General features: G+C 42.7%; 1 protein-coding gene and 1 long non-coding RNA gene across 7 annotated transcripts; one reads left to right on the top strand and one right to left on the bottom strand.

Moving 5' to 3' along the window:
- Positions 1-44,317: 44,317 nt before the first annotated feature.
- LOC139570903 (transcription factor COE3-like) lies at positions 44,318-119,134 on the bottom strand. Of its 6 annotated transcripts, none has more exons than XM_071393214.1 (16): positions 118,469-119,134; positions 118,048-118,204; positions 117,690-117,753; positions 117,260-117,315; positions 115,411-115,484; positions 113,584-113,652; positions 78,133-78,214; positions 73,964-74,105; positions 69,307-69,440; positions 68,952-69,078; positions 53,002-53,090; positions 48,289-48,354; positions 47,989-48,160; positions 47,693-47,878; positions 47,289-47,456; positions 44,318-46,050 (listed from the first exon to the last, which is right to left on the bottom strand). In XM_071393214.1, the coding sequence occupies exons 1-16, from the start codon at positions 118,597-118,599 to the stop codon at positions 46,019-46,021; spliced, it is 1,749 nt and encodes a 582-aa protein (XP_071249315.1). In that variant the 5' UTR covers positions 118,600-119,134; the 3' UTR covers positions 44,318-46,018. The 6 variants fall into 6 exon arrangements, with proteins under 6 accessions (XP_071249315.1, XP_071249317.1, XP_071249318.1 ...); XM_071393216.1 differs by having other exon boundaries at positions 69,307-69,437; positions 73,988-74,105; positions 118,469-119,133; XM_071393217.1 differs by having other exon boundaries at positions 47,367-47,456; positions 118,469-119,132.
- An 89-nt stretch (positions 119,135-119,223) lies between these two features.
- LOC139570904 (uncharacterized) lies at positions 119,224-125,932 on the top strand. The gene is made up of 2 exons (XR_011674189.1): positions 119,224-119,351; positions 124,454-125,932. It is a non-coding gene; the product is annotated as an uncharacterized lncRNA (long non-coding RNA).
- The last annotated feature ends 18,247 nt before the right edge of the window (positions 125,933-144,179 follow it).

The following is a 144,179-nucleotide window of genomic DNA, read 5'->3' as shown; positions in this document are numbered from 1 at the left end:
TGGAAATGCAGTATAGCTCCCTAATTATTTTTTTAATGTTCATACTAGTGTAAATTAAAAGGTAATCCTAATAGCTATGGCCATCCTAATAACTATAGTGAACAAAATATAAACGCAACATGCAAAAATGTCAACAATTTTACTGTGTTACAGTTCATATAAGGAAATCAGTCAATTGAAATAAATTTTTTAGTACCTAATCTATGGATTTCGCATGACTGAGCAGGGGCGCAGCCATGGGTGAGCCAGGCCCAGCCAATCAGAATAAGATTTTCCCCACAAAAGGTCTTTATTACAGACAGAAATACTCATCCGTTTCATCAGCTGTCCAGATGTGGAGATGCTGGGCTGGCATGGTCACACATGGCATGCAGTTGTGAGGCCGGTTGGACGTTATGCCAAATTCTCCAAAACAACATTGGAGCGGGATTATGGTAGAGAAATTAACATTCAATTCTTTGGCAACAGCTCTGGAGAACATTCCTGCAGTCAGCATGCCAATTGCACGCTCCCTCAAAACGACACATCTGTGGCATTGTGTGGTGTGACAAAACTGCACATTTTAGAGTGGCCTTTAATTGTCCCCAGCACAAGGTGCACCTGTGTAATGATCATGCTGTTTAATCAGCTTCTTGACATGCCACACCTGTCAGGTGGATGGATTATCTTGGAAAAGAAGAAATGCTCACTAACAGGGATGTAAACAAATTTGTGCACAAAATTTGAGAGACATTCGCTTTTTGTGCATATGGAAAATGTCTGGGATCTTTTATGTCAGCTCATGAAACATGGGACCAACACTTTAAATGTTGCGTTTAAATTTTTGTTCAGTAAATTGAAATGCTCATTTCATTATTTGTATTATAATTCAAATAAAATAGAGTGGTAAACTACTCTTACACTGCACAGCAATGATTTATGGTATATTGGAAATCGATTGTGATAGACGGACAATATTAGGAATTCTTTCAAATCACGATCAACCATAAAGGGAAATATTCTGTCCTCTGACACAAACCCACGCCTATGTGGAAACTGATTCAACCAATGAAAAGCACAGGTAACATGATGTTACAAATGTTCCAGTCTAATGTTCCAACCAACCTATTTGTAGGTTGGTTGGTTTACAAAACTGTATGCAATTTGGCTTTCTTTTGTTTATCTCAAGACACAAGTATTTCTCCTGGGAGAGTGTTATTGTAATTGGAAGAACATTGAAGACATTGATTAGATATCTCTGGTCTCTCATTTCAAGGTCAAGGTTTCTAATCTTCCTTCCATAAAGTTTATTTTTTCAATTTGTATATTCTTGTGAAAGATAGATGTGGTTATCTATCTTAAATAACTCTGAAGCTTAAGTTGAGTTTACAACTTGCATATGATGATAAAGAAGACAAGCACCCAGCCTCTCTCAAAGTGTGTATGAGGGGCTTCAACTAAACTAACTTTGTGAAATTTACCAAATAACATTTACGTTTGTTGACTGTATTATATTGACTAAATGTCAATGTCTGATCACTCAGACACCCTCATGGTGAGGGTGTGTAGCAGAGGGCTGTGGGATAACAGTCATAGTGACAGGTCTGAAGTGTGAGTGGAGGGCAAAGGTCCCCTGCCTTAAGCAAAGGTGCTCTAGCCTCTGTCCAGTAGATTGTAAGGGCCTGTGATTCCAACAGGACATTTCCACACACAATATCCCCGAGCTGTCAGTGTGCAGTGGCTGGAACATCCTCACTGAGAGAAAGAGGGGGTGGGGGGGGGGGGGGGTGGATCTGGAGAGGGAATAGAGAAATTCAGAGAAGGGAGAAATGAGGAGAGAATGGTGGAGCAGAGATTGGGGAGGGGGAGAAGGGAGTGAGGGAGAGAGACAATGACAAGTAGGGGCTGACTGGGCACTCACCCATGCCGAAAGAGATTGCCATGAGCCAGAGCCATTGTTTGACTCGGCCTCAGCATGGAGCTGAGCTACAGTAGGTCTCTCTGAGTTGTCAGCACTTGACTATAAACTCAACTGTGGTTTGGTGTACTTTGATATGAGAGTATTTACACTTTTTACAGTGTTTACACATACTGTAAAATAGCACCGCTGAGAGTTTCATTACAGCCACAAACACCTAGGTTATGTTGCTCGCTGAAAACTGAACTGCACCAGAACACACTAGTAAACCTCAACCAAGGAAGTTGATTTTTTTTTATGCAGAAGTGTTAAAAAGTACACTATGTTCACTTCCATATTAAGAGGGTTAGAAAAAGTATGCTCTTTTTGAGTAACAAACTAAATGTGTATTACTGATACTATACAGGATAAACCAATAATCCAAAAGGCACTTAAATGGGGTCATTATTTATTTACTAGACTGTACACCAGTTAATTATTGGAATTGGTGTCGTCGAGCTGCAACACAGCTTGAGGTCTACTTTACAGAAATGCTCATGTTCAGAGATGGCTATCCTGGTAGGGTCTTTACATGTCAGATATGGGTCACTTCCACGGACCTACAGAGGTTGGTTAGCATCAGAGAGCAACCTCATCTGTCTTAAATGATGCCAACTCAACCATAGGCAAAGTGCTTTCCCAGATGCAAGTCCAAGTTTTGTCTGTTGCTTGCAGGCACCCCTTTATATTGATGTGCTGCCTTTTTTAGTCTGGGACTAAACTAGTTTTAGGGAGAGAAGAGCATTACTGCCATAAGAACAATTGTAAATCCTAATTGTAAATCCTGTTCTTTTGAACAACTGATATACAATAACACTGCTGCATGACGCATGATATACTCAGCTTTTGATGTGATGACAAGCTACTCATCTGTTTCGTTCACATCAACAATGTTTTTCAGGTTGCATAAAATGTAATACTTTTGTCAATACTCTGTCATTCATGAACTTTCATTCTTGGCTTTTATTACACACATATGACATGTATGATACTGTCTAACCAAGAATGATCCGATATTAATCATTTTTTATTGAAACGTTGTGCTTCTAATATCTCTCACAGGAGTGATGATGCCTCCCTAAACTGTGCGGTCACTGTTAGCAATGGCCAAGAGGAAATGAGCCCAGAGTTGCAGGGCTGCGTGGAATGGCGTTGGGCCTACTTCAGCGAGCTGTGGACTGTGGGGAGGCTCCCGCTCCCGCTCCCGTTCTTTCACCACCCCACCCTGCATGGAGGTCTGTCTGTCGCCATGGATAAATATTTGCAAAGCCATGACTGGGATCAGGCTTTCACTCTTAATTGTCAGTTACATCACTTACACTCTCTGGCTCACTATGTTATAATAAAGTATTTTATGGCAGAGAGCGAACAGAAGAGGCAGAGAGAGAGAGAACAGAACCCGGAGCTGTAACTTGGTTGAGTAATCTGTGGCAGCCCTTACCGCGCATGTTAGTCTTGGCTGCTGTTCCCATGATTCTTGGCACATTCTTTGAAACTGATCGAATTCCACTCTTGACATTTTCAGACAGGAAGCTTTTTTAAATGAGAACATGTGAACGGTAGTAAAGTTTCAATGAGGGCATTGTTGGCTTGACCAGTCACCTACAGCAGGGGACAAGAGAGCCTTCACAATAGACAGTTAGTGTGCTTTCAAGTAATAGCTGTGATTTCATAGTTTGATAGATCATTTTTTATTGTTTTATTTTATAAAACCCATTAGTTGATGCCAATGGCGACAGCTAGTCTTACTGTGGTCCGACACATAACAAAAATACATTACAGAGAAAATACTTTACAATTTACATACATTTAAACACATTAACATGTAGTGTGTGGTGTGTGTGTGGTGTGTGTGTGTGTATGCGTGTGCGTGTGCGTGTGTGTGTCTATCAGTACATACACACAAAAGTAGGTCACATAAGGGAGAGGCATTGTGCTGTGACGTGTTGCATAATTCATTTATTGAAACAATGTTTGCTGTTCACTTGTGCTATATGAGATGGAAGGGAGTTCCATGCAACCATGGCTCTGTATAATACTGTACGTTTCCTTGAAATTGTTCTGGACCTGGGGACTGTGAAAAGACCCCTGGTGGCATGTCTGGTGGGGGTAAATGTGTGTGTCAGCACTGTGTGTAAGTTGACTATGCAAACAATTTGGAATTTCCATTACATGAATGTTAATAATAAAAACAAGAAGCGATGCAGTCAGTCTTTCCTCAACTCTTAGCCAAGAGAGACTGGCATGCATAGTATTGATACTATCCCTCTGATTACAATCAAGAGCAAAATGTGCCGTTCTGTCCTGGGCCAGCTGCAGCTTAACTACATCCTTCTTTGCAGCACTTGACCATATGAATGGAAAATAATCAAGATAAGATCAAATTAGAGCCTACAGGACTTGCTGTGTGGAATGTGGTGTCAGAAAAGCAGATCATCTCTTTATCACAGACAGACCTCTCCCCATCTTTACAGCCATTGAATCAATATGTTTTGACGATGACAGTTTACAATTCAAAGTAACACCAAGTAATTTAGTCTCCTCAACTTGCTCAACAGCCACACAATTCATTCCCAGATTCAGCTGAGGTCTAGAACTTAGGGAATGATTTGTACCAAATACAATGCTCTTAGTTTTAGAGTTCATGACCAGTTTATTACTGGCCACCCATTCTAAAATGGACGGGATCTCTTTGTTTAAGGGTTGAAGTGATTTCACTGGCTTTGGTTGCTGAGGCGTATAGGCTTGAATCATTAGCATACATGGATACACAGGCTTTGTTTAATGCCAGTGGCAGGTCATTGGTAAAAATATAAAATAGTAAAAGGCCAAGAGAGCTGCCCTGCGGTACACCACACTTTACATTTTTAACATTAGAGAAGCTTCCATTAAAGAAACCCCTCTTTGTTCTATTAGATATATAGATCTTCATCCACAATAAGGCAGAGATTGAAAGACCATAACACATACCATTTTTCAACAACAGGCAATGGTCAATAAAATCAAAGGCTGCACTGAAATCTAACATTACAGCTCCCACAATATTTTTATTATAATTTTTTTTCATCAGTAATTTGTGTCAATGCAGTACATGTTGAGTGCCCTTCTCTATAAGCATGCTAAAAGTATTTTGTTAATTTGTTAATTTGTTTACGGAGAAATAGCATTGTATTTGGTCAAACATTTTTTTTTCCAGCAGTTTGCTAAGAGCTGGCAGCAAGCTGATAGGTTGGCTGTTAGAACCAGTAAAGGCTGCTTTACCATTCTTGGGTAGCAGAATGACTTTGGCTTCCCTCCAGGCCTGAGGACAAACACTTTCCTCTAAGCTCAGATTAAAGATATGACAGATATGAGTGGCTATAGAGTCAGATACCATCCTCAGTAGGTTTCCATCTAAGTTGTCAATGCCAGGTTTGTCATTATTGATTGACAACAGTAATTTGTCCACCTCTCCTACACTAACTTTACAAAATTCAAACTTACAATGATTTTCTTCCATTATTAGTTTTTTTTGTATGCATGAATATGATGGCTAACTGTTCATTATTGGCATTTCCTGCCTAAGTTTGCCCGCTTTGCCAATGAAGTAATCATTAACATAATTGGCAACAGGAAATGGTTTTGTGAGGAATAAGCCATCTGACTTGATGAAAGATGGAGTTGAATTTGTCTTTCTGTCATTTAAAGTACTTTAATCTAAAGTTTTTCTCCATAATTCTTTATATAATTGATCTTGGCTTCATAATACAGTTTCTTCTTCTTTTTGTTGAGTTTAGTCACATAACTCTCAAGTTGCAGTAAGTCAGTCAGTCAGATGTGCAGCCAGACTTATTAGCCACTTCTTTTGCCTCATCTCTTTCAACCATAGAGTTTTTAAATTCCTCATCAATCCATTGAGCCTTAACAGTTCTAACAGTCCTTTATTTAACAGGTGCATGTTAATCAATACTTGGAAGAAAACAATTAAAAAAACTGCAGCATCTGGATACTCCTTATTAATCACATCAGACCAATAAATATTTTTAACATCATCCACATAAGAGTCACAGCAAAATATTGTGTATATACTATTTTAGGCCCAGCTTTTGGAACCTTGTCTTTCATTCTTTCATGAATATGGCTGGGATCCTGTGATCACTGCATTCAATAGGTTCAGATACAGCTTTAGAACAAAGTTCTACAGAATTAGTAAAAATGTGATCAAAACATTTGGATGATATAGTGTTTGTTAACCTCTCTAGGGTATGTGGGACGTTAGCGTCCCACCTCATCAACAGCCAGTGATACTGCAGGGCGCCAAATTCAAAACAACAGAAATCCCATAATTTAAATTCCTCAAACATACAAGTATTTTACACCATTTTAAAGCTAAACTTGTTGTGAATCCAGCCAAAGTGTCCGATTTCAAAAAGCTTTTACAACGAAAGCACACCAAACGATTATGTAAGGTATGAGCCAAGTCAAAGAAAAAGACTGCCATTTTTCCAGCTAAAGACAGCATTAACAAAAAGCAGAAATAGAGATAAAATTCATTACTAACCTTTGATAATCTTCATCAGATGACACTCATAGGACTTCAAGTTACACAATACATGTATTTTATGTTCGGTAAAGTTAATATTTATATCCAAAAATCTGAGTTTAGGCAAGACGCTACTGTATCACTTGGCAAAAAGCCTGAGAAAATGCATAGCGCCACATTAAAATGAATGACTATGGAAATTACTATAAAATCAAACTTTCATTAAGTCACACATGAAAGATATCAAATTAAAGCTACACTGGTTGTGAATCCAGCCAACATGTCAGAATTCAAATAGGCTTTTCAGCGAAAGCATACGATGCTATTATCTGAGCATAGCACCATTGTAAACAAAAGAGAGAAAACATTTCAACCCTGCAGGAGCAACACAAAAGGCAGAATAAAAATATAATTCATGCCTTACCTTTGACGAGCTTCTGTTGTTGGCACTCCAATATGTCCCATAAACATCACAAATGGTCATTTTGTTCGATTAATTCCGTCGATATATGTCCAAAATGTCCATTTATTTGGCGCGTTTGATCCAGAAAAACACCGGTTCCAACTTGCTCAAACATGACGACAAAATATATCAAAGGTTACCTGTAAACTTTGCCAAAAAATTTCAAACTACTTATGTAATACAACTTTAGGTATTTTTTAACGTTAATAATCGATAAAATTGAAGACGGGGTGATATGTGTTCAATACAGGATTAAAACGATATGTAGCATGCCTTCTGTTTGAATGAAACGCATGTCTAGGACACCAGGAGTGCCTCGACTTCAAGATGGCCGTATTTCTTCATTACACAAAGGAATAACCTCAACCTATTTCTCACGACTGTTGACATCCAGTGGAAGCCGTAGGAACTGCAAGCAAGTTGCTTAGAAATCTGGTTTCAATGAAAACTCATTGAAAAGACAGTGACCTCAAAAGAAAAAGATTCTGAATGGTTTGTCCTCGGGGTTTCGCCTGCTAAATAAGTTATGTTATACTCACAGACATGATTCAAACAGTTTTAGAGACTTCAGAGTGTTTTCTATCCAAATCTAATAATATGCATATCTTATCTCCTGGCGATGAGTAACTGGCAGTTGAATTTGGGTATGTTTTTCATCCAAACGTGAAAATGCTGCCCCCTACCCTAAAGAAGTTAACATCCTTGCAGGTTGATCAATAACCTGAACCAGATATCAGTCACTGGTTACAGTGAGAAGCTTCCTTTTGAGCAGACAGCTTGATGAAAACCAGTCAATATTCAGGGGTCCAAGAATGTAGACCTCTCTATTTACAACACATACACTATCAAGCATTCCACACACATTATCTAGATATTGACTGTGTAGCACTTGGTGGCCTATAACAATCCCCTAAAAGAATAGGCTTTAGATGAGACAGGTGAACCTGCAACCACAGCACTTGAGTAACACCCTAAAAGCATTCCAGGGATATGGATTGATAGAGCACACAGCAGTACATTTGACCAAAGCTAGGTAGTCAATTATCAGAGCATTTTCTGTCAGAATAAACAAGCACCATAATGCCATAACACATTGTTGAAATTATACACTTTTGAGGATTCAAAATAATTTCCAAGGAAATGTCAATATAACTCAATTAGATTTCATGAAGTCGGATACTTATCATATTGAAACAGATCATTCTCCAATTAGGTTTCATTTCGTAGGAAATAAAGTGCACCTACACCGAAAAATATGACAGCACTCAAATGCAGTCCATTGCATGTACTCAACAACCATGCTATTCTTCCCCTGCAATCAAGTTTTAGTTGCACTCTAATTTCATGCAGATCCACACAGTGCTTGAGTGATGGCATTTTCAATGAGCAGGTACTCCATTGAGAATCAGTATACAGTGATCCCTCGCCACTTCGCGGTTCACTTATCGCGGATTCGCTATTTCGCGGATTTTCATAATGCATTTTTTATTTTTTTTTGGTGCATTGTGCTCTGCATTCTGATTCGCTAAAAACTCACTCCCGCTTCTTGTATCAAAACATGCTACGAATTGTGCTATCATTTTGTCGTCTCGTGCAGTTATGTGTACGTACATAAAACAGCTTGGCAAATTTACATTAAGTTGGCCAGGAAGGAAGGAAGGACTAACGCTTGGTCGCTTAGCAACCATGGTGCGAATGGCCACTGAACTTAAGCGAGTAGCTGAGGAATGGGACCCTTTGATGAGCCGTTCATTACAGTTCTCCAACGTAATCGATGGTGGCATGTCGGTGTACAAGGATCTTTTTGCAAAGAAGAAAAAAGAGCGACAACAGCTGCCTATCACTATGCTCTTCTCCCGAACAAACACACCTGCACCGCGGGCTTCAGAAGAAGAGAACACTGCAGAGCGCAGTCAGGATGCAGCGGCCCAGTCTGAAGAGCAGTGAAACGGCCTACACGTGAGTCACTGTATTTGTATACATGTAATAGTTGCTAATTGTAAAAAAAAAAGAAGTTTTCTATTTCGCGGATTTCACTTATCGCGGGTCATTTTCGGAACGTAACCCCCGCGATAAACGAGGGATTACTGTACTGCAACGAGTCCCACGCTCCCGCAAAGGCAATGCAGAAATACATCAGGAGCAATTACGATATCAACTTTCAGCGTGATTCCCTCCGCCACCAAGTGCTTGTGGACCCGCCCCGGGCTCTTTCAAATCGCATCTCATCTGAAGTCTTTGGGGTTTTAATTAAATTTCAGAATAGATGGAATTCTTCATTAGTATCTGATCTGAATAGGTGATTGTGCCCTGTTACCCCCCACCCCCATCACACACACCTCTCCTGTTGTTGTGATGTTGGGTAAATAGATGGTAGGCTAGTAGTGAATTGCTCTCAGTGGTCCTAACCGTAAGGGTTGTCAGTGAAGACATGTTATATGTAGGCAGCTTGAGTATTTGTCTATTGAGGGAAGACAATAGAATTTGTATGTTTTTGAGAAATTGTAAATTGTCCTCCGGTTATGACCAGGATAAGGATGTGTTTACAGTTTCTATGAATTGCTGGTCATACTAACGTTAAGTGCCCTCAGGAGATTACATTTAAATTACATTTAAAAGGGATTAAACTGGATTTTCCCCCCTGCAGATCTACAAAAAGAAAGAACATTATAAAATGGTGTCCACAAAAGATTGAGTATGTCTTCACACCTCTGAGTTAATACTTGGTGAAAGCACCTTTGGCCGCCATTACAGCTGTGAATCATTTTGAATAAGATTCTATCAACTGTGCACAACTCTTAGGGCAACATGCTCTGAGTATACTAAACATTAGGAACACCTTCCTTATATTAAGTTGCACCCCCCATTTTTGCCCTCAGAACAGCCTTAATTCGTTCGGGCATGGACTCTACAAGGTGTCGAAAGCATTCCACAGGGATGCTGGCCCATGTTGACTCCAATGCTTTCCACAGATGTGTCAAGTTGGCTGGATGTCCTTTGGGTGGTGGACCATTCTTGATATATACGGGAAACTGTTGAGCGTGAAAAACCCAGCAGCATTGCAGTTCTTGACACAAACCGGTGCGCCTGGCACCTACTATCATATTCCAATCAAAGGCACTTAAATATTTTGTCTTGCCCATTCACCCTCTGAATGGGACGCATACGCAATCCATGTCTCAATTGTCTCAAGGCTTAAAAATCCTTCTTTATCCTGTCTTCTCCCCTTCATATACACTGATTCAAGTAGCTTTCACAAGTGACATCAGTAAGGGATCATACCTTTCACCTGGATTCACCTGGTCAGTGTATGTCATGGAAAATACAGGTGTTCTTAATGTTTTGTATATTCAGTGTATAGCCATTGTTTTTGTCAAATTGCTAAAGCACAGTAAATTTGGTTGGGAATCATTGATACACAGCAATATTAAAACCTTGTCTCTGGTTTAAGTCAGGACTGAGACGGGCCCATTAAGGAACACTCAACGTCTTTTGGAAATCCATTCTGGTCTGTGTTTTACATTCAATTTGTGTAATTGTCCCGGGGTTATGTATTCAGAAGTTTGAGGCGGGTTTACCTCTAATGTTTTACCTTGGCTTTTCTCCTTTCATATTTCGTTTGATCCTGACAAACTCCCCAGTCCTTGCCGGTGACAAGCATACCCATAACATGATGCTTCCACCACTTGACAATACTTGTTGTATTGGCTTTACCCAAACCTGTAATATTTAACTCAGGCCAAAAAGGTAATTTCTTTGCGGTGTTGTCTTGCAGTATTACTTCACGGCCTGCAAAGAGAATAGTTGATTTGTAGTGTATTTTGGCTCACAAAACTACCTCTAACTTCCTTCATACTGGACACAGAGACATAAGAATGGTATGCACGAGTTCATCTGACTCTGGGGAAGTAGACAAAGGGCCTAATTGACAAAATCCCAAAGTATCCCTTTAAGGCTGCAAAATGGGAAGACTGTGCAAGGGGTGTGTAGACTTTCACTAGCAACTGTAGGAATCATGCGTCTACCTTTAAATGTTGTCATGTTTATTTGCTCTGTTGTTCATAAGAAAATGGAACCCTGTTTAATATAAAGTTTCTCTAGAACTCGGTTGAGGTGACATGAAACATGATGTGAAACTTGTTTTCCTACACTGACTGTCATCATGCACCACATCACACACATCTTGGTTGGTAGAGGTGGGAAGAGAGGGAGAGAGTGAGTGTGTCTCCTTGAAAACACAGACACCATGGGTTCTCAGAATGATGCATATTATTCTCTCATTAATTATACATCCATATGTAACAGACGAGAGGATCTTAGTCTGGGTAAGCGGCACGGGGAACGTGTGGGGAGGAGGGGCTCTTCAAAGCCCAAATGACTGGGTTCCTGCAGGAGTCTGAACCTCCCTCTGTGCACAGTGCAGGGTGAGATGAGACTCACCAAGACTAGCCCCTGTGATGTGGAGAGGAATTAGGGAAATGAACGTTTTCAGAATATCGAATAATCAGAGAATCATCAACACCCCGTCAGCCTTCAAAAGTATGGATCCCCCAAGACTCAGGAGACACTTTGAATGTGAGCCAAAGTCTCTCCTCCCTGCCATTAGACACAAAGGATAATGAGGGGGCTGCATTTCCACTATTGTACTTTATGCTCACAACTACAGAGGGGTGGGTAGCAACTGGAAAATGATCTCCCCAAATCTCATTATGTTAGTTAGCTTGGCTTATGTGGTGTCTGCCAATGTGACTCCTTGTGAATGTGTGTGTTCCATACAGTCACCTACACAAAATGATGAACCGCTAATAAACTACTGGAGTTATTTTTTTAATGTACAGTATTATATTTAAAAAGAACAAAAAAGTCAATAGACATAAAATCATCTAATCCATTCATCCCCATCGATTTTAGTCCCAGCTAATCTGGCCTCTCCAATGTCCCTGTCACCTGCCCTTGTGGTAGGTAATGACCTGTGACATCATTATGGGAAGTCTGTAAAGCTGTAAGTGGTGCCCCTCAACTTTTATTTAAACAATTGACATCAGTGTGCCCCTATCTAAACAGGGCCTTGACCCCAGACACACCATATTAAGCCCTTTATGAAGTATGGGGCTAGGGGACCGCTCTTAAATCATTGCTGGTCACCTGAAATGACCCCCATGAAACTCTCTCTCCAACACTGTTGAGGCCAGAGTTGTTTTACCTCTAGACTTGTAGGTTTATGTCTGTGGATCCAGTGTAACCTCTTTCTTGTTGAACAAGGAAACTACAAGTGTAGACTTACATAAGGCATATAGTGCAAATTAACATAGCCTTGGTCATGATGTACAGAGTCTGTCAATTTGACATTGACTATAGTTGTTTGTCAATAATAAGTACCTAAACAGTTATTTATATCTGTAGTCAGGAAACGGTGCCGTTTAGCCACCAGAGTTACAGAGGTATCAATACGTAACACACAAACCACCCATGTAAATCCATAATTCACAAGCAAGAATAACGTATTCAAAAATTGAGGATAAAGCTTCTTCTCTCCTCTTAACATGAAGTCTGCCTTCGTAAGAACCCATCAGCTCGTTGACAGCGTGATTATTACCTGAAAAATTATTAAACAGTACCTACGGGCCTTGCTGAAGACAAAGAACTCACATGGGTAGGCATCAATCATATATATCCCCTTTAGGTTTTACACTTATTCCCCCCAGTTTAGGCAAATTGCCTTGTTCGTGTGGCTTTGTGTAGCAGAGAGTGACAATAAGGTGGAAGCCTGGGGAGTAAAGGATGTTCGCTATGTAGAAGAGAGACAGGGGGGTGACATGTTTTCACACAATGCCAATTTAGAGTGATTTCACATAGATCCCTTGTCATGTGCTCTCTTAGACCAGAATGAGAGGGAATGCTAGATGGCTAATTGAATTTTCTGTAGGATGCATGAAGTAAGGGACTAACAAGCTCACTTTACAAAAGTACAGTTCACTTGTACGCAGCTAGAGTTAATGTTCAGAGTACCAATATAAGTCCGATTTCAATATCTTACATTTCTACTGTAAGTAATCAGAGTAATCCAAACATGCTTGTGGAGAGGACGTCTCTCAGCCAGTCTGGTAGTACAGTTAAAGATAATTCTACCGCTAAAGCACTAATGAAATCAAAGCTGTTAATGTGGCCTCTTAAGCTGTGAATGATTTGTGAATTCCACCATTTAAGAGAACATGGTATAATGAATCTACTCTGAATAGAAAGCAATTAAAAGGACAAATTGGTCTTATTAACCTCAAAGTCATCCTACTGACACAAATGGTGTGCAACATTCAAATTATTTTTATTCAAAAAATTGGAGCAGATTTGGTGTCTATTTGGCCTCTCTTAATCCTTTTAAATGAAAGAGCAAACGTTTAATTTTAGCTGTGACCTTATCTAATATAACCTAGATTGTCCTTCTTCGGAAATAATTTCCTTAATGTAAAATACATGTTAAACTGATGTTTTTAAGTTAAAAGTTAGGTATCTGTATCTCTTTGTCTATTGTTGTTTGCTGAATAAAAGAAAACAAACGTGAGAGCTGTGGGAGGGGCCATGAGGAGGAAACCGGTCAGTAGGGTTCTCTTTGATTGGCACGTACAACAGTGGCAGTTGGTACCATTTAAGATTAGGTTGCTAACCTACCCTACAAATGAAAGTGTATGATGTAGCTGCACAGGTTGAGAGACAAATTGGAGTCATCAAGGTGACATACAGTTCACTTTCATAGCAGCCACACACAGTATTATCCCTTTGCTCATTGTATAAGTCCTTCTCGCATCTACGCGCTCAAATACACTACAAGTTAAAATGTCCTGCATTGCAGGAAAGTTCTCCTGCACCAAGGGGATCAAATGAAGAGCCGACATACAGTGCCTTGCAAAAGTATTCATCCCCTTTGGCGTTTTTCCTATTTTGTTGCATTATAACCTGTAATTTAAATGGATTGTAATTTGTATTTCATGTAATGGACATACATAAAATAGTCCAAATTGGTGAAGTGAAATTTAAAAAATGACTTGTTGAAGCCCTTAAATAAGATATGCTGCAACCAATTACCTTCAGAAGTTAAATAATTAGTTAAATAAAGTCCACCTGTGTGCAATCAAAGTGTCACATGATCTGTCACATGATCTCAGTATATATTCTGAGATCATGTTCTGAAAGGCCTCAGAGCCTGCAACACCACTAAGCAAGGGGCACCACCAAGCAAGCGGCACCATGAAGACCAAGGAGCTCTCTAAACAGGTCAGGGACACAGTTGTGGAGAAGTACAGAACAGGGTTGGGTTAAAAAATTATATCCGAAACTTTGAACATCCCACGCAGCACCATTAAATCCATTATTAAAAAATGGAAAGAATATGGCACCACAACAAACCTGCCAAGAGAGGGCCACCCACCAAAACTCACAGACCAGGCAAGGAAGGCATTACTTAGAGAGGCAACAAAGAGACCAAAGATAACCCTGAAGGAGCTGCAAAGTTCCACTGCGGAGATTGGAGTATCTGTCCATAGGACGACTTTAAGCTTTAAGCTGTACACTCCACAGAGCTGGGTTTTACAGAAGAGTGGCCAGAATAAAAGCCATTGCTTAAAGAAAAAAATAAGCATACACGTTTGGTGTTCGCCAAAAGGAATATGGGGGACTCCCCAAACATATGGAAGAAGGTACTCTGGTCAGATGAGACTAAAATTTAGCTTTTTGGCTATCAAGGAAAATGCTATGTCTGGCGCAAACCCAACACCTCTCATCACCCCGAGAATACCATCGCCACAGTGAAGCATGGTGGTGGCAGCATCATGCTGTGGGGATGTTTTTCATCGGCAGGGACTGGGAAACTGGTCAGAATTGAAGGAATGATGGATGGTCCTAAATACAGGGAAATTATTGAGGGAAACCTGTTTCAGTCTTCCAGAGATTTGAGACTGGGATGGATGTTCACCTTCGAGCAGGACAATGACCCTAAGCATACTGCTAAAGCAACACTCGAGTGGTTTAAGGGGAAACATTCAAATATCTTGGAATGGCCTAGTCAATGCCCAGACCTCAATCCAATTGAGAATCTGTGGTATGACTTAAAGATTGCTGTATACCAGCGAAAGCCATCCAACTTGAAGGAGCTGGAGCAGTTTTTCCTTGAATAATGGGCAAAAATCCCAGTGGCTAGATGTGCCAAACTTATAGAGACATACCCCAAGAGAATTGCGGCTGTAATTGCTGCAAAATGTTGCTCTACAAAGTATTGACTTTAGGGGGGTGAATAGTTATGCACGCTCAAGTTCAGGTTTTTTGTCTTATTTCTTATTTGTTTCACAATAAAAAATATTTTGCATGTACAAAGTGGTAGACATGTTTTCTAAATCAAAATGATCATTTCTGGTGCAGGCGTTCCGCTAGCGACCCACCTCGACAACATCTGGTGAAATTGCAGAGCGCCAGATTCAAAATACAGAAATTGTCACGTTCCTGACCTGTTTTCTGTTGTTTTTGTATGTGTTAGTCGGTCAGGGCGTGAGTGTGGTTGGGCATTCTATGTTATGTGTTTCTATGTTGGTAAATGGGCACCTGATATGGTTCTCAATTAGAGGCAGGTGGTTTTCATCTCCTCTGATTGAGAACCATATTAAGGTAGGTGTTTTCACATTGTTTGTTGTGGGTGGTTGTCTCCTGTGTCTGTGTATGTTGCGCCACACGGGACTGTTTCGGTTTGTTTGTTTGTTCGTTCGTTCGTTTGTGTAGTCATTTTTCCTGTTCGTGCGTTCTTCGTTGTATTGTAAGTTCTTACGTCCAGGTCTGTCTACATCGTTTTGTTATTTTGTTTATTATCAAGTATAGTTCGTTTTTCGTCTTGTTTAAATAAATATCATGTCATTTCACAACGCTGCATTTTGGTCAAATCCCTGCTCCTCCTCTTCAGACGAAGAGGAGGAGAACACCCGTTACAGAACCACCCACCTAATCAGGACCAAGCAGCGTGAGTTCGAGCAGTGGTCTACTAAACAGGAATCCTGGACATGGGAGGAAGTATTGGAGGGAAAAGGACACTGGGCTCATATTGGGGAATATCGCCGCGCTCGTGAGGAGATGGAGGCAGCGAAAGCCCAAGAGCGGTGGTATGAGGAGGCAGCAAGGAGACGTGGCTGGAAGCCCGAAAGGAAACCCCAAACATTTCTTGGGGGGGGCTAAGAGGTAGTGGGCCGAGGGCAGGTAGGAGACCTGCGCCCACTTCCCAGGCTAACCGTGGAGAGCGGGAGTACGGGCAGACACCGTGTTACGCAGTAGAGCGCACGGTGTCTCCTGTACGTGTTCATAGCCCGGTGTGGGTTATTCCACCTCCCCGCACTGGTAGGGCTAGATTGGGCATTGAGCCAGGTGCCATGAAGCCGGCTCAACGCGTCTGGTCTCCAGTGCGTCTCCTCGGGCCGGCATACATGGCACCAGCCTTACGCATGGTGTCCCCGGTCCGCCTACATAGCCCAGTGTGGGTTATTCCACCTCCCCGCACTGGTCGGGCGACGGGGAGCATTCAACCAGGTAAGGTTGGGCAGGCTCAATGCTCAAGGGAGCCAGTACGCCTGCACGGTCCGGTATTTCCGGCGCCACCTCCCCGCCCCAACCCAGTACCACCAGTGCCTACACCACGCACCAGGCTTCCAGTGCGTTTCCAGAGCCCTGTTCCTCCTCCACGCACTCTCCCTATGGTGCGTGTCTCCAGCCCAGTGCTTCCAGTTCCGGCACCACGCACTAAGCCACCTGTGCGTCTCCAGAGCCCTGTACACACTGTTCCTTCTCCCCGTACTCGTCCTGATGTGCGTGCCCTCAGCCCGGTGCCACCAGTGCCGGTACCACGCACCAGGACCATAGTACGCCTTGAGAGTTCAGTGTGCCCTGTCCCTGCTCCCCGCACTAGCCTGAAGGTGCACCAGGCCTACAGTGCGCCTCATCCGGCCAGAGCCATCCGTCTGCCCAGTGCCATCTGAGCCATCCGTCTGCCCAGTGCCATCTGAGCCATCCGTCTGCCCAGTGCCATCTGAGCCATCCGTCTGCCCAGTGCCATCTGAGCCATCCGTCTGCCCAGTGCCATCTGAGCCATCCGTCTACCCAGCGCCATCTGAGCCATCCGTCTACCCAGTGCCATCTGAGCCATCCGTCTGCCCCAAGCCATTAGAGCCGCCTGTCTACCCAGCGCCATCTGAGCCATCCGTCTACCCAGCGCCATCTGAGCCATCCGTCTGCCCCGAGCCATTAGAGCCGCCCGTCTGTCCCGAGCCGTCAGAGCCGTTCGTCAGTCAGGAGCCGCTAGAGCCATTCGTCAGTCAGGATCTGCCAGAGCCGCCAACCAGACAGGATCTGCCAGAGCCGCCAACCAGACAGGATCTGCCAGAGCCGCCAACCAGACAGGATCTGCCAGAGCCGCCAACCAGACAGGATCTGCCAGAGCCGCCAACCAGACAGGATCTTCCAGAGCCGCCAACCAGACAGGATCTGCCAGAGCCGTCAGTGAGCCAGGAGCAGCCAGAGCCATCAGCGAGCCATGAGCAGCCAGAGCCGTCAGCGAGCCATGAGCAGCCAGAGCCGTCAGCGAGCCATGAGCAGCCAGAGCCGTCAGCGAGCCATGATCAGCCAGAGCCGTCAGGGAGCCATGATCAGCCAGAGCCGTCAGCGAGCCATGATCAGCCAGAGCCGTCAGCGAGCCATGATCCGCCAGAGCCAGCCAGCCAGGATCCGCCAGAGCCAGCCAGCCAGGATCCGCCAGAGCCAGCCAGCCAGGATCCGCCAGAGCCAGCCAGCCAGGATCCGCCCCTCAGTCCGGAGCTGCAGTCCTTCAGTCCGGAGCTGCCCCTCAGTCCGGAGCTGCCGTCCCTCAGTCCGGAGCTGCCCCTAGTCCCGGAGCTGCCCCTAGTCCCGGAGCTGCCCCTTGTCCCGGAGCTGCCCCTTGTCCCGGTGCTGCACCTTATCCCGGTGCTGCCCCTTATCCCGGTGCTGCCCCTTGTCCCGGTGCTGCCCCTTGTCCCGGTGCTGCCCCTTGTCCCGGTGCTGCCCCTTGTCCCAATGCTGCCCCTTATCTCGATGTTACCCTTTAAATTAAGTGGGTGTAATAGGAGGGTGGTCATTCGGAGGGGGAGACGTAAGCTGGGATTGACTATGGTGGGGTGGGGACCTCGCCCAGAGCCTGAGCCACCACCGTGGTCAGATGCCCACCCAGACCCTCCCCTAGACTTTTGGTGGTGCGTCCGGAGTACCCACCTTGAGGGGGGGGTTATGTCACGTTCCTGACCTGTTTTCTGTTGTTTTTGTATGTGTTAGTCGGTCAGGGCGTGAGTGTGGGTGGGCATTCTATGTTATGTGTTTCTATGTTGGTAAATGGGTGACCTGATATGGTTCTCAATTAGAGGCAGGTGGTTTTCATCTCCTCTGATTGAGCACCATATTAAGGTAGGTGTTTTCACATTGTTTGTTGTGGGTGGTTGTCTCCTGTGTCTGTGTATGTTGCGCCACACGGGACTGTTTCGGTTTGTTTGTTCGTTCGTTCGTTTGTGTAGTCATTTTTCCTGTTCGTGCGTTCTTCGTTGTATTGTAAGTTCTTACGTCCAGGTCTGTCTACATCGTTTTGTTATTTTGTTTATTATCAAGTATAGTTCGTTTTTCGTCTTGTTTAAATAAATATCATGTCATTTCACAACGCTGCGTTTTGGTCAAATCCCTGCTCCTCTTCAGACGAAGAGGAGGAGAACACCCGTTACAGAAATCGTCATAACAAACATTCATAAAAAATACAAGTGTTATACATCGGTTTAAAGATTAACTTCTTGTTAATCCAGCCGCTTTGTCAGATTTCAAAAAGGCTTTACGGCGAAAGCATACCATGCGATTATCTGAGGACAGCACCCCGCTTACAAAAGCATACAAACATTTTACAACCAAGTAAAGGAATTACAAAAGTCAGAAATAGCGATAAAATTAATCACTTACATTTGAAGATCTTCGTATGGTTGCAGTCACGAGAGTCCCAGCTACACAATACATTTTTGTTTTGTTCGATAAAGTCCCTCTTTATATCCCAAAACTCGATTTTGTTGGCGCGTTTTGTTCAGTAATCCACTGGCTCAAAGGCGGTCAAAACATGAAGACAAATACATCCTAATAGTACCGGTAAAGTTCATCGAAACATGTCAAACGATGTTTTTAATTAATCCTCAGGTTGTCAATTGTCTAAATAATCGATAATATTTCAACTGGACAATAGCGTATTCAATAGAAAGGAAAAACAACAAAGGGCACGCACGCGGTCACACGCGCAAACCAGCACTGCATGATTCCTCAGTCCACTGACAGAAAGGTCTCATTCTTCTTCATTTTTCAGAAAACAAGCCTGAAACAATGTCTAAAGACTATTGACATCTAGTGGAAGCCATAAGAACTGCAATCTGGGTCCTAATCCATTAGATGCTCTATAGGCATTCAATTGAAAATATCCACATAAAATAAATCCCACTTCCTGGATGGATATCAGTTCTGTTATACTCACAGACATTATTTTAAAGATTTTGGAAACTTTAGAGTGTTTTCTATCCAAATCTACCAATTATATGCATATCCTATCTTCTGGGCCTGAGTAACAGGCTTTGGGCACGCTTCTCATCCAGACGTCGAAATACTGCCCCCAAGCCATAAGAAGTTATTAAACAAACCCCCCAAAATCAATTTTAATTCCAGGTTGTAAGGCAACAAAATAGGAAAAATGCCAAGGGGGTGAATACTTTCGCAAGCCACTGTATGAACTTGTAAAAACTTCAGTAAGGCACAGACAGCTTAAGGTAGGCATCAGGTAGCCTAGCAGTTAATTGCTCCTTTAATTTGCTCTGTAAAATGTTACTAAATTATTTGTTATGTTATACTAACCATAAACAATACAAATGTGGGCTCCAGTTTCTGCATTATTGTAAAGTCTATGTTCAGTTGTATGGCTCTTGTAGGAAACCAGCCCTACCCGCTATCTTTTTTGCTGGTGATGTTATTCAGTCTGTAGAAAATTAAAGCTACAGGGCAAATGGTGTGTCTCCTTTTTATCAGAACCTTTGATCAAAGCCTGTTTAGCTCTCCCCATGTAGTGCTGTAGGCCTGTGTTAGAGGCACTGCACAGTAGTAGCAGTAGTAGTAGTAGTAGTAGTAGTAGTAGTAGTAGTAGTAGTAGTAGTAGTAGTAGTAGTAGTTCTGTGAAAATAAACACAATGTGCTTTTTCAAGGTAACCAATGTTTGTTTTCGTATTTGGTATCTATTAGGATCCCCATTAGCCGCTGCAAAAGCAGACGCTACTCTTTCTGGGGTCTACATAAAACATGACATAATACATATCACAGAACATTATTGGTCAAGAACTGAACTACATCAATTTAAATTGTCACACATAGCCTACATATCAGTACATACACACAATATTTAGGTATAATACATAATACAGTGCAAATTACAACACAAGATATATAAAACTGCTGTGTCTCTTCACAGTCCCCTTCGTGCAGTAAGGTGCTCTTTCATCTGGTTTTAATCCGGTTTTATTGCTAGCTTGAGTTACCTGGGGAGGCAGAGAGTTCCATGTAGTCATGGATCTATTTAATACTATGCATTTCCCAGCCTCTGTTCTGGACCAGGGGACTGTGACGAGACCTCTGGTTGATGTCTTGTGTTAAACGGTAAGTGTCCAAACTGTGTGCCAACTGCTTGAACAGACAGTTCGGTACTTCAACACCTTGTAAAAAGACCAATAGTGACGCAATCAATCTCTCCTCAACGTTGAGCCAGGAGAGACTGACATGCATGTTACTGACACTTGCCCTCTCTGTACATCTAAGTGCGATACGTGCTGCTTTCTTCTGGACCAACTGCAATTTACCTACAGTATCAGTCAAAAGTTTAGACAAACGTACTCATTCAAGGGTTTTCCTTTATTTGTACTATTGTAGAATAGTAGTGAAAACATAAAATCTATTAAATAACTCATATGGAATCATGTAGTAACCAAAAAAGTGTTAAACAAATCAAAATATTTTTCAAAATAGCCACCGTTTGCCTTGATGACGGCTTTGCACACTCTCGGCATTCTCTCAACCCGCTTCACCTGGAATGCTTTTCCAACAGTCTTGAAGGAGTTCCCACATATGCTGAGCACTTGTTGGCTGCTTTTCATTCACTCTGCGGTCCAACTGATCCCAAACCATCTCAATTGGATTGAGGGGTGATTGTGGAGGCCAGGTGATCTGATGCAACACTACATCACTCTCCTTCTTGGTCAAATAGCCCTTACACAGCCTGGAGGTGTGTTGGGTCATTGTCCTGTTGACAAACAAATGACAGTCCCACTAAGCGCAAACCAGATTGGTGTCACACCCTGATCTGTTTCACCTGTCATTGTGCTTGTCTCCCCCCTCCTCCAGGTGTTGATCATCTTTCCCATTATCCCCAGTGTATTTATACCAGTGTTCTCTGTTTGTCTGTTGGCAGCTTCTTTTGTTCGTCAAGCCTACCAGCTCTTTTCCTCTCGCTCCTGTTTGTTTCTACAGCAGTTCCTGTTTTCCAGTTTTCACGGTTTTGACCATTCTGCCTGCCCTGACCCTGAGACTGCCTGCTGTCCTGTTTTGATCTGGATTACTGACCTATGCCTGCCTTTAACCTGTCATTTTGCCTGCCCCCTGTTCTAGTAATTAACTTTTGTTACTTCGATGCTGTCTGCATGTGGTACTTCCCTAAAACGTGATAGTAGGAACTGGCCATGACTGATCCAGCAGACTCGGACCAGCTCCACAACACCATCTCCTCCCAAGGAGCCACCATTGGAAGGCACAAGGAGTTGCTTCATGGTCTTATGGAAGGCTTCCAGACTTTGGCCGAACACCATGACCGAGCGTTGAACACAATGCTGGAGCAATTCCGCGGGTTGTCTGTTAGGCAGCCTACTACAATGGTAACCTCTCAGCCCCTCAGTAACCCGGCTGTTACCAGCTCCATCTCCCCGGCCACCCCGGTTTCCCGGGAACCCTGCTTACCTTCCCCGGAACGCTTCGATGGAGAATCGGGCACCTGTCGGGCGTTTCTTGCTCAGTGTTCCCTCATGATCGAGATGCAGCCATCCTCCTTCCCTTAGGACCGCTCTAAGATAGTGCTCTTCATCATGTTGTTTCTGGGAAGGCTCTCGCCTGGGCTACGGCAGTATGGGAACAACTGTCGGCTAAAAGTCTGGAGGAGTTCGTGGCGGAGGTAAAGAAAGTTTTTGATGTTCCATTGTCCGGGAGAGAGGCTGCCCGGAAGTTACACCAGTTTCGGCAAGACTCCCGTAGTGAGGCAGACTATGCAGTGGATATCCACACGTTGGCAGCTGAGAGTGCCTGGAACTCAGAAGCGCTGTTCAACATGTTCCTGCACGTATCGGAGGAAGTAAAGGACGAGCTTGCAGCCCGGGAACTACTGACAGATCTCGACTCGCTCATCGCCTTGACCATTTGGATCGATGGGCGACTACAGGAACGAAGGAAGAAGATTCGATTTCACTCACCCGCTAAGGATTCCACCTCGCCATCCCGGAAGTCCCCAATGGCTCCGTTGTGGAGAGTACCCGAGTTCCACCGAGAGTCTCCGAAGTCTGCCATTTCCCCTCTTGCCGAGCCAATGCAACTAGGCAGAGCTAGGCTGTCTCCAGCCAAACGGCTATAGTATCATGATGCCGGAGAAGATGGCTGATGTTTTACATGCTCCTAACCAACTGTGTTTTTTTGTTAGTTTTTCTGCGTTGTTTGTAACTTATTTTTTTACTTATTTTGTGCATGATGTTGCTGCTATCGTCTCTTATGACCAAAAATAACTTCTGGACATCAGAACAGCGATTACTCACAACAAATTGACAGAAGCTTTTTTTTCCTTTAAAGTAACGATGGACTGTCGTTTCTCTTTGCTTATTTCAGCTGTTCTTGCCATGATATGGACTTGGTCTTTTACCAAATAGGGCTATCTTCTGTATACCACCCCTACCTTGTCACAACACAACTGATTGGCTCAAACGCATTAAGAAGGAAAGCAATTCCACAAAATAATTTAGCAACCATTGACTCTCTATGTTTTGACCATGACAGCTTGCTATCTAGGGTTACACCCAGCAGTTTAGTCTCCTCAACTTGCTCAATTGCCACATCATTCAATAATAGATGTAAATGAGGTTTCACATTGAGCGAGTGATTTTTCCCAAAAATGTGGCTTTTCATTTTTGAGATATTTAGCACCAGCCTATTGCTAGTTACCCATTCTAGAACTGACTGGAGCTCTATGTTAAGGGTGTCAGTTATTTATTTTACTGTTGCAGCTGACATGTAAACTGTTGAGTTGTCACATACACAGGCTTTTTTCAATGTCAGTGGAAGGTCATTAGTCAAAACATAACAGTAATGGCCCTAGCCGGCTGTCCTGCAGTACACCACACTCAATTTGCATGAGAGAGGCTTTTCATAAACCCTCTGTGTTCTATTAGAAAGGTAACTCTCAATCCATAATTAGGCAGAGGTTGCAAATCCTTAACAAATCCATAACCATTTCAGCAATAGGTTGTTATCAATTACATCAAAAGCTGCATTGAAGTCTAACAAAACATCTCCCACAATCTTTTTACTATCAATTTCTTTCAGCAAAGCATCAGAAATTTGTGTCAGTGCCGAGCAGGTTGAGTGCCCTTCCCCAGATCTGTGCCTCGACACAATTCTGTTTTGGAGCTCTACGGACAATTCCTTCGACCTCATGGCTTGGTTTTTGCTCTCACATGCACTGTCAACTGTGGGTCCTTATATAGACATGTGTGTGCCTTTCCAGATAGCAAATGGTCTAAATACTTAAGTATATAAGGTATTTATATTTTTGGGGGTATTGTGTGTAGATTGATGAGGACTTTTTTCAATTTCATCCATTTTAGAATAAGGATGCAAGTTAACAAAATGTGGAAAACGGGAAGGGTTCTAAATACTTTCCGAATGCACTGTATATAGCAAAGCTGTCATCAAGCCAAAGGGTGGCTACTTTGAAGTATCTCAAATATAAAATATAATTGGATTTATTTAACACTTTTTTGGTTACTTAATGATTCCGTATGTGTTATTTCATAGTTTTGATGTCTTCACTATTATTCAAATATGTAAAAAATAGGACAAATAAAGAAAAACCCTTGAATGAGTAGGTTTGTTCAAACTTTTGAATGTTACTGTATATATATTTTTTTCACACATATTTCACCCATTTTTGGGTAGGCTCAAAACTACCTTCATACTTCCATTCCTTTTTTTAAAGGCGGTTAAAGGCGGTTACCGGTTACCTTCAGACAAGTCCTGTGACACTTGTGGGGGTCATAGAGCAAAACAGAGAACACCATCGCGTTTGTGAGAGTCTCCCCTTTCCATGGAGTTGACATTATAGTTTGGATGCTACAGACGTTTTTGTGAGAGGACTGATTTTTGGGATGTCTTATGGTCTAGCAAACATTGCTCTAGCTCGGCCACTTCCAATTCAGATGTGGAAGTGCGACATAGGCCGATGTGGTGGATCTCCAGCTTAAACTGACACATTTTGATTAGGATTTTTTTATTATGATACTTAGATTGATATGCCAGTTTGTCAATCAACTCTATGGGGTTAATAGCTGGATCTGATGTTCTAGGAGATATGGAGGCTGAGCAGACTGCCTCCCACCCAACCTCCTACGCATTACCAGTGTCCAGTCTCCCACTGGTGGAATTGAGTTCACCATCTGTCCATGTCACGCTCGTCGAATTGAGTAGACCAAGGCTCAGCGTGCAAAGAGTTCCACATGTTTTATTCCGATGAAACTCACAAACAAAAATAACAAAGCGCAACGAAACGTGAAGCTATGTAGTGCTCGCAGGCAACTAGACATAGACAAGATCCCACAATCTAAGGTGGGATGAAGGGCTGCCTAAGTATGATCCCCAATCAGAGACAACGATAAACAGCTTCCTCTGATTGGGAACCATACTAGGCCAACAAAGAAATAGAAACATAGATTTGCCCAACCAAGTCACACCCTGACCTAACCAAATAGAGAATAAAAAGGCTCTCTAAGGTCAGGGTGTGACAGTAGATCATCGTGGCGGACTCCGGACCGTAGATCGTCGTCGCGGACTCCGGACTGGGAACCGTCTCTGGAAGCTCCGGCCTGGGAACCGTCGCTGGAGGCTCCGGACTGGGGACCGTCGCTGGAGGCTCCGGACTGGGGACCGTCGCTGCAGGCTCCGGACTGGGGACCGTCGCTGAAGGCTCCGGACTTTGGATCGTCACTGGAGGTTCCGGGCCATGGATCGTCGTTGGAGGCTCCGGGCCATGGAACTTCACTGGAGGCTCCGGGCCATGGATCATCACTGGAGGCTCCGGGCCATGGATCATCACTGGAGGCTCCGGGCCATGGATCATCACTGGAGGCTCCGGGCCATGGATCATCACTGGAGGCTTCATGCCATGGATCATCACTGGAGGCTTCGGGCCATGGATCATCACTGGAGGCTTAATGCCATGGATCATCACTGGAGGCTTCATGCCATGGATCATCACTGGAGGCTTCGGGCCATGGATCATCACTGGAGGCTTCGGGTCATGGAACATCACGAGAGGCTTGGAGCGTAGAGTGGGCACAGGACGTACCGGGCTGGGGAGACGCACAGGAGGCCTGGAGCGTGGTGCTGGCACAGGACATACCGGGCTGGGGAGACGCACAGGATATACTGGACCGTGGAGGCGCACTGGAGGTCTGGAGCGTAGAGCTGGCACAACGCGTCCTGGCTATATACCTACTTTAGCTCTGTAAGTGTGGAGAGCTGGCACAGGACGCACTGGGCTGTGAAGGCGCACTGGAGCCATAGTGCGTAGAGCCGGCGCAGGATATACTGGGCCGTGGAGGCGGACTGGAGGTCTGGAGCGTAGAGCTGGCACAACGCGTCCTGGCTGAATACCCCCTGTAGCACAGCAAGTACGGGGAGCTGGCACAGGCCGCACTGGGCTGTGCTTGCGAACTGGGGATACCGTGCGTAGAGCTGGCGCAGGATATCCTGGGCCGAGGAGACGCACTGGAGACCAGGACCGCTGAGCCGGCACAATCCATCCAGGACAGATGCTCACCTTAGCACGGCAAGTACAGAAAGCAGGCACATAATGCACCGGGCTAAGGGTGCGCACTGGAGGCACGGTGCGCAGAACCGGAAAACATGGTATCTGAACCGTGACCAACTCCTTATCGTAATTACAGGGAGTTGGTTCTTGTTCCCACTTTTGCTCCGCTCGCCACCCTGTGTCCCCCCCCCAAAAAAATGTTTAGGCTGCCTCTCGGGCTTCCGTCGTTTCCTTGATTCCTGGTCTCCTCGCCGTTCCTCTCTCGCCTCCTCCGCCTGCTTCCATGGCAGGGTCTTGTCCCCTGCCATTACCTCCTCCCAGGTCCAGGATGTCCTCCACTCCTGGGCACGCTGCTTGGTCATTTGGTGGTGGGATCTTCTGTCACGCTCGTCAAAATGAGTACACCAAGGCCCAGCGTGTATAGAGTTCCACATGTTTTATACCGATGAAACTCACAAACAAAAATAACAAAGCGCAACGAAACATGAAGCTATGTAGTGCTCGCAGGCAATTAGACATAGACAAGATCCCACAATCTAAGGTGGGAAAAAGGGCTGCCTAAGTATGATCCCCAATCAGAGACAACAATAAACAGCTGCCTCTGATTGGGAACCATACTAGGCCAACAAAGAAATAGAAACATAGATTTGCCCACCAAAGTCACACCTTGACCTAACCAAATAGAGAATTAAAAAGGCTCTCTAAGGTCAGGGCGTGACTGTCCAGGGGATTGGAGCAGGTCAGTATGGCACGACTCATCAACCTCTTGGCTGTAGTAGGCATTCAGAACTGAAATTATGTGTGCCTGAGCTGCATCAAAGTACTTAGAAAGCACATCTTGTTTTTTCTGCAGCTGAGCTAACAGTCTGAGAATCTCTTCCCTAAGCTGCTTGATGATGATACATTTGGAATAGACAAAAAATGTATGTTAATTTCTCAGTTCCACCTTATTTTCCTCCTCTTGCGTAGACATCATCTCACACCAAGCACATTTGAACCCAGATGTAGAGACACATACCACTGGTGTTTTGACTCTAGCACTTCTAGTGTTAACTTGCTCTGTTAGCATGATAGCTAACTGCTAACTATTGTGCTTTTTTAGCAGAAATCCAGAACACAAATTTGCAGTCCCAGCCGAAAAAACTAACCGCATTTTGAAATCCTTAGCTATAAGAACTTTAACTTTAAAAAATAAACTATTACATATAAATGCTTTCCATAAAAACAACAAACCTAGTGTAGGTCAGAGTCACTGAAAGGTACAGTTGAAGTTGGAAGTTTACATACACCTTAGCCAAATACATTTAAACTCAGTTTTTCACAATTCTTGACATTTAATCCCTGTAAAAAGTCCCTGTCTTAGGTCAGTTATGATCACCACTTTGTGAAATGTCAGAATAATAGTAGAGAGAATGATTTATTTCAGCTTTTATTTCTTTCATCACATTCCCAGTGGGTCAGAAGTTTACATACACTCAATTAGTATTTGGTAGCATTGCCTTTAAATTGTTTAACTTGGGTCAAACGTTTCGGGTAGCCTTCCACAAGCTTCCCAAAATAAGTTGGGTGAATTTTGGCCCATTCCTCCTGACAGAGCTGATGTAACTGAGTCAGGTTTGTAGGCCTCCTGGCTCGCACATGCTTTTTTAGTTCTGCCCACAAATTTTCTATAGGATTGAGGACAGGGCTTTGTGATGGACACTCCAATACCTTGACTTTATTGTCCTTAAGCCATTTTGACACAACTTTGGAAGTTTGCTTGGGGTCGATGTCGATTTGGAAGACCATTTGCGACCAAGCATTAACTTCCTGACTGATGTCTTGAGATGTTACTTCAAAATATCCACATAATTTACCTACCTGATGCCATCTATTTTGGGAAGTGCACCAGTCCCTCCTGCAGCAAATCACCCCCACAACATGATGCTGCCATCCCAGTGCTTCACGGTTGGGATGGTGTTCTTTGGCTTGCAAGCCTCCCCCTTTTTCCTCCAAACATAACGATGGTCATTATGGCCAAACAGTTCTACTTTTGTTTCATCAGACCAGAGGACATTTCTCCAAAAAGTACGATCTTTGTCCCCATGTGCAGTTGCAAACTGTCGTCTGGCTTTTTATGGCGGTTTTGGAGCTGTGGCTTCTTCCTTGCTAAGCGGCCTTTCAGGTTAAGTCGATTATAGGACTCGTTTTACTGTGGATATAGATACGTTTGTACCTGTTTCCTCCAGCATCTTCACACTGTCCTTTGCTGTTGTTCTGGGATTGATTTACACTTTTCGCATCAAAATACGTTCATCTCTAGGAGACAGAATGCGTCTCCTAGTGTTTATACTTGCGTACTACTGTTTGTACAGATGAACGTGGTATCTTCAGGCGTTTGGAAATTGCTCCCAAGGACGAAACAGACTTGTGGTGGTCTACAATTTGTTTCTGAGGTCTTGGCTGATTTCTTTTGATTTTCCCATGATGTCAAGCAAAGAGGCACTCAGTTTGAAGGTAGGCCTTGAAATACATCCACAGGTACACTTCCATTTGACTCAAATAATGTCAATTAGCCTATCAGAAGCTTCTAAAGCCATGACATAATTTTCTGGAATTTCCCAAGCTGTTTAAAGGCACAGTCAACTTAGTGTATGTAATCTTCTGACCTAATAGGACTTGTGATACAATGAGTTATAAATGAAATAATCTGTCTGGAAAAATGACTTGTGTCATGCACAAAGTAGATGTCCTAACCGACTTGATGATGAGTCTGGCCTTTTGGGTCATAATACAGATCTAGATCCAGATCCTCTCAATGTCAATTACTTGTCAGTACTGCTGATGCACTTGGGCATCAGCTGTGAAAATCTCTTCAAAGTATTGATTTTTGACTTTCTGTGTCACTTCTTTACCAGTATTTGAGTATTGATAAGCTTTAGTGTTCTTTCCCCAAGTGAAGAGGCTGATCTAAAGGCCTTGAGAGTACCCTACCCTGACTGCTCTCCAAACCTGGGGAAACCAGTATCGATCCACACAGTGTTGCAGCATCCCTCTGACAGTAAGGTTAATCTGGGGTCTGAAAGTTTTATTGCTGTTGACATGGGAGTGGTTTTAATGATGAATTCAAACCACATAGGATTTCCTGCTGTTGTACAGTTACAGAAGGGCTAAAGGTACAACCATGAAGCCGTGACAACCAACCTTGAACTAGTGAACTAGTTCAATTACAGGCCTATGACAGCTAATAGGTAATTACTAATAACATACTTTTAATATTTGATCATGACAGCAATATGCAGGCAATATACAAGCCGAGTAAGAGCAAATTCATGTACGCTAGGCTTATGTTTGAAAATACAACAACTGTTATAAAGTGCCAGCCCAATTGCCACTATTCTTGTTGTGAATCTACTTTGAATGAATTTATGTAAGCTTGTTTGTTTAATCTTTCTCCAGTCATTTAGTTTACAAAGAACTCCAGACCCCCTGGCTGTCGTCTGCAACAGAATAAACGCACCATCGACTTCCTCTTTTTAATGATCACAGGGTTATCAGATCTTAATGTTGACAACTTCTCCATTGAATATTCATCCTGCTGGTGTTTTTGCCCATTAATTTCTGATTGCTGCTTTGCTTTATACTATTAAAGAGACAAATATAATTTATAACCAAAGACTGAGCGTTCACGTTCAATGTGGATCCATTCAGGATCAAACCAGACACTTTGATGTGGCTTTTTTTACATGTTAAACGAAGGGACAATTTTGTAGATTCATGTTTTCATATGTGGCAAATCAGTGATGCCTCAGTGGTTCTATGTTATCAAAGCATCAATCATTATGCTGCATTCACAGTGTCTGTCCATGTCAACATGAGAATGCAGTCTCTGAATAGTCATCTCACTTGACTAAACGTTGTTATGACATGGGACGTCAATCAGTCAATCAAATTTATTTATAAAGCCTTTCTTACATCAGCTGATATCTCAAAGTGCTGTACAGAAACCCAGCCTAAAACCCCAAACAGCAAGCAATGCAGGTGTATTCTCTTCATAACTAGTGGTGTGAAACACAAGGAGAGGTTGGTTAACGAATTGTGCTGTCCCCAATATTGCCAAAATATATTATTTTATTTACCAGCAGTGGTCAGAGTGGGATGTACATTGGGCGGCAAAGGTAACCTTCTGAAACAATGGCTGCTCACCCACGAGATGGTCAAAGAAGCACAATGGAGTGGTATAGTAAGACCAGGTTGGTATTATATTTAACAAAGCACGGCTGAAGTGTTATCCAGACAACGTTTTTAACCATTCTGAAACCACTGTACTTCCTGAAACAGTTCAGTTAAACTTGAAAGGGACTTTTACTAAATAATCTTAACTGGAGATCCTGAGTGGTGCAGCGGTCTAAGGCACTACATCTCAGTGTTAGGGGCATCACTACAGACCCTGGTTTGATTCCCAGCTGTAGCACAACTGCCCGTGATTGGGAGTCCCACAGGGCGGTTTGGCCGAGGTAGGCTGTCATTGTAAATAAGAATTTGTTCTTAACTGACTTGCCTAGTTAAAGAAATAAATTGTGTTCTGTGTGCTATGTGATTGAACACAAACTATTATTTCTGACTGTTTATGACAGTAAGCTAACTAACTCCTCTATCCTGCTTTGTGAAATACAGCAGTAAGCAAGATGCGATGTCAACAATGAACCACAGCTGAGGAAACCTGTACATAGTTGTGAGATGTGCACATGGGACGGCTTCACAAGTGAAATGTGTGTCAGCTGTGCCTTATTTTAAAAATGCTGTCTATAACCCAAGGGGGAGCTTTCATGTTTTTGTTTTTCTATTTGCTTCTGTTCTGCTTTGTCCTACTGTCCAGTCTGTGTTCTAATTTAATTCCTGTAAAGGAATAGAGAGTGTAGGATAAAGGGGTGGGGGTGTTGGGATGGTAACTGTAAAGGGCTCCTTCTACCCCCCTAGTGGACCCTCCGTTTTAGAAGGGGGGTAACAACTCTCTCTACATTCCGGGGGTATGGTGAAATACTAACTATACTGCAGCGGCACAAGACAAGACAATGAAACACCAGTAGACACACCCATAAAAACAACTATGTCAACGCTAATACTACTGATCTTCTGTTGTTTTACTAATCATACTGTATAGTTAATGTGAATTGGTCCGAAATTAGAAGGCACTAAAATAACTTTTCCAGCGAACAGTAGGAATTACAAATATATGTTCCCATGGGTGCCCGTTTGGGTTGCCAGTTATTGTTGGAATAGTATTTCTAAATAATTATTTCCCAAAAATATGTCTCTTGAATTGTTTTCCTTCCCATGTTAAATCACTCTTTGTACCTTTCATTGGTTGTTTTATTTCCTGCCAAGTTAATGCTTTGTTCAACATCCAGGAAAAAGGCTCAGAATTTTGTTTGTGAGTCATTTGTTTTTCTTCATTAAGATTTACCTGCAATGTCAATTTTCAACACTATCTTTAATTAAAAAATTTTGTAAATACATTTCAAGAAGTTTCAAAAGCCTCATCTTACCTAACCAGTCACTTCGTTATTTTAAATGTTGTAGTTAGGCATGCACATACTGTAGAACTAGTTGGTAATAGATGTGTTATTGTGTTCAGTTACCCATCTCAAGTATGGCTGAAATTTGAAGTGCCATTCAAAGAATAATATCAGTGCTTCTTTTTAATTGAAAACGATGCTTTCCAATAGAGGGCAGTGCAGAATGGGAAGCAAGCATTAACATTCAGCTTCAATTCTTCATGGGACATTTCATCTGTCATTTAAGCAATCATGTATTTCATTATTTTTGATCAATATCCAATTTGATCCCATTGAGATAAATAATAATAATAATTTTCTGAGCGCAATGGCTATGAAGGCAGCCAGGTAAAGATTGCATGGATTACTGTGATGATTAGATTGACAGTCATTTAATCCAGGCAATATTATATGATTTCTGCTGTTCTATTTTTGCAAACCAGTATTACACTGACTCACACTGATTAATACATTTCTACTGAGCTGTAGTACATTTTGAAGCATATTTGAATACTGTTGGACTCACTTACAGCACTCTGCCATCATCAGAGCACAATTCCAGCCTCGATGTTGAAGCAGGCAGGCAGCAGGCTGTCGACCGGCAGATGAAGAATGAGTTTCAGTGTGTGGTTTCACACAGGGCTAATGATGCCTGTGGCGACTACAGGCTACAGTTGACCCATAACCAAGGCTGCTGTGACAGAGCAACAAGGGGTCCTATTTAAAAGGAGCACACTCTGAAGTGCACTGTAAGCACCCTCTTTGATTGTGGCTAAGTCAAGTCTATGTAATATGCTATACCACGCAAGAGAGGCGTAGAAGGTTAAAGTTGCATGCTCTAGGTGTTTAGTCAATGATACAGGCCAAAAGAGTAGCCCTGGAGTAGCATACAGCATGTGTGAGCAGTTTGGCCATTGCGGTTCAGGGATCAGAGAGAAATAGAGTATGCACTTTGATAACTTATATTAGTGTAGTACCCTGTATCAGTATCACCCGGACCATGTGATTCAATGGAATTATGGACACCATTAAATTACTACTATGTTATCATCCGCTCTGTTAATCTCTGTGAAACCTCACATTTTGCCGTAATATTTGCTTCTGTGTGTGTGGGGGGGTGGGGGTGGGGGCGTGGGGTAAAGTGGGTGATATTGAGTCTGACTTCATAAATCACCCAGACACTGATAAACTCCCCACACACCCACACACCGCTAATGGGCAACCCTTAAGGAGTGTGAGTGTCTCGTGCTGTGTTTGATTCAACATTTATTAACCCCCTCACACACACACAAATACACTCAAGTTAGCTTCTGAAGGACCGAGGAAAGGGTCGGTGGCATTCACATCATTATTACAAGGCTGTGACCAAGTCATGCTGAATGAATCATTGCTGATAGTCTTAAAATGTATTTTGGCTTCTATAACAATTTCCCACCATTTCCATCTCATAAGTTATATCCTGTCTCTAATGTAACTCCCTATTTCCCATCTAATATCCTGCCATCCCTCCTCATAAAAATAGTAATTGTCTGCCTCCACATCAAATATAGACATTCTGTGCTCCCACCTCACACAGTCAAGTTGGTCCCCCCACTTAAACATAGTTACTCCCTATTGCACTTCATCACGTACCAGTGTAGTCACAACTCACATTGGCAATTTTTATACAATTCTCTGCTTAGAGTACCTATCATACAATATGTACATTAGTCCAGCAGCCTCATTTTACACTGTGCTGTAAGCTTACACATACGGTTTGGATGTAAATTCTGTGCCTTAGAGCAGGGATATTCAACGATTAAAAGCTTCTTAAAAGTAATTATGTCATTTTAAAATCATCTAAAAACTAAGCATCTCAATAAATAAAACAAAATATGTCAAATCAGGTAATGACAAATTCTACTCTGAAGGAATTATGCTTTGAATTAATTTCCCTCGGTCATTAGGTGCGTTTCTTTGTCACACTCCCTTCTAACGAGTCCTTGTGAGCATCAGAGAGTCGTAGCTTTCAGGAATAGGTTAATCATATTTTGTAGCTTACACTGTTAAAACACTAGAGCCAAATTCATATGAAGAAAAAATAATAACCGATAAAGAAGAAACCACACTACTTGTCATTTTGGAAGTGAGCATCCGGATTTTGCAGGGATTTTTTTGCAAACCTTTTATTCATGTTCAGAATTGATCAAAGGGCCAGTTTATACAAATAAACGGGCCGCCAGTTGAAGAGCCCTGCCTTGGAGTGCCCCAAAATGTTAATACAACTTTAAACAAAACAGCACCCAGCAAGAGACGGTAACGCCTTTGCGATTCCAGAGTATTGCACATGCAGATAAGCATTGTCAAACAGACAGATATTAGACTGGGCTGAGACTGCGCTACCCTATCAGGTTCCCTCCCTCTCTGTCTGGACGGCTCTCTGAGGCCCTGACACCTAGGCACCATGCAGCCAGACCAGCCTCCACAGCTGCTACAGTAGCTGCAGCATTCTAATACCAACACACACCGCCACAGCCCAGCACTATAAAAACGAACATAATTTCAAACATGGCATGCTTTGATGCTATTGTAATGATCTTTTGGATCTTGAGAGAGAATGGGGGTTCGGATTTTGCTTTTGTCTAGTTTGAGAAAATAAACTCCCCAAAAAAGAGCCGGCTGAGGAAGACAACGGCAAGGGAAAACTCTGCTTTAAATGAGAGCAAGGAAGAAACCTTGAGAGGAACCAGACCTCTAGAGGGAAGCCTGTATCTTCTCTGCCCTGTTGGCCAAAAGTTTAGATTTTATGACCGATGTAGTTATGCCATGCTGTGGGGGCATAACTGGACGCAGCTAGGCAGGGGCAAGGTCATGCAGATGTGGAGTTTGGCAGTGGATACAGTGTATCATCTGCAATCTCACAGGTTTAATGTTATTCTCCAATAGGTAACATATAGTCCAGAACACAGCCTTGTGTGTGTGTGTGTGTGTGTCCATGTGAACTTGTGAATGTATGTGATGCTGCATGCACCGCGGTGAGTAATGTTCTGAGACTGAGTGTATGTATTCCTTCACGTATTAACCTATGACTACAGCTTAGTTGTCAGAGAGCGGGAACCAGAGTGTCGCAGGCTGGAGAAAGTGCAGGTCTAGCCTTGTTCTGTTGATGAAGGGGCGGCACTTCAGAGGCTCCAGGACCCCCTGGCACCAGTCTCCCCAGTCCTCCAGACAGACTGGGAGCATCTGGGCTCCGTCAGCACCTCTGGCCCCCGCAGACTATGATCTATATGACGAGTCCAGGAAAGAGGAGTGGACTGGATCAGGGAGAGGGAAAATAAGAGCCTTGGTGCCAAGTACTGTCTGCAGCCTTGTGCAAAATACTCTTTACCTATTAGCAGTTCTGTATGACTACAGAGGACGTACTGTAGATATTGCCCAATGTCTAGTATCGTGTTTGTTAGTAATTATATTAGTTTAATTCTATTCTACATTGAAGTGGGGACCTGTAAAACGTCTGTCTCAATGGCCCAGTAGTAGTCAATAGCATTAGTATAACGTATAGTATTTATTTATACTGCATGTGTGTTACAGATAGGATTCAATGTTCATACAAATAATCATATATGTGTCAAACCGATATGGACTCATCCTTAGTTAGTTATATGTGTTCGACTGGTGGAGCTGGAGCATCATCTTACAGGAAAGCTTTCATTGACTTGCCATGATGAATTCATATTAATTGATTCCAAATACACCTAGCCCCAATCAAACATGACAAAATGTAACAACTCACTATATTTAAAATGTTTGAGATATTGTATGTAAAATAGTATCAATGTGATTCATTTACTATGATTGAAGATTTATAATTAAGTCCACTTGCCATCGCACTACAAAAGCCTGTGTGTTGCAATTGGATGTGACACATACACAGTTCTGCGTGTTAGGTAATTCGTTGACGAGGGGCCAAATTCATTTATGGAACAGTGGTATTGGCAGGCGTGGACACTGCAAAAGCAACGATAATCACAGAGGTTTGGTGCGGTGTGACAAGCACTCTTCAGGGAAAAGCCCTTACAAGCTGGCTTTGGTTGGCCATCGCTCCATTAGGTAGAGGCTAGAGGGAGACGTCTTCCTTAGGTCATTTCTCAGGGAGGTTATAGATTATAGTATTTTATATAGAATGTAGACAATTTATGGCACATGTTCTTTAGAGGACGTAAATTGGGAAAAAAAAGACATAGTGCTCTTTTCTTTGGTATTGGGGGAAAATTACGTGCTGAGTGCTGAGAAACGTTTTCAGGCTGAAAAGAATAATACATTTCTGTAGGGTACAAGACGAGGTAAGGGCCAAGGCACATCTTCTTTGGGGAGTTCAGGGATATGGGGTGAGAGTAGCTTAACGTTTGTGAAACTTCATGTTGTTTGACAGAGGACCCTGTCTCAAGCTGCTAGCTCTCTCTTCAGGTTTCTTTAAAACACATTGTTAATGAACCTCATTGACAATCAAACTGGCGCTGTCACCCCCCGAGGATGCAAAGCTCTCAGACCATGCCTGTTTGTCACAGTGTCCCCCACTCAGTGTCGACTGTAAGACCATGGCTGGCAGACAGTTAGTGGTTTGCACAGCGGTGCTGACTCAAATGGCATGCTTCCTGTTGCTTTGCAGCTGCCACCTCTGCTACTTCCATTACTTTCTATAGCATGCAGATGTTCTATCAACATTCCCCGCCAAGGGGACTGCAATAACTGTGAGATTCATGCCATGTTTCACAGGCATGTCAAGTGGCACAATTAAAGGGAGAAATACAGTACCAGGTTTTCCGCAGGGGCTTAGATATGTGTCAATATATATATATTTTTTTATATATATATTTATATATATACTGTATATATACACACTGCCGTTCAAAAGTTTGGGGTCACTTAGAAATGTCCTTGTTTTTGAAGGAAAAGCTAATTTTTGTCCATTAAAGTAACATAAAATTGATCAAAAATACAGTGTAGACATTGTTAATGTTGTAAATGAATATTGTAGCTGGAAACGGCAGATTTTTTATGGAATATCTACATAGGCGTACAGAGGCCCATTATCAGAAACCATCACTCCTGTGTTCCAATGGCACATTGTGTTAGCTAATCCAAGTTGATAATTTTAAAAGGCTAATTGATCATTAGAAAACCCTTTTGCAATTATGTTAGCACAGCTGAAAATTGTTGTCCTGATTGAAGAAGCAATAACACTGGCCTTCTTCAGACTAGTTGAGTATCTGGAGCATCAGTATTTGTTCAAACTAGACACTCTAATGTACTTGTCCTCTTGCTCAGTTGTGAACCGGGGCCTCCCACTCCTCTTTCTATTCTGGTTAGAGCCAGGTTGTGCTGTTCTGTGAAGGGAGTAGTACACAGCGTAGTACGATTTTCAGTTTCTTGGCAATTTCTCACATGGAATATCCTTCATTTCTCAGAACAAGAATAGACGGACGAGCTTCAGAAGAAAGTTCTTTGTTTCTGGCCATTTTGAGCCTGTTATCAAACTCACAAATGCTGATGCTCCAAATAGATACTCAACTAGTCTGAAGAAGGCCAGTTTTATTGCTTCTTTAATCAGGACAACAGATTTCAGCTGTGCTAACATAATTGCAAAAGGGTTTTCTAATGATCAATTAGCCTTTTAAAATTATAAACATGGATTAGCTAACACAATGTGCCATTGGAACACAGGAGTGATGGTTTCTGATAATGGGCCTCTGTACGCCTATGTACATATTCCATAAAAAATCTGCCGTTTCCAGCTCCAACAGTCATTATATATATACAGTATATTATATTTTCTTCTAGGGGGGCTGTTTCATAAGGGTTAAAGAATCCATATGATTTTAACAGCCATTTTCCTGAGTTGAGCTGTTCTGTGAGTCTTTGTGTGGTGGACCTGTTGCGACCCTCAACGGATATGGAAATGGGGGTAAGGTTTTATGGGCCAAACGGATTGGACACAGGCAAGCTCAGGGGACATGAATATTGGATGTTATTTCTGCTCTCTTTTTTATGTAATCCATTGCCAATACATTATTAATAGATGATATCATATCCAGAACTAGTGGATAAAGCACTACTGAGAGGAACTATGAAAGGAGCACTATATGTCAGAGTGTGGCATAAAAATGCAGTTGTAGTGACATTACTTTATCACTGTAGTCTTACACTTTCTGACCAGGGGTTTCTATACCTCATTGTGGAGTGTGCCTATGGGAAGACAAATATAGTAATAACACTGCCAGAGTAAATCCTGCATCCGTGGATCTGAAATGCATTCAATCATTCATATAGTATCAAATGATACCCAAGTACAAGTTAAATTGATTTTTTTTGCAATAGGATACTTTTCTCATCCTTCTATTCTACAGTAAAATAAGTAGAGCTCTTAACACAGACCTAACTTTATCTACACTGAACTAAAATATAAATGCAACATGTAAAGTGTTGGCCCCATGCTTCATGAGCTGCAATAAAAAAAATCACAGAATTGTTCTATACGTACAAAAATGTTGAGCATACATTTTTTGTGTCCTTGTTAGTGAGCATTTCTCCTTTGCAAAAATAATCCATCTACCTGACAGGCATGGTGTAGCAAGAAGCTGATTGAACAGCATGATCATTCCACAAGTGCACCTTGTGCTGGGGACAATAAAAGGCCACTTTAAAATGTGCAGTTTTGTCAAACAACAATGCCACAGATGTCTCGAGCTTTGAGGGAGCGTGCAATCGGCACGCTGACTGCAGGAATTTCCACCCGAGCTTTTGCCAGAGAATTGAATGTTAATTTCTCTACCATAAGCCACCTCCAAAGTAGTTTTTGAGAATTTGGCAGTATGTCCAACCGGCCTCACAACCGCAGACCACGTGTAAACACACCAGCCCAGGACCTCCACATCTGGCTTCTTCACCTGTGGGATCTTCTGAGGGGGATGGGGGGTGCTGAGGAGTATTTCAGTCTTTAATAAAGCCCTTTTGTGGGGAAAAACTCAGTCTGATTGGCTGGGCCTGGCTCCTCAGTTGCCAAGCCGTTGGCCCTATGCCCTCCCAGGCCCACCCATGACTGCACCCCTGCCCAGTCGAGTAAAATCCATAGATTAGGGCCTAATTTATTTCAATTGACTGATTTCCTTATATGAACTGTAACTCAGTAAAATCTTTGAAATTATTGCATGTTGCATTTATATTTTTGTTCAGTATTGTCACGTTCCTGACCTATTTTTATGTTATTTTGATTATGTTTAGTTGGTCAGGGCGTGAGTTGGGGTGGGCATTGTATGTTGTGTGTGTTTTGTTTAGTCTATGGGTGTTGTATTGTGTATGGGATAGATAATTGTGAGGTTGTCTAGTTATGTCTATGGCTGCCTAGATTGGGTCTCAATCAGAGACAGCTGTCATTCATTTGTCTCTGATTGGGAGCCATATTTAAGGTAGCCATAGGCAGTAGGCTTTTGTGGGTAGTTGTCTTGTTTAACGTTTGTTGCTTGTCTGGGCACTTGCGTTATTTAGCTTCACGATCATTTGTTGTTTTGTTTGTTTGTAATAGTGTTTTCGTTTCATGTTCATCTTCGTTCGTTTAATTAAAAGAAGATGGCTTATTTTCCTCATGCTGCGTTTTGGTCCGAATCTCTTCCACACGATCGTGACAGAACTACCCACCACAACAGGATCAAGCAGCGTGAGCGGAACCAACAACAGCGGCAAAGTAAACAGGACTCATGGATATGGGAGGATGTTTTGGACGGTAAAGGTTGTTACACATGGGAGGAGATCCTGGCTGGAAGGGATCGCCTCCCATGGGAACAGCTTGAGGCACTGAGGAGAGCAGAGGCTACCGGAGTGAAGAACCGGAGTTATGAGGGGACGCGTCTTGCACGGAAGCCTGAAAAGCCCGTGAGTAACACCCAAAAATTTATTGGGGGGGCGGCTAAAGGGGAGTGTGGCGAAGCCGGGTTGGATACCTGAGCCAACTCCCCGGGCTTGCCGTGGAGTAAGAGGGCGTCGTACTGGTCAGACACCGTGTTATGCGGTAAAGCGCACGGTGTCCCCAGTACGCGTGCTTAGCCCAGTGCGGGCTATTCCACCTTGCCGCACTGGGAGGGCTAGGTTGGGCATCGAGCCGAGTGCCATGAAGCCGGCCCAACGTATCTGGTCTCCAGTACGTCTCCTCGGGCCGGCGTACATGGCACCAGCCTTACAGGTGGTGTCCCCGGTTCGCCTGCATAGCCCAGTGCGGGCTATTCCACCTCGCCGCACTGGCAGGGCTACGGGGACCATTCAACCTGGTAAGGTTGGGGAGGCTCGGTGCTCAAGAGCACGTGTCCTCCTTCACGGTCCGGTATATCCGGCGCCACCTTCCCACCCCAGCTCAGTACCACCAGTGCCTACACCACGCACCAGGCTTCCAGTGCATCTCCGGAGCCCTGTTCCTCCTCCACGCACTCTCCCTATGGTGCGTGTCTCCAGCCCAGTGCCTCCAGTTCCGGCACCACGCACCAAGCCTCCTGTGCGTCTCCAGAGCCCTGTACGCACTGTACCTTCTCCCCGCACTCGCCCTGAGGTGCGTGCCCTCAGCCCGGTACCTCCAGTTCCGGTACCACGCACCAGGCCTAGAGTGCGCCACGAGAGTCCAGTGTGCCCTGTTGTTGTTCCCCGCACTAGCCTGAAGGTGCGTGTCCTTAGCCCGGTACCTCCAGTTCCGGTACCACGCACCAGGCCTACAGTGCGTCTCAGCCGGCCAGAGTCTGCCGTCTGCCCAGCGGCGCCTGAACTGCCCATCTGCCCAGCCGTGCCTGAACTGCCCGTCTGCCCAGCGGCGTCTGAACTGCCCGTCTGCCATACGCCGTCTGAACTGTCCGTCTGCCATGAGCCTGCAAAGCCGCCCGTCTGCCATGAGCCTGCAAAGCCGCCCGTCTGCCATGAGCCTACAGAGCCGTCCGCCAGACAGGAGCCGCTAGAGCCTTCCGCCAGACCGGATCAGCCAGAGCCTTCCGCCAGACCGGATCAGCCAGAACCTTCCGCCAGACCGGATCAGCCAGAGCCTTTCGCCAGACCGGATCAGCCAGAGCCTTTCGCCAGACCGGATCAGCCAGAGCCTTTCGCCAGACCGGATCAGCCAGAGCCTTTCGCCAGACCGGATCAGCCAGAGCCTTCCGCCAGACCGGATCAGCCAGAGCCTTCCGCCAGACCGGATCAGCCAGAGCCTTCCGCCAGACCGGATCAGCCAGAGCCTTCCGCCAGACCGGATCAGCCAGAGTCTTCCGCCAGACCGGATCAGCCAGAGTCTTCCGCCAGACCGGATCAGCCAGAGTCTTCCGCCAGACCGGATCAGCCAGAGTCTTCCGCCAGACCGGATCAGCCAGAGTCTTCCGCCAGACCGGATCAGCCAGAGTCTTCCGCCAGACCGGATCAGCCAGAGCCTTCCGCCAGCCATGACCAGCCAGAGCCGTCAGCCAGCCATGACCAGCCAGAGCCGTCAGCCAGCCATGACCAGCCAGAGCCAGCCAGCCAGGATCCGCCAGCCAGTCCGGAGCTGCCGTCCCTCAGCCCGGAGCTGCCGTCCCTCAGCCCGGAGCTGCCGTCCCTCAGCCCGGAGCTGCCGTCCCTCAGCCCGGAGCTGCCGTCCCTCAGCCCGGAGCTGCCGTCCCTCAGCCCGGAGCTGCCGTCCCTCAGTCCGGAGCTGCCCCTTATCCTGGTGCTGCCCCTTATCCTGGTGCTGCCCCTTATCCTGGTGCTGCCCCTTATCCCGATGCTGCCCCTTCAGTTAGGTGGGTTTAGTTGGAGGGTGGTCATTGGGGGGGGGATACGGAAGCGGGGAGTGACTATGGTGGTGTGGGGACAGCGTCCAGAGCCGGAGCCACCACCGTGGACAGATGCCCACCCAGACCCTCCCCTAGACTTTTGGTGGTGCGTTCGGAGTACGCACCTTGAGGGGGGGGTTATGTCACATTCCTGACCTATTTTTATGTTATTTTGATTATGTTTAGTTGGTCAGGGCGTGAGTTGGGGTGGGCATTGTATGTTGTGTGTGTTTTGTTTAGTCTATGGGTGTTGTATTGTGTATGGGATAGATAATTGTGAGGTTGTCTAGTTATGTCTATGGCTGCCTAGATTGGGTCTCAATCAGAGACAGCTGTCATTCATTTGTCTCTGATTGGGAGCCATATTTAAGGTAGCCATAGGCAGTAGGCTTTTGTGGGTAGTTGTCTTGTTTAACGTTTGTTGCTTGTCTGGGCACTTGCGTTATTTAGCTTCACGATCATTTGTTGTTTTGTTTGTTTGTAATAGTGTTTTCGTTTCATGTTCATCTTCGTTCGTTTAATTAAAAGAAGATGGCTTATTTTCCTCATGCTGCGTTTTGGTCCGAATCTCTTCCACACGATCGTGACAAGTATATATTTCCTAGCAGACTGGATTGCAGATAGATGGACTAATGGTCAGTCTAACCAGAGAGAAGCAGAAGAAACAATTGTCCACCTTTTAAATTCATGGTCTGCACTATCTTGGTATTGTACGCAAGGCAACAGAGTCAGTACATCAGCACCCCTGAAAATGAACACATAAGCACCTGAATAAGTCTTACATAGGGAGTGGATTCGTAAGGTAATATTATCTTTTAAGGTCAATTTGAATTGTTTTTCCTCATGGGAAACTTTGTATTGATAAAGACCAAACAAAACCCCTTTTCTGAATGCTTGTCCTCCATGGCCTCAATGAGGGTTTCATTCCTTTATGTCATCCAGCCCAATTCCCAGCATGCACAGCCAGTGTGACTCTTTCAACTGGAGCTCTCCATTGACTGGCTCATTGTGCAGCCAGGCTTTTGTGTGACGCTATCACCAGAGCACCATCTTTCACCTGAACACCGTAGGAACATCACAGTGATATGGCCAGGTATAGCATCTGAGGCACCCACGTCCAAGAAGAATAAAGCAATGGAAGAGAGAAAATATCTCAAAAAACAGGAGCTATTTCAGTAATAGCAAATAAAATAGTCAGTCTGTAAACATTGATTAGAGATATTCAACATTACCTTCTTATGCGTGTGATGAAGTGGCAGTATTTTTTTTAAATATAACAATATGCAAGCAGATGTTTGAGGCTTGGGCCCCTCGGCAACAGAAGGCTAGTTAAGATCGATATTGCTTTCAATATTTCTCTCCTTTGACAGATGACCACTACTGAGGAAAGTCTTGATAAGAGTAGCAACATATGGATGTGTTGAGCCTTGGCCTCCTTTGATTGCATGACCTCTTGACCCCAGCCTGTGTTGGAGAGCGTGGCGGCCACATGGTCCAGGTGTCTATCAGGCTCTGGTTATGGGGCGTTATTGACTCAGGATTTATAAATATTTAATGCACACATTAAGATCATGGTGGAGGGCAGCCATTAGAGTTCTGCAATAAACAAGCTCTAACCACGATTGAGTGCTTTAGCTATAGGGTGGCTTTTGGTAAAGGGAGAGCATGGTGTGATTTCCTAGCACTCATATTTTCCTGCCTGGCATTACTTGGCATGATCCAAAATACTTGCCTACTATGTTTGTTATCCTGCTATTAAAGGTCTCAGACGCACATTAGATCATTGTTCATTGATAGACAATGCATAACACTTGATTTATGCTCAGACTATAAATTATTAGAAGTGTTTATACAGAGTACATGGATTCAGGTTTTCCTTTCACAAGGTTTTGAATTTGGGGGGGGGGAAAAACACTGAGCAAGAAAATAGATCTAAAACTGTGTTGATCTAAAGCAAGCAGGCATGTGACTATTGTTATCAGACACTACATATTATCGAGGGAATGTTTTGACGCACACAGCGATCGTAGTTGAAAATGTAATCGTTCTCTGGTGTAGCTGACCTCACACTATCAGCATCACCTGCATTATCTTATGTGCCATGAGATCTATGCACGCCGCTGGCATAATAAGCTGTGATTTGCTGATTCCTGCTCATCTTGCATTCACTTAATTGTGCATTATAGGGAGGGATAGCCATGGGCACTGGTGCCTTGATGAGAAATTGACATTTTGTGACCTGGTCTCCAGGACCACTCAGAAAGCAAGATAAGATGTTTAGTTGTTTTAAAGGAGAGGTGGTATTCTTCCCCGTCGCTTCTCTATCTCTCCGTTTGACCCACTTGATGAGTATAGATTTCACAGGGCCCCCTTTCAGTGCTCAAACTATGAGTTTCAAAACAATACCAACCCCTTATAGACAGCGGATAACCTTGCTCTTTCAATGCATTGATTCTTTATTAACTAGGCGGCCTAATGCAATGAAATGAGGTATTTGAATGGGGCCTCTTTAGGTTGCTTTGAATAAAAAGCTCACACATGAAAGGCTACAATACATTTAACAGGCCATTTTAAAGCACGGCTGTAGTGAGAGATGCAGATATAAAGATCAATATGAATGTGCCTCAAAGTCAGATTGCTGGGCCAAAATCACAGAACTGCACAGAGATTTGTTTTGACTATTTATGAGAGCATAGAATTACGTTTAAAATGTAATACTTTTTTAAATGTTGCAACCTGTTTCTGAATCTAAAAGGCTAGCAACCCCCATGGAGAGTGTGGCAGCCCTGGCTCTTACAGGGGCAATCATGAACAAAAGTGTTCTGTGTAATTTATCAATAACAATTGAAGAAATCCACAGGCATCAGCAAGTTTTTGTAGTTTTTTACTCCAAATTTTTTATAAAACATCACTTATTAATTTCTGTTTTCATTCCAAATTTTTACATTTTGAATTTTTGTTCCCTGTAAACACATTTAAGCTATGTGGCAGAGTCATAAGTTCTGAGTAAAAATGACTTGTATACATTCTACAAAACAGAAAGAAAATACAACCACAAATGGAGTTCCTTCCTCCAAGGTTGTCCCTCATGCACATTGTTTCTATTGTATCTTAACAACTATCATATGGGTCACAAACTATTTATTTGACAATACAACCAACAAAGTTTTCTCTGTATAGATAATTTAAAATCAATATAAAAATAAACAATGAAGTTTGACTTCCCTTTAAAAAAAATGGACAGAGAGTCTTGACAGAGTAACAAAACTTTGAAGATATGTGAAATATATGGACATCGCATTTTATCAAATACAAAAAAAACATGAATGCAACAGTTCTTGGCTGAAATTCTCTGTGCTGCATCACTATTAAGGGCATGACGATTAATACATACATAATGAAAAGCAATATACAAAATTTCAGAGATAAATACAATATTTATAGTTGATATGTTACAAAATTTCCCTCAAGTGAGCGCAAGTGTGTGTTGGAATGGAAATATGACAATGAACTACTTTCGACTTTAGATGGAGTTAAATTTTGCTTTAAATGTTGTTGTTGATCTAAAAGAACATGGAAAAAAGACAGATGTATAAATATTTAGCACAATTTTGGCAATATCACAATAGTCTACAAGTTTTGAACCACATATAAAACACATAACGGGATTTGGAGCTAGAAGGAAGAGGATGGCCCTCTTCAACAAGAAACAGACTTCACAGTAGCCTAAGAATGCATTAATATACAGTGCTAGCAAAAAAGTTTTAAAAAAACATGGCAAAACACACTTGCTTAAAAGGAAGCTCTAAACATGGAACAGAGCCAGGTGTTCTACGTACGCCAGAGTACTTGTAGAATCCAAGATCATTTTCACTTTCGAAGATAAACTTCTAGCTACAATAAATTACAAATTTAATTTAAGATGTATGATTGAAACATGATACAATCTTACCCAGCCCCACCCATTTACTTGCATTTGATGTATTTTATGATTGATTTCTACATTATATATCTCATATATTTTCCAGTTGAAAATCTTAAACCTTCTTGGCCCCACTGTATTTTCTCACACATAAAAATACAAAAGGACACATTATAAAGACACACAAATGTGAATCTATTGAAAGAGAGTTAAAACAAAAAACAATTTCTGAGGCAAACAAGTTCATAGGTAAATGTACATCAGTGTTTACATTAAAACCAAATGGTGAGTCCACAGAGATCCTTCCCATATGGTTCACTGGACATAGCCAAAGTTCCACCAGATAGGCATACAAAATAAACACCCCATCGTCCTTTGTCTTCTTCGAGGTTGATCAAATGGAAAAATATAAGCAAAAAAAGCTAAAATCATTCAGTTCTTAATGAAATGCTTTGTCCACATGTCCAAATCTTAACTCTTGAAATAGTCTTTTCAAAGAAAATCATGTTTATATCTTCATTAAAAACAGAATAAGCTGTTGACTATATCCTCAGTATTATAGACTACACCAGTGTCTTTGCTGTGTGATAAAGGGGTGTCCTGTAGAGTGGTGAGTAGACTGGTGCTTGAGACGATGAAAGTGCATTTACATTGGAGGTACGACCAGACCGGACATAGCTGGGGGAAAAAATAGCGAAGGAGAAATTGCATTAAGCACGTTCATCTTACCCAACGTATTCAATTGGATAAGCAAAACATTCAGCTATTTACATCAAAGAACTTTAAAAATATGTGATGTTACGATATTGTGAGACTGTGTGTATGAGTGTGTGCATGTGTGCCTGTGTGATGTGTTTGTGTGTATGTGTGGTGTGTCTGTGCATGTGTGAGTGCACACATCTCTAACAGGACAGTTTCAAAAGCCTCCCTCTTGCTCTGACATTTCAGGCCCCAGCAGGCCAGCGGGGCTACGTGTGATATTCCTCCTGGTGTTGAGGTAATGGCAAACAGTGAACCAGACTCCCAGGAGAGACGGCCCTGCCGACCGTGGAACACCAACATGGCCACTACCCAGAATGCTGTGCTACAACCCCCCCTCCCTCGTCACTCAAAGACTCTCCTCAGACTGACTCCCCTCACAGTCAAACTATCCTCCATACTGAGGATGCAGCTACTACATTACACTTCCATTTCCACATGCACTACACTAGTCCCATTTCAAAATCATTATCCATGAGATTAGACAGAGATCAAAGGTAGTTTCGATTATTTTACCCAGACAATCTGCTAGGATATCATTAGCAACTCTACCTTATACAGAGACTTGATATACTCGGTATTTCACACATTCTGAACAATTATGTGGCCAGTGAAGTGCCAGGATGAAAAATCATTGCACTGCTCTCAGTGTATTTGTAGTGTCATGGTTGGAATGCTTTTAAGTTTGCCAGCACAGATGATGGCAAGGCATTGCTCATTAATTTCTGCACAACATGTATTAATAAGTATGATCGTGTAGCAAGATGAACTTTAATTTCCCACTTCATTAAGCTCAATGTTATTAATCTTGGGGCACAGGCTACAGCTAAGCTTGTTTTCAAAGCAATCATGTTGGTCATGACACACGCACAAAACCTAATAAACATAATTACTAAAACAATTCTGGGAAGGCGGTTTTCTTAGGCCTCGGACTATATAATTTGCTATACTGGATGGGTTGTGTGTGGTGTGTTTGCATGCCTGCTTACGGGATGCATTTGTTCATGTGCGTGTGAGTGTTTGCTTGTGTGAGTGTGTGTGTGTACAGTACATGTGTGTGCCCTCATGCTTGCTTGTGTATTTGAATGTAAACTCAAAGATGTAAATAATAAATTGTAGCCTGTTAAAATGCATATTTGTAATGATTAGTCCCTCACCAAACCGGACAGAGGCATGAGCCGCGGTATCTGCCCAGTAGTCCGAAGGGAAGGGATGAGGGGGTGAGGGGGGCTCACCTTGCAGTCCGTTGCCATTTGCGCTGGTGCAGGAAGGGGGTGGGGAGGCCTGGGGTCGGACCACAGGGGCGAAGGCGCTCTTTTGTTTAACTGCAGACAAGATATGGGAGGGGGTGGGGGGTGGGGGGTAAGAACATGCTATCGGACTAAACTGGGCTGTATTCAGTGAGGTGAAACGCTCAGAACATTGCCGATAGAAATGTAAAGAATACAGCTAACATGATTTCGATTCTCTACCTGACAGACAAGTATATCTGCCCTACATAATACATTTCTATCTGAACCTTGTGCAACTTTGCTCCCTCCTGAATGGCAGCTCTACTCACTTCCATATGGAGAGTTGGCAGAGGATCCATTGAGGAACCCAGGGGAGCTGGGCACTCCCAGGTTGGACATGCCAGAGTTACCGTAGCCATTCATACTGTTACTGACGGTGTTGTAGCTGGACTGCTGTGGGGTGCTGCTGGTGATGTACCCTCGTGGAGACGCACTGCTGGTGTTCCGGCTGTAGCCTACCGAATAGGAATAAGAGGAGGACAGGGTGATTAGAGGTCTATAGGATTCATTAATTCTTTCATTGACGGTGAATGACTCTTGACCACTAAGCATTATTTCCACCTACCCTGGTCGTTTCCCTGTGACTCGGACACGTTGACGGCTAGTTGGCTGCTGAAGGAGTTGACTCCCATCATGCCGTGGGAGGCTGTGTTGGCGAGGGAAGGGATCTGGTTGTGGTTACGGGGAACGCTGTACAGGGCCTCAGCTATGTCCGCTGCCCTCTTCAGAATGATCTCCTGTGAACACGGAGGTAGAAGTTCGAGTTATTGAGCTGCTCTTTTGTCCTCAGTCATCCATTATGATGGCTTCGTTTGATATGTTCTGTAAGATGTGTGTGTGTGTGTGTGTGTGTCGGTCTGCATACCTGGTTATTGTGGGGCATTCCATACAGTGCTTCAACAAGGTCAGCTGCTCTTTTCAGCAATACCTCCTGATAAAAAAAGAGGAAAGACATACATTATTGAAATGCTGATGACAGGTCAAAGGTTAATATGACACTTCATGACACGGTTCAACGAGCACCATGACATGTAATGTAACAACAAGAGGTCTATATTAGGTGGGTAAGTAAACGTGGCCCTGTATTGAGAGGCACCAACATTGCATTAGGCCACCAATTCTTCTCTCCTCGGAACCACTGGGAACAAGAATAATGTCCCATCTCTTAATTAAACCACCCTAGGCCTTAAAAACAACACCTCACCCTCTAATTCTGGGCCCGCGTTTGCACAAGAGTTCAGCACTGGAGTCTCCTTTCTTCAGAACAATTAAGTGAATTAGCTTGGGTTAATCTAGTTCTGCCGTAATGACATTAAGGAATTTTTCAATTAACCTCTTTGACTGGCTGTTGTAAAGGACTTCACAAATGACTTCCCATTCAGCGAGAGCTGGGTGCTTGTGCCTCTGGGACATGGATGCATGGGATGTAGTCTTATCCATGTTTGCATGCTCGCCCCTGCTTCACAGTAAGGATTAGCCATGTTGCTTTGGCTCTTAACACTGAGAATGAGTTGGCCTTGGATCCTGTTCCCTGCTCTACTTCAGAATAGGTTGGCGTGTTAGTATGCTTTTATCTGCTCTTTGAATTGAGCACTTCATGAAATCCTTCATGGAGCACCACAGTGCTCTGTTTAGTGTGATGCTCCAAGCAATATGTTTGGAAAACCACCTACTCCATTTAGAAGCCTTTATTCTCACAAGAAAAAAGCTTGAGATATTGATGTGGGATTTTATTTAAATATGTGTTTACTGGCACCTGCTGTATTGCAGCAATTTGTTGACTTTCCGTCAGAACCCAGGTTAAAAGTGATGGAAATCTGTCACTGGAAACATCTCAGATTGCGCTTGTTTTCTTCCCACATTGCGTGTTTTCCTTCGCGGGCCTCAGTAATTTGTGTGAAGTGTTCCATCACTTGGCAATAGCAATCCGGGATTAAGACGGCAGCTGCCGTAAATGAATGTAAACACAGCCATCGCGCCTTCAAACAGCGGCCTCCAAGACTTGGCCTGTGTTTCCAAGGCAGCGTGTATGGAGCGTGTATGGAGCGTGTATGGAGTGTGTGTGGGCCTCCTTTCATCCCGAGGAGCCATATCTTCCTGAAGTCCTTGATTTATCAAGACGAATCGCTGTAGAAGCCACTTCTAGCATGTGCCATGCTCTTATAGAAACATATAGCATAATCCACCAAGTTACCGCATGGGTGGCTCTCTTTAAAATGGGCATTTACCTCTGAAATTGGTGTGTATGCTCAACGGTGCATGCATCTAGTTTGCATAGAAATAAAGAATTATGGTTGTCGTGAGGCAGGTACACTAAATGAGAGGACCAGCTGTCTTTATGTGTTCTCATCAGGCAGAACAGATTCCTCTCTCGCTCACTGAGTGAGACAAAGTGTATTTTCTTTTCTTCTTCCTGCAGTTAATAATTACCAATAATCTATTCTATCATATTTCAAGATCTTCTACATGCCTCTCAATTTCAAACAACAATTCAAGCAATTAAGACTGTCATGTTCGCAAGCGCCATGTTTCATTCTCTGAAAACCTCCTCTCCATCCTTGTCCATATGGTACTTTGCAGCAGCGACATAAGGACAGCTTGGAAAAAAGAGAGAGAAAACGATATTGCCTCTCATCCTTAATCTGTCGTTTACCGCGTGGCGTCTTAACTAACCAAGCTCACTCGCAGGGCTATGCTTAAGTGGTGGCCTAGTCACATCCCAGGATGATGGGAAGTGTGGTACCCAATCAACCACAGAGTTTGTTTTGTTTCCGACGAGACACTTTCACGCATATCGGCTCACGCTGTGAATACGATTAGCATCGAATGGTGTTCTGGGGCATTTCCATGTAAATCTGGATATATAATGTAATTGCCATTCTTGTCATGGAGACAGACATATCAGAGCACCATGTTAAATTGAAAACAATTAAAGCCCATAGATGATCTTCGTTGTTTTGCCCATAGACGATCTTCGTATTTCTATTGATGTTATCACAGTTAATAAAATGGGGCCCAGGTTATGTAGCTTTGAGTGTTAATATCATTATAAAAATATAAGGCAATTAGCGTGCTAGCTCTAGCCTGAATACATTCAGAAGGATAGGGCCATTAGATGTAGAATAGACATTCATTTAAAAACATTGGTAATTGCTTCACATGAACATATTTGTAATATTTGTTTTCTGCTTGTGGATTACACAAAGAATTGGAAAAGAATAGGTTTGTGTTTATTTTGGAAAACAAAGAGAGAAGGAATGCAATCAACTTAATAATAAAACAATATTGCTTTTCTGCTTTTAATTGAGTAATTAATCTAATTTGTTACAGAAGAAAAGAGAAATTGAGTGTGGTACAGTGTGACATCCAGTCTATTTGTCCATTACTGCCACAGGGCACAAAATGGTATTATAAATTGTCTTCTTCATATGATGAATCGAAAATTGTTTTATAACAAGATCTTAAAAAGGAGGGTGAATTCCGAAGTCTCTGTTCACTTAACGCCATGCCCGCAAAGCAATCTCCTTTTGCATCACTTGACTGCTCACACTTATTACTTTCATATTCACTCTGGACTCTGCATTGGATTTTTTTTATCGCTGCTTCTCCCATAGGGTCAGTTTGTCATCTGCAATGTTGTCTTAAAATTACGAGGTAAACTTCAATCAGAGCACGCTTCCCCCCTTTTTTCTCAGTGTAGCAACAATATTAGCGTGCATCCCTTGCAATCCATGAGCACGCCCATATTGGCTTTCTGTCTCCTCACAATTACCACTTGTCTTACTGGTCCTGGGGAAAAGGATGGTGGAAATCAATAGCGCCGTAATATTATCAACTGGAGGGTGAAGTCATTGAGGGAGGGGGGCCCGGTGTCGATTTGCCTTTCTGCTAATGCATACTTCGCCTCCTCCAGCTTTATCTCCTTTTTATAGAGTCTTTCCGCCTCACCTGCAGCCCGTAATGGCTGTTCTCTTCACGCCGTCTCCCTTCTTGTTCCAAATGTACATGCCATCCACCCTGAGGCTTGTATATTGGGAGTGTGCTGTTGACCCCTCGAGGCGACCCTCAGATGGCAAGCTTAACAATGATGAATCACTCTGTAGAATCATTTACATGGCCCCCTGAACCCCATATTTGGGTCCATTAGAGAGCAAATCAAATATTTATATTATTTATTGGAAGTGCAGAGTTTCATCTCACTCTGAGATTGGTCCATGTGAGGGCTGGGGGGAGACCCTGCTATATTAAGTAAGCACACTGAGGAAACTCATCTCAGATTGAGTCAAAATGTGTTTTATCGCCAAAACGTATTTTGTTCTCCAAGAAGAAAAAATGTATGCTGTAATAAAAGTATGCATCACAATATTCCTTGTTATGTTCAAATTGCAAATTTTACGGAGATGTACTGACTAAATTGAGTGTGTGAAGACAGAGAGACCCAGGGCAGGGAGACTTGCAGCCATAAAAGCTAAGTGAACCTTTCCTTTGGTCTTACAAATGTACTGTTGAAATTAGAGTTACATTTCATGTCCAGGTGTTGTTTTGAGTCTCTACGGGGACCAAACTCTAATTGAAACACTTCATATAGTGCACCAGAGACTGCTGGCTGCGATGTCATATATCTTCCTATTGACTTTGCCCAGTCGTCCATACTACACCACACAGCCTGGTCTTTATTAAATTGTCCGTTGGACGTTAATGATATTGCAGTGTTGCATGCTGGGCTTTAATAGATAAGGTCTTAAAAGGCTTTATGGTATTATTAAAACTCTGAGGTGGTCACCAATTTACTGCGTGCCAAGGGAGTCTGTGCAAACTAATCAGTCATAATATTACATTTGACGCATATGGAATGCCACTTATACCGAATGGGAACTAGCAGGGTCGCAATCAGATGAGCCCAGTAATAGATTTTATCAGAGGAAATAGAAATAGTAGAGAATCAAAGAATGGCTGAAATATGTGGCTTTGTTTTCATGTTGAAAAATGCCAAAATGGCAGGCTACCGGATATGTGTCACAAGCATGTGGGAATCAAGAGCCTTTCAACTCCTTTACTGAGTTCTAAAGAAAACAGTGAGACCTAACGCATAATAATGTGTCGCTCTGGCCTTATTAGCCACACTAAGACTGGGGGGTTTACGAGCGTAGAGTCATGTAAACAACAGATTAAACCAAATGGAGCTGTGGAGAACGAAAGGGAAAACATGAGCGGGGTAATGACGGCCCAGACGACCAGGAGATTATCATCTCCACAGACTACTGGAGAGGAAAGACGTCTGATTGAGCTATTTTGCCACACAGAAAGTTTACCACCCGCCTGCCTCCCTCTCTCTCCTCTTACTAAACAAATACATTCCCAAATCAATGCTACATGGACGCACCAGTGTGTGTGTGTGTGTGTGTGTGTACTGTATTTCTGTTTGGTTCAAAAGTTTGATCTTCTTTTGATGTTGTTTTGTTTCTTGGTCTTTGATGCTGCTGTTGGGTTAGCAGCTGTGGTGTGTGTATGGTGTCGTTTGTTGTGTCTATATGGTGTTGTAATGTCAATTTCTGTGAAGATGAGACATAACACTGACCTTTGGTAACCTCTCGGGGTCACCCGGGTGCCTGGGGATGACCTTCTGCAGCCTCTGGAACCCATAGTCGATGGTTGGCTCATTGAGGGCTGACCAAAAAAAAATCCCAATTGTTAGACAATGTGAAGTGAAGTGAAATAACAGCTCTGTCAACCAATGTCTGCAATGCACAACAGCTAGCATGAAAACTCTATCACAAGTGTCACAAACCCCCTGCATCCAGTTAAATTCTCATTTAGCAAAATAGCCATGATGACATGATGCAGTACATCAGTCTAGAGCAGGTCTCATATCTCTTACAGGGCCCAACTCTTTTTATCTTCACGGAAATACTGAGAGCAAATGACATAGTGGGGTGTGTTAATCTAACCGAGCTTTAATAATCTGTGAAAGTCCAGAAATTGATCTAGCGTGAGTTGCTGTCACTCCAGCGCTCCACCTACTGTACCACCCCGCTGCTCTGCTGAAATACTGCAGCAGATCACACAGAGCGATCAATCTCACCCACCCCTCAAATAGTAATCTGGAGCAGCGAGCCGTATTGGGCTATGAATCAGAGGCACAAAGTAAATGAATCATAAGTCAGACTTTGGTAAGACTAAGGCGGTTGATGTCTGACAGTCATAATGGGTAATTTAAGGCTTCCTTACAACTCTCGCTGATTCTAAACAATCATGTACACCCGTAGGCCAAGGGGAAGGTAGGAGGGAGGGGAGGAGAAGGAACGACTTAATAGAGAACATCACTTCTCAATGTAGATATCATTTTCAGGAGAGTAACTCAGACGAGCGTGGCAGTGCCTCATAAATCAATGGCTTTCTGTGGAGACTAATAAGAGCTGCCTACCTCTATTCATTGTTCAGCCTGTAATTTGGCCCATCACTCATTACTCAGCATGTAATTTTGGCATTAACGCAGCAAGGCTTGTCCAACCTGCTGAACACGAGAGAACATGAAGGCTAACGCCACACGTACAGCCAGCGCCACTGACACACAGACCAGGAAGGCACTGGCGCCGGCAGACACACACACACACACACTAGTACAGGCTACTGATCAATGGTACAGGGCTGTGCAGTGTGCACTACCAACATGATATCATAGGAAAATGTCATTCTGGCACGTTTTTGCAAAAAGGTCAAATGTCACAATAGCTGATGTTTTTCTCAATACATTGCAGTCAATGGGAAAAGATGAGTGTCACAGGGTTGATGTTTTTCTCAATACATTGCAGTCAATGGGAAAAGATGAGTGTCACAGGGTTGATGTTTTTCTCAATACATTGCAGTCAATGGGAAAAGATGAGTGTCACAGGGTTGATGTTTTTCTCAATACATTGCAGTCAATGGGAAAAGATGAGTGTCACAGGGTTGATGTTTTTCTCAGTACATTGCAGTCAATGGGAAAAGATGAGTGTCACAGGGTTGATGTTTTTCTCAGTACATTGCAGTCAATGGGAAAAGATGAGTCACAGGGTTGACGTTTTAGTAATACATTGCAGTAATTGTTCTCAATACATTGCTGTCAATGGGAAAAGATGAGTGTCACAGGATTTACATTTTTCTTGTTTATCTAATGTTTGTCTCTCTCTCACTCTCTACCTCCTATTTACCCCCCATTTCTCTTCTCTCTCCCTCCCCCTTCTTTCACCCCCACCTCCCTCTCCCCCTCCCCCTTCCATTACCTCTGCCTCCTTCTTTCCCTTATCTCTCTCTCAAATCTTTCTCCCTATCCTTCCTATCCTTCCTTCACCTTCTCTTTCTCTCTCTCTCTCCCATTCCCTCACTCTCCCCTTCTCTCTTTCCCTCCCCCCTCCATTCTATCTCCCTCCTCTTTCCCTGCCTCTTCCTCTTCTCCACACTTTCTCCACCTCTCTCTCCCACCTCTGTCAGTCTGTTGACTCTCTCTCCCCTCCTTCCTTGTTCTCCCCCTCCCTCCTTCACCATTTCCCTCCCTCTCGCCCCCTCTCCCCCCTCCCTCAATCTCTCCCTTCACTCTCTCTCCTCCCCCTTCCATTCTCTCTGTCCTTCTTTCCCTACATCCCCCTCCTCTCGTCGCTCTCTCTCTGCCTCTTTCTCCTCTCTCCCTCTTTTCTCCCACAGACAGACAGGCAGACACAGACAGACAGACAGACAGACAGACAGACAGACAGACAGACAGACAGACAGACAGACAGACAGACAGACAGACAGACAGACAGACAGACAGACAGACAGACAGACAGACAGACAGACAGACAGACAGACAGACAGACAGACAGTTTCAAGTTTCAAGTCAATCAAAACATGTGTTAGGATGGATTGACCTAAGATATATGGAATTGTTTTAAGAAGGTCATACCAAGGATCATTTAGCTATTTGATTTAGAATTTTAAGACACCTTGAAGTATCCCCCCGAAAATATATTAAAAGAAAAGGCTTTACTGCTTTTAGCCCATACAAAGGCATTGAATAACAGATTCATTCAATTGAACAACAGATATTCCCCCCCAGAAAATCTAAAGGAACTTTTCTTCTGAAGTTTCTGTCCTATATCTGCGAGATATAAGATCAGGAGTAATTTATTTTTTTACCCCTTATTTTTGGCACTAAACAGTCTCCATATATACCTTCAGATGAGTCTTGTGAGGCCTGTGGGCGTCCTAGAGCAAAACTATCTGTTACCCCCCCCCCCCCCCCCCCCCTTGCCGGTTAACGTTAGGGTTATGTCTAGGCCCTAACCTGAACCCCTAGCTTCATGTTCACTCCCAGCTCAACCCTAACCGTAACCCTAACTTTAGCTTCAGGTCCATATCCTGGCTCATCCCGAAACCTAGCCTCAACCCTAACCCTAATCCTTACCTTAGCTTAATATGAACTCCCGGCTCAACCCTAACTCTAACAATGACCCTAACCATAACCCTAACCTTAACCCTCACTTCATCTCCATATCTTGGCTCAACCCTTCTGTCGAAGTCAATCAACCCTAACTCCAAGAGCTGAGCCAAGATGTAGAGGTCTAGGGTTAGAGTTATGGCTATGGTTAGGGTTGAGCTGGGATGTGGACATGAAGCTATGGTTAGGGTTAAGTTTAGGGTTGAGTTTAGAGTTTGTCTGCCTGCTTGCCTGCCTGCCTCCCTCTCTGCCTGTCTGTGAGTTTAAATATCTCTCTGTTTGTGTGTCTGTCTATGAGTGGATATCTCTGTCTGTCTGTCTGTGAGTTTATGTCTGTCTGCCTGCCTGCCTGCCTGCCTGCCTGCCTGCCTGTCTGTGAGTGGATCTGTCTGTCTGTCTGTCTGTCTGTCTGTCTGTCTGTCTGTCTGTCTGTCTTTCACCAATTTGCCCATTGCAGCTCTTTCACCAACTTTTTTGTTTTGAATGCGATGTACTGAGTTATGCCCCAATACATATCTATACATCAATATCCTGTCTGTGGAATTGGGAAAGTGGAGAGAGAAGTGGAGGTGGGAGAGACAGGAGGGAGAGACAGAAGGTAGAGGGAGAGAAATAGATTAGAGGGAGGAGGGAAAGAAGGAATGAGATAGAATGGAGGGAGGGGGAACGAGAGAAAGATAATATGTAGAGTACAGAGAAAGAGATAGAAGATACAGAAGGAGGGAGGGAGGGAGTGTCTGTGATGCCTTTCTCTATGCATCCATATTGTGATGTTAATCTTCCCCCATTGAATTCAATTTATTCACTTGGGCATCACCCCTGTGACACTCATCTTTTCCCATTGACTGCACTGTATCGATATAAACGTCAACCCTGTGATACTCATCCTTTCGCATTGACTACTGTTTATTGGCATAAGATTCAATTGGTTGATGCTTAATTTTTCTCATTGGTTGCTATGTATTGACATAAACATCACCCCTGTGACACTCATATTTTCCCATTGACTGCAATGTACAGAGAAATATGTCAACCATGTGACACTCAGCTTTTCCCATTGACTGCAATGTACAGAGAAATATGTCAACCATGTGACACTCAGCTTTTCCCATTGACTGCAATGTATTGAGAAAAATGTCAACCCTGTGACACTCATCATTTCACATTGACTGCAATGTACTGAGAAAAATGTCAACACTGTGACTCTCATCTTTTCCCATTGACTGCAATGTACTGAGAAAAACGTCAACTACTGTGACACACATATTTTCCCTTTGACTGCAATGTATTGAGAAAAACGTCAGCTACTGTGACATTTAACTTTTTTGCAAAAACATGCCAGGATGACGTTTTCAGGCTGATCCACATAAAGTGAACTCCCAACAATCAAACGCACCACATGACACTCAACATACACTCCTGGAAATCTGATTTGACATCTTATCATGCATCCCGGAACACCAAAGGTCGGCTTCAGAACATGAGGGAACGCCATTTTCTTTGTGAGGGAACGTCATGATTTTGCCATATTTCTTTTGTTATTTCCTTCCCCCATCTATATGTGCACACCGCAAGACACTACAAACTACACACTACACAAACACACGCACAATACACAACACACAACACACTACAAACAGCAAGACGCGTTCAGGTGTGTGTGTTGTAGCCCTGCCAGACCCCGCTGCTCAGTGTGATGTAAATTGTGTATGTGTAAAAAGCACTCCATAATCAGGCCATCCATCATCACAGGCTGTCAGTAGGCTCTCGCAGGGTGATACATCACGCTCTCCTGTCCAACACCACAAACTACACACTACACAAACACACACAATACACAACACACTACACACAACACCGCTGCCGGGCATGCTGAGTATAGATACAGTAGCTACACCACAAGACCCAGGTAATAAAGCAGCGGTATGTGATGTGTATTTTGGAAGTATTTACATTTACAATTATCCTGAAGTAATGCAGCCTGAAATAGTTTGAAAAACAGAATGCACTGCACACGTTTTTTAACATTTGGATATGGCATACACATTAAACGTAATTGATTTTGAATTCTCTATCATTTCTGTTTGAAAACACTAAATTACTTTGTAAGGCGGAAAGGGGACCTAGAAAGTGAGCATCAAATACCAAAGATAGTAAACAAGATGTCTCTTTCTCTCTTGCTCTTTAAGAAGAGGATTAAAGCATGTCTCATGGTACTGTGATTGGGGTGCAACTCTGGGCCATGAGAAGTGCATGTCGACGTGTCACCATCTCATCTATCATGGAGATGATCTTTGCAACAACCCTGCATAATGAAATTGGTGGCACAGACCCCCATCTGCTATCGATTTCATGCAAATGACGTTGACAGCTGATGGAGACTTGCGTTAGTGCTAAACGGTGCTGTCAGTTGATGAGTTGACAGTTCTGTAGTTGGACCGTGTACACACAGAGACGGACACAGACACTGTCAATAATCCTATAAGGGCTGATGACGGCGCACACTGAGTGTACAAAACATTATGAAGCCTGCTCTTTCTATAACATAGACTGACCAGGGGAATCCAGGTGAAATCAATAAGGGATCATAGCTGTCACCTGTTAAATCCACTTCAATCAGTGGAGATGAAGGAGACCGGTGAAAGAAGGATTCTTAAGCCTTGAGACAATTGAGACATGGATCGTGTACGTGTGCCTTTGAGAGGGTGAATGGGCAAGACAAAATATTTAAGTGCCTTTGAACGGGGTATGGTTGTAGGTGCCAGGCGCATCGGTTTGTGTCAAGAACTGAAACGGTGCTGGGGTTTTAACACTCAACAGTTAACCTGTGTGTATAAAAGAAAATCCACCACCCAAAGGACAACTTCACACAATTGTAGAGGCGGGTAATTATGAGGTGGAGAGATTGTCTGACCTCTCACCCCTTGCTTAACAATCAAACTTGAGGACAGTGTTATTATACACCACTCATACACTTGCCACTATACTCCCTCAAACACCTCCAAACTTTATATCCTACCTTCACTTACTCATCTCTTCCCACCACCGTGTTCTAACTCTTTAATATTGTAGCTCTGAACTCTACGATGCCCTTGGACTGTCACCATAAATGCCAACATGAGCTTCATCTCCATATTTTACCAGCGCAGTGCACTGTTGTGAGAGGTAGCTAAGGAGGAGAGCAGGGCGGGAGGAGTGTAGGAAGGGGAGCTGGCCCCCCGTGAAGATTCTCAGCCACAGTGAGGAAACATGAAACCCTCCACACACATCCCATAAATCCTGTTCTGGGTGGGGAGTCTGGCTGGGGAGGGGGAAGGCACTGGCACGTTCCAGTCACGCCCGCTTCCCGGCCCGCGGCCAATCAATACCACTTTCCTGTTTTAGAGGCGGGTAATTATGAGGTGGAGAGATTGTCTGACCTCTCACCCCTGCTGCATTACTCGGCTGATATGAAGATAAATTGCCTGATTTTGGGTAAACATATGCTGCAATTCAAACTGTCAGCACTGGTTTGCTCAGGGATAATTTGTATTGATCTTCTGGCTTCTTACCCATTTTGCTTACTGACCTCATTGATAATTAGAGAGAAAGAGACACAGCGAGGTAAGGCAGGGGCTGCATTTGAATATTTCGCCAGGAATAAAAAGAGAGAATAAAGAAAGAGAGAGGAGAAAGACTGAATGATAGACTAATAGCATTTTCTCTTCTAAACTAGTTGAAGTTCAGCTTGAAACACTTCACTTGCTCAGCTCAATTACTTAAACATAAAAAATTTCTCCTCACTTATGAGAAGCTATAATTGTTTTGTAAATTGTTTATAACAAAATGTGTATCATGTAATCCACATAATGAAACAAAGTAATGCTAATCATTTTTAATTTGACAGCTGAAGGAGCAAAACTACGGTCACTTTAGCTATGAACATGATTAAAAAATAGATGCACAGCAGAGTTCATTCTTTGGAATCCTTCTGTTTGGAAACTTTCTTTCAGTAATTTAATATGATTGAATTTGTATACTTCACCAGGAATAAAGAGTGAGAAAAAAAGGAGTGAATGATATAGACTAATAACATTTTCTCCTCTCTTCTTCTGAACAAGTTTGAATCACTTGACTTGTTTAGTTCAAATACTACAACTTAATATTTTCCTCATCACTTATGAGACGCTATAATTGTTTTGAATGTATAATAAAACGTTTAGAATTTAACAACATAAATAAAATAAAATAGTATCAATCATTTCATCGTTTTATTTGATGTATAGCTGACAGCTGAAGGAGCAAAATTACCATCACTTTTTGAATAGGATGCACATGATAAAAAAAATGTTTAATACCAGCTGAGTTAATTCTTTGAATGCAAGCTGAGTGGAAACTTTATGTGTATCTCAGTAATTTCCTCACTCTATTGACTGAACGGTCATATTTCAGAACAACAAAAAATGGAATGCCTAGACTTGGTGTGCAGCTGTGGCCATATCAATTCCCATTTCAAGCACCACACACACACACACACAATGTACGGCAGGATTTCAACGGAATTCCTCTCCCTGGGATGCGCACATCCGTTCATGCTCCTAACACATTCACTCCAGAAGGCTCCAAGCCCAGTGTCTTTGCTTAAAATGCAGAGTGGACAGCCGAACAGGCGTCAGAGCACGGTCTACTACTCCTTCTCCGTGTCCTCTAGAAATAGGACATGAGTAACCGCTCTAAAGGAACAATGTAACATGGCCGTCGTTGGCAGATGAAAACGCTTACATGACAATACGCCTGCATGCTCTCAGTATGTGGCAGTGTACTGAAGTCATGTACTGTATTTGCCTGCAGTAACAGGCAGTAGCAGGGGGAAATGCTTGAGCAAAGCAGTAAAGTGAAGGGAAATGGTTCCTTCTCAAGTCTGAAGGCTTGAATGGAAGCGTGCACAGAGTGCTAGCATTCCTGCCAGCCATTATTGGTTATTATGATAAATCTATCTTTCCAGGAGATAAAAACTAACAGGAGATAAAAACTAGCCTTGTTGCCATTTGCCAGCTATTACTTTCGCTAATTATACTTAACTGCTTGGAGCTTATCTCCACTCCTCCTACACCACTGAGCATTTTTTCTTTCCCCCAACACAAATTATACTGAGGTGGAGAGGGAGTTGGAAGGGGAGCAGATAAACAGAACGGGGTGAAGTTCATTCAAGTGTCAGTGATTTTGAACTTGTGAGAGTGTCCAACTCAAGCCTCATGGGCACCTGAGATCATCTTAAAAAATGCAGCACCGATATGGGTCACACATAGTATCGTTATCACCACAGGAAATGACATCCTCTCACTGACGTCAATAGCGTCAAACAGGGAGGGAAAAAAGCCAGTGTCACTCAGGGGTTATTGAAAGTAAATGGATGAATGGAAACAGGTGATGAAAGCTGCAGGGACAACATGAGCGCACTCTGGGAGACATATAGAGGTCATGATGTTCAGCAATATCGATGTCCGCTGTGGAGACAGACCTAAAAGAAGCATGCAGGCAGAACCCACCTTCAGACCAAACCAACCAATCGTAACTCACGGCAAACCCACGCAAACCAAAGCAGTGCATTTACCACTGACCATGTTCTCTCCATCCAATCCAAGCTATCGCTGAGTGATTCCATCTCCAGTCTCAGGTTGATCAGAAAATTCACACTTCAAAAGATCTGTAGTTAAGATTAATCAATAGAGAGAAATCAATGTTCATTGAAATTTCATGAACTTTGATCCGATACAGACAACGGGAAAAAAAACAAGTTACAATTCCACCAGATATTGCTTCTGCAACAGATCAAATGTAATTAACACAGGTTAAATGGGAGTGATGTACTGTATCAGTTCACAATTATCATACTTTTGAAATTCCCTTTATCTCTGTATTGGAAATGGGTGAGAACACCTCTTCTCTTCCCTTCAATGACATCTAAAGTGAGTGTCCCACTCCTCTAAGGACGTAGAGGGGGACTTTCACACATTACCGTCCAACTGAAATCAAATGGCCTCACCTCACAGCTGATTGCAGGCGCAAATTCATATTGTAAAATGAAGATCAATACACGGACGGGGCCCAATCGATGACAGCTAAATTACGGCCGCATTTTCCCCCTCATTCAAGATGAGTTGTGTTTTCCTCTCAAAGTCAATACCATGCAGCCTCTCTCATTCATTTCTCAATAAACTTGCCGATGAATTTCAATCACAGGCGGTGGAGGTAGGGCTGGGGGGAGAAAGGGGATGGGGAATAGGGGGATGGGAGTTCTTTTAAAGGCCGTTGGGTGTGGAACATAGTGGAAATGGGGCACGGAGGGGAGGGAGGAGAGATCCTCGTCTATCAAGAGCCTCCTTCCTTCCCATCTATCTTTTTTGCTGCACAGACTAATACTGTGCCTTAGTGGGGACTACCCATATGGCGTACCATTACCAAACACACGTAATAATACAGTTGAACATCAAGTGGTGCCAATTAAATACAATTAAATCCAAATAAATGTATAGTCCTTTCATTCTTATAGAGAAACACCCCTGTGCTGATGCTATGCAATGGCTTAAAAGCTGTCACTTATTTCAATCAATTTTCCATAGCTGGATTTCCCAGGTCTCTTAATTATTCCACTATGTGAAATATATAATGTCATTGTGCACTCCTCAAAGTCTACCTGACAAACTGCTTGACAGTGGGGAGTGGTAGAGTGTGTGTCACGTCAACCCTCTAATTGGACGAAAGGACCTTCCTCCTCAATCCTTGACGCTATCTGCACACGCTCACAAAGGCTTTCTGCCTGAGCCTGTCTAAGTAGGTGACAAGTGTCTCAGTCACTCCGGAGGAGCTAGAGCTGAATACCAGGCATGTAATGAGAAAGACAGACTGGGAGACAGGTACTGGGACATGAGCTATAGGTCGCTATTCATACAACATTTATATTACAGTGCACTACGCCCTTACAACTAAAAGAGATCCCATTGAAAGACCCTCTTAAACAGATCTGTTTACATACCTCTGTGAATGTCTTGATTACAGCGTATCTTATAGTGTGTCTAGGCCACACCCCATCCCTGACTAGCTGCTACCAAACCCTGCCCTGCAGGGAAGGAAATCGTGAGGAAGCTCTGTATCTGATCTGCGCCAAATCCGGAACTTCAAAGAGCGTCTCGGCTGAAGGGCGGAGGGGAGCTGTAGGGTTAGGCCCGATACACAGACTGAACAGCACAAGGCCTGGACTGATGTGCTTTGATAAAGGAGTCCATTTGTACTGAACTGCATTTTTTTTTTGTCACGAGCCAACTATTTCTGCTTGCAGTGGGGCAAAGGGTTTCATTTGAGATTTGAAGATCTCTTTGTATCTCTGCCCAGCTGAGTGAGGATAAAGTGGTCAGTCAAGGTACACATCAATATGCACAGCAGTACATTTACAATGCATAGGATCTTGATGATCATCACAGTAAATATTAACCCTCAAAATAAATGTTCATAATCGTGAGTTTTGCAAGTGGTATAGGATAGCATTACTACTTGCAGAATATATACAGTATTAACACCTTCCGTTTCCATCCCCTACCAGACTGACATTTCTTGGTCTCTAACAGTATTGAGTGAATCCCCCATGACCCCTTTGTCCTTATGTTGATGAATGACTACCTTATACCCATGTTGTCCGATTCTGGTGCAGTGGAGTCAATACTGTCACCTTGACAAGAAAACTTTGTGATTCATCAGCCTCCAAGGATGTCTAGCCTCAACCCAAATCTGGCAAGAGACGCTCACTGTATGGGGCATCAGCAGCAGCATCATCCAAAATCCTTCACCCAGACCCAGTGTGTTAAATAGCAGCCCTCTGTGAGGTCGGAAAAATGGTTCTCGTTACAGTCAGCCTTATAGGGAGGAAAAAAATAAAACACTTGACTTGTACTAATAGCCCAGAAACCAAGCTGGTCACCAAAGGTCTGAAGATGAAGCACCCTGTCACTTCCCAGCTTGGGAAATTAGCAAATAATGTTCCATTCCCACTGACAAATGTATGACAGCTACTCTTTGCCAGTCATTCTCTCCTAACATTATGATGCATGTCCCGGATCCCCACTAGAGGATACAGGCGAAGTGTAGTGACCCTCAATTTACTCATGACAAATGGGGTCCCAGTAAATGTGTGATTTCTGGGGCGAGGTAGGGGTTCATTTGAACACAATCCCGGGTATAGGGATGTCACTGATTAGGATAAATAGTAGCTGAGTGTGTTAGCAGCAGTGCTAGCACTTCATATCACTAAGGGTCTCCATATGGGTCCTGGGAGGGTAGCTGTCATAGAAATCAAGTCAAGATAGAAACTGATGCAATTAGAGTTTCAAAGTTACTGATACTTTTTACTGATAGTTTACTCTTTTGCACGGGTGTCATCTACTGTAACGTTAAAGTAAAAAAGCAATCACATAGATTTACTAAATTGAAGTCACCAAGAGGACCCTTTATAAAAGCCCTTTAGGAAAACACACAGATCCTTTATGCAGTGCTTAATAAAGTGTGAAGTATTGACCTAAGGACAGCTGGACCTGTCTCCCTTTGATTTTCTACAACCTTGCTGACAGTTTGATCCTCTGGCCACCCTGACCAATGGATAACCAATACATGGATCAGTTACAGCACAAACCACATCCATGAGACAATAATACACCATGTCCTTACCCTAAGGTAGAGCAATGCTGTAGACTTTGATACATTAAAGGTCCATTGCAATCAAACATTTGATTTCTCTGTGTTTTATATGCATTTCCACACTATGAGGTTGGAATAATACTGTGAAATTGTGAAAATTATGATAATGCCCTTTTAGTGTAAGAGCAGTTTGAAAAGACCACCTGACATTTCAGCCTGTTTTGGTGGGATGGAGTTTTGGCCTGCCTGGTGAGGTGATTAGTTAATAGACCAATAAGAAAGAGAGTTCCAAACCTCTCTGCCAATAAAAGCACATTTTCAGTTTTCCCCTCCCCACTCAGACCACTCCCAGACAGTCCAAGCAAATATCTTGCTTGAGAAATTACTCTTCGCTAAGAAGCTATTGTTGTTTATTTTTGACCATTTTAATTTAAAACAATCACAGTAAGGTACTTAATTGTTATCCAGAAATATACGATATTGAGATAAAAACGGCTGCATGTGGATTATGAAGAAATTGTTGTGTTACTGATAATAAAATGATGGCCACCGTGATAAATACATTGCTAGCTACATAGCTTAATAAAGCATCCTCTGAAGTTGTGTAGCATTATGTGTCTCCGTAGCTGGTGTTTCCGTGATTGAACATACTCGATGCATGCAGGATTATTGACGTACACTACGTGGTACTCACATCCTCTGAGTGAATTATTAGTTTTGGAGGTGGTCCAGAATACTAACCCAACAAGCCCCACCCTCTGCCATTAGAATTGACTGCAGTCTACTCTATGTTGACTCTAGGTAATTTGTGATAATTTCTTAAATTGAGCGAGTTAAATCTTCATAATTAGGGCCGGTCGGGCGAGAAGAGTACATGGAAAGGTCTAAAAGCTCTTCTCTCAACGGCACGCCGCAAAGTCACTCTTGAATCGCAGCTTTGATAAATGAACCTTTGATATGCACATGTTGCCCGACCACCGAAATGACACGAGCACATTCTGCACCCTTTACATGAAGCAATTATGTTACTACATGTCCTCTTTTTGTTGCCCGTCCATGTTGTACTTAACTGTCCGAAAGGTAATGTTCTTCTATCAACTAGCAATTACTGTACATATGGAGTCCCTGTTACTTCTGCTGTTAAGTGCCCGGAGCTCGCTAACAGTTTCATTCCCTCACATGTCAACCCTGGTACCATCAGGGTGATCCACTCTGGGAATAGCAGTAGTCTGAGGAGCTAGACTTGTCTTATTGGTGGCTCTCTCTTTTAATTCACCAAACTAATCAATTGTACTGCCATTGCCTCCCAGGGTAATTGTATCTTTCTACTAACTGGAACAGAGCAGGAACCAGGGAAGGAAGAAGGAAGAAAATCAGCATAGATCTAGAAGGGGACATGTTCCTCCAGTAAAACCTGATGGTAATCATCCCAATCCGCTTAGCCCGTGTGACTAATGGGGTCTGTTCTTAAGGGACCTGGCACTTTCACCAGGGTGCTATAGAAGCCATTAAAGTCTTAACTTATACACCTTCCCAGGCTTCACACACACAAACACACACATGTGCACACATACACTCACACACTCAGCACACTGCACTCTTGTTTCATTATCCCGGTGCCTTGTTGGCCTCTGCTCTGCTGGTAGGGAGGTTAAACACAGGAGTGCCAGACTACATGGATGGAGGGGAAGGGAACGGATGGCTGCCAGGGGGAGGGGGGAGGGGGGGGGGGGTTGATGAGAAACAGCTGCCCCGGAATGGAAGGGGTCTAGGGGGGGTCCAACCCCCCTTCACCCCCACCCCTCAACTTTTTTTGTGGTTCCGCTGTGTGCCCAAGGCCAGGTCTGTGTTGGGGGGCTGATGTAGGGCAACAGGGGAGTGAGAGTGGTTTGACGCGTCCTTCTCATTCTAACCATCAGATTTAGAACTGAATGAGGCTTCCAGGTCAGACAGGCCTTGACCCCCATGACCTCCGCCTTCTCACCAATGATGACAGATAATACCACCACTTCCCTCTGTTAGCCAAGATAATCCACCTTTACTTATGGTGTGACACTCTCACACAAGACACTTACACACACTCCCAAATACCCTGAACTCTGCATGCTTAAATTTCTCTCTAGTTCAGTCAAGTTCAGTCTAGTTCAGCTTTCATTCAAATGACAATTTAAACGATATATACAAAAGTATGTGGACACCCCTTCAAATTAGTGGATCTGGCTATTTCAGCCACACCCACTGCTGACAGGTATATAACATACACATCCATGCAATCTCCATAGACAAACAATGACAGTAGAATGGCCTTACTGAAGAGCTCAGTCACTTTCAACGTGGCACTGTCATACCGTCATAGGATGCCACCTTTACAACAAGTCAGTTGGTCAAATTTCTGCCCCACTAGAGCTGCCCCGGTCAACTGTAAGTGCTGTTATTGTGAAGTGGAAACATCTAGGAGCAACAACTGCTCAGCCGTGAAGTGGTAGGCCACACAAGCTCACAGAACTGGACCGCGAGTGCTGAAACACGTAGCGCATAAAAAATTGTCTGTTGGTTGCGGCACACACTACCGAGTTCCAAACTGCTTCTGGAAGCAGAACTGTTCGTCAGGAGCTTCATGGAAGAAAGACATTTCCAGCCGCACACTGGAATGTTTCCACTTCACAATAACAGCACTTACAGTTGACCGGGGCAGCTCTAGTAGAGCAGAAATTTGACCAACTGACATCACCATGCACAATGCCAATCGTTGGCTGGAGTGTTGTAAAGCTCGCCGGCATTGGACTCCGGAGTAGTGGAAACGCGTTCTCTAGAGTGAGGAATCACGCTTCACCATCTGGCAGTCCAACGGTCAAATCTGGGTTTGGCAGATGTCAGGAGAACGCTACCTGCCCAAATGCATAGTGCCAACTGTAAAGTTTGGTAGAGGAGGAATAATGGTCTGGGGCTGTTTTTCATGGTTCGGGCTAGGCCCCTTAGTTCCAGTGAAGGGAAATCTTAATGCTACAGCATGACATGCTAAACAATTCTGTGCTTCCAACTTTGTGGAAACAGTTTGGGAAGGCCCTTTCCTGTTCCAGCATGACAACGCCACCGTGCACAAAGCGAGGCCCATACATACATGATTTGTCGAGATCGTTGTGGAAGAACTTGACTGGCCGGCACAGAGCCCTGATCTCAACCCCATCAAACACATTTGGGATGAATTGGAATGTCGACTGCGAGCCAGGCCTAATCGCACAATATCAGTGCCCGACCTAATTCTCCGACTAATGCTCTTGTGTCTGAATAGAAGTAATGCCTGCAGCAATGTGGAAAGCCTTCCCAAAAGAGTGGAGGCTGTTATAGCAGCAAAGGGGGGGACCAACTCTATATTGATGCCCATGATTTTGGAATGAGATGTTCGACAAGCAGGTGTCCACATACTTTTTGTCATGTACTGTATATAAGAAATCTGCAAATTAGCAGATGCATATCTGACAAGTGAGTAAAAAATACAATTGTCAGAGTGAATTACCCTGACAAATTGAATTTAACAAAGCTAGGCAGCATAACTTTCTAATTGCAGTTCAGGGTGAGATCAAGTTGCACTTCTAGAAATCCTTCCACCAGGGCCCTCCTGAGTGGCGCAGCGGTTTAAGGCATTGCATTGCAGTGCAAGAGGCGTCACTACAGATCTGGGTTCGATGCCGGGCTGTGTCGCAGCCGGCCGCAACCGGGAGACCTATGAGGCAGTGCACAATTGTCCCAGCGCTCTAGCGACTCCTTGTGGCGGCCAGGCGCATGCACGCTGACTGACTTCAGTCGCCAGCTGTACAGTGTTTCCTCCGACACATTGGTGAGGCTGGCTTCCGGGTTAAGCGAGCAGTGTGTCAAGAAGCAGTGTGGCTTGGTGGGGTCGCGTTTCGGGGGACGCGTGGCTCTTGACCTTCGCCTCTCCCGAGTCAGCACGGACGTTGCAGCGATGGGACAAGACTGTAACTACCAATTGGATATCACGAAAAAAGGGTAAAAATAAATAAATAATACAAATCCTTCCACCAAACACCTTAAGTTATGCAGTTCTCACTTCTCACACATTGAAGATTCCAGACCCAGAGAGCAGGGCCCTGGTTAATCCATCATTACTACCTTGACACTGGGGCCCTGTTCCAGTACTGAGAAAATTCATCTTTATTTCCAACCTAGCCACAGATTAAAATGACTGAATAGGTAAAAGCTATGTATGTCAGGGAAACCTTGTTTTTCATCCAAATGTATTAGATCAGCGAATACTTCAAGGAAGCAAGGAAGTAAGTATACATTTTCAAAGTATTTGAACAGACTTTGAGTTCCATCCAGAGAGGATGGCTAGTCAGGGCACTAAACCCAGGGAGGAGAGACTAAAACGGGCATTAAGCCTGACTCACCGGTGTAGACAAATCTCCCAGGAGCCCCTTTGCAGAACTGCTTGGACTTATAGGACAGCGTGACCTCCACTACACCAGGGATGTGCCTGGGAGGGGTCTGGACACGGATGGCGTGGGGGGTAATGAGCTGGAAGACAGGGCACAGGAACCATTGAGTCGGACCATGGCTACTAAGGTCTCATAGCAACCTAATGGACATCATTACTATATAGTTGTTATGGTACAGGCTTGAAACAGTTTTAAAAAATGATATGTTTTGTAAAAACAGTAAAACACTTCAAACCTAGGCTGAAATTCAATCAAATCAATGGCATGACAAAACATTTTTGCATCGTCGTCAGACAACATATTGTACCTCACTCCAGACAAGCATTGTCCCGAACACGACCTGCAGGCCATCAAAGAAGTTGTCCCCAATGATGATGACAGTGGCCCCTCCTGTAGTCCATCCCTCACTGGGGCTGATGGCCTTGATGCACGGGGTGGCTGCTTAACACACAGAGAAAAGAGCCTATTCAGTACCTACACTTCTATATAGCCTGATGTCTTTAACCCAATAGAAAGACATATCATGGAAATAAGCCTGGAGAGAGAAAAAATGATGGATTTGTCCTTTTAGGCACGAGAATAAAATCATTCCTCAGCAGCTTGGAGTGATGTAGTTAAGCAGAACCTTCAAATGGTCTGCTTCACAAAGGCTAAGCGCTGGACTTGTGAGTGGAAATGATTTGATGTAGCACATTATGTGTCAGGGCAAATGTAACTATCAAAATGGATTAGGTGTAGCCCTGCATGTACAGTAGAATTTCAAAGTTGAACACATCTCACTTGAGTCAAGAATAAGGCTGTTGAATGAAAATGACAAGCTAAAGCTGTGTTGTTGGTTTCATGTCATTCCGTTGTCTTTGTTCCCTGTGTTCTGGCATGTTGTTGAGACTGCAGCTTCACGTTTTACAACATTAATAAATTCATGAATTATTCAGGCTCAATTTTTGCCTTTTGTGATCGATTCAATCCATTTCACATTGTTTCTTACAATGCTTTTCATCAGCTATGACTTTTGCTCCATGGCTGTGCCGTTCGTCAGAACGCTGGGTGTTATTCTAATCTCATTTGAGCGAGCTCATGCCAAACTCTCTCTGTCATTTGATACATTGCCTTAATATGATGTTCACCCTGACACCACGTTTACAACAGGCATAGCATGACAGCTAACCATAAAACAGCAATATTAAATGTAGCCTTTTTACATCAATATTTTGTGAATACAATGCGAACTGCGCACACTTGTTCTTTTAACATGTTGTACTATTTCAGTTGTAGGTATTTCATATGAGCACAATGCTGTGCTACTATTATCACTCCAGTTCAGTATATACAATAAAGCACCATATCAGTATATTCTAATGAACATTACATACAAGACATCTCCCTTTGTTTGCTTTGCTTTTGGGGCTGTTCACGTTGTGTTTGCTTTCTTCCCATAAAGCGCACATGCACGCACATGTGCACACATACCACACTACGGGAAATCACACGCACGCACACACTATGGGAAATCTGACTTTAACAGCCGCTGTTGACTTCATGCTAATCGTCCTTACAGAATTTCGTCTCTGAGGTCTGGACGAGTGACATTTGCTTTCCTTAATTGCTAAGCAGAGCATCTGAAAGAAGACCATCTCTCTGTGGGATCGCTGCGTCCCCTCAAAGGAGCTGACCTTCATCAGTGCTGCCGATTACGGCAAATAAGTCCCCCTTCAAAATTACTGTAAACAAATTGACTTTGGGGCCAGGAGAGAGAGAGAGCGAGAGGGAGAGAGAGGAGAGAGAGCGAGAGAGAGAGAGAGAGAGAGAGAGAGAGAGGAGAGAGAGAGAGAGAGAGAGAGAGAGAGAGAGAGAGAGAGCGAGGAGGAGAGAGAGAGAGGAGAGAGAGAGAGAGAGAGAGAGAGAGAGAGAGAGAGAGAGAGAGAGAGAGAGAGAGAGAGAGAGAGAGAGAGGGGGTGATGGTGGTTATTGGGGGGCAGCTGCAGCCAGAAACCTACACACATACACACATCGCCTCAGAAATCCCAACGTCCCCCTCCGGTACACAGAAAGGACCCATAGAGAGGGAGCGACCGGGGCCCTAAGCCGTCCACCCTTCTGCCTGAAAATTTGCATATGTCTCAATGCACAGACAGAGAGGGGAGCATGTGCTGAATGGGAACCGTGGCCAAGTGGATTACACAGGCAGCGCAGGCGATCTGAGGATAGACACGCACAATGCCCCGCAGCAGATGATAAACATTGCAGGGAGGGAATGAGGATGGCTGAAACAGGGCCTGACTGTGCATCACAAAACTCATACTTTTAAATTGTTTAAACCAATATTAGTTTATTTGTGAGCATTTATTTCTAAACTTCCCTAAGCGCAAATCCAACATCAATTTTGGTTCCTTTACTTGCTAATGCGGCAGGTTACCACTGGAGTAGAGAAAACTGATCCTAGATCTGAGCTTCGGGCCAACTTCTGTCTGAAGCGCTTGTAGACCTACTGAGCCACTCAAACAGGTCTGATGTGTCCGTGGCTGTGGCGTCCTTTGTTCTGCCTGCTGAAATGTGTTGTAATTGTGCTGTGGGATGTCCAGATGGTCGGCTGATAGTGCAGCTGATGGGATTATACCTTTTACCTCTCCCTGGGCCATCTGTTACCCCTTTCTCTCTCCCTTTCCCTCTCTCTCCCTCTCTCGCCCCCTCTTTCTCTCTCTCTCTCAGTCTCTCTCCCTCTCTCTTTCTCTCTCTCTCTTTTCGCTCTCTCTCTATCTCTGTCTGTCTCTCCCTCTCTCTCTATCTCTCTCTATCTCTGTCTTTCTCTCCCTCTCTGTCTCTCAGATGGAGCAGATTGGATTCACTTGTCTTTATTGCATAAACACTAACGGTATTACAGCAACTTGGCATGCAAATGACTGGGGCGCTGCAGGCTCATTGCTGAGTCTTCCATACTCTCCAAGTCTCTACAGTGGAGGTCAAACGGAGCTAAGGAATGCGTGGCGTGAGTGTTTATGAGGGCGCGAGTGTGTAAGTGTGTGTGTATTAGTGAAGGATTTTCTGTATATTCATGTCTAAATGCTTTTGTGACAGCTCAAACCTGCATGGTTTAGTTGTGTGTCATTGACATAAATTCCTGTTCACCAATAGGGGGCAGCACTTCTTGAGCAGCCTGACACTGTAACCCCAGCACTGAGACAATGAACTGAGAGTGTGCCTTGCTTTCGCAGACACACAGACAGACAGTCAGTCAGCCACATACCTGAGGCTTCTCACCCAGCAAACTCCCAGTGAAGAATGTGTTGCTAATTTAAAGCACACTCTGTCTGCCTGCCTGGTGTCAGACCTCTATGAACGACATGGATGGGATTACATTTTATGACCGAGTATCCTGTTCTCAGGTGTCATGTCTATGAGTGTCTGGAGTGGGAGACGCAAACAAGCAAAGTTTTGGCTAAAGAGCTATGGTACATTGGTAATATACACAAAGTGTTAGTTGTCTACACTCGGCTACATTGGGTTGGGATGGAAAATAAATTGAGATATACTGAAAAGAAAAATGTTATATATTATAGTTAAATGAAATGTTCTCAAACTCAATAATTGAAAATTGTCAGGTGATTTAGGCACTCAAAAGAAGGACCGTTGTGTACACTTTATGAATAACTGTGTACGCTCACACAGACACCACGCTAAATTGTGTTATTGAAGGGAGCTTGTTTTACAAGGCAAGCGTACTGCTCTTGTGCTTAGAAGAATGAGGAGGGGAAGAAAGGGGTGGGCAGTGGAAATTTGCTTGGAACACACACACACACACACACACACACACACACACACACACACACACACACACACACACACACACACACACACACACACACACACACACACACACACACACACACACACACACACACACACACACACTGTCCTGTGGGATGGGGGGAACATGGAGGAGAGGGCTCAACCTCTTTAATTGCTCTCCTCATTAAGACTAAGGTTGCTAGGCGATCCACACCTACCCTGTCATAAACGTGAGACACAGACACAAACAGAACGTCACTGAGTATAATGACTTCGATGCTCGGGGCAGGACTTTAATTATTTGATTTTGTTCTCCAGTAGTGGAGTCATTAATAAAGACAAAAACAAATAGCTTTTAAACAAATTAGCTTTTCCCCCCACTAGATATATTAATTGTCTTGTCTGGATTTTTTTTAACCCTTGTTGTATTAAACATAACATTTGCTTTTGGTGATATGACCATTAATGGTTATTAAACTGGAGAGAAGGCCGTTTCAGGCAGTGGTGTGTGTGTATATAAACTGTTTGCCTAGCCATAATTGCCCCTTGAAATCTGAAGATAAGCAATTTGCACAATTGGCCTGCTCTGTTTTTTCCATAATCTTTCAGCTGTTTATGCTCCCAGCTGCGAGAGGAGGCTAGAAGGGGTCAGAAGTTTGTGTTTAGTGCAGTTTACGTTTTGGATTTCCCATGGTTTGGGGGTCCTGCTTCTCTCTCTGTTGGCCATGCAGGCAATCAGTCTATCATATGGAATCAGTTGGAAGAAAAACAGTAAGTTCTGTTTTTCTCCTAGACCCTCCTCCCGCCCTTCATCCCCTCATTTCTCCTCTCAACTGAAACTGCAGCACCCAGCAACAGGAAATTGACCTAACTCTGAATTCTTTGCCAATTTCATCATGTTTCTAATAGGTTAAAAATGTTTGTGTTCAGTTAACAATTGGTCAAGATTGGAAATAGTATATCATTTCATCATCATTAAAATGTCCATAATTACTAGCATTATTCAAATGTTTAGTGCGCTATGCATGATATTGTATGCTATTTCCAATCCACTACAAATATTTACATGATACATTATATATATATTAATATTTAGATTTACAACACAGAATGAGACAAAAAAATGTATGAACGAAAGGAAGATGGAAAGCAAATAATATGATGTAAAAGGTGCCTACCATTCTCCAGATAAGGAGGCGTACCTTCTGAAGGGTCGAGTCTGCGAGCCCTTCGCCCATGCTTGGAGTTGTTGTGGACAAACATGTTGTCTGAGACAGCCAAGACGTGGCCGTCCACGTTGACTGTCGTCGAGACGACAACCTGCAACAAGAGTGAAGGTAGACCGTGTCATTTAGCAATCTGTAGGAAGGGGACACAGTCACATACAAAACATCAGCTTAATCACGCTTCATTGTTTTCAGATTTCAAGAGCAACATTTAGCTCTCTCTATAATCACTTGTTTTGACCCACTCTGACAAATGTTGTATTGATGTAATTGATTCACAAAAGACATTGATCGACTCATCTACAGTGCCTTCAGAAAGTATTCATACCCCTTGACTTATTCCATATTTTATTGTGTTACAGCCTGAATTCAAAATGTATTAAATTGAGGGGGGTTTCTCACCCATCTACACACAAAACCCCTCTATGACAAAGTGAAAACAGGTTTTTAGAAACGTTATCGAATGTATTGAAAATGAAACACAGAAATATCTCATTTACATAAGTATTCACACCCCTGAGTCAATACTGATATAATCACCTTTGGTAGTGATTACAGCTGTGAGTCTTTCTGGGTAAGTCTCTAAGAGCTTTGCACACCTGGATTGTACAATATTTGGCCATTGTTCTTTTAAAAAGTATTCAATTTCTGTCAAGTAGGTTGTTTTTGCTAGACAGCTATTTTCAAGTCTTGACATTTATTTGTATTTTTTTTTAACTCCTTAGTCCTTGCCCATGACAAGCATAACTAAAACATGCAGCCACCACCATGCTTGAAAAAATGAAGAGCGGTACTCAGTATTGTGTTGGATTTGCCCTAAACATAACACTTCTTATTCAGGACATAAAGTTAATTTCTTCGCCAATTTTTTTACAGTTTTATTCTGTTCAGTTTTCCGCATTTTCACTGTCAATTAGGTTAGTATTGTGGAGTAACTACAATGTTGTTGATCCATCCTCAGTTTTCTCCTATCACAGCCGTTATACTCTGTATCTGTTTTAAAGTCACCATTGGCCTCATGGTGAAATCCCCAGTTTCCTTCCTCTCCAGCAACTGAGTCAGGAAGGACACCTGTATCATTGTAATGACTGGGCGTATTGATACACCATCCAAAGTGTATTTAGTAACTTCACAACGCTCAAAGGGATATTCAGTGTCTGCTTTTTTTTAACCTTCTTTGCTAAGCATTGGAAAACCTCCCTGGTCTTTGTGGTTGAATCTGTGTTTGAAATTCACCGCTCGACCGAGGGACCTTACAGCTAATTGCATATGTGGGGTACAAAGATGAGGTAGTCATTAAAAAATCATGTAAAAACACTATTATTGCACACATAGTGAGTCCATTATTATGTGTCTTGTTATGCACATTCTTACTCCTGAATTTATTTAGGCTTGCCATAAGAAAGGGGTTGAATACTTACTTGGCTCAATTAATTTGTAAACATTTCTTAAAACATCATTCTACTTTGACATTGTGGGGTATTGTGTGTAGGCCAGTGACACAAATGCCGGCTGTAACACAACATAATGTGAAAAAAGTCAAGGGGTGTAAATACTTTCTGAAGCCACTGTAGTTCCGTACAGTGGACAAACTGGATAAACTCATCAACAACTAAAACAACCCTCTTCTTGGTTCAACAAACATTTCACCTGGATCAAATTCCAAGTCACACTCAGGCTGAGATTCAATCTGATTGCAGTTTATAGGCAAAGCAGCTCTTACAGGCAATGTTCCCATGTTCGTGGAGATCCCATTCACGGCAAATGCTACATACTGTATGTCGTCTCAATCGAAAACTGCCTTTAAAAGCCGCAGTGCCTTTAACCCGCGATCGGAATGAATCCAGGCCTCAATATATCATAGTGCTTGTTTTTATTGTTGTTTTTTCTCTCAACCACATCTCCAAACAGTGGACTAGGCCATTTGTATTTTTTTTAAACTCCTTAGTCCTTGCCCATGACAAGCATAACTAAAACATGCAGCCACCACCATGCTTGAAAAAATGAAGAGCGGTACTCAGTATTGTGTTGGATTTGCCCTAAACATAACACTTCTTATTCAGGACATAAAGTTAATTTCTTTGCCAATTTTTTTACAGTTTTATTCTGTTCAGTTTTCCGCATTTTCACTGTCAATTAGGTTAGTATTGTGGAGTAACTACAATGTTGTTGAACCATCCTCAGTTTTCTCCTATCACAGCCGTTAAACTCTGTATCTGTTTTCAAGTCACCATTGGCCTCATGGTGAAATCCCCAGTTTCCTTCCTCTCCAGCAACTGAGTCAGGAAGGACACCTGTATCATTGTAATGACTGGGCGTATTGATACAGAAAACTGCCTTTAAAAGCCGCAGTGCCTTTAACCCGCGATCGGAATGAATCCAGGCCTCAATATATCATAGTGCTTCTTTTTATTGTTGTTTTTTCTCTCAACCACATCTCCAAACAGTGGACTAGGCCAAGAATGGAGAAAGTGTTTCCGAGCCGGAAAGAGAGAGCCCCTCTCAGGTTCTGTTTGCCGGTGAGTGACCTCGGTGTAGCCGTGGAATTTGGGGGGTGCTTTTTTGGTTAGTTGGGGGTGTGGGGTTGGGATGGAGGTAGGGGGGCTGAGTGGGGAGGTGAAAGAGCTCCATTCTTGCCCGCAGGTTCAGAGCTGGGCCAAGCTGGTGGATGATGGATGTGGTCCTCTCTGGCCTCCAGCTGGTTTGGGGGGGGTAATAAGCGGAGTGGAAGGCATGCAGAATATACAACATTGGCCGGAGTAACACCTACAGTGAAGCATCTGGTAAAACTATCTGGGAAAAACGGAATTCTGGCCATTGGAATGGAGACCGGAGAAGATAGCCAACAATATTGTAAGCCTTGGCGTACAATACCTCCCACCCTCAAATACTCCAACAAAAATGTCAAATCATATTCATGGAATATAAGTCCTGCCAGTTGATTCCCTATAAATATGGTAAATCTATATTTTATTAAAGATAAACAGATACAAATGGGGTAGAAGTTTTATGCAACACTAACTCATACACCTCCTGTTACATATGCCTGAGGGAGATATTTGTTTTTAAATAACTCAGTAGCTGTCATGGCTGGGGCAGTATGTTCCAGTCTCTTGTGAATCTACTGTAGAAGTAATGCGATGGTAGAGTGAACACCTGAGCTGTCTGTGAAGGGATTGACTCTGTTAAGTCCAGTTACCCCCTCAGGGAAAAGGAGACGAGGCAGGTCTAGTGGTGACATCAGAAAGAGTCTGTCTGTTTCATGTCTGAGGGTTTGCTGGGTGAGGCTAGGTTGGTGTGTTTGTCGTAGCCCATGACTGGCAGTGAATGATGGCCCCCGTAGTTTGTGGCAAAGCAGATAGGATACCACCACTCTATTCAGGCCTGACCTCCTACTTGGGGTATATGGGTCTGGGGTAGGCAGATAAGGAGATCACTAACATCAATGGCACCCCTCCACATTTAATAGATAATGTATTTTAGCTTCTGCAGCCTCTTAGACATGGGAGAATTCCGGACCTCCAGATAGATGTCTCTTTGGTAATACTATAATGTCATTGCTACAGTGTTATGGAAAACACCTCTCAGATGGCTGCACAGTGAAGAAGTGTGTGTGTGTGTGTGTGTGTGTGTGTGTGTGTGTGTGTGTGTGTGTGTGTGTGTGTGTGTGTGTGTGTGTGTGTGTGTGTGTGTGTGTGTGTGTGTGTGTGTGTGTGTGTGTGTGTGTGTGTGTGTGTGTGTGTGTGTGTGTGTGTGTGTGTGTGTGTGTCCTACCGGGAAACCCTGAGTTAACACATGTGGTGGGATCATCCTCCCTTCTGTGCTGTGGTTCAGAAAGCTGTCAGGACCACAATTGATATCACCTCTTAAATCCCATATCCTTATTTGTGTAAGATGGTGTTCTCCAATAAATATTCCTACATGTGTTCAGCAGCACACTGACACCCAGTGTGTGTGTGTGTGTGTGTGTGTGTGTGTGTGTGTGTGTGTGTGTGTGTGTGTGTGTGTGTGTGTGTGTGTGTGTGTGTGTGTGTGTGTGTGTGTGTGTGTGTGTGTGTGTGTGTACCTGAGTGAGTTTAAACCAGTGTGTGTGTGTGTGGTTTTGTGTAACTTTCAGTTACCTGGAACCTGCGCATGTCTCTGGGATTCCCTGCATTCTTCAGACAGTTCTGATTGCACTTCAGGAAGAACTTCAGGAAGAATCTGAAAGAGAGCACAAAACACCAGTTGAAGCATAGAGCCATTCAAGAATTCATATGGAATGGAATTCCATAAAATCAAAACAGGTCCATGCCACTCAACATGTCAACAACAAATCTATTTCACCAACATCAAAAGGATAGATGCTACTCAACTGTTAAAATAATGCAGATATCTACTGTTGCTTTATAATACCCCTTAGCAGCAACCCTTTGTCATATCATCCTCTCACCTGAGTTCACAGCCTGTTCCCAGACCCATCTGCTACTAGCATGCAGGAAGTCACTTGATATTCCACCCATCTATTTAATCCCAGAACACCCCCTGTGCAATTAAAGTTGTGCTGTTCAATAGGAAGGCAAATGAGGCCCACCTGTGACCAGGTCTTGTTTGAAGAGCATCAGGGATAAAGGACCTAACAAGGTGAGAGCACGCCACAAAACGTATAGTCCTGTCAGACAATTAGGCGGCCACTCCTGGGACCTTCGCTTCACGCCACACACACACACACAAACGCACGCACACACACACACACTGGTGGATGGGTGAGGCAATTATGCCACAAATTACAACCTGGCTAATCGTCTCTAAACAAATGTCATGTGAGAGACAGATCTGTGGTTGGTTAGTCTGTGAGCTTCTCTCTCGCTCTGTCTCTCTCTCTCTCTCCCTCTTGCTGCACTTCGCTTCAGCTGACAAGTGTTTGCCTGTGAGCGTCAAATGAACGTCAGATCACTGTGATTTTATTGAAAATGCCTTCTATCGTGAGCTCTCCTTTTAAATATAACCTTTCCGTGATCCAGTAGATAACATTACAAAGGAGACAGGTGGAGGAGACTTAACTGTCCCTGTCTTGGCTTGCTGTCTCCCACCACAAATGTCTTCCCTATTAGCACTACAAGTGATGACAACAATATGTCCTAAACCTGACAGTGGGATCAATGATTATATCAGCAGAACATACTGCAACACACTTTAATTGACTTTCTTGTCATTTACAGTAAAAACATGCTACAGACTCATTAGGACTCATGTTTTTTGGTTCCCTTCAAGTTTGATGTAAACACTCACCATAATTTATTGGTTTAATGCACAATTTCATGGTTTCCATTGAAAAGCTAAATTGGCACTGTTACAACTTATTGCATTACCATGGATTGAATTTATGTTGCTTTGCTCAACATAGAGCTTGTTGCCTAAGAAGGCCCTTTCTCAACACCTAGCCTCCTACTTCTTACTCCACGGTGGGATCTGGGCCAATGCAATACATCTGTGCCTTGAAATGACCGCTCGTATCCTGGCCACATTAACACATGCAGTGGTCATTTAGAAGTGTTCTCCAATAAGACTCCAATACCGTTAGCACCATTGCCAGACCAAAGGAGGATGAGAGGTGAGAAAATATTTTCACTCCTCATCCATGGGGCTTTGGCTCTGCAATCAATAAAAAGTTTTAAGCCACGCCAAAATGCTGATTGCCTGTTGGTGTACGGCAAGGCCATAAAAAACCTGACTTGTCATTAGTGCATTTCGCCTGATTGTGTTCAGTGTGTTTTTGGTTGCAGCTGTTGGCCGATCATCAGAATGTCCATTATGTACTCTAATTCCCTGACCTTGTTTTTATTTCCCCAAAGAGTCGTAAGGCAGAGCAGTAGACATCTGCGGAAAGCAGACCTGAAATACGACTTTTATTTGTCTGTCGCCTCTCATACAGATTGGATTAGACTAGTGTGTGTGTGGGTAAGAGCCTGTGTGTGTGTCCAAGATTGATGTGCTCTGTATGTTTTCACCCTGCGCAACAAAATAAATATATGCAAAAGAAAATAAAAAAAAGAATCATTTTGTTGCCAAAACGTAAATGTTATTGAAGCGACGTGTTATTTTTAACATGGAGCTTTTCTGTTCCTTTTTCTGTTGTGCTGTAATACGATTACAACGTGTAAAACTGCAGTAGAACAAAAAGTGAGCAATAAACAGAAAAGGACAACTTGGGAATAGAAAGCAGCCATTCTATTGTGAACTCATTTATGTTTACTGTTATGAAGACGATTAACCACATTTCCAGCTAACAGATAAGCTTCATTTCAACACTAGTCCATGTTAGTGGCAACAGTAAAGCATCATTACATTAGAGTTGGTTAACATTCTACATGAGCGTACTGTAAATTGGTCCTTGGTGAAAAGGCAAGCAATTAAGACAAGCCTCTCTCTTTTACTTATCTACAGAATATCTACAGAACTTTGTGCTGGTGTTTTGCTTAGAGACAAAAACGAGATTGTTTGATAGTTTTTTAATGGGATATCTAGGCGACGACGCCATTAGATGTTGGCAACGGAGGGCAAAGGGGGGATCGAGAGAAAGAATGAACTGCAATTAGGTTTGATTAAAGCTATCCTTCTCAATAATCAGCGCTAGTGACAGGACAGGAGGACCCTCGTGGCCGTGGAGATGGAGGAAGGTGTAGAGAGATATTAAGGCCAATGAAGGGGATATTAACATAGCTAATTAATGCAACTCCTCCAAAGCCAGTAGACGAGCGAGGCTCTCAGCGGACCGCCGTGGAGGAAATAATCGGCCCAGACAGCTATCAGTTGGAGCAGGGCTGCAATTCACCAGAGAGAGAGAGGGAGAGAGAGTGGGGGTGGTAGAGAGAGAGTAGCAGAGAGAGAAGGGTGAGAGTAGAAGAGAGAGAGGGAGGGGAGGATGAAACTATGGGGTGTGAAGAAAGACAAAAGAGAGGGAGACAGGCAAAAGCCTAAAGAGAGAGAGGGAGACAGGCGAAAGCCTAAAGAGAGAGAGGGAGACAGGCGAAAGCCTAAAGAGAGAGACTTACAGTACTGGAGAGCTATGCTCCTTTTGACACAACCCTCTCCCTGTCTGAAGTCTGCCAGTATAACTACGACCTGACATCAGCTTTTATCTTCCAACAGCCCGAGTTACAGGCCCACAAATCAACGCTAAAACAATCCCCTTCTAACAGAGACTAGGGCAATTAATAGGATTCTCCTGTAGCCTGTACCTCCATGCTCGCCACACTGCTGAGGCTAGCTACTAATCATGCCATAATGATTTCTCTCCCTCTGGTCAAAGGGGAAATAGATTCTCTCTTTAGTAATGCTGCGGGCTCGGCGGTTTCCACTCCGTGTGCTTCACACGCCTGGTAATTGAGGAGAAAAAGGCAGACGTTTGGCACTTTGACTGATTTGAGGGCTGCTAGACCCTCTTATCTCTACTCTGATCATTTTAGGCTGACACTCAAAGGGAGACCCGTCAGCCTAATTCTAGCTCGCCCCTCTCCCATCATCAAATAGAAGAGAAACGGAGAAAACAAACAGACGAAGTGAGGAGACGCTTCCTGATTTTAGGAGCTAAGCTAATTGGGAGGGGGAGATGCCATCCACTCCTTGACATCTCTGCCTTTGATTCAGGGAAAAATGGGAAGTAATGACTCCATTGTATTATTACTGTACTACCAATACTAACAGGGTATCATACTACATTTCTTTCACTGTGTTTTGTACACCACCCATTTCAGAAGCTCACGACTGAAACATCCATGAGTGTCAGGTATTGACAGTCCTTAGCTCCTGATTGGTGCCCAAGCAATAATGACTGCCATGAAGAGTCCATAGCCGGCGGCTAGGTCATCATTGCAGGGCGGTGAGTATCGACCACCACCCAGCCATAGCCCATCAGACCCCAGTATGGGCCTCACCATGGGCCTCAGTGAGGCTGGAGGAGACCTGGAACCAGCGTCTCATAACACACCACTACGATCTGCTGACAGCAGACCTCCTCACTGAGATAGTAGTACACAGGTCAATAACATATGGATTTCCAAAATGCCAGGGTCTTAATGTCAAACCTTCTGCATCCCCACCAGCTCCAGTACGTAAGGTACTCTACTGTACTTCATCTACTGTACATCACTCAGGTCCCTATTCTGACAGGCCAGGCTCCATTACACTGGTTTGTTCTTATAACATCCCATTATAAACAAGGAGCAGGCTTTTTGGTCTATGTAGGTTGTTCTGTACTAACACATCTTAATTTACCCGCTGATTAAAGAAATTAACCTCTAAAATTCCAGAGGGATTTTTAGCAAGGGGGTCATTGCTGTCATACTCTGGTTGCTTGCTGTCTTCTCTCATCAACTACAGCTGTTTTTCTTCCCCTTCCTCGTAGTAACCACAGCGCATTAACAATATTTGCTCTAGCCCTGTACAAGCGCCCAGGGACCAGCCCCGCAGATCCTATCACTTCTTTATCAGGGAACAAGTGCCTTACTATCCAATGTTATTGGGTTGGGGGAAATGAACCATTTCCACTCTAAGAGCTGTTGACCTCCTCTGAGAATGCTATTGCTAAAACATTTCACTATCGTTGTTTTTGTGTTCAACATCTAGTATTCCCCATAACTTGGGAGTTGGGCTGTTGAGACATACAAACAATAAAAACCTCCCCATTCAGCCCTCTATAGTCTATACCCTTTCCTCCACCATCCCACTGTTCTCTAATGGCCAGAGTGGCATTGACAACATTTCACTTGAGGATTCCTCTTAATTTAGTTCATGGCTGCAGGACTCATTACAGCAGAGAATTCTCTCTCTCTCTCGCTCTCCCACGTCAAACACACTCCTACCCATCTTCAACTGATTCACTTTAGTCTCCAGTCCAGGTCTGTAGCAGGCTAGATATAGATTCAGTGGCCCTGCTAACTATCCATCACTGGGCAACAGTGGACTAGGGCTGTGCTTGAGGTCTAACCCAGCACAAACTACATGTTTAGCCCCAAGCTCTCTACCGTTACCACACTACAAGCTACTGAAGCTGTATAGTGGGCCTGCTGCTCTTTGTTTTACAGTGAATCTGGGTTCTCTGTACCATGGCTTTGAAGAAAATAAGGCACAAAACATAAATTATTCTGCTGCTTTTTGTCTAGTGTGGCCTTACCGTGAAAATGAATCTACAGCTAGTTTTAGTGAAACAACCAATACTATTTCTACTCTTCCTGAAATGTTGATATATTCCAGTTTGATTGATCTAATCTTTACACACCTTCTCGACAATACAGGTGATGATGGTGCTGACATTCTAAAATAATCCCGCACAACAATCCATCATCAGTACAGTTCATATTTCAGTGTAAACGGCTAGCCAGCTGGTCTAGCAGCGTGAAAAAGGGTATTTCTAGGTTCTTTCTGCAAGGGGGAATATGGTGCACTACTGGTTAGCATTCAGTGGTTGCGGCCTGAAGAAATATCAGTCAGCACCTCCCTGCACTAGTGAGATGTTAGATTCTGGAATGAATAGCAGTCTTTAAGTTGTTGGACGTACTGTAAGGGTGCCTGGAAGGCCCCAGAACTGGCCTACGATGAGACCCATGCACAGCCGGCTCCCCATGCCCTCTCCTCCACAGGCACCTTGGAGTGATCAGGCTGCAGACAGACGCAGTTGAACCCAGCAGCTGTACAGTGCGCCCAGCGTAGGGGCTTTGACCGTTCACTGACAGCAGAGCTGCATCGCTTCCAGGAGGCTAGTGGTGGTGGTCGTAGTTGGGGGTTGTGTGTGTGTGTGTGTGTGTGTGTGTGTGTGTGTGTGTGTGTGTGTGTGTGTGTGTGTGTGTGTGTGTGTGTGTGTGTGTGTGTGTGTGTGTGTGTGTGTGTGTGTGTGTGTGTGTGTGTGTGTGCGTGCGTGCGTGCGTGTAAACTTCTACATGTTCTTATTACTAATGTATAATACATGTATCTAAAGTGGCTGCCAGGACTGGTCAGTCATCATAAAGCAAAAGGCAGCCACTCTACTACTGCTGCCACATTAAGTCTGTCTCAAAACAAAGCCACAGTGGGCTGTCATTTAGGCAAGGCACAGAGAGAGAGAGAGAGAGAGAGAGAGAGAGAGAGAGAGAGAGAGAGAGAGAGAGAGAGAGAGAGAGAGAGAGAGAGAGAGAGAGAGAGAGAGAGAGAGAGATGGAGGAAGAGAGGGAGAAAAGGAGCAGGTTGGTGTGCTTAAAGCTAACAGGTAACCTTTATGTGCTCCTAGGACAAAGGCAGGGGGGAAAGAAAATGTCAAATTAACAGGGGCCAGTCTGAGAGACGTGGCTGCCATATTTGTGTGAAAGCCCAGTGCTGTTGGCAGCAGAGATGGCTGCTTTCTGATTCATCTGGGGCCGTATGGCAAAGCTTTGTCAGTCTGTGCGAGGTATAAATAATTCAGGGTGAGAGATGGCAATTACAGGGCCCTGCACAACCAAAATGAATATTTTATAAGGACTAAAACTGCCTTGGAATGAATCACACACAGACACACACACACACACACACACACACACACACACACACACACACACACACACACACACACACAAAGGTAGTACATAAGAACCCTTCACACAGCTGTTATACTGTTGACAATATGAGTATAAACCCAGAAAATAATAAAGGGGAAATGTTTACTCCTGCTTACATGTGTGATTTATAATATTCTTTGGTTAAGGGTGGTTCAGGTCATGCTTGAAATATGTTAGTTTTTTACCATTCGGTACAATATAAGCTTCCCTAGTACAACATTAAAGTAGTGTAGGCATTTTCTATAGTCCTCCTTTCACATCTCCTAGTGTACATGTCAGATAATAAAATATGATATTGAGGAGTCAACTATGGGCAATATTGACTCTTGAATAAGAAATAAAATAATTTGTGACTATACTGATACACATAGTCATTGGCTCCTGAGACCCAAAATCTGTATTGTGGTCTTTGTGTCCAAGAGAAAGAAGCTAAATGCTAATGGAACAAGATTAAACCCCAAAAGCCGCCAAAAGCATTTACCTCTAAAGGGTTTGCCTGTCGGGTTTCCTGCAAAACTCTGTCTTTATAATTCTGAGACAAATAATAACATTGTTCAGGGGTCCTGAGGAGTGCAGTGAGCTGCTTGAATGGCCATTGTATGGCGCAAGCTAATGATACCTTAGCCTTTGTGAGAAAGAGGCCAGCTAGCTCTGTGACATCAGCGCCACACAAGTGCTTCTCTGTCAGGATGTTTAGGAGAGGATTTTGTCCATGGTGGGAAAATGGTATAGAGCATAAACAGACATTTATTCAGTTATTTTCTTTTTTACATCCATTTGTCCTCAGTGCATGGTGAGAGGGTTAATCATAAAATGTGGATTCCCTTCATGAATGTTTCTTCATTATTAATTTAGCTCTCATTTGGAGTATGATTTCTTAGGGGAGTTTATGTCATTGTAAGATGCTGATTCCTTCAGTCCAAAGGGGGGATGAGACGTCTCTGAGGGAGGAGAGATGCCTCCCAGAGCAGGGGGCTAGCTGAGCCCAGCATGAAAACACACATCGTATGTGTTGAGAAAGTGACAGCGAAGCAAATGCTAAGAGAAAGCTGCCTCCTACTGAACCGCACACTGTCACTGATTGCTAGCTGTTGTGAAGGCAGCTGACAAACTCCTAGAGTGCCACGTCTAACCCGTTTGTGTGAGTTTCAAAGAGTGTGATTTGCAAATAACAAGAAACTGGGCAAAGAGTGGGCATGTAAGTGTGCAGAAGCCACCCTCCCACCTACTCCAAAGAGGGAAACCCTGACTTGTCAGCTCAGTTCTTTGTCAGGAATACTGACAGATAAATAGACAGTGTTTTGCCTCTCGCTTCTCCTGGCTTGTGTACACAAGAGCATGTGTCTGCTTTTCTGCTTGCACATACAGGTTGACTTGCTTGAGGGGAGGAATCTGTTGACAGACACCCTGCTGCTTCTAGGGGCAATGACTAAAAACATCTCAGGCCACTTCAGACATCCTTAGACAACAAACAATGAGGGTTGATGTGGAACTCAAACACAGATCTGGTGCTTCCGTCTAGAAGCACCACTACAGGCCTTATTCTTCACACAAATTACTACTAATGAGCTTCCTGAAACCTATCTGACTAATTACATCGAAGTGATTTGTTTCATTAGTTTGTAATAATTGGTGATATAAAGATCATTGTAAACAGATTAAGCCATATAAAAATATAAATGTGTCACACTTTATTAGAGATGTGGAGAGCGTTGGAGTTAATCTTGTCACACTGAGTGCCAAGGCAAAGGTTTACTAAACAACCAAACATGTATCCAACAGCTGTTAAGGAACATTTAGACAGCGAGTCATGCGTGACTAGAAACTACGTCAAATCAAAATGCCGATTTGAGAAATAACAGGCGCCTTTAGAAAATATCAAAAATTACACTTATCTGCCACGTTGCACTTCTAGCTATACCAATACATTCCAGAAGCGCCTAAAGACCTGAAATGTACCAGCAGTCACAGGAGAACTCACACCAGCTACCTACCAGTCTGTTGATATTCTCAATCTGCCCTGAGATGGATTAAACATTCAATTTGTTACTTGCTAGACCACCGCAAGGTTCACCACTTACCATACAAATGGAAAACATGACAGTAATCTATTAGGATGCTTGGTCTGACACTGTATTATGTTGTATTTGTATTATATTTACTTCAGGGAAATTACGATTCAAGTCATATTTATCTTCATGAGGAAATGTGTGTCTAAATGGAAATCACCTTTAGAACGCGGGTGGATGTAGTGCCATACTAATGTGCTCCCTGAACCGTGAGATTTAGTCACCCTGTATGGATGCACTATAGGCTGCCTCTACACATCAAACTTGCTTTCCCAGTGTTAAACCCATAGCCCCCAATGCTGTTTGATAATTATTACGCTTACATTACTGAACAAGCCTCTGCCTGTGGAGCTAACATATACACCTCCCTCCTCATATAGTAAATTGCCATCTCAGTAAGCTGTTTGCAGTTTAGTGTCTGCTCTAGGAAACAATAACAAGGAGCAAATTGGGAGGTTTTGCGTCCCAAGTAAATATGGCTGTTTTTGACAAGGAACCTATTATTATTTTCTTACATAATGTTTCTCCCCCTTTGAGGATTTTAACTAATGCTGTTAATAATGTAAAAATGAGGGAAACATTTTCTTTGAGATAGTAGTATATTAATTAAATCAAGGTTACATGGTATGTTACATTACTTATAATAAATATTGCTTTAATTCTACAAACCATTTTAAATGTGCCAATAACCCCAGATGAAACCAGGTGCATTTATTTATACAGCACACTTGAATTATGCTATTAGATTAATTGATAGTGATTGAGCCGATGAAGGGACTAATCCCAAGATTCACTTCATCTCTCTCAGTGACATTTACATCCAGATGTTTAGAGTTTGGGGTAATCAATAAAGAGGGAGTAAAGACTGGCATTCACAATACTCCCCTTGACAAGCTCCAGCCCAATGTTTGTCAAGCAAATTAAACACACTTACACTTTTCACCTGCTTCTACAACAACACCACATATGGCCGTGAAGTTAAAAATAAGAAACTGTGCATACATTACCATCCATAATGCACTACTCCCTCCATTTAATATGCAAATTTTCTAAAATATTACTGGATACCTTCTGTTCAGAATGAATAAATTTGAATTGCAATTAGAATAATCTTGTATAATTAATGAAAACTGTCAATTTTGGTTCCGAAGTCATTTGATTAGCATGTTGATAGGACACTTATCAAGTTCAGTAAACTGTTAGATTAGAAAGATGAAAAAGGAAAAAATAAAAGATTGTAAGAATATTTTTTCAACGTCTCTGACATTTTCCCTTGGCACTGTAAACAAAGACACTTGCTGGCAAACTTCCTGAATAGAGGGGGGAGAGAGAGAGAGAAAGAGAGAGAGAGAGAGAGAGAGAGAGAGAGAGAGAGAGAGGGAGAGAGAGAGAGAGAGAGAGAGAGAGAGAGAGAGAGAGAGAGAGAGAGAGAGAGAGAGAGAGAGAGAGAGAGAGACACAGAGAGAGAGGGAGAGAGAGAGAGAGACTCTTGAGATTCTCTATGAATACCAGTCGACAGATGAAAAGGAGTGTATCGTCCAAGCTCTTGAATGAGACACTCAACTCTGCTCTGTGCACTTCAGCTAAGCCAGAGTTTAAGGACCTCATTTCTCAAAGCTCACATGACCATAATGATCTAATAAGGATCTAGCTGAAACAACTGTTGTTTGTGTCAGTGTTGAACATATATTTATTTCATGATCAACAAAGTAATGTGTATCATTGTTGCATAGTATGAGAGGTTCTGTTGCATTGTATGAAAAAGTACCATAAGTACTATCTACAGATGAACCGAGCTTGTGACCTCATTTTCCCCTCTTTCTCTGCTCATTAGCTACCCTGAACCTTCCTCTCTCCCCTTCTCAGTTTTGAAACCCCCAAATGAGTCCTAAATTGCCTGCGATACAGGTTAGCTCGAGGGAGGGACGGGGGGGGGCAAACATCTGTCGCGTTAGGTACCCACTCTTATCCCCGGGTATCTCCTGTGAGGAACTTTGGGATGTTTAATTCATAAACGCTGTCATCCATGTAAACCTCCTGATTTCATAATGACTAACTCTTGGTGCTTTAATTAATTTAATAATGCCTTTCAGAAGCCATATATGAAAGGGGCTCTGAAGTGGTGCATTAATTAGCTAACGCCGATGCTACCCTGTCAGGTTGCTGGTGGCTGTCAGGCACAGAGCATGGAGGAGGATGGGCACAGCTAAGAGGGGTCACAGGTCATGCCAATCATGCTCTTCCCCAAACTTCGCGAACCTCCTTCGCGAGGCCGATGGTTTACGGGTAGGCAATATGTTTCACTATTGTATTAATGTTGAAACTATTACCTGCTTTTGGTAGTTTCCTGTAAAATGTGCTGTAGCAACCCAATCCAAATCACTTTACCAGTTCCATACATTCTACTCCCAACTCACCTCTTCCAGAAGATGTTTTCCTTTCCCTATTGAGTAAACATGAACTAGGGGAGGCTTGTGTCTGTGCCTGTCCATTTATTACCATCAAATCAGCTGACTGAAGTATCTCAATATCTGTGGAGGCAATTATCTGTTTTGAGAGACTGCGTAATATGGGACTTTGTAATGGTATCATTTGGAGTCAAGGCACAGATGCGCCGTGCGGAGCCATACTGTAATTAGAGAGAAACGCTGTACAGGTTTTCCGCTAATTAGCAAATTATGCTGAAAATAGCATCAAGCTAATTAACAGTTATTATGGTATTTTTGAAAGTATGACTTTAATTAGCAAAGTCCTGACGCTGGCAATTTCAAACTCGTCTCCGAGAAGATGAGGGTTAAAAGAAGAAAAAAAATACGGGGCAAGATCAAGAAGATACCCAGATTATTATGATGCCGTCAAAGCCAAAAGAAGGGGAAAAAACGGAGAGAAAGGGAGTGAGGGGTAGAGGGGGCAAGGGGAGGATGGAGCAAAGCTTTTGTGTGCTGTGCGTCTGAATCTCCATCCAAATGAGGGGACATGTGTGCTGTGCCATGTTGCCAAGAGGAGCCCTGAGCGGGGTGCCCAGTGTCAGGTGGCAGCAGCTCGCCCCACTGCGACCAGGCAGAGACGAGGCTGAGCTCAGCTGGTGCCCACAACCACTCACTTATTCTACTCCGCTGCACATTAAAGCAGCCTGTGAGTGGAGCCAAGCAACAGCAGCCAACCTGAAAACACTGTGCCTCCTTGAACAACTCCACCCACTGCCAGGCTGCCTGCCTCTCTGCCTGCCTGCACTCACTGAGAGTATAGGCCCTATAGGGGATAGCAGACAAAGCTGAAGTTCAGCTCCTTGGTGATTGACAGAATGATAAGGGTGAAAAAGGAAGAGACTAGGATATGCTATGGGTTGGGGGTTGTGGAGAGGGGAGTAGTGATCGTCAACACCCCCACACATCTTTGTAGCAATAGCATTTAGATGTTTGTGTGTCTTTGGAAACAGAAACCAACATGGGATCTCTGGACTGCATCACCTGAAGATGTGGAGAGATAGGAAAGGAGAGGAGGAGAGGAGTAGACTTGGGGGTGTTTGAAGGCCTGATGTGGTGTGGGAGAGAGAACAGAAGTGTGCCTAGCCCCAGGCAGCCTACAGCTCCGGCCCATTAGCTGGGCTGACCTTGCCCGCGCCTTTGTCTTTGTGCTCTTCTCCCGCTGATTCCCCCTTCTCAACCATTCCCTTTTTGTTGTCTCCGAGCAAGGCTGGGAAGGAGGCCATGGCTTTCGGCTTTCTCCGCCTCTCCACACACCCACCGACACACCCACCGCCAAACCCGCTACCCCCCTCTAGCCTTCAGCTCGTAACCCAGAGGCGACATCCAGTGACAGTGACACCCCCAGCCAGTGGCCACCTCTCGCCCCTATTGGAACTTGGCCGGAGAGTCCAGGGGCCATTAGACTCCCAGAGAAAGTCCCCAGAGAGGAGGTCCACATCGCGGCCCACATATGTGCAGCATCCCTGGGCAGCCTGCCTCTTTATAGCCAGTATCTCATTTGAGAGGATGGAGCATGGCTGCCAAGTTTTGAAACTGCCACATATGGCCTCCTCCATCAATCGGTCTAATCAAGCATCAAGGGGAGGCAGAGCCAGTTTAATTGCCAGACAGATATAGCTGCTCTCACTTGACACGACACCTGAAATAGATACAGGTCTGAGGAGAGCTGACAGAAGATAAATGACTATGGCCACTCCTATAACAATGATATCAAAATACACTGTTATATAACCACCATTACTTTATAGCTACTGTGTCACTCCTACTACCATTACTATACTACAAAACAATTACTAGCGAAACAATTACTAGCAATTACTGTTATTATTGCCACCCATTTACTTCCTATTACTTCATATTGCTATTGAGAGGCATAAGTTATGTATGGGGGTGACAAGCCCAAATTTCCCATGCATACTGTAGTGTTCATTTGGAGTCCTTCAGGGGCTGTGCCTGCCTGTCTGCTGCCTGGATAGAACTTCCTGTTCCCCTGCACCCCGCTGGGGGAGCAGCTAAGGAATAACTTAACACACAGGATGAGGACGGATATCAACACCAGTCATCCATTCATCTCTGGTTTCTGCTGTCACTCCCTCTTCCATTTGTAAACACCTGAGACGTTGTGGTCTGAATGGGCTGGTGTCCAGTGTGTTTTTCGTTGTGGTCTGAATGGGCTGGTGTCCAGTGTGTTTTTCGTTGTGGTCTGAATGGGCTGGTGTCCAGTGTGTTTTTCGTTGTGGTCTGAATGGGCTGGTGTCCAGTGTGTTTTTCGTTGTGGTCTGAATGGGCTGGTGTCCAGTGTGTTTTTCGTTGTGGTCTGAATGGGCTGGTGTCCAGTGTGTTTTTCGTTGTGGTCTGAATGGGCTGGTGTCCAGTGTGTTTTTCGTTGTGGTCTGAATGGGCTGGTGTCCAGTATGTTTTTCGTTGTGGTCTGAATGGGCTGGTGTCCAGTGTGTTTTTCGTTGTGGTCTGAATGGGCTGGTGTCCAGTGTGTTTTTCGTTGTGGTCTGAATGGGCTGGTGTTCAGTGTGTTTTTCGTTGTGGTCTGAATGGGCTGGTGTTCAGTGTGTTTTTCAGCTGCCTACTCACATTCACTTCAAACACAACAACTGACAGATGTCTGTCTTCTCTGTGTTCCTAAATACTAAGGCTATGCGATAGCATCTGTGCTGAATGTCAAAGTGGGGATATTCGCCCTCATTTTACCACAAATGCACTCAACGTAGAGAGAGAGATAAGAAAGAAAGAAAGAAAGAAAGAAAGAAAGAAAGAAAGAAAGAAAGAAAGAAAGAAAGAAAGAAAGAAAGAAAGAAAGAAAGAAAGAAAGAAAGAAAGAAAGAAAGAAAGAAAGAAAGAAAGAAAAAGGGACAGTCAGACAGAATGTTCATGAAATGTCCCTCTCCTACAAATACATCTCAAATCACCTGGTGAGCTCCAACTCTGGGTGCATTAAACCTGCCATAGAAAGAGAGTCCATAATGAATCAATAATGTTTCAGAGACCTAACAACAACAACAACAACAAAGATGTTAGAACGTCAACAGAGATTCTCATTCATGATTTGAAGTTTTTCATCGGGAGAAGTCTGTTACAGTAGGAGACTGTTATTTCTGCCCTGATTCATTACAATTCTAATCTGTTTCATTACCTTTCTAAATAAGGATGGGGAACTAAGGCAGGGTTAACTAAACAAGCCATCGGGTCAAGTCCAATGGCTTCATCTTGAAGGCATAGAGAGAGGAGATATAGTTTAAAATTGTGGCATTTTCAGAGTGTACCGTAATTTCAGTGTGGTGTAATGTGTATTTAACTGTCCTCGTCTCTGTCTCTGCCTGCATTCGCTGTTCACATGTTTAATTAAGAAGTACGCTCATGGTTTCTTCTGCCCATCTGCCAAGTAGCTCCCTTCCTCTTATCCTGCTCATTCCTTAAACTGACAAATCTATTTTTCTCTATCTCTGCTCTCACTCTTCTCTATCCCTCTTCTTCTCCTCCTCAGCTTGCTTAAGCTACAATGTACAGTAGGTACAACACACATTTTGGTTTGTGCCCGGAGTTGAATAATACCCCCAAATATATCTGTAGAATCTACATATAGCTTAGGTGATACTATGGCTATGCTATTGAACTAAATGGTGGCTCACACAGAAACGGTTTTCCCGGTCCAGCTATTCCCCCACGTCTAAATCACCGGCTGTCAGACGCAACATGTGTGTCATTGTATCCCCATCAGCGTCTTTCATTGTAACCGCCATCACCTCTGAAGAGCTGCCTCTTATCAGTAGAGTGTCAGAAAGCCCCCCACAGGCCCCCCTCCCCTCTCCCTGTTAAAGGCTTTTCTATTAAGAGCAGTGTTGTGTACCTCTGATAGTGGCTGGCCCTGCACTTCATCATTCATAAATCCCTATGGGCATCAATGGACCTGCCTCTCCAGACCAACCAAAGGCTCTGTCATTCACCGCCACTGAAAACCTCGTAAATGAGAATATTAATCTGAGGAGGCATTCATTCAAAGAGACTAGGAAGTGGGCTATCAGGCAAAAGCACTCTCCTCCAGAATGGTCCACTGGAGGGCATTAAGCAAGACACCTGCACTTGGTTTGGTTATAAGGTTTTAGGGTGTTAAATATTTCAGGGTTTCTGGACTACAGCAAGCTGAACAAATACAATAATCTGCTGTGTATCATGAAATCTCCAGTTATCTCAGGAGGATTGTCAAATGGGTTTTTCATTTTCCACAAGCAGCGTGTGTAAGATGGTGGAAGTGACACATTTTCTCCTCTAGGTTGCCTTAAAAACATCCTCTCATATGTTGCAAACTGTTGGAAGGCGTCAGAATAATTTCCCTGAAGTATACAAGCACCTTGTTTGCCCTCCATGCCATGAAGGGTGCACAGGATAAAGAGAGGAGAAAAATACAAACTACTCCTCTGTGTAATGATTATTGTAGCTGCTAACTGTCAGTAGCTGAAAAAGTGGTGAGATCCTGCTGTGGGCCATGGGATGATCAGCAGCATCCCCACCAAGTCTCCTCATTATTCAGTAAATAGGTTTGGGCATGTCCTCAGTAAACAAAGCACTGACTGACAGTTGAGGGAGAGAGGGAAGTGGGAGTCAGCCTCGTTCCCAATTAGAGTCGCCTCAGGCCAAACTTTAAAGAGGAGATCAATCCAACAGATCGCTAAACTGATCCTGTCACAGTGCTGGGGATATTTAAACTGCCGTGAGAGCGGCGCAGGGCAGTTCTCAGTACAGTTCGGCAGGGCTGGCTAATGACTGGCACTAGACCCTTTCACTGGGATACATACCCCACAGTGAGATAGCGGTGATTGACGGCTGAAACGGGACCTCAGCTGGTGCTCCCTGCACACTAGGGGCCAGATGGTGAAATAGTGTCAAGTGATTTTTAGTATACAGCTCATTCTCTGGTGGAAATTCACAAAATGTCTCTCTCTTCCTTACCTGTGAGGCTGTTTTCAATCACGGATGCAGAGTACATTTCAAATTAGCCTGGGATTTGTTTTTCTTCTTTATCCCATACCTCTGAAGTTGGCAGACTGATTAAAACATGCGGATGAATCTCATCCCTGTCCACTTGAGGTAAAAAGTAAGCTCTCTCTAATGCTGAGCGTAAAGGATTAACATAAGGAGGGTGAAAGTGGAGAGGGGGGTGCGAAGTAACTATAATTGCATTGTCATTTTATAACATCCTGCAACTCCAGCAGATATCTTTGACTACAAGTGAGTTGCAGACTCTACCAAACACACAGAGGTAAAGAGTAATGAGAAGCTACTACAAAAACAGAGGTACTGAACATTTAAATGAGCGTGTGATGCATTATGTATATCAGTGAGGTTCCTGTGTAGGAATTAATTATGAGAATAAAACACAAAACAACATGCCCGATCTGTTGCTAAAATGCTGTGATCTAACGCAAAGCCAATTCATTTTCCATGCTCTTGAAGATAAAGAAAATGTTTGGTTTTGCTTGTCTGTGTGTCTTACTGAGAGTCATTCACTTTCAACTTTATTTGGGGATTATTGTAAATCCCCGGTACAAATCATATCAAGAAATCAGGTAGCTGGGACATTGGATGTGTTCTGCTAATGCTCAAGGAAGATCCCCTGAGGGAGCCATTGAGTTGAGAGAGAGAGAGAGAGAGAGAGAGAGAGAGAGAGAGAGAGAGAGAGAGAGAGAGAGAGAGAGAGAGAGAGAGAGAGAGAGAGAGAGAGAGAGAGAGAGAGAGAGAGAGAGAGAGAGAGAGAGAGCGAGAGCGAGAGCGAGAGCGAGAGCGAGAGAGAGAGAGAGAGAGAGAGAGAGAGAGAGAGAGAGAGAGATAGAGAGGAGAGAGAGAGAGAGAGAGAGAGAGAGAGAGAGAGAGAGAGAGAGAGAGAGCGGGAGAGAGGTGTGGGAGCAGAGTGAGTGAGAGAGTGGAGGATGGGTGCCAGAGAGACAGAGAGGGAGGGTGGCATCAGTCAAGCTGCACTTTATCCTGATAGATCTCCTTTACACACTAAGTTCCTTGTTAAAGAAGAGAAAATGGCACTCAATCCGGAGAAATCCTTTTCTCCTGCTGCAAGTCTGTCAGCTTGGGAACAACCAAAGCTCTCTCTCTCTCCCAGCTCCCACTGACACACAGCTACACGGCTGAATATAGAGCTCTCTCTATATCATTTATACACCATACTGTACACATAATGAACCATACCAAGACATAGTGATTTCACTATATGTCACTTACAGTGTCCATTTAACTAGTCACTTAAAACAACATATTAGTTGAATTTCATCAAGGCATCTCCATCACAAATATGGCACAAATGGTAAACAAACTACGGCACATCCTTTTTTAAATGGTTTTTGTTGAGTACAAATTCCAATGACAGAGAGCATGGCTTCCTTCCGTCTAATAGCAAGCAAGGGTTAAACGTGACACCTTATTAGCGATGGCGTTGATATACACCAATGTACAACACATTGATCAATGAAATGTGCAATCCTACAAAGTGCATTAAGTTATATTTGAAAGGTGAGAAGAAAAGCAATTTTATTTGAAGTCTGAAGTGTTTGCTGTTCAGTCTGCATGTTCTCATCTCCCAAGATTACCATTTGCATGGTGTGTGTCAAGACTACTTTTCAGAAATCTCGGTAACAATTCAGATGCAATCGATGAGGAGTGACAGTTTATTTTAAAGGCTTAGCACAGGCCAAGAAAGGAACGACTCAAGCATCAAGTGGAGAGGAATGAATTTGTTTTGTATTTGATTTTTCCATTAAATTTATCACCACTCTAACCCACCCCTTCTCTCACGCTCGCTCAATTTCTCTGACTCTCTCTCCCTCTCTCTCCTTCTCTCTCTCTCTCTCTCTCTCTCTCTCTCTCTCTCTCTCTCTCTCTCTCTCTCTCTCTCTCTCTCTCTCTCTCTCTCTCTCTCTCTCTCTCTCTCTCTCTCTCTCTCTCTCTCTCTCTCTCTCTCTCTCTCTCTCTCTCTCTCTCTCTCTCTCTCTCTCTCTCTCACTTTCTCTCTCTCTCACTCTCTTTCTCTGTCGCTCGATTCAACAACAAGGCTGTAAACTAGCTGTCGATTTCTCCTCGCTGCTTTCCATGTCATCACTTTCATAAATGTTTGATTGTTCCACACCCTATACCCACAGTGCTTTTAATGCTCATATGTGAAATGATGGGGTAAAGATGTCAAGAGACAAAGTCCTGGTGCCCTTTAAAACACTTCCTCATATCTGGAGATTGTTGCGAAACATCCTCTTACAAAATCATTCAATTTTAGTTTTTTTCCAAATCTGATGGTTAAGCCATTATCACGTTGTCAGGGAAAACCACCAGAGTTTTCCAGCTGTACTTCACTGAGCACACTAGAGAACTGCACTGAGACTACCGACCCATCTCTCTTATTACAACAGATCTCAGAATCCTCCCCTTCTCAAATCCAGGGTTCACTGAGGCAGCCAATCAGCAGGACAAACCAGTCAGGGAGCCAGTGGCATGAACAGGACAGGAGCCAGCTGATGAAATTCATCCATACTTCTCACTTATGATGACATGATTGATTTTCAAATGTAGGATTGTCTTCCAGCCCTGCCTCCTCCATCCCGCCTCAATCTGTCCAGTCGTCCGCGCTGCTACCGCCTAATGGATAAAGCCTCTGTCTGTCTCAGACACGGAGGTGAGGGTTGATGTGTGGAAGAACAACTGCAGCGAATGAAGGGTGAAATTTGAAAGAGCAATTTTCCTTCTGTCAATCAGCCGTCAAGAGAGCAACTTGACCACCAATCAGTGGAGTGGATTCAGGGTTCATGGTTGGTGAGGGAGTTTTGAGTGACTGTGCCATATCATAACATAAAACAGCCAAAAGGGGTTTTAAGGGGGTGAGAATAGATTTTTGGCTTATGATTTATGGGCAATGGCATACCTTCTCTGCCTTGCTGACTAAATAAATTGACACACTAATGCATAGCATATCATCGTTTATAATTCATGGTTCAGAATTTGAGGAGTCCTATCATCTAGGTGCTTCAAAATACAGCCAATTAAACTTGGCTTAATTATTAAAGGTAGAAAGTGAGGGAACGAAACATGCTTTAAAAAACTCCTACTTCCAGTCAATTACGATAAAACTTTAATGAGCCTGGATAGAGAGCCATAAAAACTGATAGCCCCTCTGTCATGAATTATAAATCCATATCGATTTTGTTTCTTTGCCATACGAATCGCAGGTAATCGTATGTTACCACATGTAAAGTGCACTTCCCTGGCGAGGATAAATATTAACTATCAAATATATATGAGGTGTGTGTGCATTTCTGACTGGGCTCCCATGGAAAATGAAGCAGAAGATATGTGGAGGCGAGGCCCTTGGGGAATGGAATAGAGGGTACCATATCAGACACAGAGAGACCATTAGCAGCAGCAGCAGCACACGCTTGATATGTTGCCTAGTTAGCGTCACATATAGAGGAATACATGTATTTTATTATTTGTGGTTGCCATCATGTCTCTCCTAATAGACAGGCAATGTGGAGTTTAAACCACATTATCCTCCAGGAGACCATCGCAGTTACTCATGAGAGAAAGGGCTGATGTGTGTGTAAGCCAGGTCACCGCAGTCTAAATGAACGCAAGCAATGTGGGATGGAGGACGGAAGAAGTGGGGGAGGACGGGACGTAGTTGCAGGAGGGAATTGTTGATGGAGACGCGACTAAGTTGTATGTTATGATGTACACTGTACTGTGCTGGCTCTATAGATGTTGAACAACCACATAGCCAGTTTGTCCATACCCTTTTCATGATCCTCTTTCCAAGTTAGTCAACGTCCTTTCTCTTCTATCCATCTGCCTTTTCATTGGATTACAACAACACACACCAATCCTGTTTAGTGGATCGCCCAATGAAAGCTTGTGTCCCGCTATCGTTGTCACAGTCGCTGTCTCGTTGGACACTCGCTAGAGGTGAAAGGGCACCGACATGATTACTGTGACACCTGGTAAATGGGTTATCCCTGAGACAAGTGGCTCACCACTGGGTTAATTGATCAACTGCTGTTCGACTTCATTAGGCCGACAGAGCAGGCTTAAAGAAAAACACAGAGTGACTGTCACTCTGAATATGTTAATCACGCCTGGGCATGAAGGACCACTGCAGCATTCCTCTCTGTCTCTGCTTCCTAGCCTACTTAATCACATGTCGAAGCATCACACCACAGTAAAACTACAGTTAAAACTCTTTCTCTTGTATCAACTAAGGCTATCTGTCCACGTCTAGAGGAAGGAGAGACAGTGAGGTCTTGGGTGTTATTTAATATAAATATATAATTACCAGTGTAAAAAATTCATAATTTGTCCTTTTCACAAAGGCAGGGTTGTAATGTAGCGCTAGGTGAGCGCTGTACTTGACGTACACACTGGAGGTGAAGGTGTCAGGGGAGAGCTCACTGGAGCGAGAGGAGGTTTTTATTGTTGCCCAGCCTTTCCGCTTAAGTGCACATGGCTGGGAGGAAGCGGGGACCTCCAGATCTGACCCCTGCCCATGTATATTTAATAGGCCATCAGTTGGCCGGGGCAGCTCTCTGATCAGGATTCAGAGAGGGGCTTTGAACACCCCCTGTGTATTCCTGAGCGTGCAGCCTCAAGCTGCTCTCCCCAGCTGTGTCAATCTCACTGTACTGTTACTACAGGCTAACAGACAAGCCAATGGGCTACTACACTACTACAGTCTAATGACTACAGAAAAAAACACAACAATAGCAGTTGGTGCAAAGTGTGCTGTCTATGACCATGTAATGAGTGTAAAAACTCAAATAAATTGGTACATACCGTAACCTTTGCTCCGTGTAGTAAAATTACACCAACCTAATTGTACACTTAATTTCCTTTATGAATGACTAAAAAGCAATCTCACGGTCACTGCACTTTGCACGGCTACAACAATTGTAATAATAAAAACAAGATGTCAAACAGAAGAGTGCCACTCGTATCTCTTGCCTTCTAATAAGGTGCACTTTGAGTCAAAGCATACGTGGGCAGCTTTGGGGATGGGTCATTTGACAGGCAATTATTTTGCGGAGGTGCTATTGACAGGCTGGTCTCGTGTTTGTTCAACAGCTCTGGGTGAGCTCCACGCTACTCTGCTACGTGCAAAGCGCAACGGATAGGGAAAGAACTCCTGATCTCGGTGGAAGAGCGCTATGTGGGGGGTGAATATGTGACAGCCTTGCGGAGAGAGGAAAGTAAGAGAAAGATATATGGAAGCCAAAAGGGTATATAAGGTTGTTATCAGACAGTGTTGTTACCACCAGTTTTGTATATCGTCATTTAAATAGTTTGAGGGAAATGTCGCTGTTTGATAGTGGGAAGAGGAGTTTAATCTTATGAAACACACAAATATCCTGTACTGTATACACATATGGACAACCCCAGTGTCCGGTCTGGAGAGTGAAGTCACAAGTTCTGCTGGTTGTGCAGGCTCTACGCTCGAGACCTCCAGTGCGCCTCGACGACCCAGTGTATCCGGTGCCTCCGCCAAGAACCAAGCCTCCAGTATGTCTCCCCAGCCTGGTGAGTCCTGTGCCTGCTCTCAGAACCAGGCCTCCTGTATGTCTCCCCAGCCTGGTGAGCCCTGTGGCAGCGCCACGTACCAGACTGCCCATACATCTCCTCACTCCAGTGATGATCCATGGCACGAAGCCTCCAGTGATGATCCATGGCAAGAAGCCTCCAGTGATGATCCATGGCACGAAGCCTCCAGTGATGATCCATGGCACGAAGCCTCCAGTGAGGAGTCATGGCATGAAGCCCGCAACGAGGGTGCCCAATCCGGGGCCCGCAGCGAGGGTGCCCAGTCCGGGGCCCGCAGCGAAGGTTCCCAGTCCGGGGCCCGCAACGAGGGTGCCCAGTCCGAGGCCCGCAGCGAGGGTGCCCAGTCCGGGGCCTGCAGCGAGGGTGCCAAGTCCGGGGTCGGCGACGAGGGTCCCCGCACCAGAGGTGCCACCAAAGCGGGGTGAGCCAGAGGTGGAGCGGGGTCTGCGTCCCGCACCTGAGCCGCCACCGCGGATAGATGCCCACACCCAGACCCTCCCCTATAGGTTCAGGTTTTGCGGCCGGAGTCCGCACCTTTGGGGGGGGGGGGGGTACTGTCATGCCCTGACCTTAGAGAGCCTTTTTATGTCTCTAGTTGGTTTGGTCAGGGTGTGATTTGGGGTGGGCATTCTATGTTTTGTTTTCTATGTTTCTTTATTTCTATGTTTTGGCCGGGTATGGTTCTCAATCAGGGACAGCTGTCTATCGTTGTCTCTGATTGGGAATCATACTTAGGTAGCCCTTTTTCCCTCCTTTCAGTGTGGGTAGTTAACTTTGTTTGTGGCACTATAGCCCTGTGAGCTTCACGGTTGTTTTTTCGTTTGTTGTTTTGTTGTTTTGTTGGTGACATTTACTCAAATAAAAAGGAAAATGTACGCTCACCACGCTGCACTTTGGTCCACTTCTTTTGACGGCCGTGACAACATTAACCCTCACCCTGTCAGCAGAGCACTGTTCTGTGTTGCAGCCCAAACGTCTGAGCTTGTCCCCACTATGGACACACTGTATGAAATGTGGTATGCAGGTAGATGGACAGGCAATGTCTCAACTGGCTGCCATGGTCCTAGCCTTAACATCAGCCATTATGTGGAGTCATTACAAAGTAAGATGTGTTTTCTACTTAAGCAACAGAAATGCCAACATTATTATAAACTTTGGATTGTACTGCATCTATCTGATGCTGCATGGAGCTTTAGGAAATGAGCACTAGTCTACGGCTGGCAATGTTGAAGCATATTGTTCCATATAGCAGCATATGCTAAATAGCTCTTCAGCCACACAGATGCCTAGTTGTAAAATAGCTCCTCAGTATGGGTATCTGCACCACCCAGATGGGTCCCAAGCTGTGCCAAACCGCTCCTCGTCAACTGCTATGAACTATAGCGTCACATGACTACCGGAGATACTGGGTCCTTTTCTGTATCGCCTTGGCACAATAGAGCCTCGCTGCCCTATGCATCATCTGAATCCTATGCCTGTCAAGTCTGAGGTAGCTTGCCGAAAGACAAGACTGTTTAATCTACTCCAAGTGTTGAGAGTTCCATTCAGCCAAGGTAGTACAGAACAAGACTTTTCTCTGGTTCAGTTTGAAAAGCTCTATTCTGAGAGGGCTGATTTGGACGTGCATGTGGGTGTGACTGAGCGAGGCAGATTTCATGGGATATTTAGTCATGATTCCTTGAGTTATTGGTTTCCGCCCTGTTTTAATCGCTCCGGCCTGAGCCAAAATATCTCGGAGGATTCCCGGAGAGCACTTTTCTTCCACCGTTCAGCAGATTGGAATTTGTGTGTGAGTGCCTCACATCATTTGAGGTGTCCTTCACAGCTTCAGGGGCCCTAATTCAAACCACATGGAGGGCAGTGTCCGGTTACGGACCTCTCCAGAAGGGCCACGCTCTCATTGGCTGCTGTAGGATGGGAAATGGTGCGTCTCGGTGGAAAAAGTCAACAAACCGATAGAAGCAGGAGTCACAACATGGCCTGCACACACTCATTCACATTTCGATAAATATACATACACATGTACACATACAAAGACATTATACACATACACACACAAACACACACTGATATACAAGTTTACACTACGGGCCAGCAAGGGCTGCTTGCTTGACATGATGGAAGACTAAGCGCTAGTCTCTGTAATATTGCTTCTATTCTTCATTGACAATCATATATATTTTTGCTGTTCCCTACTGACTTCACAGGGCTGAACTCTATTTATGAATGATCTGACATATTTCTCGCTATTTTTCTGACAGGAGTACTCAGAGGAAATTTCAAGGCACCTTTCTCCTGACAAGTAGAAATATCAATATTTGAATAAATTGCAGATTTGGATCTCTTCACATGGATGCACTCGAGCAAGTGTGTGTGTGTGCGTGCGCGCATGTGTGTGCAGAAAGGAGCTCTTTTCATTCTGTTTCCACAGTCTTATCCCCTTGAGCCCGCAGGCAAAAATCTGTATGCAGCATTTCATTAGGGGAGAGCTCCACTGAGTGACATGTGAAGCACACCTCGGTGTCGACCTGATGAAGTTTACTTCCCTCAAACGACAAAAGCCACTTTGTAGAGAGGAGGAAAGGGTGATGGCAGAGCAACAATAAAAAATCATGAATGTTATTTTACAAAGTGACAGGCCAATCTGTACACAAATAGACTATCTTCGAGAAAAATGCAGCTTCAGAGATATTAGGGGACTACGTGGTGCTTGGTTAGAACTGACACCGTAGAAAATGATTGCCAATTTTTAAGTATGAGAAGAAGGAACACTTTGGTTATAAAAAATCATTTTAATTGGTAGAGTATACAGTTGTTCTACATACTCTTAATTTGAATGAGAGGTCAAAGTTCAACATCCTCTGTACTCAGTCTTTCTGACTCCTTCTCCAGCGTTATGTGTCTTAACTGAGAAAGTCCTGCCAATCTGTCTTACGCTGTGAAGTTGCAGTAGCTTCCATCCTATGTGCTTCTGTTGCTGATAGATCACTGGAGAACCTACCCTTCAACCTCCTCAAACACACACACACACACACACACACACACACACACACACACACACACACACACACACACACACACACACACACACACACACACACACACACACACACTGCTTTCAACCCCGTTTTTGAGGAGTCTGAGAAATGGCTTAGCCATTTGAGGTTGCTCAGGTACCAAAAAGGTTGCGACCTCTTAACCGCAACGCTGACCTTCCTGACCTGCATGTCGTACTTTCCCATTCCCAACAGAAAACAAAAACAAATCTTGTCATGCGCCTCTGTGACTGAATAAAAGTTCCCCACTAGCGAGGCGGTTCTTTGACTGTCGTAGACCACATGACCTGAGACTTCTGGATAGTCTCGATTTGACAGTTGCACAAGAAAGGTGAAGCCATGTGTGTTGTCCATCTCAGTCTAAACAATCTCCTCTTCCCCATCTCTCTCTCTCTCTCTCTCTCCTCATTCCTCGTGGTGTGCACAACTTAATAGATGAGCCATGGTAGATTCCTATTATGGAATCTCTGGAAAAGGGCCCGGACATTCTCTGTTATCCTGGATCTCCATCTGGAGGAGCCACTCACTCTGCCCCCCTCCTCCAATCTCACTGTGTTCTGGTGAAGCTACGCTGCTGAGATGGCTTTCACTCTCCACTGGATACAATGAGATTGTATTGTCAGACCAGGTTGACTCTATTCGAATCGACAAGCCATTTCAATAACAAAAACACAACAGTGGCATTGAATAAAACATTCTCGTTAGTCTGAAACCATATAGGGAAAACAATAGGGAGGTCTCAAACTGTCCAAATATTTTCTTGAGAGTGGGAGTGATTTGAGAAGCACTGAATGTATACAAATTAACACTTCTTCTTATATTGAATAGGTTTAGATCTTGCAAGGATCCTCTGAAAATGGTCAAGGTTTATTAGGTCAGTTATGAAGGCCCCAAAAGCAGAGGATACGGTTAACAGACTAATAAAGATTACAATCGGGTCAGCCAGTCAGTAATCCCCAGAATAATTTGTGAAAACAAAGCCCACAGGTCTATAGCATAAACCTCAGCACATCAGCGTGATCGGCACGTGCATAGGGGCCGAACATAATACGGTGTGATTTAAACCATACAATGAGCAGAGAAAATAAATATGCTAAGAGCACAAGGGTGTACTGGCAAGGCCTCTCGGGCTATGTCATCACTCCCTTGTCTATGCAAAGCTTCCCACCCGAGGGAAGGGCCCGTTATTATGAGGGCTCAGCTTCCCTCTAAGAAAGCAAACTGGAGCTGCAGTCCAAACAAGGCCAGCGGTGAAGGAGCAGAGCAATGCCAGGCAGCTCAGGTTTAGCGTCGCCTCCGACCTGGCTGGCCCGGTCCCTGCATAGCCCTACGTCAGCCTCTCCAGGACAAACAAACAACCAGCACTTACACAGGGACAACCAGGGTAGAGATGGTGCCACAATCACCGAGGACGGAGCTCGATTGGATTTGCTTTATAACACAATGTAATGAGTTCCAGACTGGCTGGACCAGGGCTGGTAAAAGGTGCCGTGCTGTCTTGTTGGTCTGGCCTCAGTATAGCTCCGAACAGATGGGGAGGCATCCCAAAAATGTGCGCTCCCTCATGTGGTTTTCACTATCATTATATAACTGTAAACTCCTGGATGTCCGAGATTGGGGATCATTTCTTTCAGATGTCCGTAGGCCGGCAACAGGACTCGAAATAGCTGGATGGGAACAGTTATTTTACAGAGGGTCTGGGGGAGAGGAAGTCAGAAAGATTAGGACTAAGACATGACGCGGTAATACCAGGATCTGGCGCTGCTAGGGCTGCTCTATACTCTGGGCTCTAATAGTGAGGGTGTGGGAGGGAGAGAGCATGTCTGTGTGTGAGGGTGGGATAATGAGAGATAGGCCTATTCATATCAAGCCACAGGAAGTCTTATTGTGTTAACGTGCAGAAATCAAGCTGTACATGGCAGTTATACCTCCCCACTGCAATGTAGAAATTCAGAAACAGGGCAGGCATTCCTCAATAAATGACTCCTAATAGAAGTGGCATCCCATTTAACCATTTCTATTCGTTTGTTTCACATGACTTGAGTAGATCATTAATCTATTGCAGCACAATGGTGTACACTAACCATTTTGTCGTGGTTTCAGACCAAGAACAATTTTTCCTTTCTTGGAACGAAAAAGCTCCTCACATGTAGATATGGCTCTGGTCCCTGCATGGTAAAGACAAAATCTGTTTTTTCTTCAACCGTATTGAACGTGGTGCTGAACAAGCAGAGGAGTGTTTTTATTGTAAATCAATAGCGATCAATCGGCAGCCTGGGTGTTGAATATGGATCAATATCACACCGGGCCGTAGAGGAGATCTGATTTCATTTGGCAAGAGGAGCGAGCAACAGGTTTCCATAAAGTGGTAATTTAAGACATAGGAACATAAGTCAGATGAATTGATATAGACTAGCCAGGACCTTTCTTGCCACTGAATCAGCACAAGGACATTTCTGTCATATATCATTAACACAGTTGGGGCAGGTTATAAAGGGGGAGGGGTCAAGAAGACCCCACCAATCCACAATGGAAAGGGGGCACATATTAGAATACAATAGTATTGGTTAGAACAATCTAATGTTACGGTTTACATAAATATTAAAATAATGAGAATCTGACTATGCCACCAAAATAGATGTTGAGGCGTTTGTTTTAAATGCAACATGGTTCTGTTTGCTAAGACTTCTGGGAGCGATTATATGATGAGAACAACATCAGATACATACAATAAGGTGGTTTTCATTTTAAAATATAAATATTTTATAGCAAACTGTTGAATGCATATTAAAAAAAAATCATAGTTATGGTCAAATAATTCCTGTATTGTTTTATTTCAAACAATATAAAATAGCTCCATAAAACAGAATACAAATGTTCCCAGACTGAATCGAAGATATGTAAAAAGAGGGGGTCATCCCTACATGTATCATATCTATGTGATTCGTGGACAGCGGGGCACTGTTCCAAATGACAGCATCTTAAAGAAACAAAAAACTGAGCTATACTTAGAAATAACTTGTCACTTTTAATAAATGACACTGGTTCAGGACTCTTTCTCTGGGGCTTTTCCCTCAGATCCATCCCAGGCAACCCTTGGGGCCATCGGAGCGGCCAGAAGACCTGCTCGTTTCCTTGAGGTAACTGATGACCCCATCCCACAATTCCCCATCTTTGTCCTGTGACCCCACGCTATGGGAGCAGGACCATGTCCGATGCAATCCTCCTCCGACTGCTTCCCATCTTAATCTCAGCCATGTCACACTACAAATTGCTACATTCAGAAAATGAAAATAGATTGAGGTGGAGATGGAGGGAGGGAGGGATGGATGGAGGAAAGGGAGGCGGGTAGTGGCGTGAGTGTGCATCGACAACCGATCCCATAACAAAAGTACTGGAGGAAAGAACGACTCGGGAGATCCTGGCAAGGAATCACATCACGGTGAACATATTGATCGGATTTACAAAACCTCCAGCCTAATGCGGAACAAATGGCATGGGCGTGAACTGGTACTTAACCATAAAACCCCAGCATTACTCCGTCTCCGATGAAATACCACATAAAGTATATCCCTCACCAGGGCCTAATGTGCTGTTTTAGGGCCAGATACGACTGAGGTTGACCCAACAGTTTGTTTGACAATTAGGGGGAACCCAATAAGGATTGAATGGGAGTGAGAACATGCCAAAAGAAAGAAAGAAAGAAAGAAAGGAGACCTTTTCCAAAAGGAAGAAAAGCACGTAAAAACAGTGCGCTGGCCGATCTAAATGCGATTCATAGGATGCGAGGATGTTTGAAAAAACTTTTTCACCATTAAATCTTTAAGAAACCAAACAAAGACTTCTAAACAGCTACCGAGTTTAATTATAAAGGAGAGCTGTTAAATATTTGAGATAGAGCGACATGTTTTATTTAGGTTAGATTTAGTTTTCAATAATGTACTATTTTCATTGTGTACTGTGTTACACTTGTGCTTCATGGAAATTCATTTCAAATGAATTCATCGCTATAATTACTTTTCAGGTATTATGTTTGATTGTAATGGTATTTTAGGGCAGCTTAATGTAGAGCGTTACCATGATATTCCAAAGAGTTATTGGGTGTAATAGGAGACAATGGAACTTCATCGAAGCAGAGAAACACAAACAATCAAAATTGTTATTTAAAAAGATCACTAATTTTACAAATAAAATGTGTGTGTGAGTGTGTGCGCGCGCGTGTGAGAGTGTGTGCGCGCGTGTGTGTGTGTGTGTGTGCGTGCGTGCGTGCGTGTGTGTGTGTATGAGGGCCAGTGTTGCGCTTTGTCCAGCCTTCATTCCATCACACCAGCTCTGGCCTTGTTTCTGTCAGCACAGCGAACCAGGGGAGTAGAATGAGGGAAGAGAAAGGGAGAGGAGAGGGAGAGAGACGTAGGGGTGGAAAGGAGGGAGAGGTTGTCTCTGCGGACAGATGGACTGGTCTTTCTCAACACATGTGGAACCATGTTTCGTCTTTCACTGCCGTCAAGCTGGAGCCGAATCCGTCGCTCTGTTGGTCCAGACTAGTTTCTTGTACAGCACACCTCTCTCTCTCTCTCTCTCTCTCTCTCTCTCTCTCTCTCTCTCTCTCTCTCTCTCTCTCTCTCTCTCTCTCTAACACACACACACATACACACCTCCTTCTCTCTCTGCACACATGTTAAAGTCATCACCCCTGCTCAGCACTAGTAAAACACAACACCCCCGTCTTCTGTGCTGTTGTCAAGTCTTGCCATTAGCTGATGCCCCTGGGGAATCCTATCCCAGTGAGGTGGGTCTCCCGCGGGAACACCAGGCACCACGTTACCTTCAGACGCCACTCATGTGAACCCAAACATGAGAGCATAATTTGGAAAATATAATTTATACTGTGCGTCTTTGTAAGTGTCTTGACATTTACAAACTGCGATAAAACCAACATGAGGGAGGAGGGAATAAGAAACAGAGCAGAATAATTTGAGGTAATGTTTTGCTTAGTGAACAGTATTACCCAATCCTGGATGTTGGAACAGTGGGAAGGAGTTTCTGGCTCCAAGGCTGCAGAGAGGGTCTGGGTTTCATTTTTCACCAAGTGCAAGCCAACAGAGAGCTGCCAAGTACAGCTTTCGCTCTCAACACTTCCTGCTCTTCCTACTCTGGCTCAAAAGGAGACAGGTTTCACTCAAACATCACTCTAGTCCAGTCAGGGGTGGCCAGTTTCTTCTCTCCTTTCTCACAGGGTGTCAAAAACTCACATCTGTCATATGAATTACATTGAAAAGAGCCGTAAATAAAACGCGAAGAAGGAAATAATATTATTGAGGCATGAACATGAAAAGTTAAAGTGTTTGTGGATGTGGATGTGTGTGTATATGTATGTGTGGTTGCATGCGTTCATGCATGTGTGCGTGTGTGCGTTTGTGCGTGCGTGCGTGCGTGTGTGCGTGTATGTGCATGTTTTTCCCTAAAGGCAGCAACTTTAATCGACTGCACTATAGTACTTCAAAACTGTATTCTCACCATCCATGAGCCAAATACAATTTCTGTACTGTATGATGCAAGAATCCATGAGCTACACCTCCAGGATTAGAGCTCCCGAGTGGTGCAGTGGTCTAAGGCACTGCATCTTAGTGCCAGAGGCGGCACTACAGTCCCTGGTTTGAATCGAGGCTGTATCACATCCGGCCATGATTGGGAGTCTCATAGGGCCGCGCACAATTGTCCCAGCGTCGTCCGGGTTTGGCCGGGTAGGCCGTCATTGTAAATAAGAATTTGTTCTTCACTGATTTGCCTAGATAAATAAAGGATAAAATAAAAATAAAAACAGCACAACCTGTGCAGTGCTCTGACCTCTGCATTGCTTCATTCTCACGTGTGGGTGGATGGTGAATTACACAACATATACAGTGCCATTTTATTACCTTTGTGAAAACATGTCATTTACAGTAGGTAGTTAATAAACCAGAACTCTCTTCACAGGTTATCAAAACACTGCCTATGAAAACACACATATTTTTTCTGTGTGTAATTAAAATGGTCTCTGAAATCCTTTTTGACAGTCCAGGGCTTTAAATGACATTAAAGGAGACAATGAATTAAATGTTGCTTAATGTCCCCTTTTCGCTGATTCTCATTTACATAGCATTTCCAACGCAAAAAGCTGACCTTATAAATACTGGCATTTGTTCAGCTTGGGAGTTAATCACACTTTTTCAACATCCAGATGGGAACACACCACCACACCAATGTATTTGTTGCGTAGAGGGAAGAGAAACCATATGTGGTCCAACGCAAAGTTATTTTGTTGCTGACAAACATCTCAGACAACAAGCCAGTGCACTCTGGGATATGACCTAGTAGATGTTCCGCAAATGAACGATAACGCACAGTCATTTAGAAAATACGGCACACTAATGAGCAACATAACGAAAAGCTAAGCAAAATTTGCATTAGGCCAAAAACTGAATTGCATTAACACATGAACAGGTGCGGAGAGGCCTTTATAAATGAGCTAAATTAATAAAAACCCTCCCACAGCACAGCCATGTGTGCTGATGACTGAAGAAAAAAAAATCTAAAGGAAAAAACAAGTCAATGTTATGAATTATTCAGTAGCTGGGCAGCCTCCAGAGGTCAAAGCTCTTTGACCTTTGTGACAGGAAGTGAAAGGGAACGCGGTTAAAGCTGGAATAAGCGGAGCTGACATCTTTTGGTCTGGTCCACGGTCCTCCTTTCTGAATGGGAGTGTACATTGACATGGATGTTAAGCCATGTGAACATACATTAGATTCAAAATGCATGTATGGGCAGCGTGAGCTCTGAAAACACATTCCCTCCTGTGCTATCCTCACCTAATCTGCTGCATCTCCTCTGTGATACAAGCAACCTTTTTACTTTGGCAGCCAGAATGAGTCGCTTTCTTTCTTTTTTTCCAACAGGATGTTCTTATTTTGTATTACAAAATGAATGTGTAAGCCTGGACCATGTATCTAATCTTTCACACAGGAGAAGACAAAAATCAATATTCAGGAGAGTGAAGATAGATACCAGGGCGGAAGAGTCATCACAAATTGAATTATGTTTGGCGTACACTGCCCTACACATACTGTAAATGGGGAAACCACCTAATCAGATATTGGGCACCTCATCACTATAACTCTAGAGACTCAAATTACTGCCTGTATATACCCATGCCCCCACTAACTTTAAGGCGCCACTAGCTTAAAGATGTGACATCCCTTTCAACAATGACTTCATAATGGGAAGATATGATTAAAACCAACTGTGAAGTACTGTAGTCATAGCAATAGTGATACAATTACGGACCAAATTCAATCAGTCTTTTTGTTTCTGCAAGAGCCAACATAGTTTCCAACATTCCTGATTAGAAGAGCAAAAAATACACACTAAAAACAAATAGATCTATATACTGCCAAATAAGGGTTATTTGGCTTATAACCAAAGCAGAACCCTTTTTGGTGCTATATGGAACATTTTCCTAAGGTTCTATAAAGAACCATTAACAAAACGTTTCTGGTTATTGTTGCAACCCTTTTGGGGTCTATACAGATCTATTTTTATGATTCTTTATAGAACCATTATGGATGGTTCTATAAAGAAGCTTTATATGTTCTATAAAGAACCTTTCTCAATCTCAAAGGTTCTTTGTAGATCCATACAGGGTTTTTTATTCTGGTTCATTCAACAAGTTGAATCAGGTGTGCTAGCTCTGGAATGGCTGGGGGTGAGAACTGAGAACTACTGACTTAGTCAACCACTTAGTCAACACAAAAAGAGTTGTGCACAAACCACACCCCAAAATATTTGAATGAGCCACCAACCCTACATTTTAATTATCAAGAGGAAAGAACCATTTAAGAAGAAATAACAATTGTTTGAACGGCAAAGAACAATTGAAGGGCTCAATGGGTTCTTTGGGTCAGTATGGTTGAACCCTCACCTTCCCCAAAAAATCCTTGAGGAACACTCATTGTTATGTGTGTATGTATGCAAAGACTGACAGAACATACAGATGTAGGATCTTAACTTGATCACCCTGATGCAGGAGAACTTTCCTGCAATGCAGGAAATGTAAAAGGTTTAGTGTATTTTAGGTTTAAAAAGGCTTCTGATGTTTCAGACTTGATTTCCCTTAGGAAAAATGTGACAATCTATACAAAAATGTCCACATAATAATTCAAATTTCCTGTTGCTGCATGAATATTTTCCTGCTGTAGCAAACTTTCTCAAATGAATATCTTACATCTGTAATAGACTTTAATTTTACAATCACCACAGAAGATAGGGTCAGCCTTTCCCCAGCAGTACAGAATGTCCCTTCACACACACAAGCTCACACACATGCAGACACACACACACACACACACACACACACACACACACACACACACACACACACACACACACACACACACACACACACACACACACACACACACACACACACACACACACACACACACACACACACACACACACACACACAGACAGACACACACAAACAAACACACACAAACACACATAAAATAGTCCCTTTCTATCACCAGAAAACAATATGAATAATGTAATGACATCAAAAGTCACTTGTGAAATATTTAAAGCTCCTCCAGCCCTGAAACTCTGTGACAGCTGTTAGGCTTATACTGTATCTAACAAACTTTTTTTTAAAGAATTCTTTCCCTTAAAAAAATTCCTGAAAATCTGCATCAAACTCAGAGAGAAAATAGGGTAAACAGATGTCTGGCTTGACTACAGGAAAATTGGACACATTTGGAATGATAGGTTTCCCAAACTCAGTCGGATATGCCAGATCCATGGGAACGCCAGTTAATGTCTTGATAGATGCCAGCTAGCTGTGTATGCTTTCCTCTTGTACCATCTGGGAAAATGTTACAGCGAGGAAATGCCATCAATGATTCACTCCAAATCTGTTTCTTAAAGGTTGGGCTATGCTACTCTTTCTCTAGGAAATGTGGCAGAGCTGAAGATGTTTTATACTGTAATGTAGGCAGCTATCTAAGACATGACTGATTCAACAATCAGTCTTTTTTTCACACAGTCAACTCTCAGCTCTCTTCAATTTAAAATAATCACTTTTAGCCAGAAGCAACCGCAGCACAGGTGCCACTCACAATTTGCATGAGAAACAGACAGAAGTAACAAAAGAGTATGTAACATATTGAGGCTTCACAAAATCTCAACCATATGTTCACTGAAAATTACTGTATCAGGATGGTAAACTAGGTGACATGTGTATGCAGTACAGTAAACGTCAGTGATTTTGTGTTAACCCCGAAACTCCACAACTAGCCTTGCTGCAACCCCCTCTAGTCAGTGGGAAGTCAATGGGAAGTAGTGTGGGACTGGGAGGGTGAACTGATCTGCTCATAGTTACGACATGGAGACAATGGGAGGGCCTAATGAGGAACATATGCTTTTGTGATTCAACAGACCTGCTCATTGTGCGAGGAAAACGATACTCTACTCCCATTCACTCCCGTCACAATAAAAATCTGAGCCTTTTTTCAGAGCTGGTTGAGCTTACAATATCCATCCGCTTCTCTTTTTTTCTGCTTGCATTCATTTTGGCTATTGTACTTATGTTCCCAGTTTTGTCCCACAGATTGAGGAACAATAGAGTGTGAAACTTAACTCAATGAAGGCGGTGAGGCAATACAAATCAAACTTAAAAGCAGCAGAAATCAGTGAGATGTTTATCTCTCATACTTTGTTTCTGTGTGAACACTGTATCCAAAAACTACACTCGTCTAATAAATGAGATAACCAACTTCATGAAAGGCATGATGAGAGCCCTTTATATATACATTTGAATTATAAAGTGTTTCCTTGGGCTGCTCAATTTAAATCACATACATAATACCCATAACATAATGTTACATCCAGTCCTACATAATAGAGGAACACCAGCTCTCCTAGTAGAGAGAGAGAGAGAGAGAGGCATCTAGAGAAGCAGTAGCTGTGGTAATCCAGCCAGGCAGGCATCCATGGCAGCCCCTACTTCCTGATGCATGAGAAGCTGCTGGAGTGGCGGCAACAACTGTTCAGCCCTATTTGATTACTAATAAGAGAGTTGTCCCCTCTGTCAGATACCAGGCATTCTCCACTAAGTAAACAGTGATTCCGGCTAGTCAAACATTAGCATTGCTGTCTCTCCCCACGCCATGGTGAGAGTTAGTTAGGCTCTATGGTGAAGATATTCCCTCCTACACACTCGTGGGCACGCACAAACGCACCCACATTCATTTTTCAGCCGTGAGATAGAGGAGTCTGAATAACAGTTATACTGTGTGGAAGGAATGTAATAGCCAATATGCAGTTTATGTTCTCTGAATATCCAAATCCTGTAATCTATGTGACATACCGTAACCTAAAGGTTCAAAGCAAAATCCCTGGCACAAACTCTTATCACAACCTTCGCCCTAACCAAAACTAGATAACGACCACTTCGATAGACAAAGAGAAAATGAGAGACAAATATCATGATAAACCCCTTAGATAATTAGATGAATACCCCACCCAATGCACCTGTGATTGAACACCCCTCTCCAGGTGGTGACTGCCCCTCTGAGCACAGGTACCTGGGAAAGACCCCCCCCCCTCACCTGCTTACAGAACAATCAGCCACAGTTCCCACAGAGTGGACCAGAAGGTTGGAGTCAACCCACCTGGGCACCCCAACACTGCGGAGTTCTCACTCACTTCCCAACAGAGCATAAGGCTGAATCTAACACAGGTCACAATCACAGCAGCATGGAGGAGACATGGAGCAGAGCCTACCTGTCGATGATCACAGGGTCTGACGGAGTCTCGTTCCTGTTGCCGCAGCTCTTCTTGTCACAACACCGGCTAGGGGAAGAAAGAGCGTTTGAGATCACAACAGTGGCTGTTACTGTTTAGAGTGAACATTAGACCCTTAAAAATGCATATTGCTTTCTAAGGCAAAACGTCATTGTGTTCAATTTGGAAACAAAAATGAATAGAGAAATAACATACACTAAATCTATCCTTTCATGGATGCTGATAGAATAACAACATGTTGTGGTGAAGTGTTTGCCTTAGTGCTTGAGAGGAGGGAAGTAGAAGGGAGGGGAGGGGGGATTGGGCCAGGAGGCAGGGGAGTCACTTTTCACAGCTTCAGCTTTTGTTTACCTCTAATTGCCAGGCTGCTATTTCTGGGGGAGATGCAAGAGGCCACCCTCAAACCAATATTTCTGCGGGGCATTTATCAATTACGGCCTCAAAAGCACTAATCTATCCTTCATCACGTTTCCACCATCTTTTCTCTAAACCTACACTAAACCTCCAGTTCTTTGATTGGAGCTTTAATTCAAACTGAAATTAAACACAACTATACTGCTGCTTCCCATTTGAAATGAAAATGTATATTTGTATAATGGCTGCAGGTCTAAATGATATTTGATGCCATATGGCAAGGAAAGAAAGACAAAGCATTTTTCACAACATGCAGACAAGAGATAGTTTGAGTGGATTTTACAATAATACTGCGTAAAAGTGCAAAAATATACTTAATGCTTTACCAGAGCAAAAGCGGACAGAAGAATACTCTCATGGAGTAGGCTTAGGATACTCATTACCTCATGCCTTCTGGAATGATTATAGCTTTCACTCAGTGAGTAGGTTAGTCTTCTTATGCCTCTACAGAATGCAATTTCTCTTTGACATTGACAGTAAAAATGACCTCTAGAAAGCACCATATTCCATGTTAGATTTGGACAATATTTAGGGAGACCTCTTCTACACGTTGTGCCTTTAATGACTAGATCATTCAAGACTGTGCAATTTTGGTGCTTATTTATGATATGTCAATAAATAATCTTAGTATGGCAAAAAACAAGGCTTTGTTTATTCATTTACACTTAATTTTCAACATATTGATACGGCCTAACTAATAAAACTGCACAGTTTATACTCAAATAGAGTATAGGCTAGTCTTGCACATCATTCTCTTCATGATATATAATCAATGTCAAATATCACCATATTCGATTTAATGATATATGGACAAACCCTATTCCACGTGTCACAAATAAGTGATGGATGCATGTAAACAATTTTGTATGAGTGATGAGTTTATGTAGACTTATTAAAAAGGCAAATCATGCTCAGTTCTAGGTTAATGCACTTGCTCTCAAACAACTTGAACAATGCGACAGTACAACAAAAGAAAGGTTAACCGACAGTATCCGAATTCAATTCTCACAATGAGCGCAACAATAAACAACATAAAACGTTGTTTCTTTTAGTATCAACGACACCACTGAATAGCATCAGAACACGAGAGCTTGAGATTTACCTCGTTAAATGACGCTAAAAAGTTCGCTGATCACCAATGACAGGTGGGATCAACCAAGGCCTGACTCCATGTTTTGAGGCGCAGACTCACTGGCATCAGACTAATATTAATATATTCAACAAGAGACCCTGTAGGCTACAACTATCCTGGGTACAAGTCTGTTTGTATTCCACTACTTGTAGGCCTTCTCCGTGTATGCCAATATGATAAACAAGTGTGGGGAGAAAATATAGAAATGTACTGTATACTTCTTTAACAACGATGAGTTTGTGGAGAGAAAATAAACTTACCTGCACATAATTTCGTGCGTAAGAAGAACTCTGCACATTTCAGGGTTTTTGTCTTGACCCTCATATATAATCGCCTTTGGGAAAAATAAAGACACAAATATGTAGGCTACATTAAATACATATAATGAGCAACTGTATATAATCATCTTTACAGTAGCCTAAATATAAACGGCATTTAAAACCGAATAGTCCAAAACAAGTGCCTCCAAAAAACAGCTAAACTACTGTTGTTATTGGTGAAAAATCAATATTGTCGTCACTGCTGCAAAACTAACACTGTGATACATTTTCAATAAGTGTCATGATGTAGGCCTAAACCTACGAAATTAATAACATGTAACAATGTTGGTCCAATGATAATAACAGATGATGATGATGGTGATAATGATGATGATGATAATAATAATAATAAGTATAAGTATAATATGTATAATATAACAACGTATATATTTTTTTGTTATAACATTATATTAAGAATACTTTTTAGAGGGAGTTTTTCATAAGGGACGATCCAATGACGTGTCATCAATATGGTTATAATCTGCAGATATTTGGGGGAAAGTGTTAATGGGCAATCTGTTGTTTATTTTTGAGCTGCTAACAATGATCTTTCTGTGGATAAAAAGCGGTGTCTGGCGGTGCGGTTGAGTAATTTTTGAGCATTGGCTGAAACAGATGGTGTGCAGCTATCAGTGGTGCCGCTCTCCCTCCCTCGGTTCCTCCCTCCCTCTATTCTGACGAGTCGCTTTGCTTCCCTTTATTGAACTAGCCTACCTAGCGCAAAGACGCATGTTATACGGCACTGTACGGCCTTGTTTTCAGTAGGCCTATAGCACTTCTATATTCAATTGAAGACAGTTTGAATGTGTGGCCTATGATAAGGAGTAAAAAAAATACACAATTACACTCCGAAATGTTGACGTCCTATTCTTTCTGGGATGGAACGCCACTTGACTTTTTGACGGCTTTGTTTTTGTTTGATGAGCACCGGGCGATTATATATACTGGTTTGATTTATGTCGATATTTGCAGCTGCAGAAACAGAGAAATCCATAAACTGCTTGTTCTGCGTCATTGACTCGGATCATTCGCAGAGGAATTTTCCCTCGGAGTGGTGGAAGCTTTAACGGCTCTTTTAAATGGATCTGCTGTAACCCTCGGTAAATTAGTAGTAATAACAACCACCATGGCGGAAAAGTCTAAAATAATAACTTTTTATTTTTTCCCTAGTTAACATCATATGATGAGATTTTGGGTTGAATTTCGTGAATTGTTCTACGAGTGAAAGTGTTTCAGCTACGTGAGCTTTTTCAAAAACTCTTCCCAAACATTAGATATGTTTAATATGGGTCATGGGTCAAGTTTAGCAACATGCCTAAAAATGACAGATTAGAATAAGGGACTCAACAAGACAACTTGTAACTCCATATCAATAAAATAGCCCAGGCCCACTTTATTTTACAATAGCCTATCATATCTTATATGTAAAAATAAATAGGCAAAAAAATGCATTATATCATTATCGGCAGAAAGTAACGACATCACAAACCAACAATCATCATTTATATTGTATAGGTACACAATTGTAAACTAAATTAATGGTAATTTAGTGCTGGATTATTTTTACTTATGAGTCGCGCAAAAACAGGATATAGGCCAACACGCAATCTATATATAAAGCCATTTCAGTCAATGCATGATTGCATAAAGAAAACCCATCTCATAAGTTATATTATGCATGTGTGATGAATTGCACAGGTTGTGGAGATTTGCACCATGCAGGTGATGTATAGAAGCAATGTATCTAGTGTAAGCAAGCTGTATGAATATAAGAGTAAAGGTAGTTTACCTGCTTCGTCATGGAATCGATTAACCGTATGAAAAGATCCTGTTCTGTTCTGACGCCTGGGGAAGAAATATGACAAGCTTAGGAAAAGATGTAGGGCTGTGTGAGATGTACATGAATGCTGATGATAAAATAGAAAATCATTAATATAAAGTATATATATATATATATAGATGTTTTTTTTTTTTTACTCAGAACATTTATACATCTATAATCTGCATCATAAATAATTTTATCTGGACATTTAAACAATGATTTAGAAAATAAATTAATTGTAAATGATAATAATGATGATAACGATGATGGTGATGATGATGACAATAATAATAATCATAATCATCACCATCATCATCATTATTATTATTATTACTATTATTTATAGGCTTTATCTTTTGGGTAATATTGCATTTATCTAAATAATTTTTTCACTCACCATTGCTGTACAACAATTGTAGTTTGTAGTGTATCCCATTGTTAGTTTTTTCACTGTTTGGTTCCTGAAAATAATCAACATTGAGATGATGGTCAGCTGAAAATAAAGCATCTATCTATCTATCTATCTATATATATATATATATATCTATCTATCTAGCTGATATTTCATCATTTTAAATTTATAATTTGTCAAAAATAAGACTTACAACCACGCTCCTGTCATCGACGAATGGGGTTAAAAATCGATATTGCACGTGACCTGCTTTATTGACCCACAGCCATCTCTAAGTACGTCAAGTTCATTTCAAAGTAAAGATTATGAAATTCAATAAACGATATTCTCATGAAGCGCTTACTTTATCTTTCTCCACAAAGTCCACATAAGCTGTCCTTTCGATCTCCACGGGTTGACCCTGTCTGTCATACAGTGCCAGGACGAAATGGAAAAAATTGGATTTTCTGAGGTTGGAAGGTGGCTGCTTTTCATAATGTGCCCGTGCCAAGCCAACACCACTGCAGGGAGAAAACAAGAGACCATCTCGGTTAAGTATCAGACACGGGAGACAGATGATGGAGCTAATGAAAACAGTGGAGATGTGCAAGCACGTTTGAGTACGAGAGATTTCTTGATTTGTCACAATAAGGGTAATCTGATGTAATGAAAGAGGGGAGAGCCGAAGGGGGACATTGGGAGACCGTAATTGATACAGAGTATTGAGGGGATTGAGGGTCGATATGAGAAATGCGTGAGAAAATCAGATGATTTGGCATGCGTACCTTTGGGCGGCTGTGTTCGCATCCACCACCCCAGCTGTGTGCATCCATGAGCGGACAGAATTCAGCCCACCCAGCGGTTCCTCCTTCATCGTTGTCCCGCCCCGCGATATAGTTTCCTGAATCCCAAACATTTAGAACAATATACGTGCAAAGAGCCTCCTGTGAAATTCGGTAAATAAACGTCCAAACGTGTTATCCTTGAGGGTTTACGGGATAAGTCGTAAATGCCGTCTGAGCCTTGCAAGGGGAAAACCAGGTCCACAGGTCTCGCCTCCCTTTTCAATCCGTCCTGGGCTGCAGCGATGTGAACAATTCTCAAAGTACTCTACTTAGTCGGTGTGGAATCCACAGACTGGAAAAGTGACTTGTTCAACAGACTAGGCTTTTTTTGTGGCTATTGTCCCTTCTTTTTGTTGTGCTTATTCACAGAAAAATTCGATAGCTGTTGTTTGTGTATGGATGATGCTCTCAAAGTAGCGACATCCCTGAAGCACCACATCCAAAACCTTCAGGACACTTGAATAAACCACTCCTGAAATTGAAAGGTGCTGCTTCTCCAAAAGACAAGCACACGCAGAAGCTGATCACCGTGGAGGTGTTCCCGGTACACAGGAGAGGTGGATAAGGGGCCTTTCGCGTCGTTGCAGGATGGAAGGGAACATGCAAAACTAAGCCCTCTTTCCCCGAGGACTGAAATCTTTCCCGGGAGCCAAAACTCTAAACCCACGGGAGAGGCTCAGTCAGAAAATGACGCTCATGGGGCGTAGCTTTTACCATATATGGAGCTCTGACGATTCCTGTCAAGCAGTGGCGCTCGACTGTTCGAGTATTAGCCTATAGAAGCAACCTGAGAACACTCGCTCTACTTTTCTCTTGCAATGTGGTGAGTTGATTTTTTTTCTTCAATGATATGAATTCAACGAGGTGTGACCATCACACAACATTCATTCACTATATTAAAAACCTATTCCTGTTATGGTCATTTGTCTATTGTGAACGCGTGCTTATGATAGGCCTACACTATATTTTTTAGAAGATTTGTAATTAGACATTTTCATATTTTTATTAGGTTATTTAATTGGGAGTATTATGACACATAAGATTGATATGGCCGGCAGTGAATTCACTAATGTGGGCTATGCTAACAAAAACATTTAATAGGACTATGTTATGCCTATATAAATCATGTTTTAGAAATTAATATGTTGAAATGATTGTCTTATCTTTGTTTAATCTCACATTTAGCCTATATTGTTTAATCAAAGGAGAAACCAACAAAGAATCTCGATAGGAATAAGGTCTAGTCCGTAAACTGAGTGTGCTTCACTGCTATGCAGATATTAAAATATTAACAAAGCCTCGGGATGTCATTCACTCCCATGCAGAGAAAAAGTTTTTAGATTTTTGGGGAAATTGACCACCAGTCATTTACGTGTATTCCAAAAAATATTAGTAAAGAAAGTATAATGAGTGTAATTTCATTCAATTTATATTCCCTGACCTCTAATGTGACGAAGATCCGGATTGCCTTGTATAAAACATACTCATACTCGGTATCTTTATTTTCATCTCATGACGTATAAGTCATATGTAGTGTAATGGCTTGATTGATTGGGGGAGAGACAATGTCCGAGCCTTGGATTCAGAAAACCCTTCACATTATTGAGGGCAAATAGGTGAAGGGGGGAATGGGGGGAGGAGAGAGGAAGAGGTGTAGCCTATATCCTCAGCAATCTATCCATCTGGTGCTGAGGGTTAATAGCTGCTGCCAAAGATAAATGAATAATAATCTGTTGCTTTCACCTCTTTTCAAGATCTATTGCCTTATTGCCACTCGGTATAATAAGATATATCCTTATATGTGCGTCAGAACAACACATATTTTTTGAAGGCATGAAGGTAAATGCCCCATTAACACGTTTTTTGCTGTAATTCTTGGCACTTCCAACACAAATATAAAACAGGCTGAGGAGCGGAACGGGACAAATGTGTCTGTTCATTTGAGATTGTCAACCTATCTTTCTTTGCAGAACTTTGGCCTAGCCATACTGTGTGTTTTTTAACATGGCTTCAAGTCGTTTATTAGAACTTAACCCCTAATTACACGCACCAATGCGATTTAAATCAGATTATCAAATTAGGAGACTTTGAGACAAATCCTCTTAGATCTGATATTGTTGACTGGAGAGGGAAAATGGATCTCCACACCCGTCACGTAGGTAACGATGATGTCCTGAAAGGGGGCTTTAAACCGTATTTGACAACAAATGCAGCTGCCCCGCTATTTCAGAAGACATTAAAGGAAAATGAATGCAAATCTGTGTTCAAAAGCCATCTGGACGTGGCGAGGGGCAGTCAGCTGCTCCACACACATGCGAGGAGCCTAAATCCGTCTCGACTCATTCTCCGGGATCATCTGCACTGTGGGCTTAAATCGTGAAAAATGCGCTCGCCATCATTAGGAAAATATTACAATCACACGTTCCAAATAAAATAATGTTCTTTGTTGATCTCCTATTTTATAACAATGTGTAGAGTTTATGGATGAAGAATCTGTTATTTATTATTTCTCTATTATTTCTATCAATCAATTTGTCTTAATCAACTTGTCACATAGTCTACAACCATTTTCTGCATATTCGAACAACATTTATTGTGGCATATAGGCCTACCACATTGAAGGTAAGTGAAGACAAGATTCTTGAAGACAAGATTCCTCAAAAAATCTTCATCATACATTATTGAGAATATGGACTATTTTATTGATCATATTGAAATGATCACATTATAAAAATGTGATGACCAAGATATGAATCCCCAAAAGCTAACATGGTGATGAAGCTGAATTTCTTCAGATCATTGGCGCGTGGCTCTTTTGTTCCATTGACTTCCAAGACCGTGTCAAGGGTGACGTCTTCTTTTTTGGTACGAATTTACGGGGCGAGGCCCTCATGATCTCAGTAAATTTACATGTAAATGGCGACATCAGCCGATGCACGTGCCACAGGCCAGCGGGCTTCCCAGATGTCAAGACAAAGTCAGACGACCACTGCCCAGCTGTCCTGAACGGCATGGACTTTAGGACAACTATTATAATCACATGCATTGATTAGCCATCATGTTTTAACTTGATTGATTAAAGGATAAGCCACCTTTGTGAACTTTCAGCATTTTTATTATAACAAATGCGTGTAATACACATTTACAAAATCCATGCATTAGTTTGTGATAAAACAGCCTAAAGTGTCAAATATAGGCCCAATAAACATCCCACCTATGAATTAGTTTAGAAATATAAATATAGACTAACTGATCAAATCTATGCATAATATGCTCATTTATTTTACTGAATAATTTTATGTTTATAAAGTTGAAATAGAAAATTCGTTTCAAAATTGCAAGGAGTTCACATTTACATCGGCCTGTCCTTCATTGCTTTATTGGTTAAATACATATAAAAACGAAATCTTTATAGACATGTCACTTGTAGCATAATTATTTGCCTTACATTGTAGACTTCATGTACACCATCTGTTTAAAAGTCAATATGATATGACATAAAGGAGTAGGCCTAACATATGCAGATAACCTAATAAAAACATTGGGCATAAGTACCAAATTATGAAAGACAATTAAATAATAATTCATAAGAAAATATGCATTGAAGGGCATAACGAAAACGCATATGGCCTACATTTAGGCCCACATTTCAGACATCTGGAAACCAAATTCTGAGCTCGTTCCCCACATTTTTCTATTAGTTTAACCTAACAAAATGTTCAGCATTTTAGAGAGAAATTAGATGAAGATATCGGAAGACTGGGAGATGCAACATAGGACAGAGTTAATAGACAGCGCCCCTCGTTGGTTACAGTGGAGATCATGTGTCGATTGGGGGCAGCTGTTCTCCTCAGTGATGCAATTAATCGAATATTCATTTTTCACGCCAACAGAATGAGCAGAGTTTGAATCGTCCCGGACAATTTTTTGCAAAGGACAATGGATTCGATTAAATTCATTGTAATAGTTTGTCTTTCTTTGAATAGGCCTACAGATTATTGTTCGTACACACCTGTTTAGTACAGAAAATGGAGGCATCTATAAGAGGAGTCTATTTCAACACAACACCCAAAAACATATGACAATTGTATTTAGTCACGCGAAAATATGGGCTTTATAAAACTTCGTTAAATGTGCACTGCCAGTTCGATTGAATCTCAAATCTGAGAAATGTATTGAGACTATTTGAGTGTAAAATGTATTATGATTGTTATTATTATTATTATTATTATTATTATTATATGTAGCATTTTACATTGACACAGCAAGGTCACATTTTCCTCACCAACTTTAGTTGAGAGTGGTCTGGTTAATTATGTGCAATGGTGAGTTCTGTCATTCGCCGCGTGCACAATTTGCATTTCCATTTTGCTGGAAATGATGAGAGAGTTGCTGTGCGGTTTAGAGCCTCGCGGCGCAGTCTGCGGGCGATTCACATTTTAAAAAGGCGAGAGAAATTAAATAAGAAACCGAGACCACTTCAGGGCTATTAACATCTAAAATATCCCATGGAAATTGAGCCCCAAAAAACATCATGACCATTCCCTATTCACACCGCTCTAAAATCCCATTTTGAAAAATTCCCATCAATAGAATTAGGCGTAGGCCCTACATCTGAAATTGTCACACAACAAAGTTGTCCTTTCAGTTATTTCGATTTCTTTATGAACAATAGTGTAGATGGTATAGGTTCTAGGCAACTTCAAACCTGTTTTAACTCATCTGCAATAAACAATGAAAAACTCATACTCAAATAATAACTTCCATTTCCAATCGAGAACTTAGACATACAGTACATGCCAACAAAGCATTTACAGTCCTTTTGCCAAAGAGATGCTGCCATGTATTGGGTAGGGTTCCCTCTTAGAACCTAGAGATCCTTGTTTTGCTCATTGAGCCACTTGATTGACAAGCTGTTCTATGGTGATATTGCCCCACCTACAGGAGTCTGCAAAATTCTCAAAGATTTTAGGAAGGAATTTAGAGTTCAGTTTTCAGAGAAGATTCACAAGGCACTCTATGAACGCTCATAATAGGAGGCTATTCGGGTACTCTGTATCACCAGACCACTTATCACCACAGATATACACAGACCGAACAACATTTACAGTCATTTCAATTTGGAAGAAGTAACCGTACTTGAAATGTACTGGGTGTGCAGAGGATGTGACAGTATGGCTCGCTAGAAGTCAAATGTTCTTCAGCTGATATCCACAGGTTGCTCTTCAGTTAGTTTATAGTCATGGGTATCTTGTTAGGTTAATTCAATCTGGGGAAATAATAAAATCGTATGAGAACTTCAACCGTTAATCCTAGATGTTTTCTTAAATCTACATGGAAGCTTCTGTCAAATGGTGCATTCATTTTGTCTTTCATACTCAACCATGGTTGCACCATTTAATCGATAGCTCTTTGTTTCGCACATGATACTCAATTCTGTGAGTGTACCTTTGTGTTAAATGGTGAGATTAACTTTAATTCAACAAAGCTTTACGAGAAAAACACAAAGACACACAATGGAAAGATCTCACCCTTATCAGAGCCATAATACAATTCAAAACAGCTCAAATGATAAACACCTGCAGTGCAAGAAAGCTGAAATGAAAGCTGAAATAGAAGTGTTTTTATGACCAGGAATGATAATGATAATGTCAGAAGACAGAGACGGGGTCAAGGAGAAAGCAGCACAGCAAAAGTAAAAATAATCCCACCTTCAGTATTCTCCTGCAGAGTGCAGATGAGTGTTACTGGCTAGGAACCTTTTTGCTGCAACAAAGGGGTGAAACGTTGGAGGTAAATGAAATTACAACACAAGCCAGTTTTTTCAATCTATGTTTAAGAGCTCAGTCCCTATTTTCCAAACTATCCTTTCCCCTTGCTATTGGATGTGGTGCAAATTGTATAATGCTGCTCTTTGTTCTACAGAGTCAAGCCACATGAATAGCCGTCCTGAGCACACACACAAACACACACTGACAAACTGATCATCTTAAAAAAGCAACGCCCTGGTGCTCACTTGGCCTACTTTCCACGGCATGCAGCAGCAGCAGCAGCAGCAGCAGCAGCAGCAGAGGGACGTGGGAAGAGAAGGAAAAGCATTCAGGAGCTCTCTGGGAAGAATACTTCATACCCCACGTATATAGTCATTGAACACTGGCCACCTCACATTCTGTTTATATACTATTTTTTACTCACTGTGTATGCATATACTGTATTCTCAACATAGCTCATCCTAATTTGCCAACTACTGTCCATACAATTTTTTTCCCAGATTACATTACCTTCAGAAAGTATGCATACCCCTCGACTTATTCCCCATCTTGTTGTGTTACAGACTGGATTAAAAATGGATTACATTTTTTTAAATCTCACTCATCTACACACAATACCCCATAATGACATAGTGAAAACATGTTTTTAGAAATTGTTGCAAATGTATTGAAAATGAAATACAGAGATATATCATTTACATAAGCATTCACACCCATGAGTCAATACTTTGCAGAGTCTTTCTGTGTAAGTCTCTAAGACACTGGTTTTCAATCCTGGTCCTGGGGGCCCAATGAGATGCACATTTTTGTTTTTGACCCAGCACTACACAGCTGATTCAAATGATCAACTCATCAAAAGGCTTTGATGATTTGAATCAGGTGTGTAGTGCTAGGGCAAAAACAAAAATGTGCACCACTTGGGTCCCCAGGACCTGGATTGAGAACCACTGCTCTAAGCACTTTCAACACCTGGATTGTGCAACATTTCCCCATTATTGTTTTCAAAATGCTTTAAGCGCTGTCAAATTGGTTGTTCATCATGGCTAGACATCCATTTTCAGGTCTTGCCATATATTTTCAAGTAAAAAATGTAACTCGGCCACTCATGAACACCACTGGCTTCTTGGTAAGCAACTCCAGTGTAGATTTGGCCTTGTGTTTTAAGTTATTGTCCTGCTAAAACGTGAATTCATCTCACTGTGTCTGGTGAAAAGCAGACTGAACCAGGTTTTCCTCTAGGATTTCTCTGTGCTTAGCTCCATTCCGTTTCTTTTTTTATCCTGAAAAGCTTCCCAGCCCTTAACAATTATAAGCATACTCATAACATGATGCAGCTAACACTATGCTTGAAAATATTGAGAGTGATACTCAGTAATGTGTTGTATTGTATTTGCCCCCCAAAAAACACTTTGTATTCAGGACAAAAAGTTATTGCTTTGCCACATGTTTTAAAGAATTACTTTAGTGCCTTGTTGCAAACAAAATGCATGTTTGGAATATTTTTATTCTGTACAAGCTTCCTTATTTTCACTCTGTTATTTAGGTTAGTATTGTGGAGTAACTACAATGTTATTGATCCATACTCAGTTTTCTCCTTTCACAGACATTAAACTTTGTAACTGTTTTATAGTCACCATTGGCCTGATGGTGAAATCCCTGAGTGTTTCACTTCCTCTCTGGCAACTGGGTTAGGAAGGATGCCTGTATCTTTGTAGTAATGAGTGTATTAATACACCATCCAAACTGAAATTATTAACTTCACCATGCTCAAAGGGATATTCAATGGCAGCTTTTTTTTATTTGTATCTACCAATAGGTGCCCTTCTTTGCGAGGAATTGGAAAACCTACCTGGTCTTTGTGGTTGAATCTTACAGATAATTTTTTATGTGTGGTATAGAGATGAGGTAGTCATTCAAAATCATGTTAAGCACTATTATTGCACAGAGAGTCAGTCCATGCAACTTGTTATTGTTACGTTCGTCATAAGGAATGGACCAAGGTGCAGTGTGGTAGGCATACATTTTCCTATAATAAATGAACACCGAACAAAAACAACAAACTACCAAACGAAACGTGAAGCTAATAATAGTGCTGACATGCAACTATCCATAGACAAGATCCCACAAAGCACAAAGGGGAAATGGCTGCCTAAATATGATCCCCAATCAGAGCCAACGATAAACAGCTGCCTCTGATTGGGAACCATAACAGGCCAACATAGACACACAAACACCTAGATGACCCACCCTAGTCACACCCCGACCCAACCAACATAGAGAATAAAGGGCTCTCTATGGTCAGGACGTGACAGTTATGTGACTTGTAAAGCACATTTTTACTTATTACCTTATTTAGGCTTGCCATAACAAAGGGGTTGAATACTTATTGACACAAGACATTTCAGCTTTTCATTTTTTATTAATTTGTAAAAAAATTTAAAACATCATTCCAATTTGACATTATGAGGTATTGTGTGTAGGCCAGTGACCCCAAAAATATCTAAATGTAATCCATTTTTAATTGTAACGCAACAAAAGTCTAGGGGTGTGAATACTTTCTGAAGGCACTGTATATACTGTCTATACACATCACATATACAGCACCAGTCAAAAGTTTGGACACACCTACTCATTCAAGGGTTTTCATTTATTTTTACTATTTTCTATATTGTAGAATAATAGTGAAGACATCAAAACTATGAAATAATTATTCAAAGTTGCCACCCTTTGCCTTGATGACAGCTCTGCACACTCTTGGTGATGGAATGCAGCATTCCATCACTCTACTTCTTGGTCAAAAAGCCCTTTTTACATTTGTATTTTTTATTTTATTTAACCGTTATTTAACTATGCAAGTCAGTTAAGAAAAAATAGTATTTACACTGATGGCCTACCCCGGCCAAACCTGGACCAATTGTGCGCCGCCCTATGGGACTCCCAATCACCTCTGGATGTGATAGAGCCTGGATTCGAACAGGGGACTGTAGTGACGCCTTTTGCACTGAGATGCAGTGCCTTAGACTGCTGCGCCATTCGGGAGCCCTTACACAGCCTGGAGGTGTGTTGGGTCATTGTCCTGTTGAAAAATTAATGATAGTCCCACGAAGCGCAAACCAGATTGGATGTCTTATCACTGCAAAATGCTGTGGTAGCCATGCTGGTTAAGTGTGCCTTGAATTCTAAATAAATCATAGACAGTGTCACTAGCAAAGCACCCCAACACCATCACAACTCCTCCTCCATGCTTCACGGTGGGAACCACACATGCCGAGATCATCCATTCACCTACTCTGCGTCTCACAAAGACACAGCGGTTAGAACCAAAAATCTAAAATTTGGACTTATCAGACCAAAGGACAGATTTCCACCAGTCTAATGTCCATTGCTCGTGTTTCTTGGCCCAAGCAAGTCTCGTCTTATTGTTGGTGTTCTTTAGTAGTGGTTTCTTTACGGCAATTCGACCACGAAGGCCTGATTCACGCAGTCTCCTCTGAACAGTTAATGTTGAGATGTGTCTGTTACTTGAACTCTGAGAAGCATTTATTTGGGCTGAAATTTCTGAGGCTGGTAACTCTAATGAATTTATCCTCTGCAGCAGAGGTATCTCTGGGTCTTCCTATCCTGTGGCGGTCCTCATGAGAGCCAGTTTCATCATAGCGCTTGATGGTTTTTGCAACTGTACTTGAAGAAACTTTCAAAGTTCTTGAAATTTTCCATATTGACTGACCTTCATGTCTTAAAGTCATGATGGACTGTCATTTCTTTTTGCTTATTTGAGCTGTTCTTGCCATAATATGGACTTGGTCTTTTACCAAATAGGGCTATCTTCTGTATACCACCCCTACCATGTCACAACACAACTGATTGTCTCAAACGCAATAAGAAGGAAAGAAATTCCACAAATTAACTTTTAACAATCAATCAATGAAATGTATTTATCAAGGCCTTTTTACATCAGCCAATGTCACAAAGCACTATACAGAAACCCAGCCTAAAACCCCAAACAGCATGTAATGCAGATCTAGAAGCACGGTGGCTAGGAAAAACTCCCTAGAAAGGCACAAACCTAGGAAGAAACCTAGAGAGGAACCAGGCTCTGAGGGGTGGCCAGTCCTCTCCTGGCTGTGCCGGGTGGAGATTGCCTGTTAATTGAAATGCATTCCAGGTGACTACCTCATGAAGCTGGTTGAGAGAATGCCAAGATTATGCAAAGCTGTCATCAAGGCAAAGAGTGGCTACTTTGAAGAATCTCAAATATGAAATACGTTTTGTTTAACACTTTTTTGGTTACTACATGATTCCATATGTGTTATTTCGTAGTTTTAATGTCTTCACTATTATTCTACAATGTAGAAGAAAAAAAAAAGAAAAAAAAAACTTGAATGAGTAAGTGTGTCGAAACATTTGACTGGTACTGTACATATATATATATATATATACTGTATTTCTGGATGCTAACTCTAATTTATCTAGTCTGGATTGCTAATTGGACTCATTCTGCCATTTCATGATTTCTTGTTTAGATTTTGGATTGTTTGTGTATTTGTATTGTATTTGGAGACATTCTATTGCACTGTTGGAGCTAGTAACATAAGCATTTCACTGCACCTGCTATGACACCTGCAAATCTGTGTACATGATCAATAAACATTGATTTGATTTGAATGTGGTGTACATCAACAAAATCTATAGGTGGTCAATGTTTGCCCCAGATACATACTGTACTCACTAGCTTATTTGTTTGTTTCTTTGAATTTACATAAAGATTATGTCAATTCTAAAACAAGCTAACTCCAACAGTGGGATTGATTCATTCCTGTTGGATTTTATAGTATTATGACATATTCTCACCATCTGTTCTTCCATATGAAAGCCTATCAATCTGACTAAGAGTGTCCTTTCAATTTGATAATAGAGATCAATCTTAAGCATCTTGTTCATGCTGGTCAATTCTGAAAAAGTGCAAAAAATCTGGGATACAGAATACAGAAATAGGCTTACACGTTCTATGGTCTATTTGCACTAAAGTAACCATCCTTGTAATTCACAAACAGACTTGCCCAAACTCTGTTAATCTGTGTCTCCCAGTACACTGTCTAACCAAATGTCGACATCTGTGAGGGTGTGCATAAGGAAAAGCTCCTTCGAGAAACGGGATGATAATCTTAGTTCCCCTCGATTTTAGTTGGCCCACGGGGCTATGAAAGACAGATGCAGAAATTTTTTTTTTTTTTTATTTATTTAACCTTTATTTAACCAGGTAGGCAAATTGAGAACACGTTCTCATTTACAATTGCGACCTGGCCAAGATAAAGCAAAGCAGTTCGACACATACAACAACACATAGTTACACATGGAGTAAAACAAACATATAGTCAATAATACAGTGAAAAAAAAAAATAAGTCTATATACAATGTGAGCAAGTGAGGTGAGATAAGGGAGGTGAAGGCAAACAAATATATGTATAAATAAATAAAATAAATAAATAAAAATATAAAAGGCCATGGAGGTGAAGTGAACACAACACAGCAAGTAAAATAAAACTAAAAAAAAAAAACCCTGGAATGGTTGGTTTGCAGCGGAAGAAAGTGCAAAGTAGAGACAGAAAATAATGGGGTGCAAAGGAGCAAAATAAATTAATAAAATAAATACAGTAGGTAAAGAGGTAGTTGTTTGGGCTAAATTGTAGATGGGTTATGTACAGGTGCAGTAATCTATGAGCTGCTCTGACAGCTGGTGCTTAAAGCTAGTGAGGGAGATAGGTGTTTCCAATTTCAGAGATTTTTGTAGTTCGTTCCAGTCATTGGCAGCAGAGAACTGGAAGGAGAGGCGTCCAAAGGAAGAATTGGTTTTGGGGGTGACTAGAGAGATATACCTGCTGGAGCGCGTGCTACAGATAGGTGCTGCTATGGTGACCAGCGAGCAGAGATAAGGGGGGACTTTACCTAGCAGGGTCTTGTAGATGACCTGGAACCAGTGGGTTTGGCGACGAGTATGAAGCGAGGGCCAGCCAACGAGAGTGTACAGGTCGCAGTGGTGGGTAGTATATGGGGCTTTGGTGACAAAACGGATGGCACTGTGATAGACTGCATCCAATTTATTGAGTAGGGTTTTGGAGGCTATTTTGTAAATGACATCACCGAAGTCGAGGATTGGTAGGATGGTCAGTTTTACAAGGGTATGTTTGGCAGCATGAGTAAAGGATGCTTTGTTGCGGAATAGGAAGCCAATTCTAGATTTGACTTTGGATTGGAGATGTTTGATGTGAGTCTGGAAGGAGAGTTTACAGTCTAACCAGACACCTAGGTATTTGTAGTTGTCCACATATTCTAAGTCAGAACCGTCCAAAGTAGTGATGTTGGACAGGCGGGCAGGGGCAGGCAGCGATCGGTTGAAGAGCATGCATTTGGTTTTACTTGTATTTAAGAGCAGTTGGAGGCCACGGAAGGAGAGTTGTATGGCATTGAAGCTCGCCTGGAGAGTTGTTAACACAGTGTCAAAAGAAGGGCCAGAAGTATACAGAATAGTGTCGTCTGCGTAGAGGTGGATCAGAGAATCACCAGCAGCAAGAGCGACATCATTGATGTATACAGAGAAGAGAGTCGGTCCAAGAATTGAACCCTGTGGCACCCCCATAGAGACTGCCAGAGGCCCGGACAACAGACCCTCCGATTTGACACACTGAACTCGATCAGAGAAGTAGTTGGTGAACCAGGCGAGGCAATCATTAGAGAAACCAAGGCTGTCGAGTCTGCCAATGAGGATGTGGTGATTGACAGAGTCAAAAGCCTTGGCCAGGTCAATGAATACGGCTGCACAGTATTGTTTCCTATCGATGGCGGTTACGATGTCGTTTATGACCTTGAGCGTGGCTGAGGTGCACCCATGACCAGCTCTGAAACCAGATTGCATAGCGGAGAAGGTGTGGTGGGATTCGAAATGGTCGGTAATCTGTTTGTTGACTTGGCTTTCGAAGACCTTAGAAAGGCAGGGTAGGATAGATATAGGTCTGTAGCAGTTAGGGTCAAGGGTGTCCCCCCCTTTGAAGAGGGGGATAACCGCAGCTGCTTTCCAATCTTTGGGGATCTCGGACGACACGAAAGAGAGGTTGAAGAGGCTAGTAATAGGGGTGGCAACAATTTCAGCAGATAGTTTTAGAAAGAAAGGGTCCAGATTATCTAGCCCGGCTGATTTGTAAGGGTCCAGATTTTGCAGCTCATTTAGGACATCAGCTGACTGTATTTGGGAGAAAGAGAAATGGGGGAAGCTTGGGCGAGTAGCAGAGGGGAGGGCAGTGCTGTTGTCCGGGGTAGGGGCAGCCAGATGGAAAGCATGGCCAGCCGTGGAAAAATGCTTATTGAAATTCTCAATTATAGTGGATTTGTCGGTGGTGACAGTGTTTCCTATCTTCAGAGCGGTTGGAAGCTGGGAGGAGGTGTTCTTATTCTCCATGGACTTTACGGTGTCCCAGAACTTTTTTGAATTTGTGTTGCAGGAAGCAAATTTCTGCTTGAAAAAGCTAGCCTTGGCTGTTCTAACTGCCTGTGTATATTGGTTTCTGGCTTCCCTGAAAAGTTGCATATCACGGGGGCTGTTCGATGCTAATGCAGAACGCCATAGGATGTTTTTCTGTTGGTTAAGGGCAGTCAGGTCAGGAGAGAACCAAGGGCTATATCTGTTCCTGGTTCTAAATTTCTTGAATGGGGCATGCTTATTCAAGATGGTGAGGAAGGCATTTTTAAAAAATGACCAGGCATCCTCTACTGACGGGATGAGATCGATATCCTTCCAGGATACCCCGGCCAGGTCGATTAGAAAGGCCTGCTCGCTGAAGTGTTTCAGGGAGCGTTTGACAGTGATGAGTGGAGGTCGTTTGACCGCTGACCCATTACGGATACAGGCAATGAGGCAGTGATCGCTGAGATCTTGGTTGAAAACAGCAGAGGTGTATTTGGAGGGCAAGTTTGTTAGGATGATATCTATGAGGGTACCCGAGTTTACGGAATTGGGGTGGTACCTGGTAGGTTCATTGATAATTTGTGTGAGATTGAGGGCATCAAGCTTAGATTGTAGGGTGGCTGGGGTTTTGAGCATGTTCAAATTTAGGTCGCCTAGCAGCACGAACTCTGAAGATAGATGGGGGGCAATCAGTTCACATATAGTGTCCAGAGCACAGCTGGGGGCAGAGGGTGGTCTATAGCAGGCGGCAACGGTGAGAGACTTGTTTTTAGAGAGGTGGATTTTTAAAAGTAGAAGTTCAAATTGTTTGGGAACAGACCTGGATAGTAAGACAGAACTCTGCAGGCAGTCTTTGCAGTAGATTGCAACACCGCCCCCTTTGGCCGTTCTATCTTGTCTGAAAATCTTGTAATTGGGGATGAAAATATCTGAGTTTTTGGTGGTCTTTCTAAGCCAGGATTCAGACACGGCTAAAACATCCGGGTTGGCAGAGTGTGCTAAAGCAGTGAACAAAACAAACTTAGGGAGGAGGCTTCTAATGTTAACATGCATGAAGCCAAGGCTATTACGGTTACAGAAGTCATCAAAAGAGAGCGCCTGGGGAATAGGAGTGGAGCCAGGTACTGCAGGGCCTGGATTCACCTCTACATCACCAGAGGAACAGAGGAGGAGTAGGATAAGGGTACGGCTAAAAGCTATGAGAATTGGTCGCCTAGAGCTACTGGAGCAGAGAGTAAGAGGAGGTTTCTGGGGGCGATAAAATAGTTTAAAGGAATAATGTACAGACAAAGGTATGGTAGGATGTGAATACAGTGGAGGTAGACCTAGGTATTGAGTGATGATGAGAGAGATATTGTCTCTAGAAACATCATTGAAACCAGGTGATGTCATCGCATATGTGGGTGGTGGAACTGAGAGGTTGGATATGGTATAGTGAACAGGGCTAGAATCTCTACAGTGAAATAAGCCAATAAACATTAACCAGAACAGCAATGGACAAGGCATATTTACATTAAGGAGAGGCATGCTTAATCGGGTGATCAATAAGGGTCCAGTGAGTAGAGGTTGGTTGGGGTCGTGGCGATCCAGACAGCTGGCCGGGTATGTGGCTGTCGGTAGCAGCATGGGATGGAGGTCTGTTTGTAGATACCTCGTGCGTTTCCGTCGGTAAGTTAGTGGGGTTCCGTGTAGTGGGGTTCCGTGTGGAAGAGGGGATCAATCCAAATTGGCAGAATAGATATAGTGACCCAAGGAGAAAAAAATAAATAAAAAATAAAAATAAATAATAGTTGTCCGGTATGCTTATTCAGGTAGCAGCCGATAAGACAGCTAACGATTAGCGGGCCTCAGGTGAGCGTTCAGGTAACGTCGGGACGGAGGTGCCAGTTGGATAAATCCCTCGGGCAGATAACGTCGGCAGTCAGACGTGAAGGCCCGGTGGGGTTCCGTATCTGCAGCAGCAACAAAAGAAACGTGTCCGGATGGTGATGGAACTCCTCAGCTGGCTAGCTCCAGGATGATTTGAGTATGCTCCGGGGTCGACGTAAGCCAATCGTCACACGGTTTGCAGCTAGCTAGCTGCGAAGTCAAGGTGCAAGTGACCAGAGCCTGCGGCTGGAATCCGGGGAAACTGAGAGAGAAGAAAAGTCCCGGAATGCTCCGGTCCGAGTCGCGTTGCACAAAAGTGCCGGTAGATTATCGAGCTAGAGGAATAGCTGATGACCACAACACGAGGGCAGCTGAAAACCAACGCTAGCCAGCAAACCGGCTAATTTCGGGGCAGCTACAGATTAGCTTCTGGCTAGCTATCGGAGTAGCTACTGGTTAGCTTTCAGGCTAGCTTCTGAATTAGCCCCTGGCTGGCTTCCACGATGGATTTTCAGTTTGAGGTAAATATTACTTTTTAGTAATTGGTGAAGCGGGTTGCAGGAAAGCTTTTGCAGGAAAGCTTTTGTAGTTGAGTTCTTGGATAATAAAATAAATAAAAGATAAGTGAAGAGAGGTGTAAATATATATACAGGACACAAACAATACGGAACAGAAAAAGACGTCTGAACTGCTAAGCAACCTTGGGGGAATGCTGTGTAAAATCCTGTGTAAACATACCAAGCTAACTTTACAGTGGAACTGCAACATTGAGGGAAACAGTGAATTACGTGAGTCCATTAAACCACTCATTAGACACTTTGAATGTTTACTAAACTATAGTTTTCGGATACTTTGGATGCAAACATTCAAAGTGTCTAATGAGGGGTTTGAGTCAGACAGTTTGACATGAGATAATCTTTGTGCTGTTAAGCTTTGTCAACAGTCCACATTGATTAACAAGAAGGTGCAGAGACTGCATTAATGCCTGTACAAGGCTACACAAGGACACAATAGACCCATAAAATCCAATAAACGAATTAACAGTGAACTTTGTAAAAAAATAAAAAAAATAAAAAATAATAATCTTTGCGTCTGTTTCTATCAGGTGCGTCTGTCTTTCGCAAACCACGTACACACGCACGCACGCACCAACATACACACATACCGACAGGTTGTTTTGGATGACTTTTTCTATCATAACATTCATACTGTATGAAGCACTTCTCTGGCTGTTAGTTGTAGTTGTTTCAGCTCAACATATGCTGCTTTCAAAATTCATGTCACAATACAAAGAATGCTGTTGCTGTTGCTGTGACATTACATCTTGGATTAAAGGGACATATTTAGGTAACATGAAAGAAGAAAGAAACGGTTTCATCACAGAGATCATAAAATGGTGTCGTGAGTAGTCTTTTGTCCCGCACCATAAGAGAGTTCTGTCACTAAAGGGAAGGACAAAAGCAAGAAGGCGCCACGGGTATAAGGTTTCCCTGAGCAACAATGATGAAAGTTTCAACTTGCAGCACATGGGTGGAACTTCAACTGGAATAATGTGGATCAAAGACTCACAAAGTGGGTGGAAATGCTGGAGGAGTGTCTGTGTTCGAGTAAAGGATACGTTCACCAGAGAGAAAGAGAGACTTCGTTTGTGAAACGCAGATGGAGAAACTGTACTTAATTACCGAGACAGGCTGTGTTTGTGCTCCTTAAGCTACTTAATTCAATTAGCAACATTATTAACATTGTATAACATTTGTGACATAATTTACACTGGTGTTATTTAAATGATTTATTCAAGTAAATTGGTGACAAAATAACAGTGCAACTTATTGTACTTTATACAACATTTTAAAATATATTAGCATCAGAAAAGCATGTAGCTACAGTATGCTGCCATACACATTCCAGTAATGACAGAGTACAACACTAAGTACAAACACCATCTGATAAGCCACAGGTTTATCAAGCTCCATTTCTTCAATAAAGAACCATTCAAAATGAGTGCTTGTTCCCTGAAATCCTGTCAGAAATGTGGTCTTGAAGTCTGTGGTGTACATGAACTCGTCAGGGTGGACCAGTTCAATGTGGAGTGTAACCTTTTCACTGCGATTGAACCTGCACATACAAGTGTTATGAAAGGTCCCTGTGGCCCCCTGATCTTTTGACATGGATTTAAAGACTTGCTACTTTATTAACTACTAAGCCCTTTATGCTTGTCCTATATTGTGGCATGTTACGAGCCAATACTTCATTGTCTAGCATTATTGAGAGTCAGGGTACACACAATCTCCACCATTTCCCCAGAGTGAGGTCATGGCGGTCGGGAAGAAGAGAAGATCCAAGTGCAACTTAACCCCTCTTTTTTCTTATCTGTTGTTATAACAGAAGGATTCCAATAGGCCAGGGGATGGATTGACCTTTTATGGGTGCCGTTAATTCAAAATTCAAATAAAGATATTTTGAGGTCTTCAGTATTTGCTTTATCTTCACGTGATATAATGACCATTTATGTTGATTGTCAAACAAAAAAAAGAGGTCACAGTCCTATTGATTAATTGTTAGCACTAGAAACAACTTAAAATGTTCCTTGTAAGAAATTGTCTTAAAAGTAGGTGAGATGAAACCAAATGTATTGGTTGCTCAATTGCATGGGTGGAATATGTTCATCTGAACATGTCATATACATAATGCTATTTAAAGAGTGTCTTGATTGTTCCTCCCTGTTTCTGCAAAGTTTCTCAATGAGTCAAGTACACTAGCAGTTGATTCTTACCATACATACTGACCCATATGAATGTAAGGCAGTAAGTTGTTGACATTGTTTTAGACTGTTCTTTCAAATGGCCTGTATGCTATAAGAGGGCTATGGCTGTAAGGACTGTGAATAGTCAGTGACATAACGCCATCTAGTGGAATACAATATGCTAAAGGCAATTAGTCTCTTCTATCTTGTTGAAACTACAGTAGCGCATGAACATACAGTACCATTATGGAGCTTTACAAGTTTCACAACGTCTTGTGTGTGATTTAATAAAGCAGAAGAAGAGTACATACAGCAGCTACAAGTGCAGGTAATTATATACCCTACACATAGTCTATGTAGTACTTGCGCATCTTGTGTGACCAACTGATCTTGTTAGGTAATATGAAATCAAATGTTATTTGTCACATGCAACAGGTATGGACTAACAGCGAAATGCTTACTTACGGGTCCTTTTCCAACAATTCTAATATATGCCATTTAGCAGACGCTTTTATTCAAAGTGAAGTCATGTGTACATACACTCCCGTTCAAAAGTTTGGGGTTACTTAGAAATGTCCATGTTTTTGAAAGAAAAGCTCATTTTTGTCCATTAAAATAACATCAAATTGATCAGAAATACAGTGATGACATTGTTAATGTTGTCAATGACTATTATAGCTGGAAACGGCAGATTTTTAATGGAGTATCTACATAGGCGTACAGAGGCCCATTATCAGCAACCATCACTCCTGTGTTCCAATGGCACGTTGTGTTAGCTAGTTTATCATTTTAAAAGGCTAATTGATCATTAGAAAACACTTTTGCAATTATGTTAGCACAGCTGAAAACTCTTGTCCTGATTAAAGAAGCAATAAAACTGGCCTTCTTTAGACCAGTTCAGTATCTGGAGCATCAACATTTGTGGGTTCAATTACAGGCTCAAAAAGGGCCTCCCACTCCTCTTCCTAGTCTGGTTATAGCCAGTTTGCTTTGTTCTGTGAAGGGAGTAGTACACAGTGTTGTAGGAGATCTTCAGTTTCTTGACAATTTCTCGCATGGAATAGCCTTCATTTCTCAGAACAAGAATAGACTGATGAGTTTCAGAAGAAAGGTCTTTGTTTCTATCCATTTTGAGCCTGTAATCGAACCCACAAATACTGATGCTCCAGATACTCAACTAGTCTAAAGAAGGCCAGTTTTATTGCTTCTTTAATCAGAACACCAGTTTTCAGCTGTGCTAACATAACTGCAAAAGTGTTTTGAAATGATCAATTAGCCTTTTAAAATAATAAACTTGGATTAGCTAACACAACGTGCCATTGGAACACAGGAGCGATGGTTGCTGATAATGGGCCTAAAAATCGACCGTTTCCAGCTGCAATAGTCATTGACAACATTAACAATGTCTACACTGTATTTCTGATCAATTTGATGTTACTTTAATGGACAAAAAAATTGCTTTTCTTTCAAAAACATGGACATTTTTAAGTGACCCCAAACTTTTTAATTGTAGTGTACATTTTAAGTATGGGTGGTCCATGGGAATTGAACACACTATCCTGATGTAGCAAGTGCCATTCTCTACCAACTGAGCTACAGAACACCACTGATTAAAAGAAATAAAGAAACAAACAAACAGAATATTATCTTACAAGTTGTTATAGCAACCCATAGGGCTCTTTAGTAGGTCTGCAGTGAGGACAGTTTTGAAGGCAATGCATATATTTACTCTGCTGTCAAGGCCAATTTAACAAGCTAGACCAATATCAAATCCTCAGGCCTCATATATCTCTCAGTTTCTCCTCTCTGCTTGCAAGAGGAGAGTATAAAAAAAACAACAAAGAAAAATAATATGAAAAGCACAGAAGCCAAACAAGAGTCAGTACTGAATAATAGATTGTGTTTGTCTTTGCTGTTGTATGTGAAGACCGAGGGTTGGACAGAGCTCATGCCCATGAGCTGACCAGACAGGTCCAGTCGATTGCGTCTGAGACTGACCAGGAGCAAGGGGGAGGGGTTGGTGGAATGGAGGACTGGGGCAACAGTGAATCCAGAAGGTTTAATTTATCTCTGTGATACTATATTGTGTGTTTTCATTTAGCTGCTCAAGTGACCAGAGGCTTCTTCACTGGGGCACAAAACACTGAATATTGTATACATTAGCCTCCACGAGTATACCGTTCGTCTCTCTCGACAAACATTCATACACATCTAGCTTGAGATTTTAATGGCTCATGAGAATAGCATACCAAGGTGGTTTAACATGATGGTTAAAATTGTCTTGATACTGATCACATGCTTTTTTCTAATTGCACAACTGTATGGTTTAGTCAAAAAAGGAAAGTATGTTATGAGGCATGGTTGCATTAATAGATAATAGAAACACCTACCTAAGGGAATCGTATGTGTATGCAGTCATGTAGTATGAAAAGATACCCACTGACGGCTATGGAGTGAGACAAGGTTGTTGCTGAGGGGCCTAAGTAACACACAGTAAGCTGTGTTTTAAGAGAAAAACAATGTACATTTACCTTTATTGTGAGTGTGCCAGTAATGAGGCATATTGTTCTGGGGAAAATGGCAACTTCTCCTGAGGCGCCATGTCTACTGAATGTGGCCCTGATCCTTGATAAAACAGAAGGCGCACCAATCAATCTCTCTAGGTTGCCCACAGCCAGAGAATGCCACGACACCACATGTTTGCCTTGCATCATAGTAACAAGTTAACACACAGACAGCAGAGTAACCATCCTCAAGCAGCCTCAAGCTTTCCTATAATCAATTCCCAAAGGCATGGGGAACTATCGAAGTCAACTATCAAAGAGTTAATGGAGGCGTGGAAAAAAGTCAATACCTCTCGTTATACCTTACAGAGGTGAAGGAACCCCATATGCACGCACACATATGCACGCACACACACACACACATGCACACACACGGACACATAGGCTTTGGAAAAATGAAATCCTGGACTATTATAGAAAACATTATTGCTGCCTTGTATGAAGATGTGAAATTGGTGTTTTTAATTTATGACCCATCAAATGAGTGGAGATTTTTGAGTGAAGAAATCAATTAAAATGACTTAGAATAATGTATCCAAATGTCCACTAGATGTCCCTTGTGCACCATGTAACACAGTAGGCTATATCTCTCCAAAGTGGGACTCAAATGAATAAAATGTTTTGTTTTGATAGGCTTAAAGTAACTGTTCAGTTAAAATCTTTTGTTTAAAAGCTCATAATCTGTCAACCTTCATTCTACTAATTTATTTTATATTATCAACTAGGGTCATTTTGACCCCAAGAAAAAACTATGGGAAAACCAACAATCATAGACAAATCTAAACTTAATTCTTATCAAAACGTCATTTGACATGTAAATAATGTTATCAAAAAAATAACAAAAACAGAGTGTTGTTTTAGCAAATATACAGTCAACTTGCATATTCTGTCAAATTAAAATAGAAACGTTTTCCTTAAATAATGTGCAGCTTTTTTCCAAAGTAGGATCCACGCTAGTACTAAAGAGCGGAAATTATTATTATTGTTTTATTTTTATTGTCACACACCAGATAGATGCAGTGAAATGTACCAACATTTGATTGTAGTATCATTTCGTTTTTAGAATGTTTAAAAGTAAATATTAATTTGACCTTATTTATGTGGTACAAACACTGTCATTTAAAGGGGCGGTACACTAAAGTTTGAAATATACTTAATTTTATTGACATTCATCCTGAAAGAGAATTACCAAAAATATGGATTTGTTTTCTTTATTTAGTTACCCTAAAACCAACATTAGCGTTGCTGCTAGTGAAACAATGGGAGTGGTAGGGCCTATGTCAAGAGGCTTCAAAATGCATGCGCAAATCTTCAAAGTTACTTCAAAGCAAATGTTATAGCAACCCAAATACCATATCAACTTGCACATATAGAATATTGGAGGATATTATAGGAAATCTGGTATTTAAATAACATTTTCCATATAATAACTATTTTTCTTTATTTTTACTATTTTCTACATTGTAGAATAATAGTGAAGACATCAAAACTATGAAATAACACATATGGAATCATGTAGTAATCAAAAAGGTGTTAAACAATTCAAAATATATTTCAGATTTTAGACTTTTCAAAGTAGCCACCCTTTGCCTTGATATAAGCTATACACAATCTTGGCATTCTCTCAACCAGCTTCATGAGGAATGTTTTTCCAACAGTTTTGAAGGAGTTCCCACATATGCTGTGCACGTGGCTGCTTATCCTTCCCCCCTCGGTCTGACTCATCCCAAACCATCTCAATTGGGTTGAGGTGGGGTGATTGTGGAGGCCAGGTCATCTGATGCAGCACTCCATGGCTCTCCTTCTTGGTCAAATAGCTCTTACACAGCCTGGAGGTGTTTTGGGTCATTGTCCTGTTGGAAACGAAATGATAGTCCTACTAAGCGCAAACCAGATGGGATGTCGTATCGCTGCAGAATGCTGTGGTAGCCATGCTGGTTAAGTGTGCCTTGAATTCTAAATATATCCCCAACAGTGTCACCAGCAAACCACCCCGGCAAAATCACACCTCCTCCTCCATGCTTCACGGTGGGAACCACACATGCGGAGAGCATCCGTTCACCTACTCTGCATCTCACAAAGACACGGCGGTTGGAACCAAACATCTCAAATATGGACTCATCAGACCAAAGGACAGGTTTCCACCAGTCTAATGTTCATTGCTTGTGTTTCTTGGCCCAAGCAAGTCTCTTCTTATTATTTGTGTCCTTTAGTAGTGGTTTCTTTGCAGAAATTCGACAATGGAGGCCTGATTTACGCAGTCTCCTCTGAACAGTTGATTTTGAGATGTGTCTGTTACTTGAACTCTGTGAAGCATTTATTTGGGCTGTAATCTGAGGAGCAGTTAACGCTAATGAACTTATCCTCTGCAGCAGCGGTAACTCTGGGTCATCCTATCCTGTGGCGCTCCTCATGAGAACCAGTTTCATCATAGCGCTTGATGGTTTTTGCGACTGCACTTGAAGAAACTTTCAAAGTTCTTGAAATTTTCCGCATTGTCTGACCTTCATTTCATTTCATGATGGACTGTCATTTCTCTTTGCTTATTTGAGCTGTTCTTGCCATAATATGGACTTGGTCTTTTACCAAATAGGGCTATCTTCTGTATACCAACCCTACCTTGTCACAACACAACTGATTGGATCAAACTTAATAAGAAGGAAATACATTCTACAAATGTACTTTTATTTCACTACATCCCCATATGCCATGTCTTGAAATATGCAGACATACAGATTAAAAGTTTGCATTGTAATACTTCTGGCAGCCAACTTTCTAGCTCCACCCATAACTATTGAACATTATTGAGTCATTGTTAGTTTACACTTAAAACATTACTCTGCCATTGTGCTGTAGAATTTGTGAATTTTGTGTCTTCTGTAATACATTTTGTACATTAGTTTACACTGGATTTAGCGTACATTTTCGTTAACTGTACTTTCGTTAGTTAAGCTCCAACATTTCCTCCATCTTGTACCAACATTAGTTATTTTTAAGACTTTGTTCCAATAGTTTATATTCTAACAGATTGTTGGATATGATCACTGCAAGGTTCTGTATATCTTACCTATCATATGAACATCCTTCTGTGGCGCAAATAAGATTCCCTAAAGTTTGCTCTGATGTCCATAAGATTTCATATTGAAATGTTATGATATTTAACTTTTATGTTGCATGTATTTGAAAATATCTACATTGGTCAGTCCAAAATTGCTTACTAATTCTGTCATGGAAATAAAAGTATTTCCTGTTACTAAGTCATTTACGATTTCCATGCCATAATTTTCCAAGGATTGTTCCATAGGGTTGTTTTAGGGAGTGATATTGGTTCCTGTAGAATACACTAGTATGGTGTTTAGTATATACAAAAGTATATACTATACATACAAAAGTATGTGGACACACCTTCAAATTAGTAGATTTGGCTATTTCAGCCACACCCGTTGCTGACAGGTGTATAAAATCGAGCAAACAGCCATGCAATCTCCATAGACAAACATTGGCAGTAGAATGGCCTTACTGAAGACCTCAGTGACTTTCAACATGGCACCGTCATGTCACATCCTCATCTGTTTCACCTGTCTTGTGCTTGTCTCCACCCCCCACCAGGTGTCTCCCATTTCCCCCTGTGTACTTATACCTGCATTTTCTGTTGATCTGTGCCCAGTTTGTCTTGTCAAGTCTTACCAGTGTGTTTTCCAGTATATCTAGGTTCTGTTTTCTAGTCATCCCGATTCTGACCACTCTACCTGCCCTGAGCCTGCCTGCCGTACTGTCCCATATTGACGCTGTCTTGGATTACCGACCCCTGCCTGCCCTGGACCCGCCATTTGCCTGCCTCCTGTTTTGTAATAAACAACTGAGAATCGAACTAAACAACTGAGAATCGAACTGTCTGCCTCCTGTCTCTGCATCTGGGTCTTATCCTGAGTTGTGTTGGTCATAGGATGCCATCTTTGCAACAAATCAATTCATCAAATTTCTGCCCTGCTAGAGCTGCCACGATCAACTGTTATTGTGCAGTGGAAACGTCTAGGAGCAACAACGGCTCAGCCACGAAGTGGTAGGCCACACAAGCTTACAGAATGGGACCGTCAAGTGCTGAAGCGTGTAGCGTGTAAAAATCGTCTGTCCTCAGTTGCGGCATGACGTGAACAGTACGAACCTGTGTCACTACCAAAGTCTAATGGTTTTAAATGACTGCTTTGTATTGTCTGTATTGTCTCACTTGTAGAATTTGCTTGCAGTAGGTCTCTTAAAAAAGAGAAGCCGTGCAAGGTTATTAAACCGAGGTGCCTAGTTATTCTTCTTTTGTTGATATCAGGTAACGTGCAACCTAACCCTGGCCCTGATATGCAATGTCTCCAAACCGACTCTGAATTTAAATCTTGCTCTGGTTTTGGTATTTCTCATTTAAATGTACGCAGCCTGTTGTCCAAAATTGATGGGGTTAGGATTTGGGCTAAATCAACTGATGCTGATGTAATTGTGTTTTCTGAAACCTGGCTCAGCAAGCCTGTTCTTGATAAGGATATTTGTATAAATGGTTACAATGTGTATCGCACTGATCGAGTTAAGAAAGGTGGGGGTGTGGCTATATATGTAAAGACTAAATTCCTTGTACGTGTGGCAAAGTCTGAAACTATTTGTCTTCTCTGATGCAACTTATGACTAAACTTTACAGTGACATGATCTTGATTGGTGGTCTCAACTGGTGTTGGTTAAAGCTGGTGTCTGATGATTTAAAAATGTATTGTAATTCTATGAATCTTACCCAGTTGATTAACTCACCCAAATCTCAAATGTCCAGAGAAATCTACCCTGATTGATTTGATATTGACAAATGTTCCACATAAATATTCTGCGGTTGGTGTTTTTTGTAATGATTTAAGTGACCATTGTGCTGTTGTTGCTGTTAGAAATGCTAAGGTTCCTAAGACAAACCCACACTTTATTTGTAAGAGAAATTTTAAGAGTTTTAATGAGCAGGCTTTCTTTCATGATTTGTTTTATTTTGACTGGAGCAAGATTGAGCTTATCCCTGATGTGGAAACTGCCTGGAAATTCTTTCATTATGTTTTTTTCCAAATAGTAAACAAACATGCCCCATTCCGCAGGTTCAGGGTCAAAGGGCGGGATAATCCATGGTTTTCTTATGAGCTGTCTTGTATTATTCACAAACGTAATCTAGCCTGGGCTAAAGCAAGGAAATCATGTTCTGATGCTGATTGGCTTCTTTTTAGGA

This window comes from Salvelinus alpinus, chromosome 3 (genome assembly GCF_045679555.1).
Source record: "Salvelinus alpinus chromosome 3, SLU_Salpinus.1, whole genome shotgun sequence".
NCBI lineage: Eukaryota > Metazoa > Chordata > Actinopteri > Salmoniformes > Salmonidae > Salvelinus > Salvelinus alpinus.
The sequence above is the reverse complement of the archived record's forward strand: the minus strand, read 5'-3'. Positions and strand labels throughout refer to the sequence as shown.

Excerpts from the sequence above, each read along its gene's own strand:
- LOC139570903 (XM_071393214.1), bottom strand. The coding sequence starts at position 118,599 with ATGTTTGGGATTCAGGAAACTATATCGCGGGGCGGGACAACGATGAAG. Across the intron at positions 78,215-113,583 it reads GACCCTGTGATCATCGACAG|ATTCTTCCTGAAGTTCTTCC; the intron begins GTAGGCTCTGCT and ends GCTCTCTTTCAG. Across the intron at positions 53,091-68,951 it reads TGGGAGATTTGTCTACACCG|CCCTCAATGAGCCAACCATC; the intron begins GTGAGTCAGGCT and ends TTTTTTGGTCAG.